General features: G+C 45.6%; 4 protein-coding genes and 1 pseudogene across 7 annotated transcripts in view; 2 read left to right on the top strand and 3 right to left on the bottom strand.

Moving 5' to 3' along the window:
* Window positions 1-13,078, bottom strand: part of LOC112433061 (TELO2-interacting protein 1 homolog) — a 21,385-nt gene extending 8,307 nt beyond the window's left edge. Inside the window, exons 1-4 of one of the 2 annotated variants that reach the window (XM_024801397.2) lie at window positions 12,852-13,078; window positions 11,179-11,349; window positions 7,563-7,711; window positions 7,103-7,243 (exon numbers count right to left, since the gene is read on the bottom strand). In XM_024801397.2, coding sequence (XP_024657165.2) covers window positions 7,103-7,243; window positions 7,563-7,616 — 195 coding nt within the window. In that variant the 5' untranslated portion in view covers window positions 7,617-7,711; window positions 11,179-11,349; window positions 12,852-13,078. The other variant, XM_076878641.1, reaches the window with a different exon arrangement.
* A 1,223-nt stretch (window positions 13,079-14,301) lies between these two features.
* Window positions 14,302-19,388, bottom strand: LOC112433516 (tonsoku-like protein; annotated as a pseudogene). The gene is made up of 7 exons (XR_013094879.1): window positions 19,174-19,388; window positions 18,936-19,012; window positions 18,198-18,458; window positions 15,579-15,887; window positions 15,221-15,392; window positions 14,949-15,124; window positions 14,302-14,864 (listed from the first exon to the last, which is right to left on the bottom strand). The product of XR_013094879.1 is annotated as a tonsoku-like protein (transcript).
* A 4,477-nt stretch (window positions 19,389-23,865) lies between these two features.
* Window positions 23,866-65,975, top strand: LOC106675687 (uncharacterized). The gene is made up of 5 exons (XM_076878526.1): window positions 23,866-24,134; window positions 26,660-26,875; window positions 27,257-27,508; window positions 37,810-38,817; window positions 64,732-65,975. Exons 1-5 carry the CDS (start codon window positions 23,972-23,974, stop codon window positions 65,553-65,555), a joined length of 2,463 nt encoding a protein of 820 aa, XP_076734641.1. The 5' UTR covers window positions 23,866-23,971; the 3' UTR covers window positions 65,556-65,975.
* Window positions 54,023-59,545, top strand: LOC106676759 (kelch-like protein 10). Of its 2 annotated transcripts, none has more exons than XM_076878528.1 (5): window positions 54,023-54,254; window positions 55,342-55,591; window positions 56,236-56,850; window positions 57,570-57,719; window positions 59,110-59,545. In XM_076878528.1, exons 1-5 carry the CDS (start codon window positions 54,103-54,105, stop codon window positions 59,470-59,472), a joined length of 1,530 nt encoding a protein of 509 aa, XP_076734643.1. In that variant the 5' UTR covers window positions 54,023-54,102; the 3' UTR covers window positions 59,473-59,545. The 2 variants fall into 2 exon arrangements, with proteins under 2 accessions (XP_076734643.1, XP_076734642.1); XM_076878527.1 differs by having other exon boundaries at window positions 55,342-55,822.
* Window positions 65,976-72,527: 6,552 nt separating the features above from the next.
* LOC112431288 (PAN2-PAN3 deadenylation complex catalytic subunit PAN2-like) lies at window positions 72,528-92,621 on the bottom strand. Its single transcript, XM_076878397.1, has 16 exons — window positions 92,616-92,621; window positions 76,836-76,997; window positions 76,585-76,704; window positions 76,363-76,491; window positions 76,050-76,249; window positions 75,782-75,924; window positions 75,497-75,603; window positions 75,302-75,400; window positions 75,076-75,204; window positions 74,691-74,828; window positions 74,543-74,602; window positions 74,204-74,452; window positions 73,916-74,059; window positions 73,638-73,817; window positions 73,432-73,525; window positions 72,528-73,100 (listed from the first exon to the last, which is right to left on the bottom strand). Exons 1-16 carry the CDS (start codon window positions 92,619-92,621, stop codon window positions 72,916-72,918), a joined length of 2,145 nt encoding a protein of 714 aa, XP_076734512.1. The 3' UTR covers window positions 72,528-72,915.
* Window positions 92,622-144,179: the final 51,558 nt, after the last annotated feature.

Here is a 144,179-nt window from a genome sequence, read left to right as displayed (position 1 = left end):
AGAGAAAAACGTGCCGTACCTTGTCCGTCTGAGCTTCATGCTCAAATGAGGACTTACCATAAATATTTCCGACAACAGAAATGGGAGAATGTTATCAAACGCAAAGGTTGAATGCACACACATGGCACACGCATGTTCAAAATACATGGGTCTTTAATGTGGCATGTACAGTCTTAAAAATAAATAAAGACAAGCTTTAAAATGTTACATGTCACAGCTATGCTTTCCTCCACTGGGACACTTTGACTGTTTATCTAAAAATAACAGTCTTCACAATTCGCACGGCAATAGTAGCCAAGCTCACACGGGAAACATTTTTCTTCTGTTTTCCTCACAGAAATGATCACAAATCTTAAACCCACAGAATCTGTGATCTAAACATTTTAGGGAGTTGTTCTAAATGTTGAACAACCCAGAGGACATTTTAGATTCTTTCAGCTAATTGTTTTGGTTTCACCTCTCTTCACTCTCACTTTGCTTATCAATTTCCAGCAGCTGAGCATGTTTGGTAAATTCAGCATATACAGTAGTATACCTACCCAGCTCCAAAAAGAGTTAGCATTATACTTTTTAAAAGAGAAAGTGTGCACACAATGTCTCACTTCATGCTTGCTCTTCACCAACCTTTGGTGTCACTTTGTCATCACTCGTGTTGTTGTTATTGTCTTATTTGTTACGATTTAGGGTCTGTGAGCATAAGCAGAGGTTTTTGCTCAGGTAGTAACTGTGACCTCTTTTTCAGAGGCTTCTCTAACATTTAATGGTTGTAAAATATGTCAAACTTTTTGATAAGGGGTTGCACTGAGGATTTTGGACGATGGTGTTTAAGTGTTGTCACTGCCCAGGATTCGTGGACACAGATTCTTGTTCACTTAGCCGCTGTTTACAGTTTAAAAGTCTCCATCAGAACAAACACTTCTAACTGTACTTTGCTCCTCATTGTCTTTGAAAAGCAAGAGCTGATAAAACAGTTAATGCCCTTTTATCTTTAAGTTTGGTATAGTATTCTGTCTTAATCTATTTTGTGTTTTATTTACTATATGGGGAAAAGTCCTGTCAGCCCTGTGCTGAGAGGGCTGTGGTCATCAATCCATCCTGTTCTAATAAAGCCAAATTTCCGGAAGACTTTTAGATGTGTTCAGTTTTATTCATATAGCACCACTGTCAACAAATCTTTTATCAAGGCACGTCATATTGTAAGGTAAAGACCCTACAGTGTTAATCTAGGACAAATGTTCACTCTGATTCATTGATGAAGCGAATGCAAGTCAGTAATCAAAGGAGAGTTTTTAGCCATAACTAACTACATATGTATAGTATATCATGAGTGGACAGACATGGATGTAAAGCACACCTTAACTGTTTGGCTGAGCCAAAACAAGCACAGCAGTGGTCTGGATATTGTTAAATGTGCAAATATTGTTTCACTTTTTTGTATGTCAGGTGTCATGTTTGAAGAAAGCACTTTGAAGCCACTTGAATGTATATGAACACATTTGCATGAGCACAAACTGACAAAAAGGTTATGCTGTCATTATGTTTTAGTATAGTTTATGAGTTGCGGACAATAAAAGAATATTAAAAATCAAATGTATCAATGCTCTTGTGTACTACTTGTGCACAGATAATTTTAAGTCGTTTTGGGGGCATAAAGTGTAGGAAATACACGTGTAAAAGTTCAGGTATCCCTTTAACAAGGCTTTTTCTATTGCTTGTGCCTTGATGTGGTAGAGATATCTCATTATAATTAAAAAAGAGAAAGCTTTTAATCACTGTAAAATCTGAAATTTCTATAGTTGTGAAATAACAGGAAGATTTCTATCATTTAATCATTTATTTATTACTTTGGTATAATTTAAATAGCTGTGAGGAAGGTCTTTATCAGCAGAGGAAAATGCAAAACTTATAAAACACAGTTAAATGTCCAACATTTGTGTTCTCCCTCACATTTTCCTTTGGGCCGGATTAGTCCTTGCTTGGCCCCTGGGCCTTACACCCCTGCACACACACACCTTTTTTTTTTTCTTGCTGTGCACCAACCAACTGATGTTATTTTAGCCAAAGGGACTAGTTTTTATTTGCCACTATTTTTCAACATTTATCTCATTTTCACAATAAAAACTTAAACAGTGAACTTGCAAACTAATCCTATGAAGACTAAGAGGAAAAAAACAAAAAGGTCTTGGCACATGCTATTTTAAGACTTATTTCCTGCCACTAGAGGGAGACAACACTACATATTTGTTACCTTTCTTGATCGCTGTACTGGACTGTATGACAGCCCTCTGTCATATTACACATAATCATTGTTAGGGTGATGGAAGACATGTCCTAACAAGCCAGGTTTAGAGGAGTATTAGGTATTAAAGCAACATACTGTGATAATCTGTTTATTGGAGGCTGGATTTTATTACTCTGTAATGTTCTGTAATGTTCAATAACTGGTATTGTAACTGGTATGTGGCTTCCTGCTGTCATTCTGTTGTGTCATGAATTGATGTGCACAACAGTTCATGTTCAATAACTGGTATTGTATATATTCTATATTACATACAACACTTCGGTGTAAGCAAAACAATTGTCAAAAATTGAAAGTGAGGAGATAAGAGCTAAGATGGTTATCGTTAGCAAGAGTTTGGATGTTTGTTTGTTTTTTTATGTACAAAGGCAAAGTAAGTAAGTAAAAGTAAAGTAAAATCTATTTATATAGCATGCTTCACAGATAAAAATCACAAAGTGATTCACAATACAGAGAATGAAAATGAATAAGAATGAAAATATAAGAAATAACAATGTAAAACAACATAAAAACAACTAATTAGTTGACAACTTGTGTATATAAAAATGTCTTTAGCTGCTTTTTAAAAGAAACAATGGAGTCAGTGCAGTGTGAAAACAGTGGAAGAGAATTCCACAACCGTGGTGCCACTGCCTGAAAGGCCCGATCACCACGAGCTAGCAGACTCTGACCTGATGACCTTAGAGCTCGGGAAGATGAATGAGGTTTCAGCAGGTCAGACATATACTGAGGAGCCTGACCATGTAGGGCCCGAAAGGTTAAAACTAAAATTTATGTAATCAGCAAACAGCTTCATGTAATGTCAGTGTAGGTTCTCAGTCATCCAGGTCACAGTAGTCTAAGAGCATGAAAAAAACAACAACTGGACTCCTCTATGTTTCACCTGGTTCAGAAGGCTTCTTCTCTTCTAAGACCAAATGGTGCAGAGTCCCGTGTATTTAAACGCTAGTGGGGATGGTCACTTAAGAGGGTCTTTAACCCACTATTCAAAGTCTAGTTGCTTTCTTTTCAAAGCTCCTTAGACAACTTCATGTGATCTTCAACTGTACTTATTTGATTATTCTGATTTTTAATTATAATGTGATAAGACATTATTTTACCATTAAAGGCTCTGTCTTTATTTCCACGTGTTGTATTTTGTCCCCATTTATCCTTTGTCAGGCATCCAATAGCTTCACATCAGTGTTTGTAATCATTTTCAAGTAATGGTTTTACCTGTGTAAAATTATTACTTGAAACAGTAAAGAAAGAAAAAAAAAGCCACCTCTTTCCTATTGGTGGAAAAATGTACCATGTTGAGCAATAAAAAAAATGGCAACACGTGAGATTTGGTTGTTTAGGAAGAGGGGAAAGTTTTGGGAGTGATGGCAGCGAGAGAGAGTTTTGAGATGTGAAAGATTTGTGACGTTTAGCGTGGAGCTTATAGTTAGTGTGTTGTGTGTTCGTTGCTTTGTTTTGAGTGTCGGTGAGGGTACTAATGAATGTCACAAAAGCAGATTGCAATGTAAACACTGTCTCCAAATGGAAAACTGGATCCCTGTGGAGTTCTCTTCTGTCTTGTGGCGGACAAACTATTTTTTTATTTTTTTATTTTTTTACAGGCACAAATAATTTGTGTGGCATCTTATTGTGACACTTGATCGTTCTCTCATTTTAGCTATCGTAGTACTTTTTAATGGTTGTCCAAAAAAAAACCCACTACATGCACTGGCTGCATTTTTAGATAAATAGTTGTATATAACTTTATTGTTTACAAAGTTTGTGCACAAGTTTTCAAAATTTACAATTTATATTTGCATTTCAAGTTATGAAAATAATTCACTAAACGTGTCTGTGGTACTACTAACTACTACTCGGATTTTTTGTTTTTCTGTGATTTCAGATCAGTTGTGTTAATACACTGCGCAGGTGACCAAAAATTACACAAGCAGCTCATAATTGCATAATTGGGAATGTAATGGCAGAAGCCCGCAGGCCACTTGAATATTTTCAACATGCTAATGGGAGTATGTTGAGCACAAAGTAAACAAAAACAACAACAACAACTTCTCTGATCTTATCAATTAAACGGCCTCCTTCGCTGTCACCTCATGATTCGCTGATTGAACAATCACGTTTCTCAGTTGGGTATAAGAAGAGCTGCTTGCAGTCGTAGCTGTGTGTGCAGTTTGGACCTGAGCAGCATCCTGCTGGCACAGCTGGCTGTGGTCCGTATCATCAAAGTCATGGTTAACATATGTTGAATGACAGAGCTGCCACAGTGAAGAGGCATTTTTAGTAATAACATCACCGTCATGCATTTAGGATGTCAAACTGTTTCACAGTTTAAGGTTTTTATAATAAAACCGAGATGCCCTGACGATGATACCAATGGTTGATTTTCATTGTTATACAAGACTTCCACCTGGTGGTGAAAGAGTTTCAATGAGTTCTTTGACTTTTTTGGCTTTTTCTGACGACGCATCTCCCCACACACAGCTTTAATGTCAAATCAGGCTAACAACCTAATTGTTAACCTTAGTATAGAGACGTCTTCATCTCTGTACTAAAGTACAGACACAAACTTGTATTGCTGTTGTCTCAATCACAGGAAGAAAGCTGACTATAACTCATTCATTTAAGAAGAACCATTAAGTTTATTCCTACAAGAAAGTTACAGCCGTGTAATCAAATAGGCTTTGATAAGATAAGATAAGATAAGATAAGAGGTAATCTATCTTCAATGTGGTTTTACATAAATGGGCTTCTTGTTGCACCAATCTCCATAAAGTGAGGCGTCATACTAAGAATAGTTGTCTTGCTCTGATTTGTCCATGTTGTGGCTGCTTTGATCATTGCCAGAGCCCAGGTACAGTTCTCCTCACAAAGTCCCCACATCTTTCACCCAGCACAAACAGCACCTGGCATGTAATGTACAAAAATGTAATGTACAAAAGCAGCAAGCTGTCAAAATTCAATAAAACTTTACCGTTGTATACTCCTGGATGAATTGTAGTATTTACAAAACTCGTATATATCCAAAAGCTGATGAAACAATTTCCCAGCAGCAGCTCTGAGTGAATAAATGACTGTTTACAGACTTAACGTGTCTGTATTTGTCAGTTCATCAATGAAAATATGAATAACGAATTTAAAAATATTCCAGCTGATGACAGGAGCTGACGAGTAGCCTAATTTACACCGACAAGTTGAATCAGCTGACACTTGCACCAAAGATCACAAAAAACTATCAGCTTCATTTATCACAAAGTCCTACTTTGTGATTCTCTGAGACAGTTTGAAAAGCAGCCTCTAAGAAGGCATCCACACAGTGATCTTTCTGTGCTGATAGAAGAAATGTTAGTTTAAAGAGTCTTCACATTACAACCCAAAAAAGAAAATAACAGAACTATTTCTGAATGAAATAAGCCTGTTGTTGGGCAGCATCTTTCATTTTTTGACTACTAAGTAGTGATGTGACGTTCTGTATCGAGGCTTCGAAGCTTGTGTCGAGTAATGGAGGGGGCGTTTCCGCGATGCGCGTATCGAGGCTTGCTTCATTTATGGGAGGAGCTGAAAATGATGACGTCCGAAGCCTCGCTGCCCGGCTGTACCACGTGACTGGTTCATGAAGTGGTTCGAACTTTGCCGCGAGCTATGACAGCGATATAAACCCCTCAGACTTCATTCAAAATGTGGGTGTTTGATGGAGAGTTGCGGTTAGAGAAAGTTTGGAGGTTTAGAGAGAAAGTCAGGAGAGAATGGAGCCAGCTAAGAAGAGGAGGATGTCCTCCGCTGTGTGGGAACATTTTGATCTTATATCTCCCAACAAGGTATGTAAATTTCCACAGAAGATGTATTTTCATAATACTGATGGTGCAATACAATTTATGTTAAGCTGTCTGTACTTTTGTACAAGGTGAAGTGTTTGCTATGTGCCAGGGAGCTGGGCTATAACAACAACACCTCATCCATGCTTAGGCACTACAGAGCTTTGAATGAGAATAAGGGGAACACCGATTGTGGAGCAAGACCAGGTGAGCCATCAAATGCAATGATAATATAGGATGCAGTAATGTTACTAAATGATATAACAATATTATACAACTGTAATAAGTTACGTGTGTGATATTTATATTTCTGCTTTATCTTTATTGTCTTTCCTCAGGAGAACAATCTCCAATAGATGAAGACCTGGTTAGCATGGTGATTGAGGACTCCCAGCCATTTAGCATTGTGGAGGACAAAGGATTCAAAAGATTTGTTAAATCATTAAATCCTAGCTATGTTCTCCCCACTAAAAGGTCATAAAAGCAGTGAAAATTTAGTTTTTACAGAATAAAATGTGAACAGGCAGGACTGAGGCTCAAAGCCTCAGTGTGTAGCTGTCCATACCTCAACGTTACAAAAGCACAACCACTGTCCACACCCCAACCACACCTCACCTCACAGTAAATGATCATTTCCATTTTAAGCATTTCCAAATGATCATTTTCCATACTGCCAGTATAAATATACACAGTATGCTGCCATCACTACAATATACATGTTTTACACACTCCTTTAGTTGTTGACATTTACAGGCTGTGTGCAAAAGGCCACACTCTTCAAATTCATGCCAACTATTATTTTTACATCCAGTAGATGTCCTACTAGAGCAAATGAAGCTTCAAGAAGCTTTGCACTGGGGTGAACCAATTGGATGAAAAGCTTCAGTGCTTCATGAAGCTTCATCTGCCCATCACTACTACTAAGAGTTTAAAACTAAAGACGACTTGAATAATTTTGACTCACGTAATGAAAAGAGAGGTTTGTTTTACTTACCCTGAAGGCTCTGAGGACTGCTAATGGGTCATCAGCTGTGAGTCTCTGCAGGAGTGCTGGCCAGCAGTGATGAGCCACAGGCAGCAGTTCATTTTCCCTGTCATTCAGCACCTGAACGCACAACTCCAGCACGTCCAGTACCTAAGGACAAAGAAACACAACACACCTAACAATTATCTCTGTTTTGATCCTGATTATATGTGAGCTGAAACTAATTATTGAGGTCTTCATTGAGAGCCCAAACTCCTGAGCAGGCACGACTTCAGCACAGACTTATTTCTGTTTCACTCCTGGACCAGACTGAATGTTTTTCCTTGATGAGCATTACACCACTGAACAGTCCTCCACACAGTTCTGACAGGATGAATTGTACCAACGCTGGCGGTCCTACCTTCACAAGAATGATTATTTTTGTTATTAGTCCAACAGTTGACTCTACATAAAACTACTGATACAGTACCTTGAGTCGGAGCCTGAGGCTGGGATCAGACAGCAGATGAATGCAGCGCTCCATAACATCCTTAGTGATGCTGAGGTGGGAGGGAAGCTCTGCTTTCACATCAGGACTACCAGTATCTTCAACATCCTCACACTCAAGGGGAAGGACCTCTGCAATGGAGCACATGTACAGTTAGACCGCCAGTTTAGCAGTGAGGTTCAGATTTCTATGACTCTTAATTACAATGATCCATCTCCTCTACACTCTGAATCTAAAATAGGGCTGCCGCAAACGATTATTTTGATAGTCGACTAGTCACCGATTATTTTTGCGATTAGTCGACTAATCAGATCATGCATCCATTGGACGTAAAACGTACAGCTTATTCCACCAGCAGCATCTGCTCTTATATAACTATCTTTAGCTTACAGCTTTAAGTGTTTAAGGTCTGTGCTAACTAAAAATAAAGACAAGATGATAGTTTATTAAATTTTAATGAAATTTGCAGATTGTTTCGGTGAAGTTTAATAAACTCAGCCGTCTGCTCCTTGCTATCTAAAATATAACAGGACACTGGAGTATATTCTCGAGCATCTCACACTTCTGATAATCAGTTGTCTGCTTGACGTTTATTCAGCTGTGTAAAAACTATAACTTTAATCTCAGCCAAACCGACTTACTCAGGAATAAATAAAATTATCAAAAAAAGCCAAACAATAACATGTTTAAGTTATCTAAGTGACTTATATATCATGTTTAACCTGAGTAGCGAAAGGGTTTGAAAACGATTTGCAGGAGTCCGGTGTTCTCACAGGCTCTAGGCTGTAGTGATGTGCGGATCAATCCTGAAATATCGATTCCTCCGATACCAGTCATTTATGTTCTAGAATCGATTCTCACATTAAAATATCGATATTTTTTAGTAATTTAGGGTAAATTTGTAGTTTATCATTAACAGCAACACAGTGGAAAGAAACTATAACATTCGGATTGTCTACATTCAAAGGAACTACTTCCGCCTTTCATAGTCATGTGCGAAATACGGCTGTATAAATGTCTCGCAGCCCCTTGGCGCGCGCACTCACAACAATGGCTGAGCGTAATTGTGCGGACGTATTTTACCTCCACAAACAGCTGAGACATGGTTTGCAATACATGTGGCAAAAAAGTGCTCCAACAGTGAGGTGTGGTGGCTATACTTTCCCAACCTTGAGACCTCAGAATTAGGGAGACATTCAAAAGGGCTGTTGGGGGGGTGATAAATACATTTTACAGGGTTTATTTATCGGATAAAATACGTTAAATGTCACCGTTATTATTAGCCGGCCCGGAAACAGCGGGGGTGTCGAAATTCAGAGGCTGCTTCCACCTGAGGACCCGCCCTTCGCGGTCTAAAGAAAGCCGGGTAGTACGTCATGAGTTCCCTCGGTGGAGTGAAACTGCCGTCTGCTCCTTGCTATCTAAAATATAACCGGGCGCTGGCGTAAACTCTCGACCGTCTCACACTTTGTTTAATTAGTTTTCTGTTTGATGTTTATTCAGCTGTGTGAAAACCCCGGAGGAACCCTCCCGAGGGATTAATAAAGTTAAATTTAATTTGATCTAATCTAATAACTTTAATCTCAGCCAAACCGATTTACTCACGAACAAATAAAACACTGAAAAAGCCAAACAATAACATTTTTAAGTTATCAAAGTGACTTATATATCATGTTTAACCCGAGTGGTGAAAGATCGCGGGGGTTTGAAGACGATGTGTCGATCGGCTCAGATATTTGAAGTTTACACAGCTACATTCTCACCTGAAAATATGTTAAAAGTTTTGTTTTTGTTTTTTGCGACCCAGAAAGAGAAATAAGAGTAATATTAAAACTAAGTTGCTGCCGCCATTGTTGTAAACTGGAATTGGCTGGGCCGTGCTATGAATTCTGCAATATGGTTTTTCAATTTTGTTGTCCAGGTGGAAATTTGGGAGAATGGTGGCTCCGGGATTCTCCCGGAAAAATCGGGAGGGTTGGCATGTATGGTTGTGGCAACATCACTAACCTTGTCAAACACCTCAGAGTAAATCATATCACAGAATATGAGGCGCGTATGTTGAGACGAACTGAAGAGGAGGAGAGGGACAGGTGCTGCTAGGGCGAGACAGACCTCTCTCATGGAGTCCTTTAGTGCTGCAGGCAGGCAAGGTGTTCAAATAGCGCACAACTTCAGTTTTTTTTATTTCTACATGATAATTCTGCATTATTAAGTGATAAGAACAAGTAATCTGATATCCTGTAATCATTATGATGCTATAATTTGAGATACAATAAATAAAATACGTTTTTGTATAAAGTATCGGTATCGGATCAGTATCGTCGATACCACCCTGAATATTACTTGGTATTGGATCGGAAAGGAAATCAGTGGTATCGCACATCACTACTAGGCTGTATCCCAATTCAGGGTCTGCAGCCTTAAAGGCCGCATTTTAAGGCCGATTACGTCACCGCGACGCGACGAAGGCTGTCCCAATTCGAAGGCTGCTCGAAATGCGGCCCTCAAATGCGTCCTTCATTTCCCTGAATTTTAAGGACGTGGCGGTGTAGACTTCGTTGGCCCAACATATCCCAGAATGCATAGCACGGCGGTGGGTGTGGATAATTTTGCCGAAAAAAACAGCGGATGAGGGGCGCCCGAAGAGTAAACTTTAAGTACTGAATATTATGTCACTTATTTATGTGCAAATGTTTAATAACGAAGAACATTAAAACATTACTGTTGGCCACATGTCGGCAAAGTTATGTGACATTAGTGACGTTTGTACTAACTTGGTTTTAAAGCCTTTACTTTAAAATATACGCCGTTCAATAGCTGAGCTTAATCTTACAGAGAATGATCAAAGCTCATGTAGAAACAAACAAACAAATGAACAAAAGATTTTCTCCTTCATTTCTGTCAAACAAAGCTGTATGAAACGTTTCCAGCTGTTAGTATCATGGTTGCTAGGAAACCTGGGCTAGACCGTCCCATTTCACAAGCCTCGCACTTCCGGCCTTAGCAGTCTTTAAGTACGCGGCCCTTGAGGATCGTTGAGGCTGCGTACTTTGGCTGCAGACCCTGAATTGGGATACAGCCCTAGTGAGCCTTGCCCCCAGTTAGCTATCGAACTAGTGGGTAACAGACGTCTCCGAAAACGTGTGGTGTCTTGATAAACTGAGCAAATATTTGAGGTTTACACAGCTACATTCTCGCCTGAAAATATTTTAATCGTTTATTTTGTGACCCAGAAAGAATAATAAGAGTAATATTAAAACTAACTAGCTGCCGCCATTGTTGTAAACTGAGCTGCGCTGCGCTATGAATTCTGGGATACAGCTTCTTCTTCTTTGGGGTTTAACGGCAGCTGGCATCCTTGTACATACAGTGCTGCCATCTTCTATTTCAGTCCGTTATTACACTCTTAAATCCTACTACTTATTCCTGCGTCTTTTGTGATGCTTCAAACGAGGCGTCGACTATTAAATCAGTCGTCGACGATTTTGATAGTCGACGTAATCGTGACTAGTCGACTAATCGTGGCAGCCCTAATCTAAAATAATCACCACTACAACATATAGCTTATATTCCACTGGCCCTTAGACAGACCTATTACCTTGGTCTTCAGTGTTATAATCATCCTCTATTCCAATGCCCTCTGTCAGTTCTTTCTGTTTGCGGTAATTCAGCAGGAATTGGTGAATGCTGAGGTCTTCCTGGTCACTGGAGCTCTACCTGGAGCTGGCAGACGTACTGGTACTGCTACAATTGGAAGGAAACCAACTCGCTAAAGGAAAAACAAGACAACAATATCAAAATAGGTTTGATTACAATAAAATAAGTCAGTTAATCAAAATCAGTGTGACACAGACGCTGATTTTTTTGAGAAGAGCCCATTAGTGACATTTAATTCCATATTTTTACCGTGAGGGCTTGTAAAACTGCAAAAACTGCCAACACCTATAGTGCCGCTGTCTAAATATTATTATGAATATGAATTCTACAAGAGAAAACGACTGAGCATTTAAACCATCACAATGTATTAAATGTTTCCAGAGATACTGATAATTTGATAACGAGCAAAGTTATTTCTCCTCAAAATGCGCCTGACTAAAAGTGGGATCAACCAGTACATATAATATTCATCCTGCTACATTTAGAAAGTGGCAACAACAGTAAACATGAGTAACTCCACCATGTGTCTATCCGGTCTTTAAGTGATGACGTGATCAATCCTACTTCTGGGCCCAAACTACTCTGCGTTTAATAAGGCTGTTGTGTTTTTAACATGTTTTAATGCTTTGTAACTTGTTCTATTTAATCTCAACAAGCCCCTTACAAAAAGTAAGCGATCACTGTCGGCCTCTCTCAGTTTTTATTACAACTATTCATTTTAAAGCTCAGTTTTTAAAACCTTACCATGTAACTATAGCCCAGGCAATGCAGCAGCACATTAATGACTAACCTGTATGTGGATGGATTATCTCAGTTGTTCTCTTGACTGAAGTTTGGTCCGTTTACAGCATCCTGCCATGCCACTGCATTTGTCCCTAACCATCGGGAACCCTCACCTTAACTCTTATCCAGTGGAAAAAAGTTCCCCTTCATCACTGTGTTAATGTTATGCTAACATAGCTGTTTCGCTAGTCACATATCACATCACTATATACCAGCTAGCAAAACTTCAGTAACCCTACAAACATCACTGCTGCTTACTTTCCTGTCTTCATGTATGTCAGAAGTGATAGCAGAGCTGTGCCTTTTAATTTGTTTTAGAAATCCCTCAGTCAGAACCTGGTATATTATATTTAGACGGAAACTAGCGAGCTAACTCTCTGCTAACTTCTAACTTCAGACAGATTTTTAACTCTCAGTGATCATTTGACTTTGGGACCTGCAGTGTAGTTTGGGTCCAGACACGCTAATGACCAGACTTAAAGACCAAATTTCGGGTCACTTTTGCTGGTCCCAAGCCCCAATAAAGAAGCTAGCTTGAAGCTTGACATAAAAAACAATAATTGCTAAGAAACGTGTAATTTGTAGTTCTAAATATATTCTAAATGCATTTAGATCGTTTTTACTCACTTTATGTCTCTTCCACGATGTTACGTCTCTCTCCTATGTTGGTTACAATTACATAGGCACTTAGCAGGACAGTGGAAAAACCCAGGACCACAGTGATACTGAGAATTCCACGGTGTTCACTGTCTTCAGCAACCTTACAAGGGCCGGTTGAACGGCTACAGTCTTATCATACATGTGCAGTGTTCCTACAAGCCATAAGGTTACCTTGAGTGAGGAAGATGATGATTGAATGTCCTCTGAGTCCATAGGTTGAGGTGCAAGCACATTTCTCCCATTCTCCACAGAGGGCAGTGGCGCATAGGTGTGACGTCACTAACACTTAAGTTGCTTTTTAGAGTGATAGCAGAAAATTGTGAGCGTTACACTTGTATGCGGCTTGAAGTAGGCACACATTGGCAGGGATGTGGTTGGAACGGCTGACTAGATAAGGCCTGGTGTCCAGCTAATGAAAAAGAGCCGAAAATTGGGGTGCGGCTGCGCACTTTAAATATAGCACTTTTGCCCTGTCATTCCGGGCCGCCCGAGTGGCTCATGGGAACGTGACAGGCCCTATGGCAGAGATTGAGGACAGAGGGCAGTGGTTCGAATCCCATGCGGACCATATGTCGGGGACAAAAAAAAAAAAAAAAAAAAAAAAAAAAAAAAATATCCCTGGCTCTGAAATTCACTTGCTAGGCTTGCTAGAAGCCTACAGGCGAGCCTACAGAATGGGCTCTCTCTGCCTTTTTTTTTTTTTTTACCCCTGTCTCAAAATCTCTTCCATCAATCAATATTGGTTGTTATGGTTGCTATGGACGCCAAACACACCATGCATTGTCGCTTTCTCAATCTCTTCTTCATGTCCGAACAAATGCTCAATTTTGCCTTCATTAACACAAATTATACATCAAAATGTAGGTATTTTTCTTGCCTTTCACAAAATGGCACTGTCATTATTGTCGGAGTTGCCGTTTCCTCGCAAATGGCCTCGAAGCAACACAGTTAAAAAATGTCCACATTCAAAGTCTATGGAGACTTGAGTGAAAATGACAGCTGAAATTCTGTAACAGAGGCGTTGTCAACTCCTCATATCTCCTAGATGTATTTTTCTTTAGAGACCTGACAACCGCCTTGATTTTTTTTTCTCTTTTTTATTAAAGCCTGCTGATTGTTACAGTGAAAGAATGATGTCGACAGTCCGTGTACTTTTGGAGTTACAGAACATTTTGTAAGACGAAGAAACGGCAGTTTTCACCTCTCAGTTGTGGTAAACGCTTGAAATATATTATAGGGCAGGCCGCGGCGTAGAGAACGCGCTTTGGGAGCGAGAGACCCAGGTTGAAATCTAGCCAGTGGCAGTATCTAATATCGTTCCCTAATTCACTTTATAATTACAAATTCTCAACACTTTTGATTTACAACTTATCCACATTTCTTTGCGGACACTCCTGCATTGCACAAAGCGCATCTGTGGCTGTGTACCATTCGTGGTGCGTTGGCTCCCTCTACTGGTACGCGCCTCATTCAAATGTCGCCACACATTTAAAATTGCAGGGTGTCTTTACACTGTCATAGCTCCTAGATAGATTTCTTCAGAGACCTGAAAATCGCTGTGATTATTCACCATAGCCTGCTGAGTCTTACAGTGAAAGAACGATGTCAACGTATAGCATCGTTGGTTACTTTAATTATGTTTGGGGTTTTTTTTAATCAAATCCTCCAAAACAGGACCATTGTGACACAAAACCTCTCACACACTAACACAAACTCTTTATACAGATACAGAGCTTTACATGTATAAATAAGGCAGACAAAAATGCATAAAACACAAGCTATCCACAGACTGTCGGTGGACACCATGTCACTTTATTTTGTTTTTATCTTGTTTCTTTTTGGTGTAGCCTCATTAAACAAAATGTTTATAAAAATGACCACTTTTATTATGAATTATTATGAAATTAATAATTCATTATTAATTATTTATTATGAACACACCTGCCACCCTCAAGTAGAGGTGGCAGAGAAAGTGTCCGTGTGACTGAGTCCTGTCCCAGCTCTGCTTCAAGGTCTGTCGGTCCAGCTTGTTGAGGGCCTGAGAGCAAAGACGGATATCCTGGACCAGCTCTGACAAACTGTCCAGGTCTTGACTCTCACACACGCACACCTCGCCAAGGTAGCTACACTGCTGTCTGTCAGCCCATTTGCAGCCAGGCTGAGGTGGGTCAGAGAGCACTCGTCCTGCAAAAACACAAAAGTCTTAACCTGATTGCACAATTATATCTTTCGACAATAAATGACATTGCATGATTTTTGCATGCACACCTGTGACAGGACTTTGGTGAGGTGTTCCAGTGCCGGGTAATCAGCAGGCCCTCTGCAGACAGCTGACAGGTCCACGTGTGGGAGGCAGTGGAGGGGCAGTCTTTTTAACACCAGCTCAAAGCCGGTGGAGCCTAGGGGATTGAGGGACAGGCACACTGCTTTCAAATGGCCTGTGCCTGAACGTTCAGAAGATGTAAAGTTAGTTGCAGTTTTGCTTATGGGTGGGAGTTCAGTGAAGCTTAAGGCTTCAGTCAGCTGCTTGTTAGAGTCACCTGTGAGCGCGCTGGCTAGCAGCAGTCGATGCTGCTGAAGGAAACGAGCAGTGAGGCCGCAGGCCTGCAGAGACCGCTTGGCTAGCACAGGGTAGCAGGACAGCAGACAGGACAGAGACTCAGGCACGCCGTCCCCCAGTGGGTTCATACTGAGGTCCAGCTCCTCCAGGCACTTTGAGTGGAAACGAGCAGAAAAAGCAAATGATCACGAGAGCCAATTCTCTCTGACAGATATCATTGATACGAATCAGGTTAGCTTGTTATTAAGATCTAAGGTAGTTATTAAGACCAGAGGTACTTAAATACAGGTTAGATGGTAAACCTGGAGCTGCCACTATTGGCTAGCTGAGGCCCTTACCGGGAATGCAGGTGCACTCTGTCCCTTTAAAGCATTTACAGCCTTCTCCAGGCCGTCCCCTGTAATGCAGTTGGCAGAAATGTCCAGCAGCTGCAGACGAGGCATGTGAGCGTTGTGGCAATCAGCTCAGGGAGAAGGTCGTCAGACATACGGTTTCCAGAAATTCGCAGCTCCGTGAGGCTGGCCTGAAGTTTTAGGGCACGGAGGAGCGGGCTGAGGGAAGAGGCGGCCAAACCGAGACACTTGGAGTCCTGACACGGAGGAACCCCGGTCCCGAACCTCATAGCCGGGAGACACGCTTGTTCTCATCTACAGGTAGAAAGAGATGGCACTTCATAACAGAATACAAAAATGCACTTGTGTGCGTTTTATAATGCATTTCCTCTGTGTTGCTCACCCACTGCCAGACTTTGACAGGCCTTCTTGTATCGCTCAGGGAGAGGAGGGAGATCCCCACACTCTCAGAAATAGGGGTACCAAAGTGTACCAAAAAGGGTACAAATGCTTGTCGCTGGGGGTGTTCCTTTTTGAAGGACATTTTTGTACCTTATGAAGTTGTACCATCTGAAGTACAATCATGTACTTTCCTAAGACATAAATGTACCTTGAAACTATAGTACAGAAATGTTCCCTTGAAAAGGGTACAGTAGGGTACCTATGAGGGTACCCCCCCAGCGACAACCTATTTCGTACCTAAAGAGACAAAAATGTACCCCCAATATTCCAAAATATTTGGTTATTTAACCATTTATTCTCGATAATAGAATCACATCAAAGCATTTAAACAACCACAGAAATACATCCTTGATTACTTTCGTATATTGCCATAGGACATGTCAAGAAAAATACATTCATTTAAAAAAAAAAAAAAAAAAAAAAAAGTAAACAATCACATAAAGACATTAAACACCTGAACACAATGGAAAATGTGCTTGCAATCACGTCACACAGAATACCTCAAGGACACAAACAGCCTATCATCTACTAAATACGTGTCTAGAGCTTGAAAGTCTAATTCATTTCCTGGATTGAACAGGATCCAGTCATTGTCAACTGAACTTGGTAAGCATGGAAATGACATTCATAAGTGCAAGGAAGTAACAGTTTCCCACACAATACCCAACAAGTATCAACATTCAAAATATACTTGATTTTAAGGAATATAGGTATGGCTTCAGTGTGTGTATGGCCAACTACAAAAACATCCTCAAGTTCATATTTGACACTGCTGACTAGGGCTGGGCGATATATCGAGTTTTTTAAAAATATCGATATATTTTCATGCGAGATATAAGATGCGACAATATCGTTTATATCGATATAGTATACTTGTGGAGCCGCAGGTTTGCCTCTCTTTCGTCCACTTTTGTCTCTACGCTGCGTTACTCGGCCTCGCCTCTCCTTCACTGAACACAACTGCCCCTCCGCCATAGCTTCATCTGCAGGCAATGACAAGATGAAAGCGGAAAATCTCCGTTAGCGAGTTACCGCGGATCGCCCCGTGCGTGGGGCTGGACGGCGTCAACGTGTTAGCGAGCTAACCGCGCTAACCGGGCTGCACGGCCTAAAATCCTTTCATTTTCTCAAAACTCGACAGTGCGCCCTATGTATGAATTCTGGTTGTGCTTACTGACCGCGAACCGATTTTATGTGGTACACAGCGCTCAGCAATCTGTCAAAAAATGTTTTAATATGACTTTGCTAAGCTACGGAGCTGCACCGCTTGATGGATTGTCGGATGATTACGGCTACCGAGGAGGAGCCTCGCGGAGTGATACATACTGTGCTTCAACGTAATATTACCGTACTGTGTGTGTATAAGGACCACAAATGGCACCTGTTCAGAGATGTGGTGCAGCTGTGAAATCTGTCTCTTTGTTATTATGCTCAGCGTCTGTTAGTTTACATTTTGACTGCACAATTGTGAGCTTTTTGTTATGCACAAAAAGAACATAGTTTTCTTTTATTTATGGACCATGATTATTTAATAAATGCTGAGAATTTATTTTTGAGTAATTTCTTCATGTACATCTACGCTGTATGTAAATAAAAGTGCCCGTGTGACATCTGGGACACAGTGTGACTAAGAACTCTCTTTTTGTTCTTAACTTATGGCTTTAAAAAAAAAAAAAATTGAGATATATATCTTATATCGCCATCCAGCTAAAAAATATCGAGATATGAATTTTGGGTCATATCGCCCAGCCCTACTGCTGACAGATATAGCAGACACACACTGAAGCACTTTATCCTGAAAATGCACATCTGTAAAACTTTTGTTCATTTCCAGAGCATTCTGTAAGTCACCTGGCAGAGATGAAAATGGCACACTGACACTTGTGCTGAGTGAATGTTCAAAGTCAACAAGCAACTTATCTGAAGAAAACTCCCAGCACTGTTTCATTTGATGACGATTGTTAAGAGTTGCAGTGATGTTTACAAAGTTTTTGCATTTACTCGCTAGATTTTTGAAATATTGATGCTTGCTTTCATATCCCATACACCACAAAGGGCGAAGAGGACCATACATCAAAATCAGCCTTGGGTAGTGAATAAGGTAGTGACACTTGGGTGGGGGCATATTTAATAGAGTTGGTTAAGTACCCTGGTGACACTTACTGGCAGGGGTTTGTCTCCCTGGTCTCCTATGTTGACAATGCAGTTCTGAAGAAAGACAAGTGTTTTCTTGAAGTATGCAGGGTAGGTCATGTTGAACACGAAGAAGGTGGAGAATGCTGAGATGTAGGCCTCATCCAGCGAGCGGCACGAGCAAACATCCACTCCTTCAACTGTCACAACACAGCGAAACTGTCTTAAGAGGGCAGTTGTCCAACTCTTATCCTTCATTCGAATGGTTGGGTATGGACTCGTGGGAGTATTCTGCAGAAGAGGAAGAAAAACATTAGTATACAGTATGTTTAAGCAATATGTGCCAAGTGGATTTTCAACAGATTCCTCAAATTACCTTCTTTATTTGCAGCAAAACAAAACTGTCTATTCTGATAACCTGTAAACATGGCCCCTACTCCAAACAAAAAGCTTCTTGACCAATGACTGTTGTGGTAGTGTTTGATAAGCTGCTAAAGTTTGACATAATATTCAAGGGCAAAAGCAATCACCCCTGACAGTGACAGTACCTGTGAAGAAGAATTTCCCTAAGGGGACAATAAAGGTTTATCTATCTATATAAACACCAGACAAAACCCAAGAGCACAGCAGCACTGTGGATTAACAGCAGTGTTTCCCCTACATTAGCTTAGCTGTGATGCTGAACCGCAGCTGAATTCAGCTCCATGCCAACAAAACACAGAGAATGAAACTTGTGGCCAAAGGCTATGCATTGCATCATGCATTTACCTCTCCAAGGATGATGAAATCTTCTATCTTCTCCTTGAAGATGGATGGCAAGAGAAGTGCCCCCTTGAAGTCAATTCCTAGGTCATACAGATGCAAATGCACTTCATTAGATTTTGATAGCATGCAAATTCCCATTAACATGCTCTTCACATGACACTATGGTACATCAATTATCTTTGGAAGAGAGAGCAAATGAATTGTCACAAAATTTACTATTTGTATGCGGTCAAATTAGCACCTGTAATGTCTTCAGCCAGTGCATTCTCCCTCCATGTAGACCTTCTTCAGTGGCAAATCCTTGGTCATTTGAAGAACAGCAGTGAAGTTTTTGCTAAAGCGGCGACAGATGTTGTCTTGGCAGGGATGCATTAAATCAACCTCATCACACAACTGGAAATGAAAAGAGCAGAATAGACAAAAGAATGACATTTTACATTGAGGATTTAAACTTTTGACATGTTTAAAGACACAGACTGGAGATAAATGTAAAGTACTTTAACCCTTGATCAAAAAATTCTAAAGCTAATAAACAGATTGATTAATCAGCTAGTACAGAAAATAATAATAATAATCAGATTTAGAGACAAAAAAAAAATCATTAGCTGTTTCCCCAATCATCTTAACAATTCTTGGGTTGCAGACAGTGTCCCTGCGCAGAGCTTACAGCTCTCAGATTCGAAAATCCCAAATCCCACTAAGTAGGTGGAATGGTGCAAATGTGTACCTTCCATTGTTTAAAATCCCTTTGAGCGGGAAACAAGTTAGATGCGATAAATTTTGCTTAGAAAACGTTTTTGTTAATAGCTATATTTACATACAAGCATGTTTTGAGAAATTATTGATTTTTTTACATTGTTGTACAAGGTTAGTGACTATTTATTGATAAAGCACTGGAATACGGCGGGAAGACAGACGTTGACGATTCCACCAACAGTCTAAAATTTAGACTGTTGGTGGAATCGTCAACCAGACAAGATTTTAACCATTTAATTCTAAGGGTGCCAACCATAAATTCCAATTCTGGAGTTTTGATACCACCTTTATTGTATCCCTTCACAAGCTGAGATCTTTCTATGTAATGGGTTTTATTCCTCCACAAAAATTCGAACACATTTCTATTTATGGTTTTCATGGTATTTATCGTTTTTTTATTTCTTATATTGTTTACGTGGCGCAAAAAAGGTTGGGGACTGCTGTACTAGCAGGTTGCTGAGTAGAAATCCTTGTAGTGTTTTGAAATATACCACTTTTTCCATCAGTTTCCTTGTCAGGAAACAACTTCCTGTTCAGCAGAAATGCCTCTGGTTTCAGTGGTGTGTGTGAGAGCGTTTCAGTAGTGTGTGTGAGAGCGTTTCAGTAGTGTGTGTGAGAGCTAAAATTTCAGTAGTGTGTGTGAGAGCGTTTCAGTAGTGTGTGTGAGAGCGTTTCAGTAGTGTGTGTGAGAGCGTTTCAGTAGTGTGTGTGAGAGCTAAAATTTCAGTTGTGTGTGTGAGAGCTAAAATTTCAGTTGTGTGTGTGAGAGCGTTTCAGTAGTGTGTGTGAGAGCGTTTCAGTAGTGTGTGTGAGAGCGTTTCAGTAGTGTGTGTGAGAGCGTTTCAGTAGTGTGTGTGAGAGCGTTTCAGTAGTGTGTGTGAGAGCTAAAATTTCAGTAGTGTGTGTGAGAGCGTTTCAGTAATAATGTCCCTTACGGCACCTCATAGCTGACGGCCAGGTTTAAGAGAAAAAACCGAGAGCTAAAAATTGGAGTTAACTCGCTGACTAGCTTGTCAGTTTTACTACACTTCGCGCCGCTGTTTGCGCATGCGCAGCGACCTAAGCGTCAGAAAAAATCTGATGTCATCTGACTGGCTTCCCTGTATCAATCAAGTGACGGGATGGATGATAGGCTGGCATCTATTTTTTTAATGCCATGCGATCTACCAATACTACCTTTGCGATCGACGTATTGAGCACCCCTGGTCTAAATAGTCCACATTTGTACCTTTCTTTGTTTAAAACTTAGCTAACTGCTAGCATTCACCCATGTTAAAGCTAGCTCTTCGGACTTTTGCTAACTCTACTGTAAAATTACACGTTGTAATTTTTATAACAACACAAAATCACACCCGACTTACCTCTAAACCTTTGCGCCTCGTCGTCTGACACATCAATGCCTTCTTCCATCAACTTTATAAGGAGCTCCTCCATTGATAACCCCCTGAGAGTCATTTTCTGCGTCAACGCTAGTCAGCGCGGAGGCGGAGCACTCACCGCTGCTGGCTTTTCAGCCTTTGGGATTAATGCGCGTTGCGAACTTGATACATGGAAATACAACATTGTGGTATTAATGCGCAGTTGTTTAGAAACCGTTATGCTGTCTTGGCGAACTATATTTGTAACTTACAAAGTGTAGTCACCGTAACATAAACATCTGCTTGACATTTTAACTTCCAAAGAACCTCGGTTTAACTTGATGTTGCAAATTCCATAAAAACCTCCCAATTAATGAACAATTCTAGGATGTAGTAAAAGCGAAAAAGTAAATGGCCAAACATAACAGTAATATGATTTCACGTTTTTGAAGGCTACAACCAAGATTTAAAACATTAAAAATTATAACTGGAACTCCAGCGAGTAGTGCGGTGCTCTGAACGGATAATTGGAGGTGAGCTTCCCTCCCTCCAAGACATCTACAGGAAGCGGTGCCTGAGGAAAGCGGGGAGGATCATCAAGGACTCCAGTCACCCCAGCCATAAACTGTTCAGACTGCTTCCATCAGGAAGGAGGTTCTGCAGCATCCGGTCCCGTACCAGCAGACTGAGAGACAGCTTTTTCCATCAGGCCATCAGACTGCTGAACACGTCATAGACACCTCAGCTTCACTACTGGAACTTCAACATTATGCACTCCACACTGTATATAAATGCCACTTGTTTTGCACATATTCAACTCTGTATATTTTATATATTTTATTATTATTATTATTATTATTTTATTTTATTTTTTTACTATTTAATTTGTAAAAATGTGTATACACACACACACACACACACACACACACACACACACACACACACACGTAGGAAAATATTTAGTATACACATCCAGAAATGCATACACTATTATATATTGTACATATATTTATTAGTTTCAGGTTGGCCATTCTTGTATTTTGCTCGTTTGTGTTGTTGTGTTTGCACATCTCTGTTGCTTGTGGGGCTCGCACACAAGAATTTCACTCGCATGTGCTGTGCCAGTGTGCCTGCACATGTGATGTGACAATAAAAAGTGATTTGATTTGTGATTTGATTTGATTTAATAAAATGGAAATGGACCAGTTTTTTTTAACATCATTTGGTTGTGCCTGCATGTCATTGTGTGTTTTTTTTTTAAATATAATTTAACATAACTTACACAAAGGTAGGTTACAGATATTCTTTGCATCATAGGATAATTTACGTACAGAGGAGAGGACCAACAGATTTGATTATAACATGTAGCTTTTATGAGCACACTCACATCTCATATGAATTTTACAATTAACCAGGCCCATCCAGATTTTCCCATGCTGACCCATTACCACATTCTGCCACTGTCACTGCAGTACAGGTCAAAATGGTACAGATTTGTACTTTAAATTGTACCTTTAAAGGGGCATTTCTGGACTTTTAAAGGCCAGTATTGTACTTTTAAGGGAACATTTTAAAAAAATGTACCTATAGGTACAAAAATGTTCTTCTCTCATACCTCTATTTCTGAGAGTGCACGAGCAAACTTCAGCCAGAACCTGCAATACAAACCCATCAGTTATCCTGCACTGGTGCAGGAAAGTGAAGCCAAGGATTCAATCCCAAAAACTGTGATTCCTTCAGTGTCTTCTGGAAGCTGGCTCCAAAAGCAAGTCAGCATCCAGTCTGGTAATAGAAATGGTTCTAATCTTTACAGTTTCTCAGATTGTAGTTTCTCAGGCAGCTTGTTAACATAACCAGCCCTTCACCTTCTTACCAGAATCATACAGTCTAAAACCTGCACGCCTCATCTGGGTAATGAAAGATGAAGTCATTGTGGAAGGACCTAGAACCTCCATTCCTTCTATCAGTGATTTAATGAAAAGACCTCTGTGTCTATGAGAAAGTCTATTTTATGAATTTGGGTCATACTTTGCCTAAGAAAAGGAGTATGCTCACTGGCTGACATGCAAGCTGTTTCACAGTCATAGCCATCCTCTTGTCACTGTGGGTTTTTTTAAAAAAAATCCAAGATAGCAACGGTGACAACATTTGTCTTAAACACTCGTGATCAGACTTCATCAACCAATCATGGTAGTCTTCAGCATCTTTTAAATTGTCTGTGGTCCAAGTATGGTCACTTCTGGCTCTCCTCAGTGTCACCTCACCTCTTCATTTGTGTGCAGGACGGCCAGTAGCTGGTCCTGCGGGGAGAGCAGAGCGCCTTCTTTCTGCAGAGAGAGACAAGGCAGGAGGCCACATTTCTGGTAGTAACGCTGAGCTGCCTGCTCACACAGCCACGACACAGAGCAGGAGTTGGCCTCACTGGGATGCAGAGCAATGACCGGCGATTAAACAGAAATTAAAAACAACAACAACAACAACAACAAAAAAACACTATACCAATCAGATTGGGATTTATTTTTATATACTGCTCAAACTTAAAAGTTTTCACCGACCTTTGTGGAACTGGGATCAGGAAGACGTCTTCCTGAACCCGGACCCTCATTCTGATTGGTGGAGGAAGTGACGTGGGCATAGGAGCAACCAAAGTTTGAGTTGGAGGCTAGAGTAAACAAAATAAAACATTCAAGCACTGTTAAAACATCTGTATTTAATGTCGTCAACTCTTTGTAGAAAGACAAAGCAGAGTCTGTACTAGAGAAATCAGGAGACCTGACGAGGGCAGTATTACGCCTTTTATACCTCCAGCCTACCGTAAATTCAGTAGAAGAAGAATAGCAGCAATGGCGCCATTGAGAGATCCCATCGCGATCCTGAATTAAGTTTGAAGATGTTGGTTTGGCCGTGTCGGTTGTTGTTGCAATAATGTCTTCAGTTCCGAATCTTAGAGAGTTTATCAAGGAGAGATTAACTTCTGCTGCAGAAGAAATCTTCTCAGAGTTTGAAAAAACGATCGTCCGGTATGAGGAAGAGATCCGTCAGCTAAGACTGCTTGATATCAGACCCGGGATAAAGTCACACAATACAGGTGTGGAGGTGTGAGGGTTGCGGGATCATCGTGTGATTCACGTGGGCATGATCTAAATGCATTGAACTAGTAATACACCACAGTAAAGTGTATGAAGTTATATCTGTACAGTGTTGAGAAGGTTACTTTTAAAATGTTTTCCACGAAAGATTACAGAATACATGGCCCAAATGGAGTTTGTAACTATTCCATTAAGTTACTCAATGTGAATAACGTATTCTGAATACTTTGGTCCGGATTACTTTATTACTTGCTTGTTACAACTACTTGAATGTACTATTGCTGTGTGAATTATTGCTATAACTGAAGGCTACTAGCCACCGAGCTAACATTGTTAGCTGGCTTTAGCTAAAGTTATTTCATAGACTAAAGACTGTTAGACTTGATTCATAGCATTAACATCCTGCTAGCTACAAACAATCATGTGCAGTTCTGAAAGCAATCTCAAGTAAATTTTTAAATCGTGATGTAAAATGAGTAACAGTAGGGTGGACATTAGGCAAGGCTGCAGTTTTTGCAGCGATCTCGTATAGAACACAATTTCTGTATCAGTAATAGGTTTTCTTTCTGTTTGCTTTCAGAACTGCACATAATTATTTGCAAGTAGCAGGTTGTAATGCAGCCTTCAGTAATAGTAATGAGTCACACAGCAATAGTACATCGAAGATTCTGAAGTGAGACATAACCTAGATAGCTACATAAACTAATACAAGGTAGTTGTAGTAGGCTTACGTTAGGGCTGTACAATCAATAAAGATGAGGCAGAACCTGGTAGCTCCAAACAGAAGGACCAGTCAAAACAAATTGAGGATGTTATTCCTAAATGAGGGGCTCCCCCTGTTGCATGGACATGGTTTGGTTATGAAAAGTCTGACACGGATCAGAAAACTGTACTATGGAAATTATGCCCAGACTGGTTCCCACCACGGACTCAAACACGACAAACCTCTTCGACCACCTACGCATGAATCATGTGAAAGTTTGTGGAGAGAGTTTATAGATGAGAAGCAAAAAAGAGCCATCAGGTGCTCAAAATAAACCTTAGACTCATACGTTAGAACAGGCTTTTCCCCCACGTGTAATAAATACTCAGAAAGAAAATGGCGGCCGTTACAACATATATCTAAAAATATATAGTGCATTGGTCAAAATACTCGACTCCAGGTACACGACACCCAGCTGAAAACACTTCATGAAAGTCAAGTTGCCCGATATTCACAGAATTTACAGAAAAAGCACTATTTTGTCATATATATCATTATCGGGATATATATCATATATATCATATATACACCATCGTGTAATCCATTTATTTAGAAGTAACTGTATTCTAATTATTACCAAATTATCGGTAACTATCGGCGGCACGGTGGTTAGCACTGTTGCCTCACAGCAAGAAAGTCCTGAGTTCAATTCCACCATCAGGCCGGGGTCTTTCTGTGTGGAGTTTGCATGTTCTCACCGTGTTTGCGTGGGTTCTCTCCGGGTACTCCGGCTTCCTCCCACCGTCCAAAGACATGCAGCTTGTGGGGATAGGTTAATTGGATAATCCAAATTGCCACTAGGTGTGAATGTGAGTGTGAATGGTTGTCTGTCCCTATGTGTTAGCCCTGCGACAGACTGGCGACCTGTCCAGGGTGTACCTCACCTTTCGCCCTATAACAGCTGGGATAGGCTCCAGCGCCCCCCGCGACCCTGAAAAGGATAAGCGAATGGATGGATGGATATCGGAATACAGTTACTCATGTTTTGTATTTTAAATGCATAACGCCGGTACATGTATGCCGTTACTCCCTAACACTGCATCTATGTAAACATACTTACGGCCACTTTGTTAACTACACCCGTTCAACTACTCTTTAATCCAAAATGTAATCAGCCAATCAGATGGCAGCAGTCCATGCATTTCAGCATATAGCGATCAGTGACGGTGATTGAAATCACTTTGATCATGGTGTGGGTGTTGGTGCCACATTGGCTGATCTGAGTATTTCAGAAACTGCTGATCTGTTTAAATTTCCAGCACAAACATCTGCATGATTTACAGAGAGTAGTCCAAAAAAGAGAAAATATGCAGTTCCCTTAAAATGACATTGAGTTCTCTGTACTCGGGTCTCCAGAGTTACCAGCTCTCAACCCAACAGAGCATCTTTGGAATGTAGTGGACCATGAGATTTGCATCATATTTATTAGTAAAATGTTAAAAGATTAGCATTAACAGCATATCTTACCTGCCGTCGTAAAATACTTTAAGCTTTCATGATCATATTCAGATCATGCTGCTGTTCATTTGTTTGTTTATTCACAGTGTGTGATGATCACTGGCAGTCACATCTAAAAATCAGACCCCAGACAGCTGTAAGGTTATCAACATCATCCAGTGAACAAATGACTATCAGTGAATGTTTCTGTGGCAACATAAAACGCAAGCTAAATTCTCAATAGGTGACCGTTTTCATCCTTCTTGAGCTTTCTTATCATCACATTAGTCACTATTTTCTTGTGTCCTTTTGTTGAACACGAAGGTCTGGATGATCAGCAGTTCTGTGACCATGAGAGGAGCTCCAGTCTCAACCAGGAGGACCCAGAGCCTCTACAGACTAAAGAGGAACAGGAGGAAATCTCCACCAATCAGGGAGGAGAGCAGCTTGCACTGAAGCAGGAGGATGAAGGGATTAATGTCTGGACCGGAGAACAGCTGGATTTGTTGTGGAAACCTGGATCACGGCTGACCAGATTTGGTATGTAAAAGTGTAATAAGCAGATTTCATAATATAGAAATGAATATGACTTATAACAAAATGTCACAAAGACACATGGCGTGCATTACCGCCTGGGATACTGCCTCACTGGAGACATGTTTTCTGTTTCAGATTTAAGTCATGTTAGCCCAGAACTGTACGCAGAATGTAGAAAAATGTTGAGACAATGAAAACTGTGGATTATTGGCCACAAGGACCAAGTTGGAGTAGTGAGCTGTACGCCTCATAAATGATGACTTTCTGCATGTAAACAGAATTCTTCTCTGTTCGCTGCATGAGAGAGAATATTTAAATATCGCTCACATATCTGAGAGACCTGCTCACAGTGTGACTTTTTTCTTGTGTGTTCTGTCCATCAAGACCTCCCACAGCAACATGATTGTAAGGAAAATGAGGATCTGGATGACCCGCAGGTCTGTAGCCAGGAAAGGAACTCCAGTCTGGACCAGCAGAACACAGATCCTCCACAGACTAAAGAGGAACAGGAGGAAATCTCCACCAATCAGGAAGGAGAGCAGCTTGCACTGAAGCAGGAAACCAAAGGCATCATCATCTGGACCGGGCAGGAGCTGGGCATCATGTGGAACCCTGAAGTAAAGTTGCACAGAATAGGTATGCAAAACTTTAATAGATAGATTCAGTTTTGTATTAAGAAATCTAACTCATGTTGGGTCCTAATCAGACCTCCAATATACTTTATAGAGGCACATGAAGAATTTAAAGACCGACTGCAATAAGGAAACTGACGTAATATTCTAAGAGCCAAAATGTCTAGCCCTCCCAGTGTCGCCCCTGTCAGGACTGTCTTATGTTGAAAATAATTGAGTACAAGAGAGAGGAAGACACCCTACAATGAGTTGAAACGTCAGCTTGTTATTTATTCCTCCATATTCATATTTGTCATTCATATGGTCACTTTGTTTGTCCCTCCAAATTGCAGTCGTCACTCCTTCGCCTGTGCTGCGCCCCTGCACCTGCAGGCACACTTACAGTGAATATCAAATTTAATAACAGGAAATTAACTAGGCATGTACTTTTCTTTCTTTTTTTGGCCACATTTTTCAAGTGACCTATATTTGACAACAGCATATAAAAAAATAAAACAAAAAAAAGAACTTTAAATTATGTTTTTGGTGTGCCATCTCAATGTTTTCAGTGGCCCCCATATGGCCACCCATATGAAAAAATTCTGGAGCCGCCCCTGTACATTATGACTGAGTACATCCACTAAACCTTTTGTGGATAACATAACAATCCCCATGAGGACTGAACGATCAATTTAAAAATAAAATATATCGATTTGAAACTAAGCTTTTAGCAAACCACACAACACTATGATAGGTGTGTCCTTGTGCCATGTGTTTCTGGGTCTTTCTTCTTCTTTCCCTTTGGATTCCAGCACAAGGCCTGTGTAGTGATGTTATTGGTGGACTTCCTGATTGTGTGGCCAATCCAGCACCACTTTCTCTCAGAACTGTATTGCTATTGGTTTCTGGTTTGTACTTGTCCACAGTTTGTAATCCTCTCTGGCCACTGGATACGGAGGATTTGTTTTAAGCAGCTGCTGATGAATGTCTGCAACATACAAAGCGCTGTCTTTGCTTCATGTTTACGAGCTATAGAGAAGTATAGGTGTGACCCTGATTTTAAAAATGCTCAGCTTCAGAATCAGAATCAGAATACTTTATTCATCCCGAGGGAAATTAGGGTTACAGCAGGCAGCACGCTAATGGCGCATGCGCACTTACAAAGGAACCTTCTGACCAACTTTACACAAACATCACATTGGGCAGACATGGACATTATGGACAATGCTGGGCATCCTCTGCACACGGCCATTAACAACCAGAAGAGTCTGTTCAGTGACAGGTTGCTTCTCCCAAAGACAAGAACTAACAGACTTAAAAACTCCTTTGTCCCACACGCCATCAGACTGTTTAACTCCTCCCTGGAGGGGAGAGGGAGGGGAAACAGGAGGACAAAGGAGGGGGGAACAACTAAGCTGTAGTGCCTCTTCACCTCACTGTGCAATACCTTTTGTGCAATACTTTTGTAAATAGTCAACGGTGCAATAGACTCAATACTTGAAATGTGCAATTCACTTGTATTTTTATTTTTATTCCTATTTATTCTATTTATCCCCTTCGTATATTTTATTTATATTGTCTCTGTATTTATATATATGTGTGTGTGTGTGTGTATATATATATATATATATATATATATATATATATACATATAATATTCTGTAACTCTGTAACTTCTGTCGGTGCTGTGCTTTTTTGGAAATCGAATTTCCCAGAGGAACCCACCCGAGGGATTAATAAAGTTCTATCTAATCTAATCTAATCTAACATGTCAGAAAGGTAGGCTGATAGGAAAAAACAACGAAAATACACTACATGAGGTAAGAGGAGGAGAAAAAAAACTCCACTCAGACTGAGCTCCTAGTGGGAGAACAGTTTGATAACAGAAAAAACACCTCAGCACAAAAGCACATGACTATCAATACACCATAGAAACACAAGACAAGCAACAGGGGCGGGTAAAGGGTAAGAGAGAGCCGGTGTAGACAGCGCATCCGGTCCTGCAGCATCTGTGCTGGTCCAGTTGACTGCTATCTTCCCCGGTAGGGCACAAGCATCGAAGGCGTTGGAAAGGGAGAGGGGATGAGTGAGTGCTTATCAGTGTAAGTGTGTGTGTCTGCGTGTCCATAGTTTAGCTGAGACAGTGTCCTTCGGCCTATCAGGCTAAGTAAACAGTCCTCCAGCCAATCCAGGTGTCCTTGCATGGGATGGGAAGAATAGCCGTAACACAGCTTGGTGAAATTTCTGACCTCTTGAGTTTCAAACATTTTTTAAAATGATGTTGTTTATTTTTTCTTACTTTTTTTTACACTAAATTTACTAACCCAAGGTGTTATTCACCCCTACTGAGATTTTCAAAGGTCGTCAGCTCAATTCTCCTGCTTTTGTTGTGCAAACCACCCATTATCTTTGAGGCCTGGCACGTTTACTCAGAGTAGCTCAGATCCAAGGCAGGCCAAACCTCTGTGTTACAACCTTCAGAAATGCCTGCCGTATCTATACAAAATATCCCACACATTGACTGACCTGCAAATGTGTAAGACACATTCACAATATATGGAAACACAAGTCTGTTTTATTTATAAAAAATTGTGTGAAAACAGAATGAAAAGTTGCTAATACAATGACATGAGTGACATGTGTGATCTCCCCAGCGTTGCATGTTCTCTCCTTTGCCTGTTCATGTAAAAATAGCAAAACATAAAAAATTAATTCTGTCCCTCAGTTCCAGGTTGGTTCATCTCTTCATCTTTCTGCCTTTTGTCTTAGGTTACTCTCCCACACAGTCTGTCTGTCTGTGTCATAGTCTGTTTGCAGCATTCAGCAATGCAGTTCCTTGACTCTCACCACAGATCTTCCATTGTGACTGTGTATGTGAGGGAGTGGCATTGCATTACTTCAGCACAGTGCTGTGCATAAAAGCAGACAGCCCAGGCTGGAGAATCATTTCTTCTTCGCATTTCTGACAAGGCACATCAGGATGGCCTCTGTATCACTGCCTCACAGGAAGAACATCTGCGCGCAACAGGCGCGCATCCATTTCCTTGCTTCAGGAAATGGATGAAGCAGACTCTGATGGAGGAGAGGTTTCATTTGTCCAGCAGGCCACTGATACCTCCTCAGAAGAATCTAAAAAGGAGACGGAACAAGAACCCAACATGCCTCCATGGAAGAGGCACCGTGGTACTGGGAAGCCCAGTCTGAGCCACACGGCAAAAGACGGCACTGTGTGGGTAGAGGAGGACATTGGAATGCCCAGTGCAGTAGCAAATCGCTCGTGCTTCACTCGTGCTGGACCCACAGAGTCTGCTAAGGTCTGTCATTGCCATAGTACGTAGGGCTGCTCAATTAATCGAATTTTAATCACGATTACGATCTGGGCTTTCAACGATCATTAAAAATGACTGAGCCGATTATTAGCCCCTCCCTAATTTATCCGCGACACCTTAAAGGCCGGTCCGTGAAAATATTGTCGGGCATAAACTGGTCCGTGGCGCAAAAAAGGTTGGAGACCGCTGATTAAGAGGACCCGAGGGAAGCTCGGAAAGCTAAGCAGAAGTTATTTGGAGAGTGACTGCCGTTGGTTGAAAAGAGAGTTTAAAAAAAAACAAACTTCAGTGGTGTTGCACACTTTTATATTATTTTTTTAAAGTCATTGTTAACCCTTTAAAGCCGGTCAGAGCAGCACGCTCCGTTTTGCGTAACTATTTTTAAATCCCTGTAGAACCTGAACCGTGTAAGCTAGCGCAATAATTTGTTTTGCATATGAAACCGGAGGAGTTGTACTTACATCTGATGCCATCAGCTTGTCCTCGGTCACGGTTTCGTTCCACATATAGCTTTGCAAAAATTGCATAAAAAGCGCTTGCAGGAACAAAAACATAATATTCCAGAAACACGCTTTGCCGTTCCTATCAGCTGTTCGTAACACTTCCCACAGTGAAATGATGCACATGCTGTTTTCTTTGCAAATTTGCATCATAGGATTGTTTTTTGTTTTTCCTGCAGTATATAAAAATTGCTGTATCTCCAAAATAAAACTATGAAGACACTCAAAATAAATTTCCTGTGGTGGGAAACTATTTTTTGCAACTTTATTGTATTTAAAGTTTTGAGGGATAAGCCTCTTAAATTTCTCCAAGTAGAAATATACAGTGGGGCAAAAAAGTATTTAGTCAGCCACCGACTGTGCAAGTTCCCCCACTTAAAATGATGACAGAGGTCAGTAATTTGCACCAGAGGTACACTTCAACTGTGAGAGACAGAATGTGAAAAAAAAATCCATGAATTCACATGGTAGGATTTGTAAAGAATTTCTTCGTAAATTAGGGTGGAAAATAAGTATTTGGTCACCTCAAACAAGGAAAATCTCTGGCTCTCACAGACCTGTAACGTCTTCTGTAAGAAGCTTTTCTGTCCCCCACTCGTTACCTGTATGAATGGCACCTGTTTGAACTCATCATCTGTATAAAAGACACCTGTCCACAGCCTCAAACAGTCAGACTCCAAACTCCACCATGGCCAAGACCAAAGAGCTTTCGAAGGACACCAGGAAAAGTATTGTAGACTTGCACCAGACTGGGAAGAGTGAATCTACAATAGGCAAGCAGCTTGGTGTGAAAAAATCAACTGTGGGAGCAATCAGCAGAAAATGGAAGACATACAAGACCACTGATAATCTCCCTCGATCTGGGGCTCCACGCAAGATCTCATCCCGTGGGGTCAAAATGATCATGAGAACGGTGAGCAAAGATCCCAGAACCACACGGGGGGACCTGGTGAATGACCTGCAGAGAGCTGGGACCAAAGTAACAAAGGTCACCATCAGTAACACACTACAACGGCAGGGAATCAAATCCCGCAGTGCCAGACGTGTTCCGCTGCTGAAGCCAGTGCATGTCCAGGCCCGTCTGAAGTTTGCCAGAGAGCACATGGATGATACAGCAGAGGATTGGGAGAATGTCATGTGGTCAGATGAAACCAAAGTAGAACTTTTTGGTATAAACTCAACTCGTCGTGTTTGGAGGAAGAAGAATACTGAGTTGCATCCCAAGAACACCATACCTACTGTGAAGCATGGGGGTGGAAACATCATGCTATGGGGCTGTTTTTCTGCCAAGGGGACAGGACGACTGATCCGTGTTAAGGACAGAATGAATGGGGCCATGTATCGTGAGATTTTGAGCCAAAACCTCCTTCCATCAGTGAGAACTTTGAAGATGAAACGAGGCTGGGTCTTCCAACATGACAATGATCCAAAACACACCGCCCGGGCAACAAAGGAGTGGCTCCGTAAGAAGCATTTGAAAGTCCTGGAGTGGCCTAGCCAGTCTCCAGACCTCAACCCCATAGAAAATCTGTGGCGGAAGTTGAAAGTCCGTGTTGCTCGGCGACAGCCCCAAAACATCACTGCTCTCGAGAAGATCTGCATGGAGGAATGGGCCAAAATACCAGCTACTGTGTGTGCAAACCTGGTAGAGACCTATAGTAAACGTTTGACCTCTGTTAATGCCAACAAAGGTTATGTTACAAAGTATTGAGTTGTATTTTTGTTATTGACCAAATACTTATTTTCCACCCTGATTTACCAATAAATTCTTTACAAATCCTACCATGTGGATTCATGGATTTTTTTTTCACATTCTGTCTCTCACAGTTGAAGTGTACCTCTGGTGCAAATTACTGACCTCTGTCATCATTTTAGGTGGGGGAACTTGCACGATTGGTGGCTGACTAAATACTTTTTTGCCCCACTGTATTTGTGTGGGCTGAGATTTTACTTTCAAAGAAAACACAGTAATGATCAGATAAGCCCACATCAGACACAGTAATGTTTGAAATGCTCAGGCTCTTGGAGATCAGTAGGTCAAGAGTGTGTCCTCTATTATGTGTGGCCTCTGTTACATGCTGAGTCAGCCCAAAGTTGCCCAGAGTGTTACTCAGGTCTTTAGTCCCTTTGTCCTGAGGGTTGTCCACATGGATGTTAAAATCCCCAACAATAATTACACAGTCGAAATCAACACAGATCACAGACAGCAGTTCACTGAGGTCATTAAAAAAGTCTGTGCAGTATTTGGGAGGCCTGTAAACATTAAGAAACACAACTTTGGACGGGGCCTTCAGCTGTAAAGCCACATATTCAAAAGACTGAAAACTTCCAGGAGATAGCTGCTTACATTGAAATGATTCATTAAATAAGACAGCAACCCCTCCTCCTCTCCTGCTCACCCTGGCCTCACTGATAAAACTGTAGTTAGGAGGGGTCGTCTCGATGAGAACAGCTCCACTAAGCGAGTCATGGACTAAAGTAAAACAGTATGTTGGATGTGCCATGCAATGCTCAATTACATGGGTGGGAACTAGTGTGTTAGCGCAGTTAGCTCGTTAACGTGTTGGCCGTCTAGCCCCATGCACGGGGCGATCGGTGGTAGCTCGTTAACGGAGATTTGCCGTGTTGTGGCGTTAAGGTCATTTCAACGAGATTAACCTGAAAGCACTAGTGGGAACACAACGACTATGACTGCACATTTACGCCGACATCATCCTAGTGCAAAGACAAAAACAACAAGCATGCTACTAACTATAGCCGAGTCATTTAGACAGCTGTTAGCACATGATTCTCCTTATGGGGACCTGATATGTTTAATATGCTGCTGAGAATATAGCCCAGAAGAAGCGGATAGTATAGCTTTTATTTTGGAAAGAGACATTTCTCTGTAATAAACTCTCTTTTCCAAAGATGAGTGATTCCTCAATCAGATACAGGGCTCGCAAAATCGCTAGCCCGACATCCTGGGGCTAGCAATTTTTTCAGTCGGGCTACCAAAATCTATCTCTGCCCTGCCCGTCGGGCTATTGTAGGAAGGAAAAATATATGTCAATGCTTTTGCATTCTTTCAGAAATGTAGCTGGGTAATTATGTCATTGGCATCGGTGAGCCACTGTCAATATGTGACATATTGAAATCCCGTTTGAATTTGCGCTTGTTTTTTTGCTTTCACTTTGCAATTTTACAGGTCACCAGAGAACTTCAATCTATACATCTAAAAACCACAGACCAGGCGAGAAATTTGGGTGTAGTGATGGATGCAGACCTAAACTTAGAAAAACACATTAAGACAATAACAAAATCAGCTTACTATCACCTCAAGAATATATCAAGGATAAAAGATCTGATGTCTCAACAGGACCTGGAAAAACTAGTCCATGCATTCATCTTTAGTAGGCTTGATTACTGTAACAGCATCTTTACAGGTCTACCTAAAAAATCAGTCAGACAACTACAGCTCATTCAGAACTCTGCTGCTCGAGTCCTCACTAAGACCAAAAAAGTGGACCACATCAGTCCAGCTCTGAGGTCTTTACACTGGCTGCCTGTCCGTCAGAGGATAGACTTTAAAGTTCTGATGCTGGCCTATAAAGCTCTGAATGGTTTAGGACCAAAATACATCAGTGACCTCCTAACCCAGTATGAACCTTCCAGATCCCTCAGGTCATCTGGATCCGGTCTTTTATCAGTTCTCAGAGTCAGAACCAGACACGGAGAAGCTGCATTCAGCTTTTATGCTCCTTATATCTGGAACAAACTCCCAGAAAGCCTCAGATCAGCTGAAACACTCAGTTTATTTAAATCCAGGTTGAAGACTCACCTGTTCTCAGCTGCATTTGAATAAAGCACCAAATCCACACTTTTAAGCTTAAATTTCAAAACTTACACTAACTACTGATCTTATCTATTTCTGATTTTATCTGTCTTGATTTTATATACTGTTTTGTTTGTTTGTTTGTTTGTTAAGTGGGATTAGAGCTCTGGGTAGCTCCCCAGCTAGGTCTAGACTGGGTCTAGAGAGTATTTTAAATTCGGGGAATTTAAAACAGAAAGTAGCTCGTCCACATAAGGACTGGTAGCTCCCCTTACGATAAGGGTTCAGATCGCGCGAACAGGTGTGGGATTAGAGCTCTGGGTAGCTCCCCAACTGGGTCTAGACTGGGTCTAGAGAGTACTTTAAATTCAGGGAATTTAAAATAGAAAGTAGCTCGTCCACAGAAGGACTGGTAGCTCCCCTTACGATAAGGGTTCAGATCGCGCGAACAGGTGTGAAATGTGTGTGTTTAGTTAGTTTGTTTGTTTGCTTGTTTTAATCAATTTTAAATCATGCTTTTTATTTGTTTTTGTTTCTAATGTCTCTGTAAAGCACTTTGAATCACCTTGTTGTTGAATTGTGCTATACAAATAAATTTGCCTTGCCTTGCCTTGCCTTGCCTTGCTTACCTTCAGGGTCATACGTCACATGAAAACCAAAATAATTCCAAACGCCAGATCTGAATGAGGGTGGGGGAGGTTCATGTTGCAAGGAGAGCTTAACTTCTGTCTTGCTAGCTTGCCCTGCGCTCTTCATTCTGACTATGCTGTCTGTGTTGAGCGCTCAGTGGATCTGCGTTCGACTACTCCGCCTAGGCTGCACTGTCGAGCGCAGATCCACTGAGCGCTCCACACAGACAGCATAGTCAGAAGGAAGAGCACAGGGCAAGCTAGCGAGACAGAAGTTAAGCTCTCCTTGCAACAGGCAAATTGACCCTCATTCAGATCTGGCGTTTGGAATTATTTTGGTTTTCATGTGACGTATGACCCTGAAGGTAAGCGAGTCATGGACTAAAGTAAAACAGTATGTTGGATGTGCCACGCAATGCTCAATTACATGGGTGTGAACTAGTGTGTTAGCGCAGTTAGCTCGTTAACGTGTTGGCCGTCTAGCCCCATGCACGGAGCGATCGGCGGTAGCTCGTTAACGGAGATTTGCCGTGTTGTGGCGTTAAGGTCATTTCAACGAGATTAACCTGAAAGCACTAGTGGGAACACAACGAATATGACTGCACATTTACACCGACATCATCCTAGTGCAAAGACAAAAACAACAAGCATGCTACTAACTTTAGCCGAGTCATTTAGACAGCTGTTAGCACATGATTCTCCTTATGCTGCTGAGAATATAGCCCAGAAGAAGCGGATAGTATAGCTTTTATTTTGGAAAGAGCCATTTCTCTGTAATAAACTCTCTTTTCCAAAGATGAGTGATTCCTCACCAATTCCTCTGACATCGTCTTATTAATCGTTAGCTTACTATGCAAACATGACAAGTGAAATCTCCCGCAGCTTAAACATGTGAGAGGTTGATCGCGCAGAGAATCGCTGAGCTTATGTGAGTGCGCGTGTAAAAGCATTTCAGTTCTGCTGAGCCAAATAAGACAGGTCAGGGTGAAGAAGTGACAGCCAAATAAAAGCTTACCACAAAACGGAGAAGTTATGACAAATCAGACTATAAGGCAAAAAGAAAGTGCAGCTTTATGGTTTCATGGACAAAATAATTTCTGTGGCTGCAATATGACGAGCTATATAACCAGGGCTGCACATAAGTGGTCCACAGGTGCGCATTCGCTGTCAAAATAAAAAACGCGCACAAGGGTTAGGGTTAAATTTAAAAACTGTACTTTTGAGTTAAAATATATATTTATAATTTTAATAAATGACAAATTAAAAAGGCATGAACATTTTTTTTGTATCGAAAAAATATCGAACCGTGACACCAAAGTATCGAACCGAACCGAACCGTGAATTTTGTTTATCGTTGCACCCCTAATATATATATATTGGGGGTGCTAGTAGGTGTTAGGTTCAGGGAATTTACGCAAATTTGCACGGGGTTAGTAAATCTAGTGGTAGGGACTTGCACCAAGAAAAAAGTCAGTATTTCTAGTGTTAACCATAATGTAAACCAACAAGAGGCCACCAGACAGGAAAACATACAAAGAGACTTTAAGAGAATGCTAACTGCCCCAACAGTACTGACCTAAGCCTAATCTTAAAAGTAGAGAGGGTATCTGTCTTCCGAATCCAAATTGGCAGCTGTTTTCACAGAAGAGGGACCTGAAAGGTGAAGGTTCTACCTGCCATTCTCCCCAACTTTCAGGCAATGAATGGTTAATCTAAAAAATAAACAAAAAAATACTGCAGTGAGTGTCCTGTAAAGTTTTTAACTAATTTTAAATAAACTTTTAAATGTTTTGTGCACTTTGATTAAAAATTTTCAGGGATACGACTTTGTTTTGTTTGATTATATATCGTCTTTATTTTCTCATCGTAGATGGTCTGTTTATATTATTTGTAGAGTTTGTAAATGAGCAGCCAAAATGGTTTTCACTGAGTCAGCAAAACTGTTTCTCCCCACAACATGATTTTCATTGGTATATCTAAGCAACATGCTTACCATGTGGAGATTTGCTAATGGTTAAGGCAAAAAATGTATGCTTTTTGATCTGTCCCTTCAGATTTTCCACAACATGACTGTAAGGATGTGGAGGGGCTCACAAATCAGCAGGTCTGTAACCAGGAGAAGAACTCCAGTTTAGGCCAGGAGGATCCTTCACAGATTAAAGGGGAACAGGAGGAACTCAGTACCACTGAAGAGGAAAAACCGCTTGTACTAATGCAGGAGACTGCAAATTTTCCATCTCGTGAAAAAAGTGACCACAGTGAATCAGAACCATGCTGTGACCAGTGCCTTTCTCACAACTCTTCTGACACAGATGAGGATGAAAGCAAGGATGGTAACTCACACAGAAATAAGTCGGAGCAAATCGTATCAGGCTTGTCAGTTCAAAATTCCAAGACAGCTAAGTTATGTAGAACCTGTGGGAAAAGATTTATTTGGAAGTCAGACTTAACTAAACACATGCGAATTCACACAGGCGAGAAGCCACATTGCTGTAGCACCTGTGGGAAAAGATTTACTAGGAAGAGTCACTTGAAGAGACACATGCAAATTCACACAGGTGATAAGCCACATTGCTGTAGCACCTGTGGGAAAAGATTTACTGTGAAGGGTCATTTGAATATGCACATGCGAATTCACACAGGCGAGAAGCCACATTGCTGTAGTAGTTGTGGGAAAAGATTTCATGTAAAATCAAATTTGAAAACACACATGCGAATTCACACAGGCGAGAAGCCACATTGCTGTAGCACCTGTGGGAAAAGATTTACTAGCAAGAGTGAGTTGAATATACACATGCGAATTCACACAGGCGAGAAGCCACATTGCTGTAGCACCTGTGGGAAAAGATTTACTAGGAAGAGTCACTTGAATATGCACATGCGAATTCACACAGGCGAGAAGCCACATTGCTGTAGCACCTGTGGGAAAAGATTTACTAGGAAGAGTCACTTGAAGAGACACATGCAAATTCACACAGGTGATAAGCCACATTGCTGTAGCACCTGTGGGAAAAGATTTACTAGGAAGAGTCACTTGAATATGCACATGCGAATTCACACAGGTGAGAAGCCACATTCTGTATTACTTTAGTACAGTTGAAAATGCATTTCGGAAACCATCCTACATGCTAAGTTTCATTCTTAGAAAATGGTGATGGCAGATCACATAAACAGTGTTTGGATCATTTAAAAATGAGCATTCGGAAAAAAAAACTTCATTTTGAAAAGGTTTTCAGAAGCTCAGTTTCTTTTTTCACACATGGACAAGAAAAAGTGTTTGTCTCGCAACATGAAATGTTTGCACCTTTATCACATTTTCTGACATCATTTTTTATTGTTTATGGGCTTTGTCTTTACTGAAGTTTCTTCATTTTCTTTGGCATGGCCTCAACAGTGCTTGAGATATTTTTGGGTCTTGACATAAAAGAACTATTTCTCAGAATCACACTTGGAAATATCAGTTTAAAAAAACTACCCGTGTACATGCGGTAGCCTTTATTGAAATCAGTTTTTTCTCTGAAGTTCACAGTTTGAAGGTGTTTAAAGCATGAGACAGTTTACTAACTGTACACTGTTCGCTAACTTGCACACTGCCAGAACTCCTGTTGGGATTTTGGTTTTTTTTTTAATGAATTTATACACTAGATTGACATTAATGGGAAGTGCTTTGTAGATGGAAAGGGAATATTTTAGGGAATGACAATGTTAGGCGGTTGATTCAAGTTCTCGTATTGTTTGTGACCCATATACTTAGGTCATTTATTATTCATATTTTTAACATAGCTTGCACTACTGTTATGTGAACACCTGTTGATACCCAGCTGTTGTTTTGTAAAAGGACCTCAGAAGAGTCCCGGGAGTCTTCATCTTTATTTATCTTGATTGGTGTTTGGCCTGCATGTACTTATGGCGAACACCCTAGTGGGCTTTTCTTTCTTCTAAATCTTTGTTAATCTTGTATGTTCAATAAAACTGTTGGCATCACACTTCACTCATCTCCTGTAGATTTTGTGTTTTGGTTTCAATTGTGTTCCAAAAGCCTGAATCAACATCTTTCCAGCCTATAGAAATTCTGCAAAGCCTTTAAAATTTGCGACCCCACAATCCTGCTGCTCTTTAAAAAACTAACAGTACTTCCAAACGAGCTGTTAAACAGGGCTTCGTGTGATCTGCCTTTTGGTGATCAACTGGTCAGAAAGATTCAACGCATTCAAGTGGATAATCATGCTAACTTCCTTGATTCTTGTCCTCACTTTCCAGGTCCTCAACGGTACTCCATCAATGTCTCCTGAAGTTGTGTGTTTCAGAACAAAAGTGGAGCAAATAATAGCAAACACTGAACACACACCTCCCCTGTCTGCCAAGAGCATGTCTAAGACTTTTCTATACCACCATCAGTGACGTGAAGACAGATTGTTCAATATTAGATTATTCTGTTATTATATGTTACCTTATATATGTAATCAAAGTAGTTGAATTAGAATACTGCTGTAGATCACATTATACCCTTTAATATAGAGTGTGTGAGCTGTATGTAGTTTAGTTCTCATTATACTTTTGAGTTAACAGAACATATTCACATATTAGTTCATTAGATAAATGTGCAGAAATGAAATAGAAGTTGATTTAAGGAAAAGCAGATGCTGGCTTCACGGTGCAGTTGAACGCTGGCAACGCGAGAGCGAAACACGTCCGTAGGTTTGGTTTATGATACGGCGTGTTCCGGTGGTGCGGCCGTGAAGTGCAGTAGTGGTTGGTGCTAGTTTTAGTACATTGGATAGAGGTTTTGACGGTGGTTTGTGGCGTCAGTCGAGTTTTAAGGGCTGCGGTCATAATACAAACTAAAATTTTAAGTACATAGAGCAAAACCTGGTTTATGATGTCAGGTATAACTTCGGGGATGCAAGCATCACTTTTATGATGCGACTTTGCCCCGTTGTGGCGGTCATAAGCGCAGAGAAAGGGGTATTTTGGTCTATGGTGCAGTGTGATTATAGGTAATGGGAACCACACCCAGCACGAATCAGCAGCTGTGAAAAAGACAGCAGCGAGGAGAGAATTAGAGGAGAAATTAAGAGAAGTTTTAACACATAAAATTGGGGCCAACGGACTTGTGGAGGTTGGGAAGGCGTCCGGAGCATCACAACAAAAAGGTGAAACAAAAACACACAAGCAGAGAAATCTGAGAGAAAGGCTCCTTTTAAGGTAACGCCTAGTTTGAGAAAAGATAAAATTAACCTGCTTTTATACAAATGCACATACACGCAATGAAGAAACAGCTTACACTCATGAACACGTGAAGATTTTCCAGCAAGGTTAAAGAAAAATTAACATACTTAAATGATGAAGTCTATACATTACTGACAAAGAAACCCTCTGGGTTGCAGGACAACAATTTAACTAAAAAAAAAAAAAAAAAAAAGGAACACTGGTCTAACCAACCAGGCAAGACACAACAAATTTAGTGGTTAAAAGATTCAAATTGTGACATGTTTTCTGTTGATTGATTAATAAAAGTGATTACTGAATGAAAGAAAGTTCCTTTTTTGGGCTTTTAAACATGATCTTAAGAATTTTAACAGGTGCATGTTGTCCTGTCAACTTGGTGGGTTAGGAGTTGATTATATCGGGAGACAAAAAACAAAAAAAAGGGGGAAAGAAGGCTGACATAGGGCCTGGCCCCATTGTCTCCCCTCTGAATAACACAGCCAACACAACATCATTTTCCTGTTCGTTTGTTTTTGTTTTTTGTTTGTTTTTGTTTTGTTTTGTTTTTGTTTTTTCTATATATATTTAATTACAGGCTGCTTTGCCGGCCCTGAAAGCCGAGGCTGACTGGACTCCTGCTCTCCCCCATACGTGACACTGACCAAATGCTGCAACAGCTGGACCCACAACAACGACCTGAGAATGTCAACAGACCTGCAGGAATGTGATCTCATGCAGCCGAGACGGAGAGCACTAAACCTAAGGCCCGTTTCACTACACGGGGGAAAATTCCCAGACTGCGTCAGCTGACAGAGCTGTGACGAGACACCCGCCAAGCCCGAATGAAAAGTAAGGCCGAGCGAAAGAATGCTGACCTTGATAACTTTGCATTCACACTGTGCAGGACAGTGATGGACCAACACGGATGATCGGGTGGCGAAAAAGGGCGTGACCGAGACAAGAGGAGTAACTGAGGACAGAAGGCACCTCAGAATGGACAAAAACACAGAAGAAGATGCAGGTTTCACCTGCGGTGAACATCGACACTGGAGAAAGGACTGCCCCAATTGGGGTCAGAACCAGGACGGACTGAATTTTGAGCAGCAGCAGCAGCAATGGTCGCAAACAAACTGAAAAGGAGGGGGGGGCAGGACCCCAGGGCACGCTTCAGGCCGTGGTTTACCCAGAACACCAGAACAGGAAAGTGATGAACACACACACACACACACACACACACACACACGTCTCCAAACACACAGATTCAGAATGAAGTGAAATACACACATGAACACGTGCACTCGTTGAGTGAGTGAGAAATGACACACACACACATATACATACACACACACACACACACACGGGAATGCTGATTCACTGAGAAGTGATGCACACACATACACATGCACACGCTTGTGCAATGAAGAGTGATCCACACGCACACACACATACACGCTGATGCAATGAAGAATGCTTTGCTTATGCTGATATGCAAAATGCTGCACACAAACATCCCAATGCATAATTTTTATGAGGAGCCATTGATTACCATTAAATACTTAGAATGTGTTATATGTCACCCAGAGGGCATTTATGTAGATTTTAGGAATAAGGTCTAAAAGAGCTTGGTTATGAAAACAATGTCTGTGCGTGATGTCTGTTTATGGCTCAAGGCCTTGACTGAATTCTTTGCTGTGCTTCACACAGCCCTGATGAGGAACAGTGGCACAGAGTGAAAATGATGAATTAATAGTGTAAGTTTAGGTCGGAGTACGGCATTTTCTGTGATTGAGTTTTAATTCAAGGAGGAACAAAAGGTGTTACGGCACCTGAGGTTCTCATTCCCACACAATATTGTCCCGGCAGGAAGCAAAATATTCCTGTGAATTTCTGGTTGATTGTTTGGTTTTGTTTAGCGCTAGCTTGATTTTATCAGTGAGCTTTGGCTTGTGTTCTTTCTCCTGAGCGAGAGAGGGATAGTTTTATGCTTGGACATGTCTGCAACGGGCCCTAGTTTATGTTATTGTTATTAGTGTTTTATTGGTTACGTCTGTTTTCGTTTTTGTTACAGCGCACTGGAGAAAAAACATCTGAGAGGTGTGATCCACCGGTGGTGATATGTTGATATTTTGTGAGTTCATGATTTAACAATCAGCTCTTTAAACAAGGCCTGAAAGATTGAAATTTAAAGCGCTATAAAATATTCTTACAAAAACAGTTGCAAAGTGTGCTTCTCCATGATTGTAATTGGCTTGGGAGAAATTCACTTATAGGGAACACTGAGAAGTTCTGAGTCTAAAAGGATTGCACCGAGTCAATCCGGCCCAAAAAACAACAAGGAATTGTTTTCCTTTAAAATGATGACGTCATCTTGCTGGTGATGGACGCTCGAATAGGTTGCGTGGGAGACTCCATTATCAGCAACATCTGGTATGAATGTGTATGGAGGTATGCATGTGAATGGACTGTGATGGACTGACGACTAAAAGCTTTGACTGACTTGATACTGAGACAATGACTGCACCAACTTTAGGATTCGTAAATGCCAATAAACAATTCATAAACAATTCACCCAGCCGACAAGAGAAGGGTGGATGCTTCGCTTTGTTTTGTTTTGTTTTTTCAGGAGCAGGAGGATAAGAGAGACTGGAGGAGGAGACTCTAGCTTCACATAAGTATGAACTGCAGACTTAACACTGTGGTTGCTGATTTTGAGTTACCGATGTTTGCATTAAGAAAACTGTGCTATATTAGCTGTGTTTTGAGTAAGGTATCATGTTATATTATTGGGAATGCCAAATGCTACAGTGGAGAAGACTTTTGATACCACTCATGACTGGAATATGTTACTATTAACCACAGCAGGCCACTGTAAAAAGTCAATTAAATTTTATAGAGGAAAATCGCCAAAATTGAACAATACCTATGAATGACTGGCCACATTCAGAATAGAGATATGCAATAATAAACATTGGTCCACGTGATTTAGGTTCTCACTTGAAATAGTAAGTTATTAAATGTAGAATATAATCGACAGGGACATTTGATAGGATGTGGTACTGAAAAAGAACAAGAGCAAAGTAAATAAAGAAAATATTGTGTTTAGTTTGGATAAATTCAAATTAAAATGTACCATTACACTCAGAGGATCAATATGAAATAAAACATATGCAAAATTTGTAGGAAGTACATGGCTGATAACTGTTCTGTCCTGAGCGTTTGTTTCCAGAGCACCCACTTGACCACACCAACAGTTTCTCGCCACCGAGGAGGGGGACTTGCAAAAAGAATAAAATAAAAATCTGAGTTTAACAAAACAGTTTGAATGTAAATATCAAGCTTACCTTTCTTTTTCCATGAAATGTGCTTGTGGGCACGCCAGCCATTTTGAAAAGGTGGGCAAAGCAATTGGCAAGGCCACACCCCCACACATGTGATATAATTTTAAAGGTACTGTTGCCCTCTCTAAGAAACATCAGGAATTAGAGGAGTGGCAAGTAGAGTATGCGAGCTACAAGCAAAAACTAAAATGTGTACTACAGTGTGCAAAAATGAAATACTGGGTCATCAGGGGGTCATGAGGGACATTTATAAAACTAAAAGTCCCACTAACCTTAAAGTGCACTTGAAAAGCCCACACAAGAAGGTTAACCTAGCTTACCTAGAAGACCTCATCAGGGGGAGCACACTCCCCCTCCTTGAAGAGCTCACCCACTCAACCCGCATCCCCAGAAAACAGCTAACCCCAGATAAGGCAGCGTGATGTATCCCGAGACAACAGGACTGGGACATCTAAATAAAGGTGTGAAACAATCGCCTTCAAAAGGTTATCAATTCACTTCAACCAAAATTAGGACCACACGGTGCGGCAAGAGTTAATAGTTATTAGTCTCAACACCCAAGGATAACCAGAAGAGCATGACTGATATGATGGAACTGGGATTTTGTTACACTTAATTTTTGCAAAACACAAATAAAACTAAATTGAAACTAAGGATTTTCAGAAAATAAAAACTAAACTAAACTAGCAAACAATTGGTAAAAACTGATTAAAACTGATGAAAATTGCAAAACTATTACAACCCTGGTCCAGACTAAGATGGTGTTGGACATCTTCAGGGCAGAAAAGGGTTGGTGTGACCAAGGTGTGGTTTGGCTTGTTGTATGTACATTTCAAAATGTTACAGCTCTGGATGGACCAGTTACCAGGGCATGGAAGGATGACAGACTTTATTACATGAGGAGAAGGGACATTTTCGGGATCGAAGATCCTCAGGGATGACAAGGCTGGAGCAACGGTACTCGAGAGAAGAATTTCTGATACTTTCTGAGATATGATGTCACCAACCTTCTCTTTTAAGTGTCTAGCTCCAATGAATTGACACATGGGAGTGTGTCAAAACGGGGGAGTTGAGTTTGAACATAATATGGTAAAACTTAAGCATATAATGGGTTAGACTTAGAGAGGATTCATTAATTTTTGATTTCTTTTACACACACATAGATTATGATTAGAATAAGTCCTGAACATAATATTTTGAACCAAATTTGAATCATTAGAACAATAATGGATAACAATATTAGATTATCAAGGCTAGGGAGAGAGGTGTTTTGGTTTTCTGTCTCTTGCAGAGAAAGGAACAGACACCAGACGGGGACCCGGAGATGTGAGGACCCTTCACAGCAGGGACAGATGTAGGGACTGCCGAGACAGCAACTGGGGTCAAGTGTCATGACGTTTGGGCTCCTGGAGAAGATGGATCCCACAAACACAGCAATAACCATGAAGGGGTTGGCGAAAACCAGGAACACCAGACCAACGAGGTTCAAGAGGCTCTCGGCAAAAAGGGGGACACGCCGGTGACCCCAAAATACACAGATCTTTGTTTGAAATCGGGGCAGAATAATCCCCAGAACTGTGCAATGACTAAAGGGTGGTCTAACCCCGGAGGTCGAAGAAAGAAGCTGAGAATCACCCAACTGGAAGACACTGGTAGCTGCAGCAATAAAAATAAAGGTTAAAAGCTCCTTAGACAGAGGTTCTAGTCTAAGTACATTTGAAAGGTATAAGGGGGCATTAAAATGGGAGTGGAAAACTGGAGCACCAAAATAAAGCTGTGGGAGAATTGGGGAGTGATGGGAGAGTCATCTGTAACTGCTGTTATGGTTGTAAATCTAACTTTGCTTGCATCTGAACTGCGTGAACACAGAGGTCATCCCACATATGGTCCACCCGTTAAAGGGGGACAGAGGGCCTCAGGATCAAGAAAACTTGGACCTTGCGACCCTGGAGTGCATGTTGTAAGTGATCTCTTTCAGAGATCAAAAGGGGGAATTATTAGATTATTCTGTTATTATATGTTACCTTATATATGTAATCAAAGTAGTTGAATTAGAATACTGCTGTAGATCATATTATACCCTTTAATATAGAGTGTGTGAGCTGTATGTAGTTTAGTTCTCATTATACTTTTGAGTTAACAGAACATATTCACATATTAGTTCATTAGATAAATGTGCATCACTCTGTATCCTTGATCTGCTGGGAATGTGTTACACTGTTTTCTTGACATGCTTAATTGTTGAATCATGAAGAGAAGGTTGTAAGCAGGAGACTCTGTGTCTAAAGACAGGGGAGATAGATAGACCACATTCCACACCCCCACCTTACAGAAAGCAGAGAAACAACTGCCGAGGTCATAACTTAGGCGCTGTAACAGAGAAAAAATGTGATGTTTTGGCTTTTACGACTAGCTGGGGGCCACTAGAGACTATAAAAAGCTGAGCAACCCGTCACCATTTTGAGACATGTGCCTGACCCTCTGGTAGCATCTCTCCCGTCCGGACGTTGTAATGCTCTGACTGTTGAATTATATGGAAATAAATGATTGTTGATTGAGCATTGATACACCGAGTATTGTCCCTCCTTCAGCCCAAAGATTCAAAGAATTGGGAGAATTCAACATCAAACAAATCTGCGATGGTATTTTCAGATTAAGTTAGCCAATTAAACATCAAAGTGGACTTAATTAATGCAGTCAACAATTCCTTAGGAGGTATCATGGCTCGTGGGGTGAGCTGTGTGGAATTTAACTAGGACCCAAGATGCTGGCAGCTGAGATGCAGGAGAGTTTTATTGAGAAGATGGAGATACAAACAGAAACGGCGGAGGTGTGTAGGAAACTAAGCATAACCTAAACTGTAGAAAACTAACAAAACGAACCTGAAGCGCTAACTGGAGACCCGGGAACATAGAAATATGCAGGGAGGAACACAGGTTGACACAGGGAATTAACGCAGACGAACTAGCAACAGGCAAGAGAACACACAGGGCTTAAATACACACAGCAGTAACCAAGGGATGGGAGACAGGAGGGGAACACACCTGGGACAAATCAGAGCTGACGAGACAGGGGAAACGTAAACTGACCACACTCACATGAGACAAAGACCTTCAGAATATAACAGGAAACTTACAGACACAAAGAACCAGACAAGACACTGAACTCAACAGACAGACTCACAAGCAGACACAGTAACACCATGGACAGACAGTCAATAAATAAATGTTTAATAAAAAATGTCATGTAGGCTATTACAAGTAAACTAGTGTGAAATAAGAGGACTGTTGATCAGCCTACGCTGTGGAAAGCTGTGACTCTGTCACTGACACGTGTGGCATGATGGATGCAGTCATGCTGGGAGAAGCTACGTGAGTGCAGAAACCTCTGATCACCAGACGATCACGTGGTCATCAGTTTTCAAACAGCTCATTGCAGTTTTATAAATCATCTTCAGAGGTTATTTGAACCTTGTCTTTGCAGAGACCTGCAGACCTGAGGCAGTAATGCAGTGATAATGACCAGCACACAGTGTAAGTCATGCTGCAGCTGCCCTGAATCTACAGTGTTGGTTATTCCCACCATGTCTCTATGTTTCTGATCCAGTGTGGACGAGCTCTTTATTCAGTCTGAACTGGTTTTAAAACTAAAATACAATTGATTTGTTATTCATAGATTTTCAGATTTACTCTTACACAAAAAAGTAAAACATTTTTGTTGCCAGATCACACGTATTTACTTCCAGTCCTGAACAGAAGGAAATCGTTTTGATGCCTAAATGACATTTTATGTTCAGTGACAACCTGGTGTGCTTGGGTCCATGAATGCAGTGGTGTCGTGAGTGGGCCCTGTTACAGTCGTCAGTGCCAGCATGAGGTGTCAGTGAATATATTTACACATTACTTCATTTAAAGTACGAGTTTGTGTCTCTGTCCACAGGCAGTCAACCCCGGCTGTGTCCTGGAGGATTTTGTGCGCTGGTATTCACCTCGGGATTACGTAGAAGAGGAAGTGGTCGATGAGAAGGGCAACACGATGGTGACGGGGACACTCAGTCCCAGGATGAAGATCCCAGGCAACATGTGGGTGGAGGCTTGGGAGACTGCCAGGGTCACACCTGCACGACGCAAAAAAAGACTTTTTGATGACACCAAGGAGGCCGAGAAGGTCTGAAGCAGGTCGTTCGTTTTGCCGCATGCGTGTTTTTAAGCCAAACGTGTTTACTAAGTGGATCACAAAGTGTTTTCATGAATGTTTCTGCTGATTTTCAGGATCAGCTTCTGCCATGGGACCGTTTTGGCTCATGTATGTTGAAGCATTTTCACATGTTGATGAAAAAGGATCTGATGCTGTCACACACGATGTTTAACTGACACACAGCAGCTCTCTGTGGTGTGATGGTGTTAAATGAAGAACAACTTTAAACCAGCTTCTATTAATGATCCGGTCGGCTTTATGGGAAAGGGACAAACAGTAACTGGGGTTAGTTGTTTCCTCACCCAAAGAGGGTCCTGGATTTGGACCCGGGCAGGTCCCTGCCAAGCGTTTGCATGTTCTTCCTGCACATATGAAAGCAGAGCTCGGAGCTCCAGTTTGCACCATCACTGAAAATGTTGCCTGTCTTTTAAAGACATTGTTTATCCAAAAAGAGAAAGTTAAAAATAATGCTCACTGATAGTCTTATGACAGATTTAAAGATCTGGGTATGACCGGTCCCTCTGTGAATAACCATCATAGAGAAAGGTCACCGTTTATCTGGAGTCTTCTTCAGAGGCAGCCTGTTGGCTGTGCAAAAATATTCTGTTGATCTGAAAGAGCAAAAAGAAAACAGAAGCCAGGAAGACTAAACTTTTTGGGGGTTTGTCTTTAGGTTCTGCACTACATGGCGATGCAGAAACCTGCAGACCTGGCCCGTCACCTCCTGCCCTGTATACTTCATGCAACTATTCTGAAGTTGAAGGAAGAAGGTAAGTCCTCACCGTTTGGTTGAAAAACACGTTTATATGAAATAAAATCAGGGAAAATAACTCTGAGCCCACAGCAGGTAAATTACAGTAAGACTGAAATACAAAAAACTAAAGATATTAAAATAAGTACTAAGAAAATGAAATGCAACCCGAGATGTTAATGCAGAAAAAAAACCAGAAGCTGCATCTTGGACGCTGCCAGCATAATGCACAGGCTTTTGACGGGGCTCGCACACAAACACAAAGCAGATGATGAAGCATCACCAAATATGTTTCTGTTGTGATATTTTGATACCATGGTAGTAGAGCTGGGCGATAGAACGATAACGATATGTATCGCGATATAACTTTTACTCGATAGAGAAATTAAGCTATCGCGATAGACCTCGCCGCTCTTGTCCTCTTAAAATAAAAAAATTAAAAAAAATTTTTTAAAAAAGGTCAGCCAATCCAAACTAAGTAGCGCAGAGCCGAACCAATCACAGCCGCAGCGTCACGTCGCGTGACTTGTTCAGCACAAGTGCCAAGCCGCACGTGTTTGTTTGGGAAGCAGCCAGCGCGTAATGGAGGAAATGAGTGTGCCGACTAGAAAAATCAACCGAGCGTGACCGAAGAGAAAACAGATGATGGTTCCAATGCCGGAGAGATTGTCGAACGGAAGAGCCATAGAAGTTCCGTAGTGTGAAGGTATTTCGGCTATTTCAAGTCTGACAAAAAACAGAGTAGCGTGCACTGTAAATTGTGCCGAAAGCAAGTCTGGAAATACAATAAACTGGTGCATGCGTCACACTGTGCGCCACGTTATTGTTTCGGTGAAATGAATTTCTACAATACTGTTAATTCTACTCTCTGCAGTGTTTAAATGCTTACATATACACACAGTTACTGTCTGTCCACACATACGACTCGGTTCTGCTTCTATGCCGCAGCTTTGTTTACTTTTTCCCACCGAGGCTTCTAGACTTCTGATTGGCCAATATTTCTGCACGGTTAGGAATCTAGCGCCACCTGCTGCTTTGGCATGTTCATAGCAGCGTTTTTCTTCATTTCTGCCTTTATGTGTGGACGGGATTATTTTTTAAAACGAAAACGGAAAATCTCCGTTTTCAAAAATACCCGTGTACGTGTGGACGTAGCCTCAGTCTCTGACTGGAAGCGCTAATTCATCATTCGGCTTTTGTCAGACTAAAGTAACTGTTAAAACTCAAATTCAAATTTCAAATTCAAATTTTATTTGTCACGTACACAGTCATACACAGTACGATATGTAGTGAAATGCTTGGACAACTGCTCGTGACCTAAAGAGAACAAAAAAGGAAAAGGCTATGAATAAGATAGGAAATAAATATGAAAAATTAAAAAGGGTAAATTTAACTAGGAAGGAATAAAATATAAATTAAGGTTAAAAATGAAATAACTGTACAACACAAATTAGAATGAAGGGTAAATTTAACTGGGAAGAATAAGATAAAGATAAATATATAAATTAAAGTTGAAAATAAAATAACTGTACAACAAAATACACAATATAGAACTATATAAGAATGTATGAAGAAATCTAAATATAAATAAATATATACACACTAACAGCAGCTGTACAAGTATTAACCGGAAATGAAGAATATAGTGACCAGTGTTGTGCAAAACCAAAGTCCAGAAAGTCCAGTGTGTGTGTAAGAACTGTATGTGTGGGTCAGGACTGTGTGGTGGTGTGATTGAGAGACCGTATCGCCTGCGGGAAGAAGCTCCTCCTCAGTCTCTCTGTGTTGGTCTTCAGGGAGCGGAATCGCTTTCCTGACCTCAACAGAGAGAACAGTCCGTTGTTGGGATGGCTGAGGTCCTTCACGATCTTCCTGGCCTTGGTCCAGCACCGCCTGCTGTAGATTGAGTGCAGGTCAGGGAGCTCGGAGCGGATGGTGCGCTCAGCTGACCGCACAAAACTGTTTGAAAAGCTCAGCTATACAACAAGGAGAGATTGAGAATTTCCTTTTAGTTCTCAGTTTATTTGATATTGACAAAAGTTTGTCAGTTTTGTCTGTTCTTCTGTAAAACAAACTAAGATTTATTTTTAGAATTAATATTTTGTTTCTAAGTGGAATTGACAATTTAGTCTGTTTCGTTTGTTCTATTTTGAAACTTAAACGCTTCAGCGGCTGCCTTTTGTGTAGTTTGCAATATTTGCCTTTATTTATCTGAAAAAGTCTCATGTTCCTTAAGTACATCTACCCTGTTGAACTTATTATGGGAAATAAATATTTAAATAAAAACAAGCTGCTGATTATTTCACATTTTACTTGTGAGCAACGGCACATTTAAATCTTACAAATATAGTTATTTGGCTTATATCGTGATAGATATCGTTATCGCCTGAAATGAAAAAAACATATCGTGATATGAAAAAATCTCATATCGCCCAGCTCTACATGGTAGCATTTACAGGATATTGTTTTTGATGATGTTATACAAAGGACCCTGTTTCTGCAATGCCCTTTGTTTGAACCTCATCTCCTCTTGCTGTGACCCCATGGGCGACTTCCCTTGGCCTGCTGGTCTGGAAAATCCAACAGTTCATCTATATGTAAAGAAGGCACTTAAACTGGAACAGGCATAGCTGCTTGATCCTGCCGTGGAACAATAGGACGGGGTGCAAGCTCTCATGCTCCCAGGACGTGGGGGTGCATTCCTGGAGTGCACACCAGGCTTGCAGCCTGCTAAGGATCACACACAATTGATTATGTGCCTCTGGGTATACATGGTTAAACATTTCCTAATGCAAATAACTACATGCAGTATTCTACCATGTGCAAACTTATATCACTAAAGGATTCTAACTGTCTAGTGTTTAACGGACCTTTCAAAGGTATGTTGAGATTATAGAAGGCCCCTTTCAGAGCTAGGGGGAACTTCCTTATATGGTTGTAACTTGAAACTTGTTGACACACAAACCCTTCTGCCTATAAAAACTGCTGCACAAAGAATAAACTTTGAGTTAGTTTGGGATGACAATTTAGAACAGTCTCCGCGTCTTTTTGTTCTTCCAAACTGCTCCCGGTACTCCGGCCGGTGCCGTAATTAACCGTTGATCATGCTTGAGAATATTTTAATTGTTATAGGAGGATGAACTCTGATGATGAAAGCCCACGCCTCAGAGAAACCCGGAATGGAGTTTCTTACAGTTTCCAAACCAAAGAAGATAAGATGAAGCATACCTGCGCAGCGGTGGGTGATGAGGAGAGGCCGCAGCGTGTCTGTCTTAAAGTGCAAGTTTGTGACAGTTTAAAGCTTAACAAGCTAAGACGCCAAACATCCAGAGCACAAAGACAAGTCAGAGGGCTTTTTCAGACACACACTTCTAAACCGTCGTGCTCAACAGTGTCTCTGCTAAAACTGCGTCTGTGCTCTACCCCTGTAAAGTTGCCTATCGAGTGCTTAATGATAAGGTGCATGGTAGCTGCTTTCCTCTGCAGGTGGATGAAGCCACTGATAGTGACAAAGGAATGACTTCTCTGGTGTATGCCTTATACCAGGGGTGTCAAACTCAAATACACAGTGGGCCAAAATTCAAAACTGGAACAAGGTCGCGGGCTAACATTAATATTTATTGAAAAAAAAATCTTCCTCCAGATTTAAGAATGAATCTCTTCTTATGGACTCAAACAAGTTTTGCTGAAAAACTGAATATGGAACAAGCAAAGTTTAATACTAAACAATATGTATATTAGTTGTATAATACCAGTAGGCCAGCTCTAATAATAATTTGGTATGGCTTCGCGGGCCAAATGTAATTAGGCTGCGGGCCAAATTTGGCCTGCGGGCCAGAGTTTGACACCTATGCCTTATACTGTCATCACTGCCACCCTGCTGCAACTGACTGAAGCATCCTGATGCCAGGCTGAGCATGCATGACGCATGATCCCGCGTGATCCCTTGCATGACCATCTGACTGTTCTTGGTGGAAGTGACTTGACAGAGCTATCGAGATGAAGTTCTCTAACCTGTACAACAACCTGGCCTGTGGCAGTTTGCGTGTCGCCTCCACATTGCCAAAGATCACTAGCATATCCAGACACTTCCTTGGCCAGCATTTAGTGTTGATGTCTCTCCCACTGAATATGCCTGGGCAATTTTGGGCTGGCATGTTCATTAGAGGCAACCAGAACCCATTGCAGCTGGATGCTGCATTTATCTATGAATGGAAAGAAATTGCTCAACAACAGATCTGCAGTCTGTGCTCAGACAGGTGACTGCTTGCACCTGTCTGAGGTAATACTGTCAAGCACCGTCATTATAACAGTCTTGTACTATACATACAGTGTATATATGTGTTTTGTTTCTTTCTTTCTTACTACTATTGTACATCAGTAAAGTGCAGGAGCCCATTTTTCCAACTAGATAAAAGTCTAATACAACCCAAGAAAACAGCTTAGCCATGAATCACACTTTGTAATATCTGTGTTTGGATATTACAAAGTGATTTTATTAAACAAAATGGCCTATTAAGGTTAAATATGAGCTAAATATGATATTGTAGTCCATTCGTAAGAGTGTTTTGAAGTGCTTATTTTACTAGGTGACCTCTGTGAGGCAAACATACAAAATGCTGTATGCTATCTGTGAGGCTCATATGCAATTTCTTAAATCCAAATCAAATCAAAACAAAGCTTTTTTTTTATGCAATGTAAATATACATTTCAAAACAATTCATGGCAACAGTTGCCAAGTCATGATGATGTCATGGGCTCCATTCCCCAAATTCCACAGTTAGGTTTGATTTTGAACACTTCAAGACAAACTGCAGACAAAAAAACTAAGAAAAGCAGTCACAAAACTCAAGATGAGTGAAGAAGGCCAGCTGCCATACAAGTCGAGCTCAGTAAATAATGAACTCTGTTTGGAGGGACAATTTTGTGATGCAATCATCAAAGTGGAGGATGTTGAATTTCCGGTCCACAGGATCATCCTATGTAACTGTACGCCGTACTTCAGGTGAGTTGCTTACCTGATAATGTGAAGGACAGTTGACTGATTTATACCTGTGAAAAATGTAATTCATGGTCTTAGTTGGTGAAACAGTGCCAACCAAAAGGAACAGGTTGAATCATAAAACTTTTCTGATAGAAAGACTTTGTCACGGTCAACTGACAGATACACCCAAAACATAATGCAAACATTTGCAGATTTCATCATTACCTTCACAGAGCTCCAGATTCCACTTCAGTAAATGTGCCATTTAAAAAGCACTGTGAATCACTTGGTGATTGTGTGAAGTCTAATTGAAGTGTTTTATTAAGTTACATTAATATCTTCCCCACTGTTATTGAGACAGTAAGACACACCAGACTTCCTGATACTAAAAAGGTTGAACTGTGTTATACAGTTATACGCTGAGCAAAAGTTTTGAGTTGCCTCTCATTTTTTTATATTTTGCTTTGAAACAGATGATTTTTTAAAAGTCCACTTGAGCAATAGTTCTGTGTTTTTTTGAAGACTTATAAAGGTTTGGTTTGGACATTTTTCACCCTTTTTAGTCCAGTGCTTGTACCCGATCATTTTCAGAGGAATGGTTTCCTCATCCTCATCAGAAATGGTTTCATGGTTCATGTAAAACCTGTTAAAACCAATAAATAAATGTTAAGAAAAAAAAAGAAAAGAAATGGTTGTGGAAGGGAAACAGAGACTGTAATTAAGCAACATGCACTGGAACTTCCATAAGGAAAGGAAACAGACTGAGGTATGCCAAATTACGCAATAACTAGACTAAATATCAGGGTAAACTGGCCCTATGGAGTTGATTTCAATATTTGTCATAGAGGTACAACAGTGAGTGTTTAGAGTTAACTTTAAAGCACGGTGGAGGCTCTGTCATGGTGTGGGACTGCATTGTGTTTGGCAATAGCTTCATAAACATGCTGCCAATGTAATAAAGACATTGAAAACCCAACAATCAAGTGCACTAAACATGTACAAACTCTGTTTTGGAGTTACTTGGAGTACTTGTGCATGACATAGTTTATTATCTTGTTGCCTCCACACCTTTTAATATTCTCTACTCTGTCTCCATCTCTACCCTCAGGGCTCTTTTCACCCACTGCAGCGACCCAGACAAACAGGTCTTCAACATACCTGGCTTGTCTTCTGAGATGATGGCACTCATCATTAACTTTGCATACACCGGCTCAGTTTCCATAACGGGGGAAAATGTAGTGGAACTTCTCATGGCAGCTGATCAATTCAATGCAATGGACATTGTGAAACTCTGCTCTGACTTCCTCGGGGAGCAACTGTGCCCAGAGAACTGCGTTGGCATTTGGCAGTTCACAAAAGTATGCTTATCACCCGAACTACGCACCAAGGCCTACCACTACATCATCAGTAACTTTGAGCAGGTTGTTCTTGAGGAGGAGTTCCTGCACCTAACTGTGGAGGAACTTGCTGACATCCTTGATAGAGAGGACCTCAATGTGTGGGAGACCACTGTGTATGAAGCGCTTACAAAGTGGATTAGCCATGTACCTGTACAACGGAAACAACACCTCACCGCTCTGTTGTCCAAGGTCTATAAACTTTCATTACTACATTTAGTTTGGACTTAAATCTTCAGCATTTAAGTCATAGATTGAGTCGATCCATCTGGGTATAAGGATGCTTTAATATCTTGAGATGTTGCTCTTTTCAGGTGTAGCCAAACCACATTTAAGAAATTCTCTTCAAGAGCATTAAAACCGTATCAGATCTCTACACACATACTATAGAATAAATTATATTTATTAAGTATAGTTGCTAGGGCTATGACTAAAAACTGTCCCTGTTGACGAAAAGGCTAATGGTGTCTGACTTTGGTCGCTCTCTTGCTAGCAATAAGAAAATTAAACAACATTAGGAGCATTATCCTAAAGAAGCTTTAAGTTTACTTAAACTGATGTAGTTGAAATTCATAGTCACATTCTCTTCTGTCATCTCTCTATAGGTCCGACTGGGATTGATGACGTCAGACTACCTAAAGGACAATGTGCTGTCTAGTGAGCTGGTGGAGGCCAATTCTGAGTGCCTGTCCATGATAAGTAATGCCATCTTAGACATACATGATCTAGGAAGCAGACCCTTCATGTCTGCCTTGTATCACCCTCTTGCTCGTCCCCGCCTGCCTCATTCCATCCTGCTGGCCATTGGGGGGTGGAGTGGTGGTGAGCCAACTAACGGCATCGAGGCCTACGATTGCCGGGCTAACCGCTGGGTCAACGTAACGAACAACCTCGAGTGTCCTCGTGCTTATCATGGAGCCGCCTTCCTCAACGGGTACGTCTACTCCGTTGGTGGCTTCGACGGGGTGGAGCATTTCAACAGCGTCCGTAGGTTTGACCTGACCACTCACGCCTGGAATGAGGTGGCGCCCATGCACTCCCGCCGCTGCTATGTGAGCGTGACTGTGTTGAACGGGTTCATCTATGCCCTGGGAGGCCACGACGGGCATGTACGACTCAGCAGTGCAGAGCGCTATCAACCTGAAATCAACCAGTGGAGTCTTATTGCACCGATGCACGAACAGAGGAGCCACGCCAGCTGCACAACACTTAACAACCGGGTGGGTGAAGTAAAACAGTAGCAGAGAAATAGAGTAGGGTCTAAGGCACACAGGCCTAGAGACCTGTCAGCAACCTTTGGTAACAACCAGTTGCTAGGGGAAAATGTGTACTCCTCAGCTGGTTAGGCAGTGGTTGTATGAAAGACTCTACAGATTTCTACAGCAAATAGTTTGAGCATTTGCAGTAAGTCAGAGTACTCCATGCAAACCTCAACAGTCTGCTTACGACCAAAGGAAACACAAGGAGGCTTGTGGTGCAAAACCTTCCTGGTTACAATTTCACAGTAGTGACAGCCATCAACCTCCAGCAACCACTTGCCAACCAGTCAGGGAATACACATTTTTACAGTGAAGCGAGGTGCAAGATAGGTCACAAACTGGTTTCTATGTTCATGTTTTCAAATTTAAAAGTATAGTTTAAAAAGTTGAAAAATATACTAATATATATCTATTTTGTTTCTAACTGATCACAAGTGCATCTTTGCATTTATGTACAGTACTTTATTTGAGTTGACTTGTCAACTAAAATATAACAGATATTAAAAAAATTGTAAAACACACACATTTGTTAATTGTCATATTTTTCAGTTGGACACTTGGGTACTGAGTATCGGTCTTACTTCACAAATGATGTGGAAACATTTCACTTACAGGTAACATTGTTTCCAACTGAAATCTAAGAAATGTAAAAATTTTTAATGTCCCTTTTTTGTTTTCAGATTTACATTTGTGGTGGACTCAATGGCAACGAGTGTCTGCAGACAGCTGAATATTACAACCCAGAGAGCAACCAGTGGACGATGATCAGTCCCATGAACAGCCGCCGCAGCGGGATAGGTGTCATTGCATATGCGGATCATGTCTTTGCAGTAAGACCACAAAGTAGTGCTGACACTCACGTAACATACAAATCAAATCTGTAATGTGCTTTGATCAGCAAGGCTTAACACAGATTTGGCTGACACAGAATTTGGCTAACTTTGTTTTGTATTTATCAATGATCAGATTCCTATCCTGACCACAGGTTCAGAGAAGGCATTCTTACTCATTCTATGTATTAATTTAACTGATTAGTGATGTTTCTGCCTCTCTTTTTTTTTTCATGTGCCTCATTCCCAAAATGTTGTGTCTTTGATGATTTCACATTTCACTCAGTACAACAGAAATACTTATTCAAAACCAACATTGTCATCCTCATCGTTCCATAGAGGACATATGTTAGAGACAATTTCAAACTTATCCTGCAATACCTTTAGAAAAATGAGGGAATAAGCCAAGTGATTAGAACTCATCCTCTGGGGACGGTAGGCCTTTTAGCTGTAAATTTATCTTGCTATTTGCCTTAAAACCACTTATTTAGTTGTTTTGCAGCTGCACCCTTTGGTAAAAAGCAAAGATTTTAGTCTCACCTTCTGAGACACACTTCTTTATTTAGCTAGCTACCGTTTAGTATTTATTTTCTATTCAGACTAAGTCTCTATTCAAAAAAAGGAAAAGTTATCATCAGCAGAATGCAGTGACCTTACCCTGGTGCTGACCTCAGGGTCTTTGATCAGGCTTATAGGCACTTATAGCCTGTCAGGGCTACTTTAATCTGTTATAGGAAGAAAGGACTGGAACTCAGTGTTCCTTTTTGGACTAAAGGCAAAAGAGCTGTGAAGACATTTATACTGAAAACACAAATACTTTTTGTCGAGGGCTATTCATCTTTGTTGATAATAGCGTGGTGTAATAGACAACAGCACTTTAATAGCTGTAGTTGAGGCTTGAGTGAAAAAAGGTCTCATACAGACTTCCACAACAGCTGGCTTCTACTTTATTTTACTTTCTCCTTTTAATTCAGAAGTCATTTTCACACACCACTGCACCCTGATCTTTTCTAGACATTCCCAACAAATGCGGGCCTGTGAAAATGCAAATACTGGGACGTTAATGGGCCTTTTTTAAACAACTTTTATGTGTAAACTCCATATAACAGCATGAGAATATGTCAGGTAGCTGTTCGCTTTATCCAGGTAAAACCCTAAACCAATCAGAGTATTTCCAGTAGTCAGATCACACCTAAGGTAAACAATTTCCTTGTATCTGCTACATATTAAGGGCAACTTTGGACAATATTGCAACTTAATTCTTCCGTCACTTTCTGGAGTATCTGTGCAAAAGCAGCTAAAGACATATAGCAGGTGCATTTTCTTACAGGGGTACGGTGAAGCTGGTTACACTTACATTCAATCATTTGAGCCACGTATTTACTTTTAGGTTGGTGGCTTCGATGGAAACAACTATCTGCGCACCGCTGAGGCTTACAACCCGCATACCAACACGTGGAACCTCGTGTTCTCTATGCTGACCCCCCGCAGCAACTTTGGCATTGAGGTAATTGATGATCGCCTCTTTGTCGTCGGGGGTTTCAATGGCTTCACCACCACTTCGGACGTCGAGTACTACACCGCTTTAACCAATGAGTGGTATGAGGCGTGCGACATGGATATTTTCCGCACAGACTTGAGCTGCTGTGTGATGTCCGGACTTTCCAACCTGACTGAGTACACCTTTCCTCGTGACTTCCTGCCACTTGAGGATGTTCTGAAATTAGCAATGGAGTCAGCAGAGTCCACGTAAAATCTTTAAAGTGCAGTACTGCCATGTGTCAACATCTGAGTCTCGAACATGAAGGACTGAAATAAATCTTTAGAGCATTAAACTGCTGGTGAACTGGACATTTTATGTATGTATCTCAAAAACTTTCAGTAGGAGAGCCTGCACTGTAGATACTGGGTTTTATTAAGAGAATGCAATTGCAACAATAACAAATTGAAAAGATTTTTTCATTCCCTGTAATGTATGGCTGCTGAGCAGCCATACCAGACATGCACACAGGGTGACCAGATCACAATAAGCCGCATGTCGGACTTTTCAACTCTTGCTAGGTAAACACCATAAGAATAAAGGGAAGTTTTCACTCTCCCTTGTTATTTCAGCTGCGGTTCTGTCTGGTAACAGTCTATAGGTTTGAGTAAGGATGTATCCAATATTTTACAGTTGTACTAGCCAATACCCAATAAAGCAATTCTTACTTTTATACCAAACTAGTCAGTCTCAGCTTAGTCAATTTACTCTTTCACAGTAGAGCCTATTTTCTGAATAGTCTTCTGTCTAAACTCAAGATTAAAGAAAAAAAAAATCTTAAAATTAACTAAAAGCGAGGCTGTCTCTGCACTGCACAAACCAAACACAAAATGTCGGCATGTTAGCCAATATTATCGTGCACCCTTAATTATAACACTGGGCTAACCTGGCCAAATTACAAACAAAAATCAATCACAACCAACATGGACTGTAGTAGCCGTGGAAGGAGAGAGGAAGTCCTTTCCTATAGTCCATCTGACCATATTGGCTTTACTGGCCAATAAAAGCAGTCCACTCAGCCATGCTCTTCTTGTAAGATGATGTGAGATCTCTCTCATGGATTTTGTCCAAGAGAACCTCCGTCTGTATGACGGAAAGCAGAGTGGCTACACACTTTGGGTATGTAAGGTGAAGGGTGTAATAGTAGGCCATAAGGTATAAAGCACCCTCGGTAACCAAGTCTTTTGGAAATGTGGTTATTGGCACATCTCCTACCGCTAGGATGCAGTTGGATGGACTCACAATCAGGACTGGGCAGGAGAGAGGACGTTTCATCAGATAGGTATTAGGGTCTTCTTGGTCCTTTAACACATAACACAGACATACTTTTGTAAGGATGATGCACTTTTGTTTCAAACACATAACTAAAGCTAAATTACAACAAAAGTTGAGGTTCTGAGAAAACACATCTGAAATTGCTACTTTTAATTATTCTCGATGGAATTACTGTTCACATCTGTCTAGCCTTCCTGAAAAACAGAAAACCAAGGCTACATTTAATTAGGTATCATTGAGGTGATAAAAATGTGCTACCACGTAATGCATCCATGTTTGTATTTACTGGTCACAGAGATCTAACCTGTGAGAACCCTCATTCCAAAAATGTGTTTTAGGTGCCTTTTGAAGGCTTAGAACATATAATATGTGAATATAAAATACTTTGGCACTCATCAGAAGCATTTTTTAATACTGTTGTCCCAAAAAGAACAAAAACAAAAAACAACTACTACATTTTACACAACTCACCTCAAGGACATGCACCAGAGCCTCACTCGCATCCCGTGCCCTCTTTGGAGGAGCAGAGGTGGATGGGAAGAGTGATGGCAGCACATGTAGGATCTCAAGAGCCTGTTCAGCTATACAGAAAAAAGAATCATCATCTCATTACCACACTTAAACAAAATCCTCAAGCATGTCCAGCAAAATCGCTGGACATGCTCGTAGGCAAGAAGTGAAGCAGCACATGGCGGGGAGAAATGAGGGGTGAGAACAGACACAATTTTGCACCGGAGGTTTTCGGGAAGCTTTTATTTTGGTATTTCCGTTGATTCGTACAATAAATTTGCATATTAGCCTAAACATTTAGGTTTAACATTTAACATTTAGATTTAAATATAATATTTAGATTTAATATTTAACATTTAGATTTAATATTTAACATTTGATGAAAAGTTACAAATATTTTACTAAATGTTGTAAAAAATTACTCGAAAAAACATGTTTTTGTAAGGTTTTGAGCTAAATGTGGAAAAATGTTGCCGTTAATTTCAGCATGTTTCAGTTTACAAACGGCGCCCCATAATTATCAGACTATTTTTGCCGATTACTGCTCACAATTTCTTTGTATTTTGACTTCAAACAACATTTTTTTTTGCGATTAAGTGTCAACAGAGATACAGAAAAGTGGTTACACCTAAAAAGCAAGGTCACTGAAGGCAGCGGTGTGGTTGTACAATGGTGCTGTAACCTTGTCCTGTCACCAGGGGGCGACGTCAAAATATCTGCTGTTGTCTTGTTGGCCCTTGGCTTACGGTGCATTCCAGATTGAGTCGGAAGTCGGAATTCCTGAGCTCCCAGTAGTAATTTTCATCTGGAACTCCCCCTCAACTAGTATTTCCTTCTTGGAAAGTCAGAGCAGGCAGCCTCAACAATCCAAGATGGTGACAGAGAACATAAACATAATCTGCTCTGTCACTCACCTGTATTTGTGACTCATGATATAAGCCACATGCTAAGCACTTACCACATTCTATCAATGAACGTGCTGCAGCTAAAATAAATCCCATCTTACTTTGCTTTTCTGACTTTCCTGCTGGAATGCACAAACTCGGGAATGACGTCACTGCCAAAAAGGACCACAGACATCAGAACATTGACACAGCTGCCAGGTTGGAAAAGTGAAGCAACAAAACAAAAAAACTGTACTCCATTTACAGGCCACCAGGGGGCGACCCCTGCGTCTGTAAAAGACTTCTGGCCCTATAGAGGTCTCTGGGACCTCTGTGAACAGTTCCCTGATGTGTTCAAGGGTTCAGTTTCTCATTTCAGAACACAGCTGAAATGATCAAGACTCACTGAAGGGGTGTGAAATGTGTCTAAATCTAGGGAACAGAGGCCTGATCGACGATATGTTCTGCAGACTCGTGTCTTTGTTCATAAACAGAAAAATGAAGGTAAAACACAAAGGCTTCCTTCAGTTTGACCTCTCAAAGGTCAAGGTCAGTCCAGTCTAACATGTTTTACTTTAACATGAAACGCTGCTATGACCGAGTCTCAAACAACAGAAAATCCAGAGTCTGCTCATCAGCTAACGACTCTGTTTTATGCTGTCGGTGGGTTAAATATCATGAAACGCCTCATTCAGTCAGCTGCATGTTCTTTAGAACCAAACTGGCTGCTCGAACTGATGAATGATACCACACTGAGCTCTCTGCAAGGGAACGAATGAGCTCGATTCCCTAAAATATCAGCCAGCGAGTCCAAACACACTGATTTTTACTAACGGATAAAATGATGTTAACTTTTCTATCAACTTCTTTTGCTCGTTATCACCTTATTAACTGTTCGGGGGTGAGAATGAAGCCTTGTACAAACTCTGGGTAAAGTAGTGTTTAGAAACGAGAACACTGAACGGGAAGTTAAAACACGTCATAGACACCTCAGCTTCACTACTGGAACTTCAACATTATGCACTACACACTGTACACTGGTTACAGACCAGCAGGTCTGTAACCAGGAGAGGAACTCCAGTCTGGACCAAGAGGACCCAGAGACTCCGCAGATTAAAGAGGAAAAGGAGGAACTTGGCAGCAGTCAGAAGGGAGAGCAGCTTGGGCTGAAGCAGGAGGCTGAAGGCATTATTGTCTGGACTGATAAAAAGCAGCTCAGACTGCTGGAGACCATCTGGAAACCTGTGATAAAGTTACACAGAATAGGTATGTAAAACTATGTTGATTTAATAAAAGTGAATATAACTCACAGACAGCTCAGTGGACCAGTGGTTAGCACTGTTGCCTCACAGCAACAAGGTCCTGAGTTTGACTCTACCAAGTAGCCAAGCCTTTCTGTGTGGAGTTTGCATGTTCTCCCCTTGTTCACTATCCAGAGACATACGAACAGCCGGGTTAGGTTAGTTGGTGATTTTAAATTGCTCATAGGTGTGAATATGAGTGTGAATAGTTGTCTGTGTTTCTGTGTTGACCCTCCGACAGACTGATGAACTGTCAGAGAATTGAAGGTCAAAAAGTAATAAGCAACATGAATGAATCTCTTCAGCCTGATTTTCTGTTCTTTATTTAAACACATTTCCACCATTAACCTGTGCAAAACGGTGAAAATTAGTACGTAAAAATTCACCAGAATGAAAGACGTGAAACATCTGGGTTTCAAATTTCCACTCACTGGTCAGACCAAATCTACACAGAGACACAAAGTCAACAACACAAGTTTCATTTTGTTCTGTTATCAGTTTAAGTTAAAGAATTATGTTTCCTCTGCAGCATGGAAATGGTAAATTTGAACAGTTTACAGGTCTGGGTAATATGAATAAATATTTCTATTCTGTTTTGGAAAATATGGAATTCAGAGTTTCTAAAGTTAAATTTGTTAGACAAGAAGAGTGTTTTCATGGCATTTCAAGCACAGCCAAAACGGTTACTACTGTGTAAGAGAGCTCTTCCCCAGCATGCCTTCTTGTAACTGCGGCCAATTCAGACATCCACATTCATTTAACAAAAAACAACATCTATTTATTTTATATATCAAAGACATAAGAAGCTGAACTTTGAAATTTGCTAATAAGAGTGTCAGAACTAAACATTTGCATCAGTGCCCAAATAATTTGTCACGTTTGTAGACTTTAATTTTAGTGGTATATGTGAGCAACAGGCTCACTATGTAGAGACCTGCTAATGGTTCAGACCAGTAAATATTTTCTCAAATGTTTGTTTTACTATCATCTTTTCCCCTTTGTGCATTCAGATGCCCTACAGCAGCATGCTTTTGAGGAAGAGGAAGTTCTTACAGACCAGCAGGTCTGTAACCAGGAGAGGAACTCCAGTCTGAACCAGGAGAAACCAGAGAATCCACAGATTAAAGAGGAAAAGGAGGAACTTGGCAGCAGTCAGAAGGGAGAGCAGCTTGGGCTGAAGCAGGAGGCTGATACCTTCATGGTGACACCCGCTTATGAGGAAAGTGCCTACAGTAAACCAGAACCAAACAGTGAGCAGCTCCTTTCTCACAGCTCTCCTGAAGCAGAGACCCGAGATAATGAAAAAAGTCAGCATGTGGTCTCAGGAACTACTAGAAATACAGAGCTGAATGAGAGACGTCACAGTCAAAGAGTAGACAACCTTCCTGTGTCATCGAGTAAAAGTAGAACGGACACAAAGAACAAGTCTGTACAATGTGAAGTGTGTGGAAAAACTTTACAGGATGAATACAATATGATTACACATCTAAGAGTTCACACAGGTGAAAAGCCGTATTCCTGTAGCACCTGTGGGAAAAGATTTGCTGACTTATCAACATTCAAAAAACACAAGAGAATTCACAAAGGTGAGAAGCCGTATTCTTGTGGCACCTGTGGGAAAACATTTGCTACTTCATTAGAAGTCAAAAAACACACGAGAATTCACACAGGTGAGAAGCCGTATTCCTGTAGCACCTGTGGGAAAAGATTTGCTGCCTCATCAACATTCAAAACACACATGAGAGTTCACACAGGTGAGAAGCCGTACCCTTGTAGTACCTGTGGGAAAAGTTTTGCTGACTTATCAACATTCAAAACACACATGAGAATTCACACAGGTGAGAAGCCATATTCTTGTAGCACCTGTGAGAAAAGATTTGCTACCTCATCAACATTCAAAACACACATGAGAGTTCACACAGGTGAGAAGCCGTACCCTTGTAGTACCTGTGGGAAAAGATTTGCTACCTTATCAAAGGTCAAAACACACATGAGAATTCACACAGGTGAAAAGCCGTATTCTTGTAGCACCTGTGAGAAAAGATTTGCTACCTCATCAACATTCAAAACACACATGAGAATTCACACAGGTGAGAAGCCGTATTCTTGTAGCACCTGTGAGAAAAGATTTGCTACCTCATCAACATTCAAAACACACATGAGAATTCACACAGGTGAAAAGCCGTATTCTTGTAGCACCTGTGAGAAAAGATTTGCTTCCTCATCAACATTCAAAACACACATGAGAATTCACACAGGTGAATTCTCCTATCTCCCCTTCTCTGAAGATAACCGTATTGTGAAGAAGCAGCATAGCTTGAACTAAGTTGTCACATGCAACGTGGGGTTTTTTCTTTCCTTTTTTTTTTTTTTTTTTTTTCTTTTTCTTTCCTGCTTCCTCTCTTGGCCACATTGTTTATGCTGCGGTTGACAGGACAACCAACTGCTGGACATCCAGGAGGATGTTAAAATTCAACATATCTCTCCTGACAGCTTGTAACGTTGCAGAAAGGAGACTTTTGTGTTTTTTCAATGTGTTGGTGACTGCATAAAACACAAGTTAAGAGAATAAAAGGATATGGTTTAGCTAGCAATCATTTTTGCAAGCTATAATTTTATAGTTGGCTAATTTAGTTGGCTAATTTACCAGCCACATAAGCCCTGGGAGTTTTTGTGTTTCAATAACATTAAAATCAAATGAAGGTTCCTCCATTATTCAAATTCCTACTGATGCTAAATAAAGTTGACCCTGATGGATAAATTCCATGGCTGTTCCCTTTCATGAGTGAGTGATATTGGTTTTTGGTGTCTTCTCCCTGTCGTATGATGAGGGTAGAGCTGTACATTTTAGTTAGAACATGGTTTATCATATTTAGGTTGAAACTAACTTGCTAAATTCATGTGAACTTCTAACTCCACTGAACTTGGTGAAGTCCTTATTGTAACACCTCTGAGAACAGCTGCACATTGAAAGACCGTTTTTAACTCTCAGAGGTGCCTCAGTTGCTTTGACTGTGGGGACTGAAGGAGCATCTGGATCTGGAAACTTCAAACAACATCAAACAAACAACTTCAGACAGGACAACAAATCTTTCAGCCAGGTATTGCCCCTTGGTAGCATAAGAAAGAATGCAGCTTTAAGACACTTCTGTGTCAGCTTCACTATTAAAAACCTAAAACACATCCATCTTTAATACGATCTATTATTGTTACCGATATAACGTCTGAAGCAAGAGAATCACTTACATTTTAAATGAAGCAAATGTGAAAATCAACCATAAATTAAATTATATAATAAAACAGTATCTAAAAAGAGCTTCTTGCATTATTTTAATAGTCAAGATCAGCGCCTCTTAAAACTTAGAAAGAAAAATCTAAGACCAAACCACATCAACACAGACAAATTCAGCGTTTATTCTGATCTCAGTGCAGCTCCTACAAGCAAATATAACGTTTTCAATCCAGCTGCTGATTAAACTGAATAAAACTTGTCATAATAAAACTTTTTGCAAAGCACTTGACAGCAGTCAGACACTTTTCTTTTTCCCTGCCATGTTTTCTTTACAGCCCAGGTTTTACTGCTCAGGAAAAACAACTCTAAGGGGAAGCCTTTGTTACTCAGTGAGAAGTCAAGACTAGGGTTATTTTTTAAGCTCATTTAAAATACCTGCTGTACAGGCTATAAAAAAATGTACATTTATGATCACTATATCAACAAACATGCACAGAAATACACAATAAAAACATAACACTCAATAAAACAGCTGAAACAGCTAAAGCTGAAAGCCAGTCAGAGTAAACTGATTTCTAACAGAGTCTTAAAATGATCAGACAGCTCTTATGTTAATCGGGGAGGTTATCCTAAAGATTAGTGGCAGCCACCAAAAAGACTCTGCCACCATGTTCACGAGATACTAGACATATTTCTTTGGCTGAATGTGATTGTGCTGCTGATTTTTGCTGGATGTTTCACAGATGTGCTGAGCAGGCTCACTTTGACTTAAGCTACCACTGTACTGATTCTTTGGTAAGTGTTGTGTTTCCAGGGGCTGAATTGTACTATATGCTGTTTAGCCAACAGAAAGCTGAATTTCATTTAAAATACACTTAATGACAAAAGATACTTGACTGTTGATTTGGTTTACCATTAATAATCCTGGAAGTTAGACGACCTCTGGAAGGTGGACTAGCTTTAGATGAAAACCATACTCAGGTCTCTCCACTTATGCTTATTTTTAACAGTGGACGTCTTTCAGGATCTTTCTCCACCAACCAACATGGAATCTACTGCCTTCATCAGATGCTGCTCTCCGCATAGTTTCATTTGCCTTTCATGATAAAAGTGACCACTCCATGAGAACCATGAAATACTCTTCAGCGTGTGACACAAATTTCCCTCTTGAATTCACAATGTGTAGTTTCATAAGCATTATATGTCTAAATGATGCAACACAGATACTCATTTTTTCTTGAGCCACAAGCATGTCTGCAAGAAAAATGTCATCTTACCTTTCTCTCGTTGAGCAGGCATTTCAACTCTACTAAGTTAGGAAAATAAGTGAAAAAGACCAAACAATTGATCCAGGGCAGGCAAAGGCTCTTCCATGCTCACGAACAAGAGAGTGTAAGGTGAAGATAAGGGTTATTTGAAATCAGCAAAGCTTCCAGAAGAGCTTGTGGAAGATAGACTGAGAGAGAAAGAAAGGAGAATAATTTCTGATCATTCTTTTTCATGTCCACAGGCCTCAACATCCAGGGAGAAACCCATGACAGCACGGAGGACTCATGCACGGCCCTGAAGCTTTACAGGAAGTTCCTGGAACTGTTTCAGGAAGGAGAGAATCATTACGGGACGAAGGTCTGACACAGTCTGACTTACACTTCAGCTGCCATCTTGTTTTTAAAAATGGCTGCCCTCCAGGAAAAGTAACATACCTGTATTTAGTCAAAGGAGCTTGCAAAGAAAAGCGTCTGGACTTCTTTAAGTTGCTTGAAGACGTTTCACCTCTCATCCGAGAAGATTCTTCAGTTCTAAGGTCAAATGGTGGAGAGTCCCAGATATAAACCTAGTGGGACTAACCCCCCACAGAGGGACAAAAGGACCCCCTGATGATCCTCTAAATGCCTGAGCCAAGGTGTGAAACTGGGTGTGGGTCCCAATCAGCCAGAGTTTCGGGTGAGTTCATTGTGAAACCTGGCCCCACCTTATCATGCGAATTCCTGAGATCAGATGGCCCAGGATGTGAGTGGGTGTTGGATATTCACAGACGTGGACTACAGCTTTCTTGGCTGCTGCCTCAAAGCACATTGTGCGTTTTCTATCTTGCGTGCTGCACATTATCGTTTATTATTTAGTAAGTACTGATATCTACTGCTAGCTAGTTTATTGTGATGGTGCTTTTTTTTTTTATTATGTTGCTCTTTGTTGTTTGCTTTCTCTTCTGTTTTTTTTCTCCATACAGGTGACCCAGGTGTTTTTTTTTTTGTTTGTTTGGTTTTTTTTTTTCTTTCTTCCCCCCGTCTCTTCTCCCCTTTGGTTTTCTTTCTCTCCCTCTCTTTCTTTCATTCTTTCTCCCTGTCCTATCCCCCAGTCATGTCTGTCCCTTTTGTAGCAACTGAAAATAAAATAAATTCATAATTATAATAAAGGTCAATCAAATGGACCAATATGGCAAGGCCATGATGATCCACTTGGTAAAATAAATCTGCTTGGCATCTTTCTTAAGGCCAATTAAGACAACAATTCTGATGGCTATAGATCCAAACGGGACAAAAAATAAATAAATAAATAAAAAAGGATGTGAGTGGGCGTTAACGCATCTGGGAAGGGATCTCAAAACTGGATTATAGATGGCAGAGAGTTGGTGTCGTAAACCCCCGCCTCTGTTCAAAGATGGTCGCTCACAGTGGACATAGATGGCTTCTTTCACTCCTCTTTCAAACCATCTGTCCTCTCTGTCCAAACTGTGAACATTGGCATCCTCGAAAGAGTGTCCTTTATCCTTAAGATGCAGATGGACTGCTGAGTCTTGTCCTGTGGAGGTGGCTCTTCTATGTTGTGCCATGCGCTTGTGAAGTGGCTGTTTGGTCTCTCCAATGAAGAGGTCTCGGCATTCCTCGTTGCACTGTACAGCATACACCACATTGTACACTCATATGTTTTGGCGTTTTGTCTTTCGGGTGAACCAGTTTTTGTCTGAGCGTGTTGCTGGGTCTGAAATGCACCAGGATGTCATGCTTGGAGAAAACTCTCCTGAGTTTTTCTGATACACCGGCTACAACGTCTTTGTGATGGACCGAGCAGTGAAGGAAACTTAGGCACAGGTTAAAGTCCAAAAAAATATTTTTTATTTAACCCAAAAAACATAATTGGTTAACTCATGCAAAAAGAATCAAAATCTTGGGCCCATAAAAGAGGTCAAACTAACAAAACTCTACTCAAAGTTAACAACACAACTGATAACTCAAACAAACTGACCTAACTTAATGAGACAAAGGGGAAACTTAAATAGTGGCTGATCAGCCCACAAAAACAGGAAAAGGGGTAAAACACACAAAACCTAACTAAACCAAACATAATGAACTCCAATTCCCCCCCCCCCCCCCCCCCATGGTCCTGAGTTATGGCGTGAACCAATTTGTAGCCTTCCTTTAAAGCTCGCTCTGCCCCTTTTCCACCTCTTGGCTCCTTAATCAAGGGACTGGAACAGCTGCAACTAAGGTAACTCAGAAAACAAAAGATTAATCATACATAACAGTGTAAACTAAAATGTGTGCACTTATTTTAGAATGCAGCGTTATGTGGATATATTAATTAACTAAACCAAAACCAGTTATTTATTGTCCTGTAAATAAATTCCTATATTTAAAGAAAGAAATGTGAATGCAATGTTATTTATAAGCCTCTACACTAACATGGTGGGTATTACCACTGTGTGGCTGTAAGTGCAGCCATCACAGTCTTCAAGTAACTTAAAGAAGTCCAGACGCTTTTCTTTGCAAGCTCCTTTGACTACGATGACCTGGATGACTGAGAACCTTCACAGACATACCTGTATTTAGTTTGTTTGCACAACCAAAAAGCAAAAACTCAGAAGACCTTTAAGACCTTTAAATAATGCATATTTAGGACCTCTGAAATTCAACATCCTCTAGTGTCTCAAAAAATGTTTTCCTTGCTGCTTTAACACAGCCTCACCTGTGATCTGATAAATGTTAAGATTCAGTTCAACCTTTGTCCCATTTATCCACATTATATTTCATAGATATGCACAATAAAACAAATTGTTTTTATTAAACAGACAAATTTTATACATAGTACATATAATTTGCAAATTGACAGAAATCCATGAGAATTAATTGTCAAAGTTGCCATTAAAGTCAAGCATCAATCTTTGCTCATATTTTTGTTATTGTACTTTTATGTTTAGCTGTGACTAACTGAACACATTTGTGTCCTGCTTTGAATGAAAGGGTCCATTTCTCAATTTAAACATCTTTTCAGTCAGGTCCCAATTAGGCATTCTTTAATTGTTAATAGGTAAATATGAGGGTTGGGATCAAAATGTTGTGCTCCCTCTCTGTCTCTCCGTTTCTGCTCTTCAGAAATAATACTGATCTTTTATGGAACAGCAAAACTGAGATGAACTTTTCTTTTTTAATATCCTCACACAGATCGACCCATAATTGAAATTGGAGCGATTTTCGTCTACTTCGTTTTTTTTTCTTCTCTGAGTCAAAACATAACCACGATATTCAAATATCAAAATGCAGCTGTTAGTGTGACCTTGTCGGTGTCAGACTCCAGTAAGACACAGCCTCACACAGCCTGCAGAAAATAACGAGCAATTCGCGCAGTTACTTTGCTACACTGCTCTCGTGCTCTGGGGGGCTTGTAGATGTCTGGGGCCTTGATCTCCTCCATTCCTGCTTCATGTCCTGGGGGGCAGGGCTCCCCACACCTACTATTAGACAGTTACACGGAGAACCCTTGTGAATATATGGATCTACACGCACACAGGTGTGTGTTGTCGGACTTGTGTGCTGCTCAGTAACATTCAATATTTATTATTTACTGTTACTTGTGGTTATGTTGGTTGTTGCTGTGGATGCGGATGTGCTCATGTGTAAGCCGCTGCTTTGCGCTGCGTTTGGCTGGGAATTGTTGAAATTAAATATTTACATCTTCGTATATGAATCACATGAATTAGCGCACTGTGCATCACCCCAAGGAAATTTCTACTTACTAAATCTGGACCTGGATATCAGCTTCACACCAGCCATTCGTAGTGTTATAAGTCTACTTCACGATCTTCTGAAGAGTCCCGAGTGTTTGGTGACTTCTGACTGACTTTTAAGTTTAAACAATACTCTGGCACGGAAAAGGTTACAACTTTCTTTGGACTTTTATACCCCTGAAAAAATGCTTCCTCTCTCTCACAGAATCTGTTGATTTCGGAGCCTTGAACTGGTTCAAAGGCCTTGACTGTCTTACTCGCCACATATTGACAACAATATTCGTACTGATTTATTTTAGTATTATTGTCGATATTACAATATTTCTGAGACTGTAATAGCTCGTTTTTAAGCCTCCCAGTTATCAGTATTGTGATCACACTATTGCTTTAATATTATTGAGACTACACAACACATTCATCCCTGACCTCCACATATCCAGCTGAACAGGATTACTATACTCTGTGTAGATTTACACATTCTTTCGTGGAACATTGAAATAACTGTGTTGTGTAGTTTTTTAACATATCTCCTGGATCATTACTAACTGTATGTTTAGTTTTACTTGTAGAGTTGTTGGTAAGACCAGACAAGGAGTTCAAACAATTTCATTTTATGGTTCCCAAAACAAAACAAGCCGAAAAACAATGAAAATAATGACATAAACCTTTAAAAACAACTGTAAGAGTGAACGGTAAGAGTGTGCATATTATCCAGCAGAGGGCACCATTATATCAAAAAATCGTTCAAATGTGACTTAAAGCTTTATTAAATGAAGCACGTCTATTAAAGTATAGTTACTACTTTTGGTGGTGGCTGTAAATGCTGCACTTGAAGCACAGTCCTTACCAGTTAGAGCATTTTAAAGATGTCGAGGTGAAATATTGAGGACAATTTTTTCAAACTTGCTAAATGTGTCATTTATAGAAGAGAAATAACAGCTTTTGAAAAATTGAACGTTGATCTGAATTCTGAGAAAGCTGCAAAAAGTTAGCTGGAAAATGAACAGTGCAACAGATTTCACAGAATCTGGTGAAAAAAAACAAACTAAATTCATTGTGGTTGGAATCTGTTTTAATCAAGATTTTCATGGATTCGTGCACATTCTCCACTTCCTGGTATCAAACAACAAACATTTTACAGTGCTCAGGATGACTTCATTTACATGCAACAAGTTTGACTTTTTCCTTTAAAACAAAAACAAAATGCTTCAAATTCATATTTTGAATGATCACTTTCCCCCCTGTAAACCTCTCTGAAATAAAAAGCTTATATTTAGATATGATAAAAACAACTGAGTCACTGACTCAAAGCAAATAACTATAAAATATGATACAAAATAAGCAGCCCGAGCATCCTCAGGTCATGGTGTTGCTCACAGTCCCATCACAGAGGGAAGCACAGCAGCACCCGTGGATGGAAGGAGAGTGCATTCAGTCCACTCAGACGGACTATCTCATGTCCGAATCCGGGACTTTCCAGTTCAGCTGGAAGCCTTTGTCGTAGACTTCGTAGAGCACTTTCGTCACGTAATGATTCCCTCCTTCCTGATACAGCTCCAGGTACTTCCTGTAAAGCTTCAGGGCCGTGCATGAGTCCTCCGTGCTGTCGTGGGTTTCTCCCTGGATGTTGAGGCCTGTGGACATGAAAAAAAGGTCAGGAATGATTAAAATGAAAGTGTTCAGCTTCAGATTACAGTGTGGATATGAGGAATTGACACGTACGCTTTAGTGCATGAACTCAAAAAAGCCTCTAAATACTTTGTTGTTCAGATTTAATTCCAAGATGAGTTTGATGACAACTAAAACATCATGAACTATACTGACTTCGGTAACATGAGCGGATTATCCAGTTTACATATTTGGATCCTAATCCCTCTCGCTGTAATAATGTGATTTAATTCGATTACAGACTCATATTTGGATTATTTGGATTTGATTTTGTTTTTTTTGTTTCTACTAACTTACCAAGAAAATACCAAGCAAGGAATTTCCGAGAAATCATCCTCTTGTAGGGCAATCGGAAGAGGTGCACAGTGTCGATAACTTGATCTTTGGGAACCTTAAGAAACAGAAAATAAAAAACATTAAAATCAAAGCACATCTATAAAAAAAAATCACATCTTTAAACGATATGAACTAATTTGAAATTTAAAACTGATGAAATAACGTACCACTAAATTAATGACACGAAAGTCATTCTGCCGGCCGTGGCCGACGAAGCGAACTCCTGCATCGATGAGGAAGCGTAGCTTCAGGTAGGTCGACTTCAGCGTGGTCACGTCCTTAGAGGATACTGTGGCATCCAGGTCTCCAGGTTCGATTCCAGAGTATTTTGTCAAATAGTCGACCACCTGGAAGAACAAATTGACAAGTTAGCGGGTGGATCCTTGAAACATTATATATTCATTCTTTCAGGTCATCGTGGTCTTTTCTCTCTGCAGCTTCTCACCTGCTCCTGAGTGGAGATGTAGTCATCGATGAAGGGGACCCCCTCGTTGGGCCCCTGACCCCTCACACAGGTGATCCTGGCCACAGACATCTGACTGGGCGTGATGGTCGATTTGGTGCCGTCGCTATGCAGCACTGCTTCCTCCTGCAAACGCACACATTCAGGGGTCAAATTTGTTTTAAATACTTGAGTCAGATTAGCTGAACTACTGAAAATATGTACTAGGAATATTTAAAATTGTTTTTGATCCTATATTATAATAAATGATGGTATCATAGCCAGACTTACCTCACTGAGCTTTACAAACTCAGCGTCCAGCCCCACCAGGTCACCAGCCTGCGGCATCTCACTGACTGTGAGTGGGATGAAAGTGGCGTCTGTCTTGCTCTGCTTCTCAGTCCGATATAAGTCGGATTTGACTTCAGACTGATTGTGCTGACACTCACTGCGGAGGTCGTATTTGGTGTGGTAGTTTCTCTTGGCGTAACACAGGATGGCTGGCACTTTCCAGCTCACATCAAACTGTGCAGCCTCAGTCTGAAAACAAAAGGAGAAACATTTTTAAATGACTGCACACATTAAAGTTAGCATGAATAAACAAGCAGGAATCTTATCTAGGATCCTTACCTGCTCAATCGGCTCAATGAGGAAGTCATTGAAGAGGTACCACTGCTGGCGAGAGACTCCCTGAAATAATAAAATCATTTTGAATGTTAAAAATGAAACTTTTTGTAGTCAGCAGATGTCAAACTTTTCTTATCTAAGCGTCGCTCACCTCTTTTCTTTGATGGTAGGTCTCACCCACTTTGATGTGTGCGACCAGATTACCACCCGCGCCAGCGTCCAGGATGTGCGGCACCGTCGCCACCAAGTCATACAGAGAAGCTCCCTCCGCCTGTTCAGCAGCACTTAACTAGTAACAGAAAGTGCAAATAATTGTAAGATAAACTTTTTCATTTCACAAAATTCATGTGTTACAGAAACAAAAACACTAAAACCAACCTATAGTTCAATATCTACAGATTAGTGTAATAATGTTTTAAAAATATTGCTCCTGGAAATATGGTTTTAATCTTGAAGTGAAATTTTAACTTGGTGATGAAAAGTTACTCAGTTATTTCTTCAAGTGCAAAGATCAGCTGAAAATCTAAAGTCCTCACCTCCTCGCCCTCAGGCCAGCTGCTGATCTCCAGTCTCTGACTTTTGCTGAGGGACATCTTGAGAGTGGCGGGGATCCACACGTGACGCTGATCCTGATCTGTCTTCTGCATGGATTTGTTGAAGGTGTACTATAAAAACAGAAACATGGGCAATCATGTAAATAATGAACAGATAAATCATTACTTTCTTTTAACTGTATTTAAACACAGTGAATCAGTGGCTTACCTCGGCCTGAACCTTCCAGAATTCGGCCTCTTTGCTGCTGTTCACCTCACAGTTTATCACCAAAACATCTGGGAGACGTCGAATGTTGCGTGTCTGCACCTACAGTGTAACACAAAGAAATGATTACCCTGCACAACAGGTAACAATCAACCATAAATGAATTGTCATTATGAGTGAATGAAAGCTGTAACTCACTGTGGGCTGATACTTGTCACAGTTTCCACACCATGTGTGAGATCTCTGCTGCAGGCAGATGCTTTTCTTCAGGATCTCAGCAAAGTCGTGCTCCTTTATTCTTTCTCCTGAAGTGTCAAAGTACAATGAATATCAGTGTATACATCAAATCAAGCAGATATTTCCCTCTGCTCATTCAAAAACTAAATTAATTCAAACCATTATGTAATCATTAATAGTTCAAGTTTCAAAGACAGAGTAATTCACAGTCACAGATATCCATGCTCTCAGTGCTCTCAGACTCACCTTGAGAGTCAGGGTAATGCATGTTGAACAGCAACATGAGGGAGGAGTAGACTGTTTCTATGCCACAGAGACACGGGCTGCGGTTCTCAACTTCAGAACAAAACAGCTCTCTAATGACAGAGTCGCCAGGGGAGCCCAGAGAACTGCAACACAAACACAAATCACAGTTTCAGAAACCAGAAGGAAAACTCTGCATTTATAAACAAACATAATGATAAGACTGGGACAGTGTCCAGTAAGAATGCAGGTCAACAACAATGTGTTTTACCTACTCCTGGTCGTCCTGTAGGCCCGTGGATCCTCCTGCTCCTGTGTCTCCTGGAAGAGCTGGTAGAGGATGAAGTGATTCCATCTCTGGATTAAGCGACCTAGCTCGACTGTTCCTGTCGTCTCCTCATAGTTTGAGAGGATCAGGCCCATCTCTTTGGCTTCAGGGACGTTTCGAAGTGCTCTGAGGAAGTTGCTGGCCTTAAGGAAGAAGACATTAGAGGTTACTTTGGGCAGTCACAACAAAATGAGATTTCAAAGTAAGAGCCTTGCAATTCCCAACAGATTGAAAACAAAGAAAGAAAGAAACTTACCTGACATGGATCTCCTTGTGACAAATCCAACATGTGGAAGAGGAAGCCGAGTTCACAAGCCAAACAAAACTCCTTGTGGCACAAATGATTCTGAACAAGGCAGCGAACTGGCTCCAGGAAGTATAACACCTAAGATGCAAACATAAAAGACCCATGGAACATTTGACAAATTGTCTCATATTAAAAATTAAATGTACACATTGTGAATCTTCAGCTTCTTACCTGGATCATGCAGTTACAGTAGGCGTTGGGAATCTGCGGCTCCAGGCCAGCAAACAACGTCCTGTTGTAATGTTTGAAGTCAAAATCTTCCCGTCCACGTTTAGAGTATTTAATTGTCACCTGAAGCACAACAAACACATCTTCGTCACATGTTTGGGAAATCAAAGCTTGTAGCAACACTCTAGAAATTGTTACATGTCATATTTAACTGTATCTCTATGAACACCAGGGTGAAACGTAGCAAGTCCAACCTTTCTGTACTTTTCGGGAACAGTGTGAAGGAGCGGCTCTTCATCACTCTCTGTTAGAGATTCAGGGATGTGGTTGTAATAACCAGGTGACTCTTCTTTATTTGGCACCGTCTTCCGCCCCCCGACGCTCCTGCTGCGCCTCCTCCTTCTGACAGGAACTGCCTACAGAACAAGCATGAATGATGCCTGAGTGGACACACGCAACTCACAAGTTCCTGGCTCTGTCAGCTCCTCTGCAGAGGGTTTCCCTAAGAAGGTGGACCTAGCAGGGTCACCGGGGGACGGGGAGCTGTGCCTCACGGCCCTCACTTCGCCGGAGAAACCCTCATGCAGAGTTCAGAAACTTGTGTGTTGAGTATGTCGCTGTGAGCCTCCACCATTTAACTAGTGGGTGAAGCCTGAACTGTCTAGAGACAGACCAGACCAGCTGCACAACACAGACACTTCAAACCTGAGGACAAATCTGAGAGAACAGAAAAAGGAAAGGAAACTTAGCTTAGAACCATGCAGCGCTACAGGAGACGGCAGCACTGCAGAGGTGAGGACCGGCACCTGTTTGAAAGAGACAAATGCACGCAAACACACACAACAACGAACGAGAAACAAACACAGAGAGAGGACAAAGTGGTTATACAGAACTTGAGGACATTATCTACATGTAATTATCTACATAATTATAAATTTGTTGTGTTTTCTTTAACAATGTCAGAAGGAGAGAGGCACTGAGGCACCGTCTTCCGCCCCCCGACGCTCCTGCCGCGCCTCCTCCTTCTGACAGGAACTGTCTACAGAACAAGCATGAATGATGCCTGAGTGGACACACACAACTCACAAGTTCCTGGCTCTGTCAGCTCCTCTGCAGAGGGTTTCCCTAAGAAGGTGGACCTAGCAGGGTCACCGGGGGACGGGGAGCTGTGCCTCACGGCCCTCACTTCGCCAGAGAAACCCTCATGCAGAGTTCAGAAACTTGTGTGTTGAGTATGTCGCTGTGAGCCTCCACCATTTAACTAGTGGGTGAAGCCTGAACTGTCTAGAGACAGACCAGACCAGCTGCACAACACAGACACTTCAAACCTGAGGACAAATCTGAGAGAACAGAAAAAGGAAAGGAAACTTAGCTTAGAACCATGCAGCGCTACAGGAGACGGCAGCACTGCAGAGGTGAGGACCGGCACCTGTTTGAAAGAGACAAATGCACACAAACACACACACAACAACGAACGAGAAACAAACACAGAGAGAGGACAAAGTGGTTATACAGAACTTGAGGACATTATCTACATGTAATTATCTACATAATTATAAATTTGTTGTGTTTTCTTTAACAATGTCAGAAGGAGAGAGGCACTGAGGCACCGTCTTCCGCCCCCCGACGCTCCTGCTGCGCCTCCTCCTTCTGACAGGAACTGCCTACAGAACAAGCATGAATGATGCCTGAGTGGACACACGCAACTCACAAGTTCCTGGCTCTGTCAGCTCCTCTGCAGAGGGTTTCCCTAAGAAGGTGGACCTAGCAGGGTCACCGGGGGACGGGGAGCTGTGCCTCACGGCCCTCACTTCGTCGGAGAAACCCTCATGCAGAGTTCAGAAACTTGTGTGTTGAGTATGTCGCTGTGAGCCTCCACCATTTAACTAGTGGGTGAAGCCTGAACTGTCTAGAGACAGACCAGACCAGCTGCACAACACAGACACTTCAAACCTGAGGACAAATCTGAGAGAACAGAAAAAGGAAAGGAAACTTAGCTTAGAACCATGCAGCGCTACAGGAGACGGCAGCACTGCAGAGGTGAGGACCGGCACCTGTTTGAAAGAGACAAATGCACGCAAACACACACAACAACGAACGGGAAACAAACACAGAGAGAGGACAAAGTGGTTATACAGAACTTGAGGACATTATCTACATGTAATTATCTACATAATTATAAATTTGTTGTGTTTTCTTTAACAATGTCAGAAGGAGAGAGGCACTGAGGCACCGTCTTCCGCCCCCCGACGCTCCTGCTGCGCCTCCTCCTTCTGACAGGAACTGTCTACAGAACAAGCATGAATGATGCCTGAGTGGACACACACAACTCACAAGTTCCTGGCTCTGTCAGCTCCTCTGCAGAGGGTTTCCCTAAGAAGGTGGACCTAGCAGGGTCACCGGGGGACGGGGAGCTGTGCCTCACGGCCCTCACTTCGCCGGAGAAACCCTCATGCAGAGTTCAGAAACTTGTGTGTTGAGTATGTCGCTGTGAGCCTCCACCATTTAACTAGTGGGTGAAGCCTGAACTGTCTAGAGACAGACCAGACCAGCTGCACAACACAGACACTTCAAACCTGAGGACAAATCTGAGAGAACAGAAAAAGGAAAGGAAACTTAGCTTAGAACCATGCAGCGCTACAGGAGACGGCAGCACTGCAGAGGTGAGGACCGGCACCTGTTTGAAAGAGACAAATGCACGCAAACACACACAACAACGAACGAGAAACAAACACAGAGAGAGGAAAAAGTGGTTATACAGAACTTGAGGACATTATCTACATGTAATTATCTACATAATTACAAATTTGTTGTGTTTTCTTTAACAATGTCAGAAGGAGAGAGGCACTGAGGCACCGTCTTCCGCCCCCCGACGCTCCTGCCGCGCCTCCTCCTTCTGACAGGAACTGCCTACAGAACAAGCATGAATGATGCCTGAGTGGACACACGCAACTCACAAGTTCCTGGCTCTGTCAGCTCCTCTGCAGAGGGTTTCCCTAAGAAGGTGGACCTAGCAGGGTCACCGGGGGACGGGGAGCTGTGCCTCACGGCCCTCACTTCGTCGGAGAAACCCTCATGCAGAGTTCAGAAACTTGTGTGTTGAGTATGTCGCTGTGAGCCTCCACCATTTAACTAGTGGGTGAAGCCTGAACTGTCTAGAGACAGACCAGACCAGCTGCACAACACAGACACTTCAAACCTGAGGACAAATCTGAGAGAACAGAAAAAGGAAAGGAAACTTAGCTTAGAACCATGCAGCGCTACAGGAGACGGCAGCACTGCAGAGGTGAGGACCGGCACCTGTTTGAAAGAGACAAATGCACACAAACACACACACAACAACGAACGAGAAACAAACACAGAGAGAGGAAAAAGTGGTTATACAGAACTTGAGGACATTATCTACATGTAATTATCTACATAATTACAAATTTGTTGTGTTTTCTTTAACAATGTCAGAAGGAGAGAGGCACTGAGGCACCGTCTTCCGCCCCCCGACGCTCCTGCCGCGCCTCCTCCTTCTGACAGGAACTGCCTACAGAACAAGCATGAATGATGCCTGAGTGGACACACGCAACTCACAAGTTCCTGGCTCTGTCAGCTCCTCTGCAGAGGGTTTCCCTAAGAAGGTGGACCTAGCAGGGTCACCGGGGGACGGGGAGCTGTGCCTCACGGCCCTCACTTCGTCGGAGAAACCCTCATGCAGAGTTCAGAAACTTGTGTGTTGAGTATGTCGCTGTGAGCCTCCACCATTTAACTAGTGGGTGAAGCCTGAACTGTCTAGAGACAGACCAGACCAGCTGCACAACACAGACACTTCAAACCTGAGGACAAATCTGAGAGAACAGAAAAAGGAAAGGAAACTTAGCTTAGAACCATGCAGCGCTACAGGAGACGGCAGCACTGCAGAGGTGAGGACCGGCACCTGTTTGAAAGAGACAAATGCACACAAACACACACACAACAACGAACGAGAAACAAACACAGAGAGAGGAAAAAGTGGTTATACAGAACTTGAGGACATTATCTACATGTAATTATCTACATAATTACAAATTTGTTGTGTTTTCTTTAACAATGTCAGAAGGAGAGAGGCACTGAGGCACCGTCTTCCGCCCCCCGACGCTCCTGCCGCGCCTCCTCCTTCTGACAGGAACTGCCTACAGAACAAGCATGAATGATGCCTGAGTGGACACACGCAACTCACAAGTTCCTGGCTCTGTCAGCTCCTCTGCAGAGGGTTTCCCTAAGAAGGTGGACCTAGCAGGGTCACCGGGGGACGGGGAGCTGTGCCTCACGGCCCTCACTTCGTCGGAGAAACCCTCATGCAGAGTTCAGAAACTTGTGTGTTGAGTATGTCGCTGTGAGCCTCCACCATTTAACTAGTGGGTGAAGCCTGAACTGTCTAGAGACAGACCAGACCAGCTGCACAACACAGACACTTCAAACCTGAGGACAAATCTGAGAGAACAGAAAAAGGAAAGGAAACTTAGCTTAGAACCATGCAGCGCTACAGGAGACGGCAGCACTGCAGAGGTGAGGACCGGCACCTGTTTGAAAGAGACAAATGCACACAAACACACACACAACAACGAACGAGAAACAAACACAGAGAGAGGAAAAAGTGGTTATACAGAACTTGAGGACATTATCTACATGTAATTACCTACATAATTACAAATTTGTTGTGTTTTCTTTAACAATGTCAGAAGGAGAGAGGCACTGAGGCACCGTCTTCCGCCCCCCGACGCTCCTGCCGCGCCTCCTCCTTCTGACAGGAACTGCCTACAGAACAAGCATGAATGATGCCTGAGTGGACACACGCAACTCACAAGTTCCTGGCTCTGTCAGCTCCTCTGCAGAGGGTTTCCCTAAGAAGGTGGACCTAGCAGGGTCACCGGGGGACGGGGAGCTGTGCCTCACGGCCCTCACTTCGTCGGAGAAACCCTCATGCAGAGTTCAGAAACTTGTGTGTTGAGTATGTCGCTGTGAGCCTCCACCATTTAACTAGTGGGTGAAGCCTGAACTGTCTAGAGACAGACCAGACCAGCTGCACAACACAGACACTTCAAACCTGAGGACAAATCTGAGAGAACAGAAAAAGGAAAGGAAACTTAGCTTAGAACCATGCAGCGCTACAGGAGACGGCAGCACTGCAGAGGTGAGGACCGGCACCTGTTTGAAAGAGACAAATGCACACAAACACACACACAACAACGAACGAGAAACAAACACAGAGAGAGGAAAAAGTGGTTATACAGAACTTGAGGACATTATCTACATGTAATTACCTACATAATTACAAATTTGTTGTGTTTTCTTTAACAATGTCAGAAGGAGAGAGGCACTGAGGCACCGTCTTCCGCCCCCCGACGCTCCTGCCGCGCCTCCTCCTTCTGACAGGAACTGCCTACAGAACAAGCATGAATGATGCCTGAGTGGACACACGCAACTCACAAGTTCCTGGCTCTGTCAGCTCCTCTGCAGAGGGTTTCCCTAAGAAGGTGGACCTAGCAGGGTCACCGGGGGACGGGGAGCTGTGCCTCACGGCCCTCACTTCGTCGGAGAAACCCTCATGCAGAGTTCAGAAACTTGTGTGTTGAGTATGTCGCTGTGAGCCTCCACCATTTAACTAGTGGGTGAAGCCTGAACTGTCTAGAGACAGACCAGACCAGCTGCACAACACAGACACTTCAAACCTGAGGACAAATCTGAGAGAACAGAAAAAGGAAAGGAAACTTAGCTTAGAACCATGCAGCGCTACAGGAGACGGCAGCACTGCAGAGGTGAGGACCGGCACCTGTTTGAAAGAGACAAATGCACACAAACACACACACAACAACGAACGAGAAACAAACACAGAGAGAGGAAAAAGTGGTTATACAGAACTTGAGGACATTATCTACATGTAATTATCTACATAATTACAAATTTGTTGTGTTTTCTTTAACAATGTCAGAAGGAGAGAGGCACTGAGGCACCGTCTTCCGCCCCCCGACGCTCCTGCCGCGCCTCCTCCTTCTGACAGGAACTGCCTACAGAACAAGCATGAATGATGCCTGAGTGGACACACGCAACTCACAAGTTCCTGGCTCTGTCAGCTCCTCTGCAGAGGGTTTCCCTAAGAAGGTGGACCTAGCAGGGTCACCGGGGGACGGGGAGCTGTGCCTCACGGCCCTCACTTCGTCGGAGAAACCCTCATGCAGAGTTCAGAAACTTGTGTGTTGAGTATGTCGCTGTGAGCCTCCACCATTTAACTAGTGGGTGAAGCCTGAACTGTCTAGAGACAGACCAGACCAGCTGCACAACACAGACACTTCAAACCTGAGGACAAATCTGAGAGAACAGAAAAAGGAAAGGAAACTTAGCTTAGAACCATGCAGCGCTACAGGAGACGGCAGCACTGCAGAGGTGAGGACCGGCACCTGTTTGAAAGAGACAAATGCACACAAACACACACACAACAACGAACGAGAAACAAACACAGAGAGAGGAAAAAGTGGTTATACAGAACTTGAGGACATTATCTACATGTAATTACCTACATAATTACAAATTTGTTGTGTTTTCTTTAACAATGTCAGAAGGAGAGAGGCACTGAGGCACCGTCTTCCGCCCCCCGACGCTCCTGCCGCGCCTCCTCCTTCTGACAGGAACTGCCTACAGAACAAGCATGAATGATGCCTGAGTGGACACACGCAACTCACAAGTTCCTGGCTCTGTCAGCTCCTCTGCAGAGGGTTTCCCTAAGAAGGTGGACCTAGCAGGGTCACCGGGGGACGGGGAGCTGTGCCTCACGGCCCTCACTTCGTCGGAGAAACCCTCATGCAGAGTTCAGAAACTTGTGTGTTGAGTATGTCGCTGTGAGCCTCCACCATTTAACTAGTGGGTGAAGCCTGAACTGTCTAGAGACAGACCAGACCAGCTGCACAACACAGACACTTCAAACCTGAGGACAAATCTGAGAGAACAGAAAAAGGAAAGGAAACTTAGCTTAGAACCATGCAGCGCTACAGGAGACGGCAGCACTGCAGAGGTGAGGACCGGCACCTGTTTGAAAGAGACAAATGCACGCAAACACACACACAACAACGAACGAGAAACAAACACAGAGAGAGGAAAAAGTGGTTATACAGAACTTGAGGACATTATCTACATGTAATTACCTACATAATTACAAATTTGTTGTGTTTTCTTTAACAATGTCAGAAGGAGAGAGGCACTGAGGCACCGTCTTCCGCCCCCCGACGCTCCTGCCGCGCCTCCTCCTTCTGACAGGAACTGCCTACAGAACAAGCATGAATGATGCCTGAGTGGACACACGCAACTCACAAGTTCCTGGCTCTGTCAGCTCCTCTGCAGAGGGTTTCCCTAAGAAGGTGGACCTAGCAGGGTCACCGGGGGACGGGGAGCTGTGCCTCACGGCCCTCACTTCGTCGGAGAAACCCTCATGCAGAGTTCAGAAACTTGTGTGTTGAGTATGTCGCTGTGAGCCTCCACCATTTAACTAGTGGGTGAAGCCTGAACTGTCTAGAGACAGACCAGACCAGCTGCACAACACAGACACTTCAAACCTGAGGACAAATCTGAGAGAACAGAAAAAGGAAAGGAAACTTAGCTTAGAACCATGCAGCGCTACAGGAGACGGCAGCACTGCAGAGGTGAGGACCGGCACCTGTTTGAAAGAGACAAATGCACACAAACACACACACAACAACGAACGAGAAACAAACACAGAGAGAGGAAAAAGTGGTTATACAGAACTTGAGGACATTATCTACATGTAATTATCTACATAATTACAAATTTGTTGTGTTTTCTTTAACAATGTCAGAAGGAGAGAGGCACTGAGGCACCGTCTTCCGCCCCCCGACGCTCCTGCCGCGCCTCCTCCTTCTGACAGGAACTGCCTACAGAACAAGCATGAATGATGCCTGAGTGGACACACGCAACTCACAAGTTCCTGGCTCTGTCAGCTCCTCTGCAGAGGGTTTCCCTAAGAAGGTGGACCTAGCAGGGTCACCGGGGGACGGGGAGCTGTGCCTCACGGCCCTCACTTCGTCGGAGAAACCCTCATGCAGAGTTCAGAAACTTGTGTGTTGAGTATGTCGCTGTGAGCCTCCACCATTTAACTAGTGGGTGAAGCCTGAACTGTCTAGAGACAGACCAGACCAGCTGCACAAGACAGACACTTCAAACCTGAGGACAAATCTGAGAGAACAGAAAAAGGAAAGGAAACTTAGCTTAGAACCATGCAGCGCTACAGGAGACGGCAGCACTGCAGAGGTGAGGACCGGCACCTGTTTGAAAGAGACAAATGCACACAAACACACACACAACAACGAACGAGAAACAAACACAGAGAGAGGAAAAAGTGGTTATACAGAACTTGAGGACATTATCTACATGTAATTATCTACATAATTACAAATTTGTTGTGTTTTCTTTAACAATGTCAGAAGGAGAGAGGCACTGAGGCACCGTCTTCCGCCCCCCGACGCTCCTGCCGCGCCTCCTCCTTCTGACAGGAACTGCCTACAGAACAAGCATGAATGATGCCTGAGTGGACACACGCAACTCACAAGTTCCTGGCTCTGTCAGCTCCTCTGCAGAGGGTTTCCCTAAGAAGGTGGACCTAGCAGGGTCACCGGGGGACGGGGAGCTGTGCCTCACGGCCCTCACTTCGTCGGAGAAACCCTCATGCAGAGTTCAGAAACTTGTGTGTTGAGTATGTCGCTGTGAGCCTCCACCATTTAACTAGTGGGTGAAGCCTGAACTGTCTAGAGACAGACCAGACCAGCTGCACAACACAGACACTTCAAACCTGAGGACAAATCTGAGAGAACAGAAAAAGGAAAGGAAACTTAGCTTAGAACCATGCAGCGCTACAGGAGACGGCAGCACTGCAGAGGTGAGGACCGGCACCTGTTTGAAAGAGACAAATGCACACAAACACACACACAACAACGAACGAGAAACAAACACAGAGAGAGGAAAAAGTGGTTATACAGAACTTGAGGACATTATCTACATGTAATTATCTACATAATTACAAATTTGTTGTGTTTTCTTTAACAATGTCAGAAGGAGAGAGGCACTGAGGCACCGTCTTCCGCCCCCCGACGCTCCTGCCGCGCCTCCTCCTTCTGACAGGAACTGCCTACAGAACAAGCATGAATGATGCCTGAGTGGACACACGCAACTCACAAGTTCCTGGCTCTGTCAGCTCCTCTGCAGAGGGTTTCCCTAAGAAGGTGGACCTAGCAGGGTCACCGGGGGACGGGGAGCTGTGCCTCACGGCCCTCACTTCGTCGGAGAAACCCTCATGCAGAGTTCAGAAACTTGTGTGTTGAGTATGTCGCTGTGAGCCTCCACCATTTAACTAGTGGGTGAAGCCTGAACTGTCTAGAGACAGACCAGACCAGCTGCACAACACAGACACTTCAAACCTGAGGACAAATCTGAGAGAACAGAAAAAGGAAAGGAAACTTAGCTTAGAACCATGCAGCGCTACAGGAGACGGCAGCACTGCAGAGGTGAGGACCGGCACCTGTTTGAAAGAGACAAATGCACACAAACACACACACAACAACGAACGAGAAACAAACACAGAGAGAGGAAAAAGTGGTTATACAGAACTTGAGGACATTATCTACATGTAATTACCTACATAATTACAAATTTGTTGTGTTTTCTTTAACAATGTCAGAAGGAGAGAGGCACTGAGGCACCGTCTTCCGCCCCCCGACGCTCCTGCCGCGCCTCCTCCTTCTGACAGGAACTGCCTACAGAACAAGCATGAATGATGCCTGAGTGGACACACGCAACTCACAAGTTCCTGGCTCTGTCAGCTCCTCTGCAGAGGGTTTCCCTAAGAAGGTGGACCTAGCAGGGTCACCGGGGGACGGGGAGCTGTGCCTCACGGCCCTCACTTCGTCGGAGAAACCCTCATGCAGAGTTCAGAAACTTGTGTGTTGAGTATGTCGCTGTGAGCCTCCACCATTTAACTAGTGGGTGAAGCCTGAACTGTCTAGAGACAGACCAGACCAGCTGCACAACACAGACACTTCAAACCTGAGGACAAATCTGAGAGAACAGAAAAAGGAAAGGAAACTTAGCTTAGAACCATGCAGCGCTACAGGAGACGGCAGCACTGCAGAGGTGAGGACCGGCACCTGTTTGAAAGAGACAAATGCACACAAACACACACACAACAACGAACGAGAAACAAACACAGAGAGAGGAAAAAGTGGTTATACAGAACTTGAGGACATTATCTACATGTAATTACCTACATAATTACAAATTTGTTGTGTTTTCTTTAACAATGTCAGAAGGAGAGAGGCACTGAGGCACCGTCTTCCGCCCCCCGACGCTCCTGCCGCGCCTCCTCCTTCTGACAGGAACTGCCTACAGAACAAGCATGAATGATGCCTGAGTGGACACACGCAACTCACAAGTTCCTGGCTCTGTCAGCTCCTCTGCAGAGGGTTTCCCTAAGAAGGTGGACCTAGCAGGGTCACCGGGGGACGGGGAGCTGTGCCTCACGGCCCTCACTTCGTCGGAGAAACCCTCATGCAGAGTTCAGAAACTTGTGTGTTGAGTATGTCGCTGTGAGCCTCCACCATTTAACTAGTGGGTGAAGCCTGAACTGTCTAGAGACAGACCAGACCAGCTGCACAACACAGACACTTCAAACCTGAGGACAAATCTGAGAGAACAGAAAAAGGAAAGGAAACTTAGCTTAGAACCATGCAGCGCTACAGGAGACGGCAGCACTGCAGAGGTGAGGACCGGCACCTGTTTGAAAGAGACAAATGCACACAAACACACACACAACAACGAACGAGAAACAAACACAGAGAGAGGAAAAAGTGGTTATACAGAACTTGAGGACATTATCTACATGTAATTACCTACATAATTACAAATTTGTTGTGTTTTCTTTAACAATGTCAGAAGGAGAGAGGCACTGAGGCACCGTCTTCCGCCCCCCGACGCTCCTGCCGCGCCTCCTCCTTCTGACAGGAACTGCCTACAGAACAAGCATGAATGATGCCTGAGTGGACACACGCAACTCACAAGTTCCTGGCTCTGTCAGCTCCTCTGCAGAGGGTTTCCCTAAGAAGGTGGACCTAGCAGGGTCACCGGGGGACGGGGAGCTGTGCCTCACGGCCCTCACTTCGTCGGAGAAACCCTCATGCAGAGTTCAGAAACTTGTGTGTTGAGTATGTCGCTGTGAGCCTCCACCATTTAACTAGTGGGTGAAGCCTGAACTGTCTAGAGACAGACCAGACCAGCTGCACAACACAGACACTTCAAACCTGAGGACAAATCTGAGAGAACAGAAAAAGGAAAGGAAACTTAGCTTAGAACCATGCAGCGCTACAGGAGACGGCAGCACTGCAGAGGTGAGGACCGGCACCTGTTTGAAAGAGACAAATGCACACAAACACACACACAACAACGAACGAGAAACAAACACAGAGAGAGGAAAAAGTGGTTATACAGAACTTGAGGACATTATCTACATGTAATTATCTACATAATTACAAATTTGTTGTGTTTTCTTTAACAATGTCAGAAGGAGAGAGGCACTGAGGCACCGTCTTCCGCCCCCCGACGCTCCTGCCGCGCCTCCTCCTTCTGACAGGAACTGCCTACAGAACAAGCATGAATGATGCCTGAGTGGACACACGCAACTCACAAGTTCCTGGCTCTGTCAGCTCCTCTGCAGAGGGTTTCCCTAAGAAGGTGGACCTAGCAGGGTCACCGGGGGACGGGGAGCTGTGCCTCACGGCCCTCACTTCGTCGGAGAAACCCTCATGCAGAGTTCAGAAACTTGTGTGTTGAGTATGTCGCTGTGAGCCTCCACCATTTAACTAGTGGGTGAAGCCTGAACTGTCTAGAGACAGACCAGACCAGCTGCACAACACAGACACTTCAAACCTGAGGACAAATCTGAGAGAACAGAAAAAGGAAAGGAAACTTAGCTTAGAACCATGCAGCGCTACAGGAGACGGCAGCACTGCAGAGGTGAGGACCGGCACCTGTTTGAAAGAGACAAATGCACACAAACACACACACAACAACGAACGAGAAACAAACACAGAGAGAGGAAAAAGTGGTTATACAGAACTTGAGGACATTATCTACATGTAATTACCTACATAATTACAAATTTGTTGTGTTTTCTTTAACAATGTCAGAAGGAGAGAGGCACTGAGGCACCGTCTTCCGCCCCCCGACGCTCCTGCCGCGCCTCCTCCTTCTGACAGGAACTGCCTACAGAACAAGCATGAATGATGCCTGAGTGGACACACGCAACTCACAAGTTCCTGGCTCTGTCAGCTCCTCTGCAGAGGGTTTCCCTAAGAAGGTGGACCTAGCAGGGTCACCGGGGGACGGGGAGCTGTGCCTCACGGCCCTCACTTCGTCGGAGAAACCCTCATGCAGAGTTCAGAAACTTGTGTGTTGAGTATGTCGCTGTGAGCCTCCACCATTTAACTAGTGGGTGAAGCCTGAACTGTCTAGAGACAGACCAGACCAGCTGCACAACACAGACACTTCAAACCTGAGGACAAATCTGAGAGAACAGAAAAAGGAAAGGAAACTTAGCTTAGAACCATGCAGCGCTACAGGAGACGGCAGCACTGCAGAGGTGAGGACCGGCACCTGTTTGAAAGAGACAAATGCACGCAAACACACACACAACAACGAACGAGAAACAAACACAGAGAGAGGAAAAAGTGGTTATACAGAACTTGAGGACATTATCTACATGTAATTACCTACATAATTACAAATTTGTTGTGTTTTCTTTAACAATGTCAGAAGGAGAGAGGCACTGAGGCACCGTCTTCCGCCCCCCGACGCTCCTGCCGCGCCTCCTCCTTCTGACAGGAACTGCCTACAGAACAAGCATGAATGATGCCTGAGTGGACACACGCAACTCACAAGTTCCTGGCTCTGTCAGCTCCTCTGCAGAGGGTTTCCCTAAGAAGGTGGACCTAGCAGGGTCACCGGGGGACGGGGAGCTGTGCCTCACGGCCCTCACTTCGTCGGAGAAACCCTCATGCAGAGTTCAGAAACTTGTGTGTTGAGTATGTCGCTGTGAGCCTCCACCATTTAACTAGTGGGTGAAGCCTGAACTGTCTAGAGACAGACCAGACCAGCTGCACAACACAGACACTTCAAACCTGAGGACAAATCTGAGAGAACAGAAAAAGGAAAGGAAACTTAGCTTAGAACCATGCAGCGCTACAGGAGACGGCAGCACTGCAGAGGTGAGGACCGGCACCTGTTTGAAAGAGACAAATGCACACAAACACACACACAACAACGAACGAGAAACAAACACAGAGAGAGGAAAAAGTGGTTATACAGAACTTGAGGACATTATCTACATGTAATTATCTACATAATTACAAATTTGTTGTGTTTTCTTTAACAATGTCAGAAGGAGAGAGGCACTGAGGCACCGTCTTCCGCCCCCCGACGCTCCTGCCGCGCCTCCTCCTTCTGACAGGAACTGCCTACAGAACAAGCATGAATGATGCCTGAGTGGACACACGCAACTCACAAGTTCCTGGCTCTGTCAGCTCCTCTGCAGAGGGTTTCCCTAAGAAGGTGGACCTAGCAGGGTCACCGGGGGACGGGGAGCTGTGCCTCACGGCCCTCACTTCGTCGGAGAAACCCTCATGCAGAGTTCAGAAACTTGTGTGTTGAGTATGTCGCTGTGAGCCTCCACCATTTAACTAGTGGGTGAAGCCTGAACTGTCTAGAGACAGACCAGACCAGCTGCACAAGACAGACACTTCAAACCTGAGGACAAATCTGAGAGAACAGAAAAAGGAAAGGAAACTTAGCTTAGAACCATGCAGCGCTACAGGAGACGGCAGCACTGCAGAGGTGAGGACCGGCACCTGTTTGAAAGAGACAAATGCACACAAACACACACACAACAACGAACGAGAAACAAACACAGAGAGAGGAAAAAGTGGTTATACAGAACTTGAGGACATTATCTACATGTAATTATCTACATAATTACAAATTTGTTGTGTTTTCTTTAACAATGTCAGAAGGAGAGAGGCACTGAGGCACCGTCTTCCGCCCCCCGACGCTCCTGCCGCGCCTCCTCCTTCTGACAGGAACTGCCTACAGAACAAGCATGAATGATGCCTGAGTGGACACACGCAACTCACAAGTTCCTGGCTCTGTCAGCTCCTCTGCAGAGGGTTTCCCTAAGAAGGTGGACCTAGCAGGGTCACCGGGGGACGGGGAGCTGTGCCTCACGGCCCTCACTTCGTCGGAGAAACCCTCATGCAGAGTTCAGAAACTTGTGTGTTGAGTATGTCGCTGTGAGCCTCCACCATTTAACTAGTGGGTGAAGCCTGAACTGTCTAGAGACAGACCAGACCAGCTGCACAACACAGACACTTCAAACCTGAGGACAAATCTGAGAGAACAGAAAAAGGAAAGGAAACTTAGCTTAGAACCATGCAGCGCTACAGGAGACGGCAGCACTGCAGAGGTGAGGACCGGCACCTGTTTGAAAGAGACAAATGCACACAAACACACACACAACAACGAACGAGAAACAAACACAGAGAGAGGAAAAAGTGGTTATACAGAACTTGAGGACATTATCTACATGTAATTACCTACATAATTACAAATTTGTTGTGTTTTCTTTAACAATGTCAGAAGGAGAGAGGCACTGAGGCACCGTCTTCCGCCCCCCGACGCTCCTGCCGCGCCTCCTCCTTCTGACAGGAACTGCCTACAGAACAAGCATGAATGATGCCTGAGTGGACACACGCAACTCACAAGTTCCTGGCTCTGTCAGCTCCTCTGCAGAGGGTTTCCCTAAGAAGGTGGACCTAGCAGGGTCACCGGGGGACGGGGAGCTGTGCCTCACGGCCCTCACTTCGTCGGAGAAACCCTCATGCAGAGTTCAGAAACTTGTGTGTTGAGTATGTCGCTGTGAGCCTCCACCATTTAACTAGTGGGTGAAGCCTGAACTGTCTAGAGACAGACCAGACCAGCTGCACAACACAGACACTTCAAACCTGAGGACAAATCTGAGAGAACAGAAAAAGGAAAGGAAACTTAGCTTAGAACCATGCAGCGCTACAGGAGACGGCAGCACTGCAGAGGTGAGGACCGGCACCTGTTTGAAAGAGACAAATGCACGCAAACACACACACAACAACGAACGAGAAACAAACACAGAGAGAGGAAAAAGTGGTTATACAGAACTTGAGGACATTATCTACATGTAATTATCTACATAATTACAAATTTGTTGTGTTTTCTTTAACAATGTCAGAAGGAGAGAGGCACTGAGGCACCGTCTTCCGCCTCCCGACGCTCCTGCCGCGCCTCCTCCTTCTGACAGGAACTGCCTACAGAACAAGCATGAATGATGCCTGAGTGGACACACGCAACTCACAAGTTCCTGGCTCTGTCAGCTCCTCTGCAGAGGGTTTCCCTAAGAAGGTGGACCTAGCAGGGTCACCGGGGGACGGGGAGCTGTGCCTCACGGCCCTCACTTCGTCGGAGAAACCCTCATGCAGAGTTCAGAAACTTGTGTGTTGAGTATGTCGCTGTGAGCCTCCACCATTTAACTAGTGGGTGAAGCCTGAACTGTCTAGAGACAGACCAGACCAGCTGCACAACACAGACACTTCAAACCTGAGGACAAATCTGAGAGAACAGAAAAAGGAAAGGAAACTTAGCTTAGAACCATGCAGCGCTACAGGAGACGGCAGCACTGCAGAGGTGAGGACCGGCACCTGTTTGAAAGAGACAAATGCACGCAAACACACACACAACAACGAACGAGAAACAAACACAGAGAGAGGAAAAAGTGGTTCCCTTTCAGTCGATTCACTCGGTACAACACATAAGTATGGGATATCACGCCCTCGCGTGTCCTGGCTGAAGAAACCTTTATTCACGCCTTTACGGCAGATGACGTGTGATGACACGCGCAAGGCCCCGCCCGCACATATAGCCGCTGCCATCACCGTCATCCCTCAGTTCTTACGCTCTTCACCTCGCTGAGAACACCTCTGCTGAGTTGGGCTAGCTAGCTACTGCTAGTTAGCTCCGTTGTCTGCCAACTTGAACCTAGCTTAACTGCCCCTGTTGGTGTTAGCCTCCACCGCCCAGCTGGTGCGTAGGCTGCCCGCGGAGCGCTATTTTCAAGTTTTTCTTGTGCAGCGTTTCGCTTTGCGTTTTGGGAATGGACTCCAAACCGAAGCGAGCAAAGCAGAAATCTTCTGTTCGCCCCTGTCCTCAGGGATGCGGTTTCTCTTTGCACGACAGCGACCAGCACGATGCCTGCCCTGTCTGCCTGGGGATCGTCCACGCTAGGAGAGCGTTGACGGAGCCCGAAGCTTGTGCGTTTTGTCGCCAGCTCCGACGCTCGACCCTGGAAAGACGGGTGACGTTTGTGGAAAGAGTGCTGGGACGCTCGGCTGTCGCACGGCATGACCCTCTTCTTTCCGAGTCTGGAGCCCCGGCTTCGTCCGAGTCCGAAGACGAAAATTTTCAGGTCGATGTCCCCGCGATTAGCTGGGCTGACCACATGGAATACGTTGACGGGTTAGCCGATGACGGACCGGAACCATGCAGGAGCGCTGACGGGCTTCAGCCTGGGTTGAAGCCCGCCAGCGCTCCCCAGGAAGACGATGACGTGCTGGACATCGGCCTGGACATCCATGGTTTGTCGGAGGATGAGCAGGAGAGCTCATTGTCGACCCAATATGCCGCCGCTGCTGCGCCGGTCGGCCACGATGACACCTCTCTTTTCTCCCTGTTTCGCCGTGCCGCTGAGAAGCTGCAGGTGGACTGGCCCTCTCCTCCACCAGCTCGGAAGCCGTCGCGGTTTGCGGGTTTTTTCCTTCCACCGGAGCCCGCAACGGCCAAAAACTGCCTCCCCATGTTCCCAGACTTTCTCTGCGAGCTAACAGCGTCATGGGACAAACCTCTGTCTACCCGCGTCACTGTGCCCGGCTATGGACAGTACATGGAATTGGACGGCGCCGAGGGAGCTGGTTTAGCTAACCCACCCCCTATGGAGCCGTCTCTGGCTGCCTATCTGGCCCCGTCCCATAACCATGGTGTCGGTGGCCCCGCAACTCTGCCGTCCAAGCACTGCAGATTCTCGGCCTCGCAGCTGGAGAAGATTTATCGGGCTCAGGCCGGCACCGCTCGAGCCATGAGCTCCGTCACCATGCTCCAGACGTACCAAGCAATGTGCCTGGCGGAGCTTGGATCGCTGGTTCCGGAGGACAGCCCGCTGTCACCTCTTCTTAACGAGGTTAGAGTCACCACGGATTACATCCTCCGTGCGTCTCGCTGTGCAGCGCTCTCCCTGGGCAGAGGGATGGCTTCGACAGTGGTGGCGCAGAGGCACCTGTGGCTGACCCTCTCCGACGTCCCTGATAGAGACAGAGCTGTGTATCTGGACGCACCAGTGTCTGCGGCTGGGTTATTCGGACATTCACTTGAAGCCATTCAGGCTAGATTCGATCTGAGGAAGAAGCAGACGGAAGCTCTGCGCGACATCATCCCCAGACGCCAGCCCCAGCCCAAGCCCACTGCTAGCTCTCACAGGCCCGCCGCTCCTCTGACAGCTGGCAAGAGACCGGCGCCCACTGCTGGAGTGGGAGGGCCGCCGGCGAGAGCACGTACTCCGGCCCGAGCTCCACGCCAGTCGGCCTGGGGCAAAGGCCCTCCCCCGGGCCCCCGACGGGACCCGACGCCCAGGAGGAAGAAGCCTCAGCCCTCCTAGCTGTGATTGCGAGTGGGGAAGGGATCCGGCAGCAGGGAGACGCTGCTCTTACCCCTCTGTTGCCGCACAAGAGGTGCCGCTTAAGTTCTGTTCAGGTTGTCAGCCCCAGAAGGCGCTGCACTTCCCTATCGCGGTCTCCCAAGCACATAACCCCTGCACACGGTTCAGATGTGTTGAATGTTCAAGCGGCCACATCGAGTGTTCCCGCTGTTTTTCATTGTTATGCCCCGGAAAAGGTGCACCCAACAAAATGTATAAATGTACATGTTCCCATGTTGCAATCAATAAAGAGTGTTGTTTACTCTCAAACAATCTCAAATGCTCAACCTGCAGGCGAAATGAGCCAGGTCAGGCAGGGGATGCAGTCCCCTGCAGACACACTGGGGGGCGACGGCGCCCCGCCGTCAGTGCTGCAGGCCAGCCGGCTGGCTGCTCACTTCCCTCAGTGGCGCGCTTGCGCCCCCTCTCCGTGGGTGCTGCAAACCGTTGCCATGGGTTACCGGTTGCAGTTCCGGGTCAAGCCGCCTCGTTTCCAAAGAGTCGTGAACACGATTGTCAACCCCGAGGCAGCCTTGGTACTCAGAGAGGAAATACAGGCGCTATTACAGAAGAGAGCAATACGGGTGGTCCCCGCTTCGGAGACGGACAAAGGTTGGTACAGCCGTTATTTTGTCATTCCGAAGAAAGGGGGAGGGCTTCGTCCCATCCTCGACCTGCGAGTCTTGAACACGTACCTGCGAACGTACAGGTTCAGGATGCTAACACTCAGACAGCTCCTGAGTGCAGTCGGCCCGGGAGATTGGTTTGCGACAATCGATCTAACAGATGCTTATTTTCATGTCGCTATACACCCGAAACACAGGCAGTTTCTGAGGTTTGCATTCGAGGGCGTAGCCTACGAATACCTAGTGCTGCCGTTCGGGCTGTCGCTCGCTCCCCGCACCTTTACGAAATGTGCCGAGGCAGCGCTAGCGCCCCTCAGGAAGAGGGGCATCCGCATCTTGGCCTACCTGGACGACTGGGCTCTCGTGGCTTGCTCCAGAGAACAGGCGGAGACGCAGCTGTCGCGGGTTCTGTCACACATTCAGACACTAGGGTTCTCTGTGAACTTTCAGAAGAGCTCGCTAATCCCAGGTCAACAGATCGCTTTTCTCGGTCTGGAAATATGCTCTCTTTCCAGCCGCGCACGGTTGTCAGAGCACAGAGTGGCCGCGTTTCATCGCTGCCTCGCTCAATTTCAGCTGGGACGCAGACTGCGTTTCCAGACGATATTGCGCTTGTTGGGCATGATGGCATCTATGATCGCCGTAGTGCCGCTTGGGCTGTTGAAAATGAGAGCGTTTCAACGCTGGACTCTCTCTCACCGTTTGTGTGCTTCGCGTCACCTCCGGAGGAGGCTGCCGGTGACTGCGTCTTGCATGCTAGCTCTCCGTCCTTGGAGGGAGCCCGGGCTACTGCACCAGGGCTCTCGGATTGGGAGGGTGTTGTTTCGCAAGGTGGTGTCCACAGATGCTTCCCTAAGTGGGTGGGGAGCGCTGTGCGAGGGTGCGTCAGTGAGAGGGATCTGGTCCGCGGCTCAGCGCCAGCTGCACATCAACCACTTAGAGCTGTTAGCAGTGTTCTTAGCTCTAAAGCGTTTCCGTCCAGTCCTGCAGGGCCAGCATGTCTTAGTCAGGACGGACAATTCAACAGTGGTGTCTTATATAAACAGGCAGGGAGGAACACGCTCTCTTCCCCTGTTGCAGCTGTCTCGCTCTCTGCTGTTATGGTGCAGTGTTCATTTTCTGACTCTAAGAGCCACCCATGTCCCGGGCCACCTGAACCTGGGGCCGGACCTTCTCTCCAGGGGGGGTCCTCTGGTGAGAGAATGGAGGTTACACCCTTCAATAGTGGCTCAGATTTGGGATCTATTTGGCGAGGCGCAAATAGATCTTTTTGCTTCCAGGGTGAATGCTCACTGCCCCCTGTACTTCTCCATAATCGACCACGATGCACCCTTGGGCTTGGACGCGCTAGCGCACCAATGGCCAGACGTGCTCCTGTATGCATTTCCCCCAGTGGAAATGATATCTCCATTTCTGGAGAGGGTGCGTCGGCATTCCCTCTCTCTGATCCTGGTGGCCCCTTGGTGGCCCGCGAAGTCGTGGTATGCAGAAATAATCAGCCTGCTTGCAGCAAGTCCTTGGCAGCTTCCTCTCCGCAGGGATCTCCTCTCTCAGGCGGGGGGGAAGTGTTTCATCCGCGCCCGGATCTGTGGCACCTTCATGCTTACCTGCTGAGAGGTTAAACTTGGTTGCTAAGGGTCTGCCACCTAGTGTGGTAGCGACGATTCAGAGCGCCAGGGCCTCGTCTACTAGAGGCTTGTACGCTTACAAATGGCGAGCCTTCGAGCGATGGTGCCAGGACCGCCACACTCTCCCATTTCAGTGCTCTATTGTGGATGTTTTGACATTCCTGCAGGAGCTGTTGGATAAAGGCCTTTCGTTTTCGACGATCAAGGTTTATTTAGCGGCTATATCTGCTTGTCATATCGGTTTTGACGGGGTGACACCAGGTGCACATCCCCTCGCCGTGCGTTTTCTGAAAGGGGTTCGCCGGCTGAGGCCCGTGCTTAAGTCCAGTGTCCCGGCTTGGGACTTGTCTTTGGTGCTGGAGGCCCTTTGTGGCCCTCCGTTTGAACCCGTTGAGTCGGTAGATATGAAACTTCTTTCGTATAAGACCGCATTACTTCTCGCTTTGGCCTCGGCGAAGCGAGTGGGGGACCTTCATGCGCTGTCTGTGCATCCTGCCTGCACACAGTTTTCTCCTGATGGCCGCAAGGTCGTATTGCGTCCGAATGCCGCCTATCTTCCCAAGGTCATGCCTGCATCTTATAGTTCAATGGAGTTTGAGTTGCTGAGCTTTTGCTCCCCTCCTTTTGACTCTGAGGAGCAGAGGAGGGTGCATTCTCTTTGTCCGGTGCGTGCGCTACGCACCTACATTGAGCGCACTCGGGATGTGCGTTTGTGTGACCAGTTGTTTGTCTGCTTCGCTAATCCGAATAGGGGTAGAGCTCTGTCCAGACAGAGGCTGTCCCACTGGATTGTAGAAGCTATCTCGCTGGCATACAGCACCGGAGGTTTTGCGTTGCCCCACGGGGTGGGAGCTCATTCCACCAGGGGGATGGCGACCTCATGGGCTCTTTTTAGAGGGGTGCCTGTGGCTGATATTTGTGCAGCGGCTAATTGGGCGTCGCCGCACACTTTTGTGCGGTTTTATCGGTTGGACGTTACAGCCCCTTCGGTGGCTCATGCTGTCCTTTCTGCTGGGTCTACCACTCACTAAGGATGTGGTGGTCCCGTTCCGGTTCGGTGGCTGCTCTGCGGGGCGTGTATATAGGTCCCATACTTATGTGTTGTACCGAGTGAATCGACTGAAAGGGAACGATTAGTTATGTCTATAACTTCTGTTCCCTGAAGGAGAGGAACGAGGTACAACACAGGGTGGCCCCACTGAGCAGTTGGCTCGGTGAAGAGCGGCTATCGAACTGAGGGATGACGGTGATGGCAGCGGCTATATGTGCGGGCGGGGCCTTGCGCGTGTCATCACACGTCATCTGCCGTAAAGGCGTGAATAAAGGTTTCTTCAGCCAGGACACGCGAGGGCGTGATATCCCATACTTATGTGTTGTACCTCGTTCCTCTCCTTCAGGGAACAGAAGTTATAGACATAACTAATCGTTATACAGAACTTGAGGACATTATCTACATGTAATTATCTACATAATTACAAATTTGTTGTGTTTTCTTTAACAATGTCAGAAGGAGAGAGGCACTGAGGCACCGTCTTCCGCCCCCCGACGCTCCTGCCGCGCCTCCTCCTTCTGACAGGAACTGCCTACAGAACAAGCATGAATGATGCCTGAGTGGACACACGCAACTCACAAGTTCCTGGCTCTGTCAGCTCCTCTGCAGAGGGTTTCCCTAAGAAGGTGGACCTAGCAGGGTCACCGGGGGACGGGGAGCTGTGCCTCACGGCCCTCACTTCGTCGGAGAAACCCTCATGCAGAGTTCAGAAACTTGTGTGTTGAGTATGTCACTGTGAGCCTCCACCATTTAACTAGTGGGTGAAGCCTGAACTGTCTAGAGACAGACCAGACCAGCTGCACAACACAGACACTTCAAACCTGAGGACAAATCTGAGAGAACAGAAAAAGGAAAGGAAACTTAGCTTAGAACCATGCAGCGCTACAGGAGACGGCAGCACTGCAGAGGTGAGGACCGGCACCTGTTTGAAAGAGACAAATGCACACAAACACACACACAACAACGAACGAGAAACAAACACAGAGAGAGGAAAAAGTGGTTATACAGAACTTGAGGACATTATCTACATGTAATTATCTACATAATTACAAATTTGTTGTGTTTTCTTTAACAATGTCAGAAGGAGAGAGGCACTGAGGCACCGTCTTCCGCCCCCCGACGCTCCTGCCGCGCCTCCTCCTTCTGACAGGAACTGCCTACAGAACAAGCATGAATGATGCCTGAGTGGACACACGCAACTCACAAGTTCCTGGCTCTGTCAGCTCCTCTGCAGAGGGTTTCCCTAAGAAGGTGGACCTAGCAGGGTCACCGGGGGACGGGGAGCTGTGCCTCACGGCCCTCACTTCGTCGGAGAAACCCTCATGCAGAGTTCAGAAACTTGTGTGTTGAGTATGTCGCTGTGAGCCTCCACCATTTAACTAGTGGGTGAAGCCTGAACTGTCTAGAGACAGACCAGACCAGCTGCACAAGACAGACACTTCAAACCTGAGGACAAATCTGAGAGAACAGAAAAAGGAAAGGAAACTTAGCTTAGAACCATGCAGCGCTACAGGAGACGGCAGCACTGCAGAGGTGAGGACCGGCACCTGTTTGAAAGAGACAAATGCACACAAACACACACACAACAACGAACGAGAAACAAACACAGAGAGAGGAAAAAGTGGTTATACAGAACTTGAGGACATTATCTACATGTAATTATCTACATAATTACAAATTTGTTGTGTTTTCTTTAACAATGTCAGAAGGAGAGAGGCACTGAGGCACCGTCTTCCGCCCCCCGACGCTCCTGCCGCGCCTCCTCCTTCTGACAGGAACTGCCTACAGAACAAGCATGAATGATGCCTGAGTGGACACACGCAACTCACAAGTTCCTGGCTCTGTCAGCTCCTCTGCAGAGGGTTTCCCTAAGAAGGTGGACCTAGCAGGGTCACCGGGGGACGGGGAGCTGTGCCTCACGGCCCTCACTTCGTCGGAGAAACCCTCATGCAGAGTTCAGAAACTTGTGTGTTGAGTATGTCGCTGTGAGCCTCCACCATTTAACTAGTGGGTGAAGCCTGAACTGTCTAGAGACAGACCAGACCAGCTGCACAACACAGACACTTCAAACCTGAGGACAAATCTGAGAGAACAGAAAAAGGAAAGGAAACTTAGCTTAGAACCATGCAGCGCTACAGGAGACGGCAGCACTGCAGAGGTGAGGACCGGCACCTGTTTGAAAGAGACAAATGCACACAAACACACACACAACAACGAACGAGAAACAAACACAGAGAGAGGAAAAAGTGGTTATACAGAACTTGAGGACATTATCTACATGTAATTATCTACATAATTACAAATTTGTTGTGTTTTCTTTAACAATGTCAGAAGGAGAGAGGCACTGAGGCACCGTCTTCCGCCCCCCGACGCTCCTGCCGCGCCTCCTCCTTCTGACAGGAACTGCCTACAGAACAAGCATGAATGATGCCTGAGTGGACACACGCAACTCACAAGTTCCTGGCTCTGTCAGCTCCTCTGCAGAGGGTTTCCCTAAGAAGGTGGACCTAGCAGGGTCACCGGGGGACGGGGAGCTGTGCCTCACGGCCCTCACTTCGTCGGAGAAACCCTCATGCAGAGTTCAGAAACTTGTGTGTTGAGTATGTCGCTGTGAGCCTCCACCATTTAACTAGTGGGTGAAGCCTGAACTGTCTAGAGACAGACCAGACCAGCTGCACAACACAGACACTTCAAACCTGAGGACAAATCTGAGAGAACAGAAAAAGGAAAGGAAACTTAGCTTAGAACCATGCAGCGCTACAGGAGACGGCAGCACTGCAGAGGTGAGGACCGGCACCTGTTTGAAAGAGACAAATGCACACAAACACACACACAACAACGAACGAGAAACAAACACAGAGAGAGGAAAAAGTGGTTATACAGAACTTGAGGACATTATCTACATGTAATTATCTACATAATTACAAATTTGTTGTGTTTTCTTTAACAATGTCAGAAGGAGAGAGGCACTGAGGCACCGTCTTCCGCCCCCCGACGCTCCTGCCGCGCCTCCTCCTTCTGACAGGAACTGCCTACAGAACAAGCATGAATGATGCCTGAGTGGACACACGCAACTCACAAGTTCCTGGCTCTGTCAGCTCCTCTGCAGAGGGTTTCCCTAAGAAGGTGGACCTAGCAGGGTCACCGGGGGACGGGGAGCTGTGCCTCACGGCCCTCACTTCGTCGGAGAAACCCTCATGCAGAGTTCAGAAACTTGTGTGTTGAGTATGTCGCTGTGAGCCTCCACCATTTAACTAGTGGGTGAAGCCTGAACTGTCTAGAGACAGACCAGACCAGCTGCACAACACAGACACTTCAAACCTGAGGACAAATCTGAGAGAACAGAAAAAGGAAAGGAAACTTAGCTTAGAACCATGCAGCGCTACAGGAGACGGCAGCACTGCAGAGGTGAGGACCGGCACCTGTTTGAAAGAGACAAATGCACACAAACACACACACAACAACGAACGAGAAACAAACACAGAGAGAGGAAAAAGTGGTTATACAGAACTTGAGGACATTATCTACATGTAATTACCTACATAATTACAAATTTGTTGTGTTTTCTTTAACAATGTCAGAAGGAGAGAGGCACTGAGGCACCGTCTTCCGCCCCCCGACGCTCCTGCCGCGCCTCCTCCTTCTGACAGGAACTGCCTACAGAACAAGCATGAATGATGCCTGAGTGGACACACGCAACTCACAAGTTCCTGGCTCTGTCAGCTCCTCTGCAGAGGGTTTCCCTAAGAAGGTGGACCTAGCAGGGTCACCGGGGGACGGGGAGCTGTGCCTCACGGCCCTCACTTCGTCGGAGAAACCCTCATGCAGAGTTCAGAAACTTGTGTGTTGAGTATGTCGCTGTGAGCCTCCACCATTTAACTAGTGGGTGAAGCCTGAACTGTCTAGAGACAGACCAGACCAGCTGCACAACACAGACACTTCAAACCTGAGGACAAATCTGAGAGAACAGAAAAAGGAAAGGAAACTTAGCTTAGAACCATGCAGCGCTACAGGAGACGGCAGCACTGCAGAGGTGAGGACCGGCACCTGTTTGAAAGAGACAAATGCACACAAACACACACACAACAACGAACGAGAAACAAACACAGAGAGAGGAAAAAGTGGTTATACAGAACTTGAGGACATTATCTACATGTAATTACCTACATAATTACAAATTTGTTGTGTTTTCTTTAACAATGTCAGAAGGAGAGAGGCACTGAGGCACCGTCTTCCGCCCCCCGACGCTCCTGCCGCGCCTCCTCCTTCTGACAGGAACTGCCTACAGAACAAGCATGAATGATGCCTGAGTGGACACACGCAACTCACAAGTTCCTGGCTCTGTCAGCTCCTCTGCAGAGGGTTTCCCTAAGAAGGTGGACCTAGCAGGGTCACCGGGGGACGGGGAGCTGTGCCTCACGGCCCTCACTTCGTCGGAGAAACCCTCATGCAGAGTTCAGAAACTTGTGTGTTGAGTATGTCGCTGTGAGCCTCCACCATTTAACTAGTGGGTGAAGCCTGAACTGTCTAGAGACAGACCAGACCAGCTGCACAAGACAGACACTTCAAACCTGAGGACAAATCTGAGAGAACAGAAAAAGGAAAGGAAACTTAGCTTAGAACCATGCAGCGCTACAGGAGACGGCAGCACTGCAGAGGTGAGGACCGGCACCTGTTTGAAAGAGACAAATGCACACAAACACACACACAACAACGAACGAGAAACAAACACAGAGAGAGGAAAAAGTGGTTATACAGAACTTGAGGACATTATCTACATGTAATTATCTACATAATTACAAATTTGTTGTGTTTTCTTTAACAATGTCAGAAGGAGAGAGGCACTGAGGCACCGTCTTCCGCCCCCCGACGCTCCTGCCGCGCCTCCTCCTTCTGACAGGAACTGCCTACAGAACAAGCATGAATGATGCCTGAGTGGACACACGCAACTCACAAGTTCCTGGCTCTGTCAGCTCCTCTGCAGAGGGTTTCCCTAAGAAGGTGGACCTAGCAGGGTCACCGGGGGACGGGGAGCTGTGCCTCACGGCCCTCACTTCGTCGGAGAAACCCTCATGCAGAGTTCAGAAACTTGTGTGTTGAGTATGTCGCTGTGAGCCTCCACCATTTAACTAGTGGGTGAAGCCTGAACTGTCTAGAGACAGACCAGACCAGCTGCACAACACAGACACTTCAAACCTGAGGACAAATCTGAGAGAACAGAAAAAGGAAAGGAAACTTAGCTTAGAACCATGCAGCGCTACAGGAGACGGCAGCACTGCAGAGGTGAGGACCGGCACCTGTTTGAAAGAGACAAATGCACACAAACACACACACAACAACGAACGAGAAACAAACACAGAGAGAGGAAAAAGTGGTTATACAGAACTTGAGGACATTATCTACATGTAATTACCTACATAATTACAAATTTGTTGTGTTTTCTTTAACAATGTCAGAAGGAGAGAGGCACTGAGGCACCGTCTTCCGCCCCCCGACGCTCCTGCCGCGCCTCCTCCTTCTGACAGGAACTGCCTACAGAACAAGCATGAATGATGCCTGAGTGGACACACGCAACTCACAAGTTCCTGGCTCTGTCAGCTCCTCTGCAGAGGGTTTCCCTAAGAAGGTGGACCTAGCAGGGTCACCGGGGGACGGGGAGCTGTGCCTCACGGCCCTCACTTCGTCGGAGAAACCCTCATGCAGAGTTCAGAAACTTGTGTGTTGAGTATGTCGCTGTGAGCCTCCACCATTTAACTAGTGGGTGAAGCCTGAACTGTCTAGAGACAGACCAGACCAGCTGCACAACACAGACACTTCAAACCTGAGGACAAATCTGAGAGAACAGAAAAAGGAAAGGAAACTTAGCTTAGAACCATGCAGCGCTACAGGAGACGGCAGCACTGCAGAGGTGAGGACCGGCACCTGTTTGAAAGAGACAAATGCACGCAAACACACACACAACAACGAACGAGAAACAAACACAGAGAGAGGAAAAAGTGGTTATACAGAACTTGAGGACATTATCTACATGTAATTATCTACATAATTACAAATTTGTTGTGTTTTCTTTAACAATGTCAGAAGGAGAGAGGCACTGAGGCACCGTCTTCCGCCTCCCGACGCTCCTGCCGCGCCTCCTCCTTCTGACAGGAACTGCCTACAGAACAAGCATGAATGATGCCTGAGTGGACACACGCAACTCACAAGTTCCTGGCTCTGTCAGCTCCTCTGCAGAGGGTTTCCCTAAGAAGGTGGACCTAGCAGGGTCACCGGGGGACGGGGAGCTGTGCCTCACGGCCCTCACTTCGTCGGAGAAACCCTCATGCAGAGTTCAGAAACTTGTGTGTTGAGTATGTCGCTGTGAGCCTCCACCATTTAACTAGTGGGTGAAGCCTGAACTGTCTAGAGACAGACCAGACCAGCTGCACAACACAGACACTTCAAACCTGAGGACAAATCTGAGAGAACAGAAAAAGGAAAGGAAACTTAGCTTAGAACCATGCAGCGCTACAGGAGACGGCAGCACTGCAGAGGTGAGGACCGGCACCTGTTTGAAAGAGACAAATGCACGCAAACACACACACAACAACGAACGAGAAACAAACACAGAGAGAGGAAAAAGTGGTTCCCTTTCAGTCGATTCACTCGGTACAACACATAAGTATGGGATATCACGCCCTCGCGTGTCCTGGCTGAAGAAACCTTTATTCACGCCTTTACGGCAGATGACGTGTGATGACACGCGCAAGGCCCCGCCCGCACATATAGCCGCTGCCATCACCGTCATCCCTCAGTTCTTACGCTCTTCACCTCGCTGAGAACACCTCTGCTGAGTTGGGCTAGCTAGCTACTGCTAGTTAGCTCCGTTGTCTGCCAACTTGAACCTAGCTTAACTGCCCCTGTTGGTGTTAGCCTCCACCGCCCAGCTGGTGCGTAGGCTGCCCGCGGAGCGCTATTTTCAAGTTTTTCTTGTGCAGCGTTTCGCTTTGCGTTTTGGGAATGGACTCCAAACCGAAGCGAGCAAAGCAGAAATCTTCTGTTCGCCCCTGTCCTCAGGGATGCGGTTTCTCTTTGCACGACAGCGACCAGCACGATGCCTGCCCTGTCTGCCTGGGGATCGTCCACGCTAGGAGAGCGTTGACGGAGCCCGAAGCTTGTGCGTTTTGTCGCCAGCTCCGACGCTCGACCCTGGAAAGACGGGTGACGTTTGTGGAAAGAGTGCTGGGACGCTCGGCTGTCGCACGGCATGACCCTCTTCTTTCCGAGTCTGGAGCCCCGGCTTCGTCCGAGTCCGAAGACGAAAATTTTCAGGTCGATGTCCCCGCGATTAGCTGGGCTGACCACATGGAATACGTTGACGGGTTAGCCGATGACGGACCGGAACCATGCAGGAGCGCTGACGGGCTTCAGCCTGGGTTGAAGCCCGCCAGCGCTCCCCAGGAAGACGATGACGTGCTGGACATCGGCCTGGACATCCATGGTTTGTCGGAGGATGAGCAGGAGAGCTCATTGTCGACCCAATATGCCGCCGCTGCTGCGCCGGTCGGCCACGATGACACCTCTCTTTTCTCCCTGTTTCGCCGTGCCGCTGAGAAGCTGCAGGTGGACTGGCCCTCTCCTCCACCAGCTCGGAAGCCGTCGCGGTTTGCGGGTTTTTTCCTTCCACCGGAGCCCGCAACGGCCAAAAACTGCCTCCCCATGTTCCCAGACTTTCTCTGCGAGCTAACAGCGTCATGGGACAAACCTCTGTCTACCCGCGTCACTGTGCCCGGCTATGGACAGTACATGGAATTGGACGGCGCCGAGGGAGCTGGTTTAGCTAACCCACCCCCTATGGAGCCGTCTCTGGCTGCCTATCTGGCCCCGTCCCATAACCATGGTGTCGGTGGCCCCGCAACTCTGCCGTCCAAGCACTGCAGATTCTCGGCCTCGCAGCTGGAGAAGATTTATCGGGCTCAGGCCGGCACCGCTCGAGCCATGAGCTCCGTCACCATGCTCCAGACGTACCAAGCAATGTGCCTGGCGGAGCTTGGATCGCTGGTTCCGGAGGACAGCCCGCTGTCACCTCTTCTTAACGAGGTTAGAGTCACCACGGATTACATCCTCCGTGCGTCTCGCTGTGCAGCGCTCTCCCTGGGCAGAGGGATGGCTTCGACAGTGGTGGCGCAGAGGCACCTGTGGCTGACCCTCTCCGACGTCCCTGATAGAGACAGAGCTGTGTATCTGGACGCACCAGTGTCTGCGGCTGGGTTATTCGGACATTCACTTGAAGCCATTCAGGCTAGATTCGATCTGAGGAAGAAGCAGACGGAAGCTCTGCGCGACATCATCCCCAGACGCCAGCCCCAGCCCAAGCCCACTGCTAGCTCTCACAGGCCCGCCGCTCCTCTGACAGCTGGCAAGAGACCGGCGCCCACTGCTGGAGTGGGAGGGCCGCCGGCGAGAGCACGTACTCCGGCCCGAGCTCCACGCCAGTCGGCCTGGGGCAAAGGCCCTCCCCCGGGCCCCCGACGGGACCCGACGCCCAGGAGGAAGAAGCCTCAGCCCTCCTAGCTGTGATTGCGAGTGGGGAAGGGATCCGGCAGCAGGGAGACGCTGCTCTTACCCCTCTGTTGCCGCACAAGAGGTGCCGCTTAAGTTCTGTTCAGGTTGTCAGCCCCAGAAGGCGCTGCACTTCCCTATCGCGGTCTCCCAAGCACATAACCCCTGCACACGGTTCAGATGTGTTGAATGTTCAAGCGGCCACATCGAGTGTTCCCGCTGTTTTTCATTGTTATGCCCCGGAAAAGGTGCACCCAACAAAATGTATAAATGTACATGTTCCCATGTTGCAATCAATAAAGAGTGTTGTTTACTCTCAAACAATCTCAAATGCTCAACCTGCAGGCGAAATGAGCCAGGTCAGGCAGGGGATGCAGTCCCCTGCAGACACACTGGGGGGCGACGGCGCCCCGCCGTCAGTGCTGCAGGCCAGCCGGCTGGCTGCTCACTTCCCTCAGTGGCGCGCTTGCGCCCCCTCTCCGTGGGTGCTGCAAACCGTTGCCATGGGTTACCGGTTGCAGTTCCGGGTCAAGCCGCCTCGTTTCCAAAGAGTCGTGAACACGATTGTCAACCCCGAGGCAGCCTTGGTACTCAGAGAGGAAATACAGGCGCTATTACAGAAGAGAGCAATACGGGTGGTCCCCGCTTCGGAGACGGACAAAGGTTGGTACAGCCGTTATTTTGTCATTCCGAAGAAAGGGGGAGGGCTTCGTCCCATCCTCGACCTGCGAGTCTTGAACACGTACCTGCGAACGTACAGGTTCAGGATGCTAACACTCAGACAGCTCCTGAGTGCAGTCGGCCCGGGAGATTGGTTTGCGACAATCGATCTAACAGATGCTTATTTTCATGTCGCTATACACCCGAAACACAGGCAGTTTCTGAGGTTTGCATTCGAGGGCGTAGCCTACGAATACCTAGTGCTGCCGTTCGGGCTGTCGCTCGCTCCCCGCACCTTTACGAAATGTGCCGAGGCAGCGCTAGCGCCCCTCAGGAAGAGGGGCATCCGCATCTTGGCCTACCTGGACGACTGGGCTCTCGTGGCTTGCTCCAGAGAACAGGCGGAGACGCAGCTGTCGCGGGTTCTGTCACACATTCAGACACTAGGGTTCTCTGTGAACTTTCAGAAGAGCTCGCTAATCCCAGGTCAACAGATCGCTTTTCTCGGTCTGGAAATATGCTCTCTTTCCAGCCGCGCACGGTTGTCAGAGCACAGAGTGGCCGCGTTTCATCGCTGCCTCGCTCAATTTCAGCTGGGACGCAGACTGCGTTTCCAGACGATATTGCGCTTGTTGGGCATGATGGCATCTATGATCGCCGTAGTGCCGCTTGGGCTGTTGAAAATGAGAGCGTTTCAACGCTGGACTCTCTCTCACCGTTTGTGTGCTTCGCGTCACCTCCGGAGGAGGCTGCCGGTGACTGCGTCTTGCATGCTAGCTCTCCGTCCTTGGAGGGAGCCCGGGCTACTGCACCAGGGCTCTCGGATTGGGAGGGTGTTGTTTCGCAAGGTGGTGTCCACAGATGCTTCCCTAAGTGGGTGGGGAGCGCTGTGCGAGGGTGCGTCAGTGAGAGGGATCTGGTCCGCGGCTCAGCGCCAGCTGCACATCAACCACTTAGAGCTGTTAGCAGTGTTCTTAGCTCTAAAGCGTTTCCGTCCAGTCCTGCAGGGCCAGCATGTCTTAGTCAGGACGGACAATTCAACAGTGGTGTCTTATATAAACAGGCAGGGAGGAACACGCTCTCTTCCCCTGTTGCAGCTGTCTCGCTCTCTGCTGTTATGGTGCAGTGTTCATTTTCTGACTCTAAGAGCCACCCATGTCCCGGGCCACCTGAACCTGGGGCCGGACCTTCTCTCCAGGGGGGGTCCTCTGGTGAGAGAATGGAGGTTACACCCTTCAATAGTGGCTCAGATTTGGGATCTATTTGGCGAGGCGCAAATAGATCTTTTTGCTTCCAGGGTGAATGCTCACTGCCCCCTGTACTTCTCCATAATCGACCACGATGCACCCTTGGGCTTGGACGCGCTAGCGCACCAATGGCCAGACGTGCTCCTGTATGCATTTCCCCCAGTGGAAATGATATCTCCATTTCTGGAGAGGGTGCGTCGGCATTCCCTCTCTCTGATCCTGGTGGCCCCTTGGTGGCCCGCGAAGTCGTGGTATGCAGAAATAATCAGCCTGCTTGCAGCAAGTCCTTGGCAGCTTCCTCTCCGCAGGGATCTCCTCTCTCAGGCGGGGGGGAAGTGTTTCATCCGCGCCCGGATCTGTGGCACCTTCATGCTTACCTGCTGAGAGGTTAAACTTGGTTGCTAAGGGTCTGCCACCTAGTGTGGTAGCGACGATTCAGAGCGCCAGGGCCTCGTCTACTAGAGGCTTGTACGCTTACAAATGGCGAGCCTTCGAGCGATGGTGCCAGGACCGCCACACTCTCCCATTTCAGTGCTCTATTGTGGATGTTTTGACATTCCTGCAGGAGCTGTTGGATAAAGGCCTTTCGTTTTCGACGATCAAGGTTTATTTAGCGGCTATATCTGCTTGTCATATCGGTTTTGACGGGGTGACACCAGGTGCACATCCCCTCGCCGTGCGTTTTCTGAAAGGGGTTCGCCGGCTGAGGCCCGTGCTTAAGTCCAGTGTCCCGGCTTGGGACTTGTCTTTGGTGCTGGAGGCCCTTTGTGGCCCTCCGTTTGAACCCGTTGAGTCGGTAGATATGAAACTTCTTTCGTATAAGACCGCATTACTTCTCGCTTTGGCCTCGGCGAAGCGAGTGGGGGACCTTCATGCGCTGTCTGTGCATCCTGCCTGCACACAGTTTTCTCCTGATGGCCGCAAGGTCGTATTGCGTCCGAATGCCGCCTATCTTCCCAAGGTCATGCCTGCATCTTATAGTTCAATGGAGTTTGAGTTGCTGAGCTTTTGCTCCCCTCCTTTTGACTCTGAGGAGCAGAGGAGGGTGCATTCTCTTTGTCCGGTGCGTGCGCTACGCACCTACATTGAGCGCACTCGGGATGTGCGTTTGTGTGACCAGTTGTTTGTCTGCTTCGCTAATCCGAATAGGGGTAGAGCTCTGTCCAGACAGAGGCTGTCCCACTGGATTGTAGAAGCTATCTCGCTGGCATACAGCACCGGAGGTTTTGCGTTGCCCCACGGGGTGGGAGCTCATTCCACCAGGGGGATGGCGACCTCATGGGCTCTTTTTAGAGGGGTGCCTGTGGCTGATATTTGTGCAGCGGCTAATTGGGCGTCGCCGCACACTTTTGTGCGGTTTTATCGGTTGGACGTTACAGCCCCTTCGGTGGCTCATGCTGTCCTTTCTGCTGGGTCTACCACTCACTAAGGATGTGGTGGTCCCGTTCCGGTTCGGTGGCTGCTCTGCGGGGCGTGTATATAGGTCCCATACTTATGTGTTGTACCGAGTGAATCGACTGAAAGGGAACGATTAGTTATGTCTATAACTTCTGTTCCCTGAAGGAGAGGAACGAGGTACAACACAGGGTGGCCCCACTGAGCAGTTGGCTCGGTGAAGAGCGGCTATCGAACTGAGGGATGACGGTGATGGCAGCGGCTATATGTGCGGGCGGGGCCTTGCGCGTGTCATCACACGTCATCTGCCGTAAAGGCGTGAATAAAGGTTTCTTCAGCCAGGACACGCGAGGGCGTGATATCCCATACTTATGTGTTGTACCTCGTTCCTCTCCTTCAGGGAACAGAAGTTATAGACATAACTAATCGTTATACAGAACTTGAGGACATTATCTACATGTAATTATCTACATAATTACAAATTTGTTGTGTTTTCTTTAACAATGTCAGAAGGAGAGAGGCACTGAGGCACCGTCTTCCGCCCCCCGACGCTCCTGCCGCGCCTCCTCCTTCTGACAGGAACTGCCTACAGAACAAGCATGAATGATGCCTGAGTGGACACACGCAACTCACAAGTTCCTGGCTCTGTCAGCTCCTCTGCAGAGGGTTTCCCTAAGAAGGTGGACCTAGCAGGGTCACCGGGGGACGGGGAGCTGTGCCTCACGGCCCTCACTTCGTCGGAGAAACCCTCATGCAGAGTTCAGAAACTTGTGTGTTGAGTATGTCACTGTGAGCCTCCACCATTTAACTAGTGGGTGAAGCCTGAACTGTCTAGAGACAGACCAGACCAGCTGCACAACACAGACACTTCAAACCTGAGGACAAATCTGAGAGAACAGAAAAAGGAAAGGAAACTTAGCTTAGAACCATGCAGCGCTACAGGAGACGGCAGCACTGCAGAGGTGAGGACCGGCACCTGTTTGAAAGAGACAAATGCACACAAACACACACACAACAACGAACGAGAAACAAACACAGAGAGAGGAAAAAGTGGTTATACAGAACTTGAGGACATTATCTACATGTAATTATCTACATAATTACAAATTTGTTGTGTTTTCTTTAACAATGTCAGAAGGAGAGAGGCACTGAGGCACCGTCTTCCGCCCCCCGACGCTCCTGCCGCGCCTCCTCCTTCTGACAGGAACTGCCTACAGAACAAGCATGAATGATGCCTGAGTGGACACACGCAACTCACAAGTTCCTGGCTCTGTCAGCTCCTCTGCAGAGGGTTTCCCTAAGAAGGTGGACCTAGCAGGGTCACCGGGGGACGGGGAGCTGTGCCTCACGGCCCTCACTTCGTCGGAGAAACCCTCATGCAGAGTTCAGAAACTTGTGTGTTGAGTATGTCGCTGTGAGCCTCCACCATTTAACTAGTGGGTGAAGCCTGAACTGTCTAGAGACAGACCAGACCAGCTGCACAAGACAGACACTTCAAACCTGAGGACAAATCTGAGAGAACAGAAAAAGGAAAGGAAACTTAGCTTAGAACCATGCAGCGCTACAGGAGACGGCAGCACTGCAGAGGTGAGGACCGGCACCTGTTTGAAAGAGACAAATGCACACAAACACACACACAACAACGAACGAGAAACAAACACAGAGAGAGGAAAAAGTGGTTATACAGAACTTGAGGACATTATCTACATGTAATTATCTACATAATTACAAATTTGTTGTGTTTTCTTTAACAATGTCAGAAGGAGAGAGGCACTGAGGCACCGTCTTCCGCCCCCCGACGCTCCTGCCGCGCCTCCTCCTTCTGACAGGAACTGCCTACAGAACAAGCATGAATGATGCCTGAGTGGACACACGCAACTCACAAGTTCCTGGCTCTGTCAGCTCCTCTGCAGAGGGTTTCCCTAAGAAGGTGGACCTAGCAGGGTCACCGGGGGACGGGGAGCTGTGCCTCACGGCCCTCACTTCGTCGGAGAAACCCTCATGCAGAGTTCAGAAACTTGTGTGTTGAGTATGTCGCTGTGAGCCTCCACCATTTAACTAGTGGGTGAAGCCTGAACTGTCTAGAGACAGACCAGACCAGCTGCACAAGACAGACACTTCAAACCTGAGGACAAATCTGAGAGAACAGAAAAAGGAAAGGAAACTTAGCTTAGAACCATGCAGCGCTACAGGAGACGGCAGCACTGCAGAGGTGAGGACCGGCACCTGTTTGAAAGAGACAAATGCACACAAACACACACACAACAACGAACGAGAAACAAACACAGAGAGAGGAAAAAGTGGTTATACAGAACTTGAGGACATTATCTACATGTAATTACCTACATAATTACAAATTTGTTGTGTTTTCTTTAACAATGTCAGAAGGAGAGAGGCACTGAGGCACCGTCTTCCGCCCCCCGACGCTCCTGCCGCGCCTCCTCCTTCTGACAGGAACTGCCTACAGAACAAGCATGAATGATGCCTGAGTGGACACACGCAACTCACAAGTTCCTGGCTCTGTCAGCTCCTCTGCAGAGGGTTTCCCTAAGAAGGTGGACCTAGCAGGGTCACCGGGGGACGGGGAGCTGTGCCTCACGGCCCTCACTTCGTCGGAGAAACCCTCATGCAGAGTTCAGAAACTTGTGTGTTGAGTATGTCGCTGTGAGCCTCCACCATTTAACTAGTGGGTGAAGCCTGAACTGTCTAGAGACAGACCAGACCAGCTGCACAACACAGACACTTCAAACCTGAGGACAAATCTGAGAGAACAGAAAAAGGAAAGGAAACTTAGCTTAGAACCATGCAGCGCTACAGGAGACGGCAGCACTGCAGAGGTGAGGACCGGCACCTGTTTGAAAGAGACAAATGCACACAAACACACACACAACAACGAACGAGAAACAAACACAGAGAGAGGAAAAAGTGGTTATACAGAACTTGAGGACATTATCTACATGTAATTACCTACATAATTACAAATTTGTTGTGTTTTCTTTAACAATGTCAGAAGGAGAGAGGCACTGAGGCACCGTCTTCCGCCCCCCGACGCTCCTGCCGCGCCTCCTCCTTCTGACAGGAACTGCCTACAGAACAAGCATGAATGATGCCTGAGTGGACACACGCAACTCACAAGTTCCTGGCTCTGTCAGCTCCTCTGCAGAGGGTTTCCCTAAGAAGGTGGACCTAGCAGGGTCACCGGGGGACGGGGAGCTGTGCCTCACGGCCCTCACTTCGTCGGAGAAACCCTCATGCAGAGTTCAGAAACTTGTGTGTTGAGTATGTCGCTGTGAGCCTCCACCATTTAACTAGTGGGTGAAGCCTGAACTGTCTAGAGACAGACCAGACCAGCTGCACAACACAGACACTTCAAACCTGAGGACAAATCTGAGAGAACAGAAAAAGGAAAGGAAACTTAGCTTAGAACCATGCAGCGCTACAGGAGACGGCAGCACTGCAGAGGTGAGGACCGGCACCTGTTTGAAAGAGACAAATGCACACAAACACACACACAACAACGAACGAGAAACAAACACAGAGAGAGGAAAAAGTGGTTATACAGAACTTGAGGACATTATCTACATGTAATTATCTACATAATTACAAATTTGTTGTGTTTTCTTTAACAATGTCAGAAGGAGAGAGGCACTGAGGCACCGTCTTCCGCCCCCCGACGCTCCTGCCGCGCCTCCTCCTTCTGACAGGAACTGCCTACAGAACAAGCATGAATAATGCCTGAGTGGACACACGCAACTCACAAGTTCCTGGCTCTGTCAGCTCCTCTGCAGAGGGTTTCCCTAAGAAGGTGGACCTAGCAGGGTCACCGGGGGACGGGGAGCTGTGCCTCACGGCCCTCACTTCGTCGGAGAAACCCTCATGCAGAGTTCAGAAACTTGTGTGTTGAGTATGTCGCTGTGAGCCTCCACCATTTAACTAGTGGGTGAAGCCTGAACTGTCTAGAGACAGACCAGACCAGCTGCACAACACAGACACTTCAAACCTGAGGACAAATCTGAGAGAACAGAAAAAGGAAAGGAAACTTAGCTTAGAACCATGCAGCGCTACAGGAGACGGCAGCACTGCAGAGGTGAGGACCGGCACCTGTTTGAAAGAGACAAATGCACACAAACACACACACAACAACGAACGAGAAACAAACACAGAGAGAGGAAAAAGTGGTTATACAGAACTTGAGGACATTATCTACATGTAATTACCTACATAATTACAAATTTGTTGTGTTTTCTTTAACAATGTCAGAAGGAGAGAGGCACTGAGGCACCGTCTTCCGCCCCCCGACGCTCCTGCCGCGCCTCCTCCTTCTGACAGGAACTGCCTACAGAACAAGCATGAATGATGCCTGAGTGGACACACGCAACTCACAAGTTCCTGGCTCTGTCAGCTCCTCTGCAGAGGGTTTCCCTAAGAAGGTGGACCTAGCAGGGTCACCGGGGGACGGGGAGCTGTGCCTCACGGCCCTCACTTCGTCGGAGAAACCCTCATGCAGAGTTCAGAAACTTGTGTGTTGAGTATGTCGCTGTGAGCCTCCACCATTTAACTAGTGGGTGAAGCCTGAACTGTCTAGAGACAGACCAGACCAGCTGCACAACACAGACACTTCAAACCTGAGGACAAATCTGAGAGAACAGAAAAAGGAAAGGAAACTTAGCTTAGAACCATGCAGCGCTACAGGAGACGGCAGCACTGCAGAGGTGAGGACCGGCACCTGTTTGAAAGAGACAAATGCACACAAACACACACACAACAACGAACGAGAAACAAACACAGAGAGAGGAAAAAGTGGTTATACAGAACTTGAGGACATTATCTACATGTAATTACCTACATAATTACAAATTTGTTGTGTTTTCTTTAACAATGTCAGAAGGAGAGAGGCACTGAGGCACCGTCTTCCGCCCCCCGACGCTCCTGCCGCGCCTCCTCCTTCTGACAGGAACTGCCTACAGAACAAGCATGAATGATGCCTGAGTGGACACACGCAACTCACAAGTTCCTGGCTCTGTCAGCTCCTCTGCAGAGGGTTTCCCTAAGAAGGTGGACCTAGCAGGGTCACCGGGGGACGGGGAGCTGTGCCTCACGGCCCTCACTTCGTCGGAGAAACCCTCATGCAGAGTTCAGAAACTTGTGTGTTGAGTATGTCGCTGTGAGCCTCCACCATTTAACTAGTGGGTGAAGCCTGAACTGTCTAGAGACAGACCAGACCAGCTGCACAACACAGACACTTCAAACCTGAGGACAAATCTGAGAGAACAGAAAAAGGAAAGGAAACTTAGCTTAGAACCATGCAGCGCTACAGGAGACGGCAGCACTGCAGAGGTGAGGACCGGCACCTGTTTGAAAGAGACAAATGCACACAAACACACACACAACAACGAACGAGAAACAAACACAGAGAGAGGAAAAAGTGGTTATACAGAACTTGAGGACATTATCTACATGTAATTATCTACATAATTACAAATTTGTTGTGTTTTCTTTAACAATGTCAGAAGGAGAGAGGCACTGAGGCACCGTCTTCCGCCCCCCGACGCTCCTGCCGCGCCTCCTCCTTCTGACAGGAACTGCCTACAGAACAAGCATGAATGATGCCTGAGTGGACACACGCAACTCACAAGTTCCTGGCTCTGTCAGCTCCTCTGCAGAGGGTTTCCCTAAGAAGGTGGACCTAGCAGGGTCACCGGGCGACGGGGAGCTGTGCCTCACGGCCCTCACTTCGTCGGAGAAACCCTCATGCAGAGTTCAGAAACTTGTGTGTTGAGTATGTCGCTGTGAGCCTCCACCATTTAACTAGTGGGTGAAGCCTGAACTGTCTAGAGACAGACCAGACCAGCTGCACAACACAGACACTTCAAACCTGAGGACAAATCTGAGAGAACAGAAAAAGGAAAGGAAACTTAGCTTAGAACCATGCAGCGCTACAGGAGACGGCAGCACTGCAGAGGTGAGGACCGGCACCTGTTTGAAAGAGACAAATGCACACAAACACACACACAACAACGAACGAGAAACAAACACAGAGAGAGGAAAAAGTGGTTATACAGAACTTGAGGACATTATCTACATGTAATTATCTACATAATTACAAATTTGTTGTGTTTTCTTTAACAATGTCAGAAGGAGAGAGGCACTGAGGCACCGTCTTCCGCCCCCCGACGCTCCTGCCGCGCCTCCTCCTTCTGACAGGAACTGCCTACAGAACAAGCATGAATGATGCCTGAGTGGACACACGCAACTCACAAGTTCCTGGCTCTGTCAGCTCCTCTGCAGAGGGTTTCCCTAAGAAGGTGGACCTAGCAGGGTCACCGGGGGACGGGGAGCTGTGCCTCACGGCCCTCACTTCGTCGGAGAAACCCTCATGCAGAGTTCAGAAACTTGTGTGTTGAGTATGTCGCTGTGAGCCTCCACCATTTAACTAGTGGGTGAAGCCTGAACTGTCTAGAGACAGACCAGACCAGCTGCACAACACAGACACTTCAAACCTGAGGACAAATCTGAGAGAACAGAAAAAGGAAAGGAAACTTAGCTTAGAACCATGCAGCGCTACAGGAGACGGCAGCACTGCAGAGGTGAGGACCGGCACCTGTTTGAAAGAGACAAATGCACGCAAACACACACACAACAACGAACGAGAAACAAACACAGAGAGAGGAAAAAGTGGTTATACAGAACTTGAGGACATTATCTACATGTAATTATCTACATAATTACAAATTTGTTGTGTTTTCTTTAACAATGTCAGAAGGAGAGAGGCACTGAGGCACCGTCTTCCGCCCCCCGACGCTCCTGCCGCGCCTCCTCCTTCTGACAGGAACTGCCTACAGAACAAGCATGAATGATGCCTGAGTGGACACACGCAACTCACAAGTTCCTGGCTCTGTCAGCTCCTCTGCAGAGGGTTTCCCTAAGAAGGTGGACCTAGCAGGGTCACCGGGGGACGGGGAGCTGTGCCTCACGGCCCTCACTTCGTCGGAGAAACCCTCATGCAGAGTTCAGAAACTTGTGTGTTGAGTATGTCGCTGTGAGCCTCCACCATTTAACTAGTGGGTGAAGCCTGAACTGTCTAGAGACAGACCAGACCAGCTGCACAACACAGACACTTCAAACCTGAGGACAAATCTGAGAGAACAGAAAAAGGAAAGGAAACTTAGCTTAGAACCATGCAGCGCTACAGGAGACGGCAGCACTGCAGAGGTGAGGACCGGCACCTGTTTGAAAGAGACAAATGCACACAAACACACACACAACAACGAACGAGAAACAAACACAGAGAGAGGAAAAAGTGGTTATACAGAACTTGAGGACATTATCTACATGTAATTATCTACATAATTACAAATTTGTTGTGTTTTCTTTAACAATGTCAGAAGGAGAGAGGCACTGAGGCACCGTCTTCCGCCCCCCGACGCTCCTGCCGCGCCTCCTCCTTCTGACAGGAACTGCCTACAGAACAAGCATGAATGATGCCTGAGTGGACACACGCAACTCACAAGTTCCTGGCTCTGTCAGCTCCTCTGCAGAGGGTTTCCCTAAGAAGGTGGACCTAGCAGGGTCACCGGGGGACGGGGAGCTGTGCCTCACGGCCCTCACTTCGTCGGAGAAACCCTCATGCAGAGTTCAGAAACTTGTGTGTTGAGTATGTCGCTGTGAGCCTCCACCATTTAACTAGTGGGTGAAGCCTGAACTGTCTAGAGACAGACCAGACCAGCTGCACAACACAGACACTTCAAACCTGAGGACAAATCTGAGAGAACAGAAAAAGGAAAGGAAACTTAGCTTAGAACCATGCAGCGCTACAGGAGACGGCAGCACTGCAGAGGTGAGGACCGGCACCTGTTTGAAAGAGACAAATGCACACAAACACACACACAACAACGAACGAGAAACAAACACAGAGAGAGGAAAAAGTGGTTATACAGAACTTGAGGACATTATCTACATGTAATTATCTACATAATTACAAATTTGTTGTGTTTTCTTTAACAATGTCAGAAGGAGAGAGGCACTGAGGCACCGTCTTCCGCCCCCCGACGCTCCTGCCGCGCCTCCTCCTTCTGACAGGAACTGCCTACAGAACAAGCATGAATGATGCCTGAGTGGACACACGCAACTCACAAGTTCCTGGCTCTGTCAGCTCCTCTGCAGAGGGTTTCCCTAAGAAGGTGGACCTAGCAGGGTCACCGGGGGACGGGGAGCTGTGCCTCACGGCCCTCACTTCGTCGGAGAAACCCTCATGCAGAGTTCAGAAACTTGTGTGTTGAGTATGTCGCTGTGAGCCTCCACCATTTAACTAGTGGGTGAAGCCTGAACTGTCTAGAGACAGACCAGACCAGCTGCACAAGACAGACACTTCAAACCTGAGGACAAATCTGAGAGAACAGAAAAAGGAAAGGAAACTTAGCTTAGAACCATGCAGCGCTACAGGAGACGGCAGCACTGCAGAGGTGAGGACCGGCACCTGTTTGAAAGAGACAAATGCACACAAACACACACACAACAACGAACGAGAAACAAACACAGAGAGAGGAAAAAGTGGTTATACAGAACTTGAGGACATTATCTACATGTAATTATCTACATAATTACAAATTTGTTGTGTTTTCTTTAACAATGTCAGAAGGAGAGAGGCACTGAGGCACCGTCTTCCGCCCCCCGACGCTCCTGCCGCGCCTCCTCCTTCTGACAGGAACTGCCTACAGAACAAGCATGAATGATGCCTGAGTGGACACACGCAACTCACAAGTTCCTGGCTCTGTCAGCTCCTCTGCAGAGGGTTTCCCTAAGAAGGTGGACCTAGCAGGGTCACCGGGGGACGGGGAGCTGTGCCTCACGGCCCTCACTTCGTCGGAGAAACCCTCATGCAGAGTTCAGAAACTTGTGTGTTGAGTATGTCGCTGTGAGCCTCCACCATTTAACTAGTGGGTGAAGCCTGAACTGTCTAGAGACAGACCAGACCAGCTGCACAACACAGACACTTCAAACCTGAGGACAAATCTGAGAGAACAGAAAAAGGAAAGGAAACTTAGCTTAGAACCATGCAGCGCTACAGGAGACGGCAGCACTGCAGAGGTGAGGACCGGCACCTGTTTGAAAGAGACAAATGCACACAAACACACACACAACAACGAACGAGAAACAAACACAGAGAGAGGAAAAAGTGGTTATACAGAACTTGAGGACATTATCTACATGTAATTACCTACATAATTACAAATTTGTTGTGTTTTCTTTAACAATGTCAGAAGGAGAGAGGCACTGAGGCACCGTCTTCCGCCCCCCGACGCTCCTGCCGCGCCTCCTCCTTCTGACAGGAACTGCCTACAGAACAAGCATGAATGATGCCTGAGTGGACACACGCAACTCACAAGTTCCTGGCTCTGTCAGCTCCTCTGCAGAGGGTTTCCCTAAGAAGGTGGACCTAGCAGGGTCACCGGGGGACGGGGAGCTGTGCCTCACGGCCCTCACTTCGTCGGAGAAACCCTCATGCAGAGTTCAGAAACTTGTGTGTTGAGTATGTCGCTGTGAGCCTCCACCATTTAACTAGTGGGTGAAGCCTGAACTGTCTAGAGACAGACCAGACCAGCTGCACAAGACAGACACTTCAAACCTGAGGACAAATCTGAGAGAACAGAAAAAGGAAAGGAAACTTAGCTTAGAACCATGCAGCGCTACAGGAGACGGCAGCACTGCAGAGGTGAGGACCGGCACCTGTTTGAAAGAGACAAATGCACGCAAACACACACACAACAACGAACGAGAAACAAACACAGAGAGAGGAAAAAGTGGTTATACAGAACTTGAGGACATTATCTACATGTAATTATCTACATAATTACAAATTTGTTGTGTTTTCTTTAACAATGTCAGAAGGAGAGAGGCACTGAGGCACCGTCTTCCGCCCCCCGACGCTCCTGCCGCGCCTCCTCCTTCTGACAGGAACTGCCTACAGAACAAGCATGAATGATGCCTGAGTGGACACACGCAACTCACAAGTTCCTGGCTCTGTCAGCTCCTCTGCAGAGGGTTTCCCTAAGAAGGTGGACCTAGCAGGGTCACCGGGGGACGGGGAGCTGTGCCTCACGGCCCTCACTTCGTCGGAGAAACCCTCATGCAGAGTTCAGAAACTTGTGTGTTGAGTATGTCGCTGTGAGCCTCCACCATTTAACTAGTGGGTGAAGCCTGAACTGTCTAGAGACAGACCAGACCAGCTGCACAACACAGACACTTCAAACCTGAGGACAAATCTGAGAGAACAGAAAAAGGAAAGGAAACTTAGCTTAGAACCATGCAGCGCTACAGGAGACGGCAGCACTGCAGAGGTGAGGACCGGCACCTGTTTGAAAGAGACAAATGCACACAAACACACACACACAACAACGAACGAGAAACAAACACAGAGAGAGGAAAAAGTGGTTATACAGAACTTGAGGACATTATCTACATGTAATTATCTACATAATTACAAATTTGTTGTGTTTTCTTTAACAATGTCAGAAGGAGAGAGGCACTGAGGCACCGTCTTCCGCCCCCCGACGCTCCTGCCGCGCCTCCTCCTTCTGACAGGAACTGCCTACAGAACAAGCATGAATGATGCCTGAGTGGACACACGCAACTCACAAGTTCCTGGCTCTGTCAGCTCCTCTGCAGAGGGTTTCCCTAAGAAGGTGGACCTAGCAGGGTCACCGGGGGACGGGGAGCTGTGCCTCACGGCCCTCACTTCGTCGGAGAAACCCTCATGCAGAGTTCAGAAACTTGTGTGTTGAGTATGTCGCTGTGAGCCTCCACCATTTAACTAGTGGGTGAAGCCTGAACTGTCTAGAGACAGACCAGACCAGCTGCACAACACAGACACTTCAAACCTGAGGACAAATCTGAGAGAACAGAAAAAGGAAAGGAAACTTAGCTTAGAACCACGCAGCGCTACAGGAGACGGCAGCACTGCAGAGGTGAGGACCGGCACCTGTTTGAAAGAGACAAATGCACACAAACACACACACAACAACGAACGAGAAACAAACACAGAGAGAGGAAAAAGTGGTTATACAGAACTTGAGGACATTATCTACATGTAATTACCTACATAATTACAAATTTGTTGTGTTTTCTTTAACAATGTCAGAAGGAGAGAGGCACTGAGGCACCGTCTTCCGCCCCCCGACGCTCCTGCCGCGCCTCCTCCTTCTGACAGGAACTGCCTACAGAACAAGCATGAATGATGCCTGAGTGGACACACGCAACTCACAAGTTCCTGGCTCTGTCAGCTCCTCTGCAGAGGGTTTCCCTAAGAAGGTGGACCTAGCAGGGTCACCGGGGGACGGGGAGCTGTGCCTCACGGCCCTCACTTCGTCGGAGAAACCCTCATGCAGAGTTCAGAAACTTGTGTGTTGAGTATGTCGCTGTGAGCCTCCACCATTTAACTAGTGGGTGAAGCCTGAACTGTCTAGAGACAGACCAGACCAGCTGCACAACACAGACACTTCAAACCTGAGGACAAATCTGAGAGAACAGAAAAAGGAAAGGAAACTTAGCTTAGAACCATGCAGCGCTACAGGAGATGGCAGCACTGCAGAGGTGAGGACCGGCACCTGTTTGAAAGAGACAAATGCACACAAACACACACACAACAACGAACGAGAAACAAACACAGAGAGAGGAAAAAGTGGTTATACAGAACTTGAGGACATTATCTACATGTAATTATCTACATAATTACAAATTTGTTGTGTTTTCTTTAACAATGTCAGAAGGAGAGAGGCACTGAGGCACCGTCTTCCGCCCCCCGACGCTCCTGCCGCGCCTCCTCCTTCTGACAGGAACTGCCTACAGAACAAGCATGAATGATGCCTGAGTGGACACACGCAACTCACAAGTTCCTGGCTCTGTCAGCTCCTCTGCAGAGGGTTTCCCTAAGAAGGTGGACCTAGCAGGGTCACCGGGGGACGGGGAGCTGTGCCTCACGGCCCTCACTTCGTCGGAGAAACCCTCATGCAGAGTTCAGAAACTTGTGTGTTGAGTATGTCGCTGTGAGCCTCCACCATTTAACTAGTGGGTGAAGCCTGAACTGTCTAGAGACAGACCAGACCAGCTGCACAACACAGACACTTCAAACCTGAGGACAAATCTGAGAGAACAGAAAAAGGAAAGGAAACTTAGCTTAGAACCATGCAGCGCTACAGGAGACGGCAGCACTGCAGAGGTGAGGACCGGCACCTGTTTGAAAGAGACAAATGCACACAAACACACACACAACAACGAACGAGAAACAAACACAGAGAGAGGAAAAAGTGGTTATACAGAACTTGAGGACATTATCTACATGTAATTATCTACATAATTACAAATTTGTTGTGTTTTCTTTAACAATGTCAGAAGGAGAGAGGCACTGAGGCACCGTCTTCCGCCCCCCGACGCTCCTGCCGCGCCTCCTCCTTCTGACAGGAACTGCCTACAGAACAAGCATGAATGATGCCTGAGTGGACACACGCAACTCACAAGTTCCTGGCTCTGTCAGCTCCTCTGCAGAGGGTTTCCCTAAGAAGGTGGACCTAGCAGGGTCACCGGGGGACGGGGAGCTGTGCCTCACGGCCCTCACTTCGTCGGAGAAACCCTCATGCAGAGTTCAGAAACTTGTGTGTTGAGTATGTCGCTGTGAGCCTCCACCATTTAACTAGTGGGTGAAGCCTGAACTGTCTAGAGACAGACCAGACCAGCTGCACAAGACAGACACTTCAAACCTGAGGACAAATCTGAGAGAACAGAAAAAGGAAAGGAAACTTAGCTTAGAACCATGCAGCGCTACAGGAGACGGCAGCACTGCAGAGGTGAGGACCGGCACCTGTTTGAAAGAGACAAATGCACACAAACACACACACAACAACGAACGAGAAACAAACACAGAGAGAGGAAAAAGTGGTTATACAGAACTTGAGGACATTATCTACATGTAATTATCTACATAATTACAAATTTGTTGTGGTTTCTTTAACAATGTCAGAAGGAGAGAGGCACTGAGGCACCGTCTTCCGCCCCCCGACGCTCCTGCCGCGCCTCCTCCTTCTGACAGGAACTGCCTACAGAACAAGCATGAATGATGCCTGAGTGGACACACGCAACTCACAAGTTCCTGGCTCTGTCAGCTCCTCTGCAGAGGGTTTCCCTAAGAAGGTGGACCTAGCAGGGTCACCGGGGGACGGGGAGCTGTGCCTCACGGCCCTCACTTCGTCGGAGAAACCCTCATGCAGAGTTCAGAAACTTGTGTGTTGAGTATGTCGCTGTGAGCCTCCACCATTTAACTAGTGGGTGAAGCCTGAACTGTCTAGAGACAGACCAGACCAGCTGCACAACACAGACACTTCAAACCTGAGGACAAATCTGAGAGAACAGAAAAAGGAAAGGAAACTTAGCTTAGAACCATGCAGCGCTACAGGAGACGGCAGCACTGCAGAGGTGAGGACCGGCACCTGTTTGAAAGAGACAAATGCACACAAACACACACACAACAACGAACGAGAAACAAACACAGAGAGAGGAAAAAGTGGTTATACAGAACTTGAGGACATTATCTACATGTAATTACCTACATAATTACAAATTTGTTGTGTTTTCTTTAACAATGTCAGAAGGAGAGAGGCACTGAGGCACCGTCTTCCGCCCCCCGACGCTCCTGCCGCGCCTCCTCCTTCTGACAGGAACTGCCTACAGAACAAGCATGAATGATGCCTGAGTGGACACACGCAACTCACAAGTTCCTGGCTCTGTCAGCTCCTCTGCAGAGGGTTTCCCTAAGAAGGTGGACCTAGCAGGGTCACCGGGGGACGGGGAGCTGTGCCTCACGGCCCTCACTTCGTCGGAGAAACCCTCATGCAGAGTTCAGAAACTTGTGTGTTGAGTATGTCGCTGTGAGCCTCCACCATTTAACTAGTGGGTGAAGCCTGAACTGTCTAGAGACAGACCAGACCAGCTGCACAACACAGACACTTCAAACCTGAGGACAAATCTGAGAGAACAGAAAAAGGAAAGGAAACTTAGCTTAGAACCATGCAGCGCTACAGGAGACGGCAGCACTGCAGAGGTGAGGACCGGCACCTGTTTGAAAGAGACAAATGCACACAAACACACACACAACAACGAACGAGAAACAAACACAGAGAGAGGAAAAAGTGGTTATACAGAACTTGAGGACATTATCTACATGTAATTATCTACATAATTACAAATTTGTTGTGTTTTCTTTAACAATGTCAGAAGGAGAGAGGCACTGAGGCACCGTCTTCCGCCCCCCGACGCTCCTGCCGCGCCTCCTCCTTCTGACAGGAACTGCCTACAGAACAAGCATGAATGATGCCTGAGTGGACACACGCAACTCACAAGTTCCTGGCTCTGTCAGCTCCTCTGCAGAGGGTTTCCCTAAGAAGGTGGACCTAGCAGGGTCACCGGGGGACGGGGAGCTGTGCCTCACGGCCCTCACTTCGTCGGAGAAACCCTCATGCAGAGTTCAGAAACTTGTGTGTTGAGTATGTCGCTGTGAGCCTCCACCATTTAACTAGTGGGTGAAGCCTGAACTGTCTAGAGACAGACCAGACCAGCTGCACAACACAGACACTTCAAACCTGAGGACAAATCTGAGAGAACAGAAAAAGGAAAGGAAACTTAGCTTAGAACCATGCAGCGCTACAGGAGACGGCAGCACTGCAGAGGTGAGGACCGGCACCTGTTTGAAAGAGACAAATGCACACAAACACACACACAACAACGAACGAGAAACAAACACAGAGAGAGGAAAAAGTGGTTATACAGAACTTGAGGACATTATCTACATGTAATTATCTACATAATTACAAATTTGTTGTGTTTTCTTTAACAATGTCAGAAGGAGAGAGGCACTGAGGCACCGTCTTCCGCCCCCCGACGCTCCTGCCGCGCCTCCTCCTTCTGACAGGAACTGCCTACAGAACAAGCATGAATGATGCCTGAGTGGACACACGCAACTCACAAGTTCCTGGCTCTGTCAGCTCCTCTGCAGAGGGTTTCCCTAAGAAGGTGGACCTAGCAGGGTCACCGGGGGACAGGGAGCTGTGCCTCACGGCCCTCACTTCGTCGGAGAAACCCTCATGCAGAGTTCAGAAACTTGTGTGTTGAGTATGTCGCTGTGAGCCTCCACCATTTAACTAGTGGGTGAAGCCTGAACTGTCTAGAGACAGACCAGACCAGCTGCACAACACAGACACTTCAAACCTGAGGACAAATCTGAGAGAACAGAAAAAGGAAAGGAAACTTAGCTTAGAACCATGCAGCGCTACAGGAGACGGCAGCACTGCAGAGGTGAGGACCGGCACCTGTTTGAAAGAGACAAATGCACACAAACACACACACAACAACGAACGAGAAACAAACACAGAGAGAGGAAAAAGTGGTTATACAGAACTTGAGGACATTATCTACATGTAATTATCTACATAATTACAAATTTGTTGTGTTTTCTTTAACAATGTCAGAAGGAGAGAGGCACTGAGGCACCGTCTTCCGCCCCCCGACGCTCCTGCCGCGCCTCCTCCTTCTGACAGGAACTGCCTACAGAACAAGCATGAATGATGCCTGAGTGGACACACGCAACTCACAAGTTCCTGGCTCTGTCAGCTCCTCTGCAGAGGGTTTCCCTAAGAAGGTGGACCTAGCAGGGTCACCGGGGGACGGGGAGCTGTGCCTCACGGCCCTCACTTCGTCGGAGAAACCCTCATGCAGAGTTCAGAAACTTGTGTGTTGAGTATGTCGCTGTGAGCCTCCACCATTTAACTAGTGGGTGAAGCCTGAACTGTCTAGAGACAGACCAGACCAGCTGCACAAGACAGACACTTCAAACCTGAGGACAAATCTGAGAGAACAGAAAAAGGAAAGGAAACTTAGCTTAGAACCATGCAGCGCTACAGGAGACGGCAGCACTGCAGAGGTGAGGACCGGCACCTGTTTGAAAGAGACAAATGCACACAAACACACACACAACAACGAACGAGAAACAAACACAGAGAGAGGAAAAAGTGGTTATACAGAACTTGAGGACATTATCTACATGTAATTACCTACATAATTACAAATTTGTTGTGTTTTCTTTAACAATGTCAGAAGGAGAGAGGCACTGAGGCACCGTCTTCCGCCCCCCGACGCTCCTGCCGCGCCTCCTCCTTCTGACAGGAACTGCCTACAGAACAAGCATGAATGATGCCTGAGTGGACACACGCAACTCACAAGTTCCTGGCTCTGTCAGCTCCTCTGCAGAGGGTTTCCCTAAGAAGGTGGACCTAGCAGGGTCACCGGGGGACGGGGAGCTGTGCCTCACGGCCCTCACTTCGTCGGAGAAACCCTCATGCAGAGTTCAGAAACTTGTGTGTTGAGTATGTCGCTGTGAGCCTCCACCATTTAACTAGTGGGTGAAGCCTGAACTGTCTAGAGACAGACCAGACCAGCTGCACAAGACAGACACTTCAAACCTGAGGACAAATCTGAGAGAACAGAAAAAGGAAAGGAAACTTAGCTTAGAACCATGCAGCGCTACAGGAGACGGCAGCACTGCAGAGGTGAGGACCGGCACCTGTTTGAAAGAGACAAATGCACACAAACACACACACAACAACGAACGAGAAACAAACACAGAGAGAGGAAAAAGTGGTTATACAGAACTTGAGGACATTATCTACATGTAATTACCTACATAATTACAAATTTGTTGTGTTTTCTTTAACAATGTCAGAAGGAGAGAGGCACTGAGGCACCGTCTTCCGCCCCCCGACGCTCCTGCCGCGCCTCCTCCTTCTGACAGGAACTGCCTACAGAACAAGCATGAATGATGCCTGAGTGGACACACGCAACTCACAAGTTCCTGGCTCTGTCAGCTCCTCTGCAGAGGGTTTCCCTAAGAAGGTGGACCTAGCAGGGTCACCGGGGGACGGGGAGCTGTGCCTCACGGCCCTCACTTCGTCGGAGAAACCCTCATGCAGAGTTCAGAAACTTGTGTGTTGAGTATGTCGCTGTGAGCCTCCACCATTTAACTAGTGGGTGAAGCCTGAACTGTCTAGAGACAGACCAGACCAGCTGCACAACACAGACACTTCAAACCTGAGGACAAATCTGAGAGAACAGAAAAAGGAAAGGAAACTTAGCTTAGAACCATGCAGCGCTACAGGAGACGGCAGCACTGCAGAGGTGAGGACCGGCACCTGTTTGAAAGAGACAAATGCACACAAACACACACACAACAACGAACGAGAAACAAACACAGAGAGAGGAAAAAGTGGTTATACAGAACTTGAGGACATTATCTACATGTAATTACCTACATAATTACAAATTTGTTGTGTTTTCTTTAACAATGTCAGAAGGAGAGAGGCACTGAGGCACCGTCTTCCGCCCCCCGACGCTCCTGCCGCGCCTCCTCCTTCTGACAGGAACTGCCTACAGAACAAGCATGAATGATGCCTGAGTGGACACACGCAACTCACAAGTTCCTGGCTCTGTCAGCTCCTCTGCAGAGGGTTTCCCTAAGAAGGTGGACCTAGCAGGGTCACCGGGGGACGGGGAGCTGTGCCTCACGGCCCTCACTTCGTCGGAGAAACCCTCATGCAGAGTTCAGAAACTTGTGTGTTGAGTATGTCGCTGTGAGCCTCCACCATTTAACTAGTGGGTGAAGCCTGAACTGTCTAGAGACAGACCAGACCAGCTGCACAACACAGACACTTCAAACCTGAGGACAAATCTGAGAGAACAGAAAAAGGAAAGGAAACTTAGCTTAGAACCATGCAGCGCTACAGGAGACGGCAGCACTGCAGAGGTGAGGACCGGCACCTGTTTGAAAGAGACAAATGCACACAAACACACACACAACAACGAACGAGAAACAAACACAGAGAGAGGAAAAAGTGGTTATACAGAACTTGAGGACATTATCTACATGTAATTATCTACATAATTACAAATTTGTTGTGTTTTCTTTAACAATGTCAGAAGGAGAGAGGCACTGAGGCACCGTCTTCCGCCCCCCGACGCTCCTGCCGCGCCTCCTCCTTCTGACAGGAACTGCCTACAGAACAAGCATGAATGATGCCTGAGTGGACACACGCAACTCACAAGTTCCTGGCTCTGTCAGCTCCTCTGCAGAGGGTTTCCCTAAGAAGGTGGACCTAGCAGGGTCACCGGGGGACGGGGAGCTGTGCCTCACGGCCCTCACTTCGTCGGAGAAACCCTCATGCAGAGTTCAGAAACTTGTGTGTTGAGTATGTCGCTGTGAGCCTCCACCATTTAACTAGTGGGTGAAGCCTGAACTGTCTAGAGACAGACCAGACCAGCTGCACAACACAGACACTTCAAACCTGAGGACAAATCTGAGAGAACAGAAAAAGGAAAGGAAACTTAGCTTAGAACCATGCAGCGCTACAGGAGACGGCAGCACTGCAGAGGTGAGGACCGGCACCTGTTTGAAAGAGACAAATGCACACAAACACACACACAACAACGAACGAGAAACAAACACAGAGAGAGGAAAAAGTGGTTATACAGAACTTGAGGACATTATCTACATGTAATTATCTACATAATTACAAATTTGTTGTGTTTTCTTTAACAATGTCAGAAGGAGAGAGGCACTGAGGCACCGTCTTCCGCCCCCCGACGCTCCTGCCGCGCCTCCTCCTTCTGACAGGAACTGCCTACAGAACAAGCATGAATGATGCCTGAGTGGACACACGCAACTCACAAGTTCCTGGCTCTGTCAGCTCCTCTGCAGAGGGTTTCCCTAAGAAGGTGGACCTAGCAGGGTCACCGGGGGACGGGGAGCTGTGCCTCACGGCCCTCACTTCGTCGGAGAAACCCTCATGCAGAGTTCAGAAACTTGTGTGTTGAGTATGTCGCTGTGAGCCTCCACCATTTAACTAGTGGGTGAAGCCTGAACTGTCTAGAGACAGACCAGACCAGCTGCACAACACAGACACTTCAAACCTGAGGACAAATCTGAGAGAACAGAAAAAGGAAAGGAAACTTAGCTTAGAACCATGCAGCGCTACAGGAGACGGCAGCACTGCAGAGGTGAGGACCGGCACCTGTTTGAAAGAGACAAATGCACACAAACACACACACAACAACGAACGAGAAACAAACACAGAGAGAGGAAAAAGTGGTTATACAGAACTTGAGGACATTATCTACATGTAATTACCTACATAATTACAAATTTGTTGTGTTTTCTTTAACAATGTCAGAAGGAGAGAGGCACTGAGGCACCGTCTTCCGCCCCCCGACGCTCCTGCCGCGCCTCCTCCTTCTGACAGGAACTGCCTACAGAACAAGCATGAATGATGCCTGAGTGGACACACGCAACTCACAAGTTCCTGGCTCTGTCAGCTCCTCTGCAGAGGGTTTCCCTAAGAAGGTGGACCTAGCAGGGTCACCGGGGGACGGGGAGCTGTGCCTCACGGCCCTCACTTCGTCGGAGAAACCCTCATGCAGAGTTCAGAAACTTGTGTGTTGAGTATGTCGCTGTGAGCCTCCACCATTTAACTAGTGGGTGAAGCCTGAACTGTCTAGAGACAGACCAGACCAGCTGCACAAGACAGACACTTCAAACCTGAGGACAAATCTGAGAGAACAGAAAAAGGAAAGGAAACTTAGCTTAGAACCATGCAGCGCTACAGGAGACGGCAGCACTGCAGAGGTGAGGACCGGCACCTGTTTGAAAGAGACAAATGCACGCAAACACACACACAACAACGAACGAGAAACAAACACAGAGAGAGGAAAAAGTGGTTATACAGAACTTGAGGACATTATCTACATGTAATTATCTACATAATTACAAATTTGTTGTGTTTTCTTTAACAATGTCAGAAGGAGAGAGGCACTGAGGCACCGTCTTCCGCCCCCCGACGCTCCTGCCGCGCCTCCTCCTTCTGACAGGAACTGCCTACAGAACAAGCATGAATGATGCCTGAGTGGACACACGCAACTCACAAGTTCCTGGCTCTGTCAGCTCCTCTGCAGAGGGTTTCCCTAAGAAGGTGGACCTAGCAGGGTCACCGGGGGACGGGGAGCTGTGCCTCACGGCCCTCACTTCGTCGGAGAAACCCTCATGCAGAGTTCAGAAACTTGTGTGTTGAGTATGTCGCTGTGAGCCTCCACCATTTAACTAGTGGGTGAAGCCTGAACTGTCTAGAGACAGACCAGACCAGCTGCACAACACAGACACTTCAAACCTGAGGACAAATCTGAGAGAACAGAAAAAGGAAAGGAAACTTAGCTTAGAACCATGCAGCGCTACAGGAGACGGCAGCACTGCAGAGGTGAGGACCGGCACCTGTTTGAAAGAGACAAATGCACACAAACACACACACACAACAACGAACGAGAAACAAACACAGAGAGAGGAAAAAGTGGTTATACAGAACTTGAGGACATTATCTACATGTAATTATCTACATAATTACAAATTTGTTGTGTTTTCTTTAACAATGTCAGAAGGAGAGAGGCACTGAGGCACCGTCTTCCGCCCCCCGACGCTCCTGCCGCGCCTCCTCCTTCTGACAGGAACTGCCTACAGAACAAGCATGAATGATGCCTGAGTGGACACACGCAACTCACAAGTTCCTGGCTCTGTCAGCTCCTCTGCAGAGGGTTTCCCTAAGAAGGTGGACCTAGCAGGGTCACCGGGGGACGGGGAGCTGTGCCTCACGGCCCTCACTTCGTCGGAGAAACCCTCATGCAGAGTTCAGAAACTTGTGTGTTGAGTATGTCGCTGTGAGCCTCCACCATTTAACTAGTGGGTGAAGCCTGAACTGTCTAGAGACAGACCAGACCAGCTGCACAACACAGACACTTCAAACCTGAGGACAAATCTGAGAGAACAGAAAAAGGAAAGGAAACTTAGCTTAGAACCATGCAGCGCTACAGGAGACGGCAGCACTGCAGAGGTGAGGACCGGCACCTGTTTGAAAGAGACAAATGCACACAAACACACACACAACAACGAACGAGAAACAAACACAGAGAGAGGAAAAAGTGGTTATACAGAACTTGAGGACATTATCTACATGTAATTACCTACATAATTACAAATTTGTTGTGTTTTCTTTAACAATGTCAGAAGGAGAGAGGCACTGAGGCACCGTCTTCCGCCCCCCGACGCTCCTGCCGCGCCTCCTCCTTCTGACAGGAACTGCCTACAGAACAAGCATGAATGATGCCTGAGTGGACACACGCAACTCACAAGTTCCTGGCTCTGTCAGCTCCTCTGCAGAGGGTTTCCCTAAGAAGGTGGACCTAGCAGGGTCACCGGGGGACGGGGAGCTGTGCCTCACGGCCCTCACTTCGTCGGAGAAACCCTCATGCAGAGTTCAGAAACTTGTGTGTTGAGTATGTCGCTGTGAGCCTCCACCATTTAACTAGTGGGTGAAGCCTGAACTGTCTAGAGACAGACCAGACCAGCTGCACAACACAGACACTTCAAACCTGAGGACAAATCTGAGAGAACAGAAAAAGGAAAGGAAACTTAGCTTAGAACCATGCAGCGCTACAGGAGACGGCAGCACTGCAGAGGTGAGGACCGGCACCTGTTTGAAAGAGACAAATGCACGCAAACACACACACAACAACGAACGAGAAACAAACACAGAGAGAGGAAAAAGTGGTTATACAGAACTTGAGGACATTATCTACATGTAATTACCTACATAATTACAAATTTGTTGTGTTTTCTTTAACAATGTCAGAAGGAGAGAGGCACTGAGGCACCGTCTTCCGCCCCCCGACGCTCCTGCCGCGCCTCCTCCTTCTGACAGGAACTGCCTACAGAACAAGCATGAATGATGCCTGAGTGGACACACGCAACTCACAAGTTCCTGGCTCTGTCAGCTCCTCTGCAGAGGGTTTCCCTAAGAAGGTGGACCTAGCAGGGTCACCGGGGGACGGGGAGCTGTGCCTCACGGCCCTCACTTCGTCGGAGAAACCCTCATGCAGAGTTCAGAAACTTGTGTGTTGAGTATGTCGCTGTGAGCCTCCACCATTTAACTAGTGGGTGAAGCCTGAACTGTCTAGAGACAGACCAGACCAGCTGCACAACACAGACACTTCAAACCTGAGGACAAATCTGAGAGAACAGAAAAAGGAAAGGAAACTTAGCTTAGAACCATGCAGCGCTACAGGAGACGGCAGCACTGCAGAGGTGAGGACCGGCACCTGTTTGAAAGAGACAAATGCACACAAACACACACACACAACAACGAACGAGAAACAAACACAGAGAGAGGAAAAAGTGGTTATACAGAACTTGAGGACATTATCTACATGTAATTATCTACATAATTACAAATTTGTTGTGTTTTCTTTAACAATGTCAGAAGGAGAGAGGCACTGAGGCACCGTCTTCCGCCCCCCGACGCTCCTGCCGCGCCTCCTCCTTCTGACAGGAACTGCCTACAGAACAAGCATGAATGATGCCTGAGTGGACACACGCAACTCACAAGTTCCTGGCTCTGTCAGCTCCTCTGCAGAGGGTTTCCCTAAGAAGGTGGACCTAGCAGGGTCACCGGGGGACGGGGAGCTGTGCCTCACGGCCCTCACTTCGTCGGAGAAACCCTCATGCAGAGTTCAGAAACTTGTGTGTTGAGTATGTCGCTGTGAGCCTCCACCATTTAACTAGTGGGTGAAGCCTGAACTGTCTAGAGACAGACCAGACCAGCTGCACAACACAGACACTTCAAACCTGAGGACAAATCTGAGAGAACAGAAAAAGGAAAGGAAACTTAGCTTAGAACCATGCAGCGCTACAGGAGACGGCAGCACTGCAGAGGTGAGGACCGGCACCTGTTTGAAAGAGACAAATGCACACAAACACACACACACAACAACGAACGAGAAACAAACACAGAGAGAGGAAAAAGTGGTTATACAGAACTTGAGGACATTATCTACATGTAATTATCTACATAATTACAAATTTGTTGTGTTTTCTTTAACAATGTCAGAAGGAGAGAGGCACTGAGGCACCGTCTTCCGCCCCCCGACGCTCCTGCCGCGCCTCCTCCTTCTGACAGGAACTGCCTACAGAACAAGCATGAATGATGCCTGAGTGGACACACGCAACTCACAAGTTCCTGGCTCTGTCAGCTCCTCTGCAGAGGGTTTCCCTAAGAAGGTGGACCTAGCAGGGTCACCGGGGGACGGGGAGCTGTGCCTCACGGCCCTCACTTCGTCGGAGAAACCCTCATGCAGAGTTCAGAAACTTGTGTGTTGAGTATGTCGCTGTGAGCCTCCACCATTTAACTAGTGGGTGAAGCCTGAACTGTCTAGAGACAGACCAGACCAGCTGCACAACACAGACACTTCAAACCTGAGGACAAATCTGAGAGAACAGAAAAAGGAAAGGAAACTTAGCTTAGAACCATGCAGCGCTACAGGAGATGGCAGCACTGCAGAGGTGAGGACCGGCACCTGTTTGAAAGAGACAAATGCACACAAACACACACACAACAACGAACGAGAAACAAACACAGAGAGAGGAAAAAGTGGTTATACAGAACTTGAGGACATTATCTACATGTAATTATCTACATAATTACAAATTTGTTGTGTTTTCTTTAACAATGTCAGAAGGAGAGAGGCACTGAGGCACCGTCTTCCGCCCCCCGACGCTCCTGCCGCGCCTCCTCCTTCTGACAGGAACTGCCTACAGAACAAGCATGAATGATGCCTGAGTGGACACACGCAACTCACAAGTTCCTGGCTCTGTCAGCTCCTCTGCAGAGGGTTTCCCTAAGAAGGTGGACCTAGCAGGGTCACCGGGGGACGGGGAGCTGTGCCTCACGGCCCTCACTTCGTCGGAGAAACCCTCATGCAGAGTTCAGAAACTTGTGTGTTGAGTATGTCGCTGTGAGCCTCCACCATTTAACTAGTGGGTGAAGCCTGAACTGTCTAGAGACAGACCAGACCAGCTGCACAACACAGACACTTCAAACCTGAGGACAAATCTGAGAGAACAGAAAAAGGAAAGGAAACTTAGCTTAGAACCATGCAGCGCTACAGGAGACGGCAGCACTGCAGAGGTGAGGACCGGCACCTGTTTGAAAGAGACAAATGCACACAAACACACACACAACAACGAACGAGAAACAAACACAGAGAGAGGAAAAAGTGGTTATACAGAACTTGAGGACATTATCTACATGTAATTATCTACATAATTACAAATTTGTTGTGTTTTCTTTAACAATGTCAGAAGGAGAGAGGCACTGAGGCACCGTCTTCCGCCCCCCGACGCTCCTGCCGCGCCTCCTCCTTCTGACAGGAACTGCCTACAGAACAAGCATGAATGATGCCTGAGTGGACACACGCAACTCACAAGTTCCTGGCTCTGTCAGCTCCTCTGCAGAGGGTTTCCCTAAGAAGGTGGACCTAGCAGGGTCACCGGGGGACGGGGAGCTGTGCCTCACGGCCCTCACTTCGTCGGAGAAACCCTCATGCAGAGTTCAGAAACTTGTGTGTTGAGTATGTCGCTGTGAGCCTCCACCATTTAACTAGTGGGTGAAGCCTGAACTGTCTAGAGACAGACCAGACCAGCTGCACAAGACAGACACTTCAAACCTGAGGACAAATCTGAGAGAACAGAAAAAGGAAAGGAAACTTAGCTTAGAACCATGCAGCGCTACAGGAGACGGCAGCACTGCAGAGGTGAGGACCGGCACCTGTTTGAAAGAGACAAATGCACACAAACACACACACAACAACGAACGAGAAACAAACACAGAGAGAGGAAAAAGTGGTTATACAGAACTTGAGGACATTATCTACATGTAATTATCTACATAATTACAAATTTGTTGTGGTTTCTTTAACAATGTCAGAAGGAGAGAGGCACTGAGGCACCGTCTTCCGCCCCCCGACGCTCCTGCCGCGCCTCCTCCTTCTGACAGGAACTGCCTACAGAACAAGCATGAATGATGCCTGAGTGGACACACGCAACTCACAAGTTCCTGGCTCTGTCAGCTCCTCTGCAGAGGGTTTCCCTAAGAAGGTGGACCTAGCAGGGTCACCGGGGGACGGGGAGCTGTGCCTCACGGCCCTCACTTCGTCGGAGAAACCCTCATGCAGAGTTCAGAAACTTGTGTGTTGAGTATGTCGCTGTGAGCCTCCACCATTTAACTAGTGGGTGAAGCCTGAACTGTCTAGAGACAGACCAGACCAGCTGCACAACACAGACACTTCAAACCTGAGGACAAATCTGAGAGAACAGAAAAAGGAAAGGAAACTTAGCTTAGAACCATGCAGCGCTACAGGAGACGGCAGCACTGCAGAGGTGAGGACCGGCACCTGTTTGAAAGAGACAAATGCACATAACACACACACAACAACGAACGAGAAACAAACACAGAGAGAGGAAAAAGTGGTTATACAGAACTTGAGGACATTATCTACATGTAATTACCTACATAATTACAAATTTGTTGTGTTTTCTTTAACAATGTCAGAAGGAGAGAGGCACTGAGGCACCGTCTTCCGCCCCCCGACGCTCCTGCCGCGCCTCCTCCTTCTGACAGGAACTGCCTACAGAACAAGCATGAATGATGCCTGAGTGGACACACGCAACTCACAAGTTCCTGGCTCTGTCAGCTCCTCTGCAGAGGGTTTCCCTAAGAAGGTGGACCTAGCAGGGTCACCGGGGGACGGGGAGCTGTGCCTCACGGCCCTCACTTCGTCGGAGAAACCCTCATGCAGAGTTCAGAAACTTGTGTGTTGAGTATGTCGCTGTGAGCCTCCACCATTTAACTAGTGGGTGAAGCCTGAACTGTCTAGAGACAGACCAGACCAGCTGCACAACACAGACACTTCAAACCTGAGGACAAATCTGAGAGAACAGAAAAAGGAAAGGAAACTTAGCTTAGAACCATGCAGCGCTACAGGAGACGGCAGCACTGCAGAGGTGAGGACCGGCACCTGTTTGAAAGAGACAAATGCACACAAACACACACACAACAACGAACGAGAAACAAACACAGAGAGAGGAAAAAGTGGTTATACAGAACTTGAGGACATTATCTACATGTAATTATCTACATAATTACAAATTTGTTGTGTTTTCTTTAACAATGTCAGAAGGAGAGAGGCACTGAGGCACCGTCTTCCGCCCCCCGACGCTCCTGCCGCGCCTCCTCCTTCTGACAGGAACTGCCTACAGAACAAGCATGAATGATGCCTGAGTGGACACACGCAACTCACAAGTTCCTGGCTCTGTCAGCTCCTCTGCAGAGGGTTTCCCTAAGAAGGTGGACCTAGCAGGGTCACCGGGGGACGGGGAGCTGTGCCTCACGGCCCTCACTTCGTCGGAGAAACCCTCATGCAGAGTTCAGAAACTTGTGTGTTGAGTATGTCGCTGTGAGCCTCCACCATTTAACTAGTGGGTGAAGCCTGAACTGTCTAGAGACAGACCAGACCAGCTGCACAAGACAGACACTTCAAACCTGAGGACAAATCTGAGAGAACAGAAAAAGGAAAGGAAACTTAGCTTAGAACCATGCAGCGCTACAGGAGACGGCAGCACTGCAGAGGTGAGGACCGGCACCTGTTTGAAAGAGACAAATGCACACAAACACACACACAACAACGAACGAGAAACAAACACAGAGAGAGGAAAAAGTGGTTATACAGAACTTGAGGACATTATCTACATGTAATTACCTACATAATTACAAATTTGTTGTGTTTTCTTTAACAATGTCAGAAGGAGAGAGGCACTGAGGCACCGTCTTCCGCCCCCCGACGCTCCTGCCGCGCCTCCTCCTTCTGACAGGAACTGCCTACAGAACAAGCATGAATGATGCCTGAGTGGACACACGCAACTCACAAGTTCCTGGCTCTGTCAGCTCCTCTGCAGAGGGTTTCCCTAAGAAGGTGGACCTAGCAGGGTCACCGGGGGACGGGGAGCTGTGCCTCACGGCCCTCACTTCGTCGGAGAAACCCTCATGCAGAGTTCAGAAACTTGTGTGTTGAGTATGTCGCTGTGAGCCTCCACCATTTAACTAGTGGGTGAAGCCTGAACTGTCTAGAGACAGACCAGACCAGCTGCACAAGACAGACACTTCAAACCTGAGGACAAATCTGAGAGAACAGAAAAAGGAAAGGAAACTTAGCTTAGAACCATGCAGCGCTACAGGAGACGGCAGCACTGCAGAGGTGAGGACCGGCACCTGTTTGAAAGAGACAAATGCACACAAACACACACACAACAACGAACGAGAAACAAACACAGAGAGAGGAAAAAGTGGTTATACAGAACTTGAGGACATTATCTACATGTAATTACCTACATAATTACAAATTTGTTGTGTTTTCTTTAACAATGTCAGAAGGAGAGAGGCACTGAGGCACCGTCTTCCGCCCCCCGACGCTCCTGCCGCGCCTCCTCCTTCTGACAGGAACTGCCTACAGAACAAGCATGAATGATGCCTGAGTGGACACACGCAACTCACAAGTTCCTGGCTCTGTCAGCTCCTCTGCAGAGGGTTTCCCTAAGAAGGTGGACCTAGCAGGGTCACCGGGGGACGGGGAGCTGTGCCTCACGGCCCTCACTTCGTCGGAGAAACCCTCATGCAGAGTTCAGAAACTTGTGTGTTGAGTATGTCGCTGTGAGCCTCCACCATTTAACTAGTGGGTGAAGCCTGAACTGTCTAGAGACAGACCAGACCAGCTGCACAACACAGACACTTCAAACCTGAGGACAAATCTGAGAGAACAGAAAAAGGAAAGGAAACTTAGCTTAGAACCATGCAGCGCTACAGGAGACGGCAGCACTGCAGAGGTGAGGACCGGCACCTGTTTGAAAGAGACAAATGCACACAAACACACACACAACAACGAACGAGAAACAAACACAGAGAGAGGAAAAAGTGGTTATACAGAACTTGAGGACATTATCTACATGTAATTACCTACATAATTACAAATTTGTTGTGTTTTCTTTAACAATGTCAGAAGGAGAGAGGCACTGAGGCACCGTCTTCCGCCCCCCGACGCTCCTGCCGCGCCTCCTCCTTCTGACAGGAACTGCCTACAGAACAAGCATGAATGATGCCTGAGTGGACACACGCAACTCACAAGTTCCTGGCTCTGTCAGCTCCTCTGCAGAGGGTTTCCCTAAGAAGGTGGACCTAGCAGGGTCACCGGGGGACGGGGAGCTGTGCCTCACGGCCCTCACTTCGTCGGAGAAACCCTCATGCAGAGTTCAGAAACTTGTGTGTTGAGTATGTCGCTGTGAGCCTCCACCATTTAACTAGTGGGTGAAGCCTGAACTGTCTAGAGACAGACCAGACCAGCTGCACAACACAGACACTTCAAACCTGAGGACAAATCTGAGAGAACAGAAAAAGGAAAGGAAACTTAGCTTAGAACCATGCAGCGCTACAGGAGACGGCAGCACTGCAGAGGTGAGGACCGGCACCTGTTTGAAAGAGACAAATGCACGCAAACACACACACAACAACGAACGAGAAACAAACACAGAGAGAGGAAAAAGTGGTTATACAGAACTTGAGGACATTATCTACATGTAATTACCTACATAATTACAAATTTGTTGTGTTTTCTTTAACAATGTCAGAAGGAGAGAGGCACTGAGGCACCGTCTTCCGCCCCCCGACGCTCCTGCCGCGCCTCCTCCTTCTGACAGGAACTGCCTACAGAACAAGCATGAATGATGCCTGAGTGGACACACGCAACTCACAAGTTCCTGGCTCTGTCAGCTCCTCTGCAGAGGGTTTCCCTAAGAAGGTGGACCTAGCAGGGTCACCGGGGGACGGGGAGCTGTGCCTCACGGCCCTCACTTCGTCGGAGAAACCCTCATGCAGAGTTCAGAAACTTGTGTGTTGAGTATGTCGCTGTGAGCCTCCACCATTTAACTAGTGGGTGAAGCCTGAACTGTCTAGAGACAGACCAGACCAGCTGCACAACACAGACACTTCAAACCTGAGGACAAATCTGAGAGAACAGAAAAAGGAAAGGAAACTTAGCTTAGAACCATGCAGCGCTACAGGAGACGGCAGCACTGCAGAGGTGAGGACCGGCACCTGTTTGAAAGAGACAAATGCACACAAACACACACACAACAACGAACGAGAAACAAACACAGAGAGAGGAAAAAGTGGTTATACAGAACTTGAGGACATTATCTACATGTAATTACCTACATAATTACAAATTTGTTGTGTTTTCTTTAACAATGTCAGAAGGAGAGAGGCACTGAGGCACCGTCTTCCGCCCCCCGACGCTCCTGCCGCGCCTCCTCCTTCTGACAGGAACTGCCTACAGAACAAGCATGAATGATGCCTGAGTGGACACACGCAACTCACAAGTTCCTGGCTCTGTCAGCTCCTCTGCAGAGGGTTTCCCTAAGAAGGTGGACCTAGCAGGGTCACCGGGGGACGGGGAGCTGTGCCTCACGGCCCTCACTTCGTCGGAGAAACCCTCATGCAGAGTTCAGAAACTTGTGTGTTGAGTATGTCGCTGTGAGCCTCCACCATTTAACTAGTGGGTGAAGCCTGAACTGTCTAGAGACAGACCAGACCAGCTGCACAACACAGACACTTCAAACCTGAGGACAAATCTGAGAGAACAGAAAAAGGAAAGGAAACTTAGCTTAGAACCATGCAGCGCTACAGGAGACGGCAGCACTGCAGAGGTGAGGACCGGCACCTGTTTGAAAGAGACAAATGCACACAAACACACACACAACAACGAACGAGAAACAAACACAGAGAGAGGAAAAAGTGGTTATACAGAACTTGAGGACATTATCTACATGTAATTATCTACATAATTACAAATTTGTTGTGTTTTCTTTAACAATGTCAGAAGGAGAGAGGCACTGAGGCACCGTCTTCCGCCCCCCGACGCTCCTGCCGCGCCTCCTCCTTCTGACAGGAACTGCCTACAGAACAAGCATGAATGATGCCTGAGTGGACACACGCAACTCACAAGTTCCTGGCTCTGTCAGCTCCTCTGCAGAGGGTTTCCCTAAGAAGGTGGACCTAGCAGGGTCACCGGGGGACGGGGAGCTGTGCCTCACGGCCCTCACTTCGTCGGAGAAACCCTCATGCAGAGTTCAGAAACTTGTGTGTTGAGTATGTCGCTGTGAGCCTCCACCATTTAACTAGTGGGTGAAGCCTGAACTGTCTAGAGACAGACCAGACCAGCTGCACAACACAGACACTTCAAACCTGAGGACAAATCTGAGAGAACAGAAAAAGGAAAGGAAACTTAGCTTAGAACCATGCAGCGCTACAGGAGACGGCAGCACTGCAGAGGTGAGGACCGGCACCTGTTTGAAAGAGACAAATGCACACAAACACACACACAACAACGAACGAGAAACAAACACAGAGAGAGGAAAAAGTGGTTATACAGAACTTGAGGACATTATCTACATGTAATTACCTACATAATTACAAATTTGTTGTGTTTTCTTTAACAATGTCAGAAGGAGAGAGGCACTGAGGCACCGTCTTCCGCCCCCCGACGCTCCTGCCGCGCCTCCTCCTTCTGACAGGAACTGCCTACAGAACAAGCATGAATGATGCCTGAGTGGACACACGCAACTCACAAGTTCCTGGCTCTGTCAGCTCCTCTGCAGAGGGTTTCCCTAAGAAGGTGGACCTAGCAGGGTCACCGGGGGACGGGGAGCTGTGCCTCACGGCCCTCACTTCGTCGGAGAAACCCTCATGCAGAGTTCAGAAACTTGTGTGTTGAGTATGTCGCTGTGAGCCTCCACCATTTAACTAGTGGGTGAAGCCTGAACTGTCTAGAGACAGACCAGACCAGCTGCACAAGACAGACACTTCAAACCTGAGGACAAATCTGAGAGAACAGAAAAAGGAAAGGAAACTTAGCTTAGAACCATGCAGCGCTACAGGAGACGGCAGCACTGCAGAGGTGAGGACCGGCACCTGTTTGAAAGAGACAAATGCACACAAACACACACACAACAACGAACGAGAAACAAACACAGAGAGAGGAAAAAGTGGTTATACAGAACTTGAGGACATTATCTACATGTAATTATCTACATAATTACAAATTTGTTGTGTTTTCTTTAACAATGTCAGAAGGAGAGAGGCACTGAGGCACCGTCTTCCGCCCCCCGACGCTCCTGCCGCGCCTCCTCCTTCTGACAGGAACTGCCTACAGAACAAGCATGAATGATGCCTGAGTGGACACACGCAACTCACAAGTTCCTGGCTCTGTCAGCTCCTCTGCAGAGGGTTTCCCTAAGAAGGTGGACCTAGCAGGGTCACCGGGGGACGGGGAGCTGTGCCTCACGGCCCTCACTTCGTCGGAGAAACCCTCATGCAGAGTTCAGAAACTTGTGTGTTGAGTATGTCGCTGTGAGCCTCCACCATTTAACTAGTGGGTGAAGCCTGAACTGTCTAGAGACAGACCAGACCAGCTGCACAACACAGACACTTCAAACCTGAGGACAAATCTGAGAGAACAGAAAAAGGAAAGGAAACTTAGCTTAGAACCATGCAGCGCTACAGGAGACGGCAGCACTGCAGAGGTGAGGACCGGCACCTGTTTGAAAGAGACAAATGCACACAAACACACACACAACAACGAACGAGAAACAAACACAGAGAGAGGAAAAAGTGGTTATACAGAACTTGAGGACATTATCTACATGTAATTATCTACATAATTACAAATTTGTTGTGTTTTCTTTAACAATGTCAGAAGGAGAGAGGCACTGAGGCACCGTCTTCCGCCCCCCGACGCTCCTGCCGCGCCTCCTCCTTCTGACAGGAACTGCCTACAGAACAAGCATGAATGATGCCTGAGTGGACACACGCAACTCACAAGTTCCTGGCTCTGTCAGCTCCTCTGCAGAGGGTTTCCCTAAGAAGGTGGACCTAGCAGGGTCACCGGGGGACGGGGAGCTGTGCCTCACGGCCCTCACTTCGTCGGAGAAACCCTCATGCAGAGTTCAGAAACTTGTGTGTTGAGTATGTCGCTGTGAGCCTCCACCATTTAACTAGTGGGTGAAGCCTGAACTGTCTAGAGACAGACCAGACCAGCTGCACAACACAGACACTTCAAACCTGAGGACAAATCTGAGAGAACAGAAAAAGGAAAGGAAACTTAGCTTAGAACCATGCAGCGCTACAGGAGACGGCAGCACTGCAGAGGTGAGGACCGGCACCTGTTTGAAAGAGACAAATGCACACAAACACACACACAACAACGAACGAGAAACAAACACAGAGAGAGGAAAAAGTGGTTATACAGAACTTGAGGACATTATCTACATGTAATTACCTACATAATTACAAATTTGTTGTGTTTTCTTTAACAATGTCAGAAGGAGAGAGGCACTGAGGCACCGTCTTCCGCCCCCCGACGCTCCTGCCGCGCCTCCTCCTTCTGACAGGAACTGCCTACAGAACAAGCATGAATGATGCCTGAGTGGACACACGCAACTCACAAGTTCCTGGCTCTGTCAGCTCCTCTGCAGAGGGTTTCCCTAAGAAGGTGGACCTAGCAGGGTCACCGGGGGACGGGGAGCTGTGCCTCACGGCCCTCACTTCGTCGGAGAAACCCTCATGCAGAGTTCAGAAACTTGTGTGTTGAGTATGTCGCTGTGAGCCTCCACCATTTAACTAGTGGGTGAAGCCTGAACTGTCTAGAGACAGACCAGACCAGCTGCACAAGACAGACACTTCAAACCTGAGGACAAATCTGAGAGAACAGAAAAAGGAAAGGAAACTTAGCTTAGAACCATGCAGCGCTACAGGAGACGGCAGCACTGCAGAGGTGAGGACCGGCACCTGTTTGAAAGAGACAAATGCACGCAAACACACACACAACAACGAACGAGAAACAAACACAGAGAGAGGAAAAAGTGGTTATACAGAACTTGAGGACATTATCTACATGTAATTATCTACATAATTACAAATTTGTTGTGTTTTCTTTAACAATGTCAGAAGGAGAGAGGCACTGAGGCACCGTCTTCCGCCCCCCGACGCTCCTGCCGCGCCTCCTCCTTCTGACAGGAACTGCCTACAGAACAAGCATGAATGATGCCTGAGTGGACACACGCAACTCACAAGTTCCTGGCTCTGTCAGCTCCTCTGCAGAGGGTTTCCCTAAGAAGGTGGACCTAGCAGGGTCACCGGGGGACGGGGAGCTGTGCCTCACGGCCCTCACTTCGTCGGAGAAACCCTCATGCAGAGTTCAGAAACTTGTGTGTTGAGTATGTCGCTGTGAGCCTCCACCATTTAACTAGTGGGTGAAGCCTGAACTGTCTAGAGACAGACCAGACCAGCTGCACAACACAGACACTTCAAACCTGAGGACAAATCTGAGAGAACAGAAAAAGGAAAGGAAACTTAGCTTAGAACCATGCAGCGCTACAGGAGACGGCAGCACTGCAGAGGTGAGGACCGGCACCTGTTTGAAAGAGACAAATGCACGCAAACACACACACAACAACGAACGAGAAACAAACACAGAGAGAGGAAAAAGTGGTTATACAGAACTTGAGGACATTATCTACATGTAATTACCTACATAATTACAAATTTGTTGTGTTTTCTTTAACAATGTCAGAAGGAGAGAGGCACTGAGGCACCGTCTTCCGCCCCCCGACGCTCCTGCCGCGCCTCCTCCTTCTGACAGGAACTGCCTACAGAACAAGCATGAATGATGCCTGAGTGGACACACGCAACTCACAAGTTCCTGGCTCTGTCAGCTCCTCTGCAGAGGGTTTCCCTAAGAAGGTGGACCTAGCAGGGTCACCGGGGGACGGGGAGCTGTGCCTCACGGCCCTCACTTCGTCGGAGAAACCCTCATGCAGAGTTCAGAAACTTGTGTGTTGAGTATGTCGCTGTGAGCCTCCACCATTTAACTAGTGGGTGAAGCCTGAACTGTCTAGAGACAGACCAGACCAGCTGCACAACACAGACACTTCAAACCTGAGGACAAATCTGAGAGAACAGAAAAAGGAAAGGAAACTTAGCTTAGAACCATGCAGCGCTACAGGAGACGGCAGCACTGCAGAGGTGAGGACCGGCACCTGTTTGAAAGAGACAAATGCACACAAACACACACACAACAACGAACGAGAAACAAACACAGAGAGAGGAAAAAGTGGTTATACAGAACTTGAGGACATTATCTACATGTAATTACCTACATAATTACAAATTTGTTGTGTTTTCTTTAACAATGTCAGAAGGAGAGAGGCACTGAGGCACCGTCTTCCGCCCCCCGACGCTCCTGCCGCGCCTCCTCCTTCTGACAGGAACTGCCTACAGAACAAGCATGAATGATGCCTGAGTGGACACACGCAACTCACAAGTTCCTGGCTCTGTCAGCTCCTCTGCAGAGGGTTTCCCTAAGAAGGTGGACCTAGCAGGGTCACCGGGGGACGGGGAGCTGTGCCTCACGGCCCTCACTTCGTCGGAGAAACCCTCATGCAGAGTTCAGAAACTTGTGTGTTGAGTATGTCGCTGTGAGCCTCCACCATTTAACTAGTGGGTGAAGCCTGAACTGTCTAGAGACAGACCAGAC

Source organism: Maylandia zebra, linkage group LG20 (genome assembly GCF_041146795.1).
Source record: "Maylandia zebra isolate NMK-2024a linkage group LG20, Mzebra_GT3a, whole genome shotgun sequence".
In the NCBI taxonomy this organism is placed as follows: Eukaryota; Metazoa; Chordata; class Actinopteri; order Cichliformes; family Cichlidae; genus Maylandia; species Maylandia zebra.
This window is presented reverse-complemented; position numbering and strand designations above follow the sequence as displayed.

What these genes read in the sequence shown, in the direction of transcription:
- LOC106675687 (XM_076878526.1), top strand. Translation starts at nt 23,972, where the DNA reads ATGTCTTCAGTTCCGAATCTTAGAGAGTTTATCAAGGAGAGATTAACT. An exon ending in AGTAAAGTTGCACAGAATAG is followed by an intron (nt 27,509 to 37,809) that starts GTATGCAAAACT and finishes CTGTCCCTTCAG; the next exon opens with ATTTTCCACAACATGACTGT. An exon ending in GCACATGCGAATTCACACAG is followed by an intron (nt 38,818 to 64,731) that starts GTGAGAAGCCAC and finishes GAGTTCACACAG; the next exon opens with GTGAAAAGCCGTATTCCTGT.
- LOC112431288 (XM_076878397.1), bottom strand. An exon ending in ACTGTAACTGCATGATCCAG is followed by an intron (nt 76,492 to 76,584) that starts GTAAGAAGCTGA and finishes TTTGCATCTTAG; the next exon opens with GTGTTATACTTCCTGGAGCC. An exon ending in CCTACCATCAAAGAAAAGAG is followed by an intron (nt 74,603 to 74,690) that starts GTGAGCGACGCT and finishes TTATTATTTCAG; the next exon opens with GGAGTCTCTCGCCAGCAGTG.
- LOC106676759 (XM_076878527.1), top strand. Translation starts at nt 54,103, where the DNA reads ATGAGTGAAGAAGGCCAGCTGCCATACAAGTCGAGCTCAGTAAATAAT. An exon ending in AACTGTACGCCGTACTTCAG is followed by an intron (nt 54,255 to 55,341) that starts GTGAGTTGCTTA and finishes CTCTACCCTCAG; the next exon opens with GGCTCTTTTCACCCACTGCA. An exon ending in ATGCGGATCATGTCTTTGCA is followed by an intron (nt 57,720 to 59,109) that starts GTAAGACCACAA and finishes ATTTACTTTTAG; the next exon opens with GTTGGTGGCTTCGATGGAAA.